The sequence below is a fragment of the Tasmannia lanceolata genome, unplaced genomic scaffold (genome assembly GCF_043159265.1).
Source record: "Tasmannia lanceolata isolate RefF3 unplaced genomic scaffold, GAP_Taslan_0.1 ptg000005l, whole genome shotgun sequence".
Lineage (NCBI taxonomy): Eukaryota > Viridiplantae > Streptophyta > Magnoliopsida > Canellales > Winteraceae > Tasmannia > Tasmannia lanceolata.
The window spans coordinates 10409833-10530363 of record NW_027518682.1 but is presented as its reverse complement, the minus strand read 5'-3'; the positions used below and the strand labels follow the sequence as shown (position 1 = coordinate 10530363).

The window sequence follows — 120531 nt, the reverse complement described above, 5'->3', positions numbered from 1 at the left end:
TTTCCCTTTTTTTTTAATGAAAACAGTTCACACATGTAAATTTAGTCATGGCTTTTATGAAATCAAGGATCCAAACAGATTTTAAATGAAAACCGTGGATATAAAAAACAAAGAAGAGTGGAAATGGTGGAAAAGAGGGCAATGCACATAGAAAGATGTTGCAAAAGTTGGAGCAGCACTCCCAGATTTCATCGACATCTCTACTTCAACCGGCGTCTCACCACAAAAAATCAAATATGACTGGAAGCCAACGTCATGTAGCATCTACAAAGTCTTCACCCACTCGACTGATAGGTGCTGTAATGACCCCAACCTCAAAGAAAAGGAGGAAAAATCTAAGCAGGAGTGGAGGCAGTAAAACACTCAACTCTAACACTACAAGAAAAGGAACCAATTGCAACAATGAAGACAGAAAGATGGATAGCAAAATTGACCACCTGCTGTGAAATAACCAAGGTGAACCCCTTTCTGCAAAATCGTGTAGGACCTTTTCTCAAACCTTGAAACCCTAACTCTTCTCTCCTCAAACCCTAGAAAGAGAAGTTTTCTTGTTTTCTCTTTTTCCAAACCCTTTTCAAAAGAGCTCTTCTTCTCTCTCAGCCCAAATCAAGTGAGAAAGTAGAGATCCAGAGAAGGAGAGATGGATAATAGATCAAAGATAGAAATGAAATCAAAGACAGTAGATCAATGGTGGAGAAAACAAAATCATTGAGAGAAAAGAGATCAGAAACAAGGTGAAAGAAGAGTAGCATAGCAGATTTGAGATCTCGTGTGAGGCTCGATCGTGTGAGGCTCAGTTTTGTAGCAGAGTAGCATAGCAGATCTGGGATCTCCTTGGTTCTCTACTTCTCTTGAAACAATGAAACCCTAGTACCAAAGGGGGAAAAGAGAAAACGAAGATGGAAAGAGTCCCTGTTTGCGTGCGTGGGTTTTTTGCTTTTACGTTTTTTGTATTACAATTTTAGTCTTTTAGATATTATAAAACTTAAGTATCTCGGGTCGGGTCGGGTCGGGCCCCTTCAAACCCGGCTCGACCCGAGATTCATGCGGGCTTTTTTATTCTAAACCCGGCTCGACCCAAGACCCAAGAAACGTCAACCCGACCCAGGCTATTTTCGGGTCGGGTCGATGCGGGTCGGGTAAAACCCGGCTCAAGTTGCAGCCCTACATAAAATCCTGTACCGTAAAGTAGATCATAAAAATCAGTACTTTAGTATCAAAGTGTGTGTTGGGAACTTGGGCTCATATATGTGGTAGCAAATGGGCCATCATGGGTGTGTTAGGCAAGGCTTCCCATTCTTGACGGAATAAACGGGCGGAAACCGATTGATGAGAATCTGGAGAGCGACTCTCAAGTGGCTCTGCATAATCCTATTTTTCGGTCGTTTAAAAAAGATAAAGTCTGGAAGTAGGCTTTGTAGGTCGGGTGAGCCGAACGAGATTTTAGGCACTCTTGGCCCCTCTTTGGATTGGATGAAAAACATTTATGATAGAAAAAAATTTCTTGAAATTCATTCCACAATTTAGAGTGAAATAATATTATTATGATCGATCTATTTAGAGCAATATTATCATAAATCGAATGTCCCCCTAAGTAAAAATTTGAATAGGGCTGGTTCAAGTTATTTTTTTATGTGTAAAAAAAACTCTAAGAAAATTTAGAAATATTCATCCTTTCCAAACTTTTCTGAAAAATTCCCACAATCCAAGCAGGCCCTAAGTATTTTTCATTATCCATACTTAAAACGGGGCAGAAGTTATTATTCGAATGGTTGCAGATCGAACACACCCTATATTCCAAGCAAATGGATTCCATCGCGGTTGTAGTGTGCTAGAGAACCTCATGGTTGCAATCAGGTTGCCTATACAAAAGGGTTTCTGCGCAACACCAGAATATCCACTTTTCAAATACTAAAACCAATGTTTACACTAGCCCAAGATCCAACCAGAGTAGAAGAAGAACAAACACCCACAAAGTGTACTCCAATATATGATAGAAGAACAACACTCCAAGATAAGAACCATAGAAAAAAAACCTTCAAAACATAGAGAAAATAGGACAAGTTGGCACTTTGCTTCAAATCACAAGCTGTTGACACTTGAGGAATGTCTTTTTGAAAGAGTTTAGGTGTGTTATAGGATAATGCTAAATAGTTGCGTAAGTAAATAATTCGAGAGAGAGTTAAGGCTACCTGAGTGTAGAGAGTAAATAATTTGAGAGAGGGTTTAAGGCTAATTGGGTGTGGGAAATATACGGTTAATTCTAATCACATTCTAAAACTTTTTGAATATTTTCTAGGGTTTTATTTGAGGGTTTGTATTTTGGTAGACTATTCATATGCAAGAAGATTTTTCCTCTCCAAGATGGCCAAAGGTTTTTAGTGTTTACAATATGTCACCCAATTGAAAAAAAATTTCAGACCAAAACCCTAAAAACTATTGCAACTCTGGCGCAGGCCTCCTAAACTTGAAGGAAGAGATGTTAATTTATTGATGGAAATTTCGGGGGATGATATTTTCAAACCGCCCCCCACCCCCGCCCCTATAACGTGATTTGACATGAACAGTGGGCAACTTTAATGCTTTTTGACGTCACAATCACGTTAAAAGGGGGGCGAATGCGTACTGCAGTGGGGGTGAAAATATTAAATATCATAGTCCGAAATTTCGCTATTTCTTAGATTGATGACATTTACTAAAAGGGAACTGATATCTGCACGTCAATCTTTTAGTATGGGACGAACTCAATTTATTTTACATTGCTCGACCAACTGTCAAAGGCTATTACAAGTTGACCCAAATACCCTTTATTTTGGGGCTTCAAAGTACAGAACCTAGCGATCTCCAACAGATCTAAAACCGACTTTTCCCTGATGCCGTAATGGCCAGGAGGACACATTCGGCCACTGGTATTAGGGTTAGTGAGGAGTGAGGACAGCATTTATATGAAAATTTAGCGCTGATTGAAGGAGGGCCTTTTAGTCCATTGTGTAGCATTGTATTTATTTCGAAAACGGAGTCCAGTTTTGAAAGTATATTTTTCTTACAACTTCCAAAAGATAAGTGATATATTTGCCCCCTTTCTTCCCCGGGCCACACCATTACAGTGTAAAAGGAATAGTCATAAATACCCTAGAGGGGTGGGCCAAGGAAGAAAATTAAAGGGAAATATATCTGTTGCGGCCCAAATCCGGCTGAGTGAACGACTGGGTTCTCCTTCGGTTTAGATCCGGCAGAGCGATGGCTGGCTGAGTGATCTGGATGATAGCTTGCACTCACAAACAGTACGGTCATGCAGGAATGCCTAGAGTTGAAATTCTAGGGAAACCCTTCAACACTCGAGTTAGTTTGAAGGAACAGATGGAGCTAAGCACAATGAAAGTGAATGCTCTCAATGATTGTTTAACTTGCGTACCTTAGTAGCGGTCTCTCTTTGTTTGGAGTGTAAGTTTCCCTTTTATAGAAGGAGGTTTCATGACTTGAGAAGGGGGCGTGTGTCATCGTGGTGATTGTTGGCATTGGTGAATTTATCAGTACCGCCGTTTTCTCTGGTTGTTACCGTGAAGGGCGTTATCGACGGAGTGTAAAACATTATAGATCACTTCCCTTTTCAAAAAACTCTTAGTAGCCAATCAGAGTGTAAAACAAAGTGAGTTGCCATTATCAAAACATGGTCATGCTAGGCTTACTAAAATTAAGAATGCTTTAGAATTAGATAATCCTTTCTTATATTCTCATAGGGGTGTCACCAACCTGAACGTGGTTGGCACGTCGGCTACCGTCGTGGGTTTTCTCCCCGAAGACGTGAGTTCGAGTCCCCACGCAATTACCCAATGCATGTGGTTTACGAGTGATTGCGTGCATCCATAGGGATTAGTCCCGCCCTAAAATGGGGGGCGGGGGGGGGGGGGGGGGGGGGGATAACCTATGTCATTTAAAAAAAAAAAAAAAGGCCAAACCGACAAACTAACGAAAACCAATATTTGCCTTAGATGTAGCTTGTGGCTGCATTTATTATTTAAGCAAAGCAATGATTGGGTCGGCCCATTAACAACCATGTATTCCGAATTCTTGACCAAGGAAAATGATATTTCCAACCCCTTTCCCAGGATTTCCACCTCCTTTTTTGTCCGGCTTTCTTGAAACTGATATTTAAGAAAAAGACAAACAAAAGGCGGTGGAAATGCTGCCAATTTTAGGAAAAGACAAACAAAAGGGTCCAAATCCAGCAAAGGAGTTGGAAATATTTATCATGGAAAAAAAATCCATGAAAAGTAAGTTAGAACCAAACGGCAGGCCACTGTTTTTGGTACGAAGAATAAGCTCTACGTATGGTTGTTATTTGATTGAACTGTGTAAGAAAGAAGAAGAAGAAAATAAAAGGGCGAGAAAGAGATAGTAGAAGACCCTTTCGATATACACGTTTATATCCTGTACAAGATAAACTATTGGGAGAAAGTACTTACCTCCTTCATATCGGAAATTTCCATGAAAGAAAGAAAAGTAAGGTTCAAAGAAATTGAAAAGAAGCATAGGACATCAACTGATTATATTATATAATATTAAAATGGGATTTGCTAAGGACCATCGGCTGTTGCATGGGAGGGCATTCACCTCAAATGAATTAAATAATAAGACAAAATCTGTTGAAAAGTGAGCCTATGTGCCTCCTCTCACATGCAACAGGCTGCCCGAGAAATGCCTTCTGCCATTGTCCTTAGCAAAACCCTCTTAAAATAACTAATAAATAAACAAATGAAAGGAAGTTGATTGCTCAACTTCTTCAAAGATGGGGGCTCCTTTCTCTTCCCATACATATAAGATATCAACGTCTTTGAATAATTGAACTCTCTCTCTCTCTCTCTTTGAATAATTGAACTCTCTCTCTCTCTCTCCCCACTATTAAATAAAAAGGATTTTTGCTTATTATTCCTTCATTTGAATACTACATCCAAATTAGTCATCGAAAATCACGAGATAATGAAAAAAGTTTTAGCTTTTTCAAAGACACCTGAGTTTATTAGAATCTTTGACAAAATTAACCACCTTTTTAATTACATTTTTTTTCCAAAAATATTTTTTTTTAGTGTTACTCATTAAAGAGAAATTAATGAAGATGGGTTTACGTAAGAAGCGATCGAGGAAGTGTAAGCCCAAAATTTAGAATTTTCTAAAGAGACTTTTTGCAATTCTAAAAAATATTAACTTAAATTTTATATAATTTAATAAGATAGGCAGTGATATCTTACTATTCAAAAAAAGATAGGCAGTGATATGCTGATATCAGCTGCTTTATTGCCTAATATTATGTCGTGGAAAGTAGTATTCAAGGATTTTTGTTATGTAACCAAATAGAGTAAAAATCATGATTTCCAATGACTAATTTTGATATATTTACAAATGAGGAATACAAAACGAGAGAGAGAGAGAGATAGAGAGGGAGGGGGGAGGGAATTCAAAATGAGTCTCAGCTTCTAGAGTCAAGCATGACCTAGTTGAGTTGACTTAGTTTTGGCGTTCCCAATTCAATCAAGGACTCCAAAACTTGGATCTAGTTAACGAAAGGCATGCCTTGGTCAATGAAAAACTGATTCGACTCAGTAGAGTCAGCCGTCTGGGTCCAAATCCGAGTTCCCAAGAATGGCTCTATATTGGGGTGCAAGTTTGGCCCTGTCAGCCCTGACCCGCCCTGAGCCTGAACAGGATCAGGTCTGGATTTTCTAACCCTGAGGGCGGGTCAGGGTTCATTTTTTCAGACCCTGATTCAGGTCGGGTCGGGTTCTGGGTTAATGCCTCGGGTACCATGACCCGGCCCGACCCTAAACCATCTGTGCATGTTTCTTTTGCTAATGTTTTCTATTATCTTGGATTGAAGTTTCTTTATATTATTATTATTAATTGTCTCTGTTGCCCGTCATGTTGTTGAATTCATTTTGTCTTATTTTGTTTCACTTTCTGTGTTTATTGATCATTTTGTTATATATGATAAGTGGTTGCTTTATTTTTGGCACTCTTAACAGGTATTTGCACTAGGGTCAATTAGGGCTGGCCCGGCCCGGCCTTGCCCAATTAGGGCGGGCCAGGGCCAGCACTGAGCCATGTAGGGCGGGCAATGGGTTGAGGTTTTTTGGCCCTGACTCAGGATCAGGGCAGGTCATGGCCGAGATAATGGGTTCCAGGGTTGGGCTAGGGTTTTGAAAAACCCGACCCTGTTGCAGCCCTACTCTATAATCATTAAAAGATGACCTTTTTAATTAACCTCGTTTATTTAAGTCCTATTTGTTTTTTGGATTTTAAGATCCGATTGTGAGTCCAAAAACTTTATTGCCTGATATAATGTGGATGAAAGTAGCATTCAAGGATTTTTAATGTAACCAAATAGGGTAAAAATCATGAATTTCAATAACTAATTGTGATATGAGGAATAAGATTGTGCGGTCGACCGCACCTAAGCTTAGGTGCGGTCGAGGGCTCAAACACATGGGTCCTACATTTTTCGTGCTGATCAAAACCATTTATTTGCAAGGCCCCATCATAGATAGGGTGTGTACAAAAAACCAGGTCCATTGGATCATCCTAACCCCTCCAATGAGGAATAGATTTTTAATGAGAGAGAGAGAGAGAAGAAGAAGAAGAAGAAGAAGAAAATTCAAAATGAGTATCAAAATTTCTAGAGAGTCAAGCATGACTTAAATGAGTTGACCTGGTTTTGGCCTTACCTAGTCAATCGAGGACTCAAAAGTTATACCCAGTTAATGAAACCTTGCCTTGGTCAGTGAAAAACTGATTCGACTCAGTAGAGTCAATAAATTGCCCATAGGGTTGAGTCAGCTCACTTAATGTACAAGGCGAGCCCATGTCTAAGTTCAAATCCGAGCTGTCAAATACTCTATAATCATTAAAAGATGACCTTTTTAACCTCGTTTTATTTAGGCCCTTGTTTTTTGGAATTTGATAACCAATTGTAAGTCCAAAATTGACCCTGTTCGTTTGAGAATATCACAACCGATTGTGAGCCCCAAACTTATTATCGGACTCACACTGAGTCCGATACGTTCTCAAACGAACAGGGCCATGCCTTGTTGGTCAATGAAAAACTGATTTGACTCAATAGAGTCAATCAATCGCCCATATGGTTGAGTCAGCTCATTTAATGTACAAGGCGAGCCCATGTCTGAGCACAAATCCCAGTTCTTAAACACTCATCATTAAACGATGACCTTTTAACCTCATTTTATTTGGGCCCTGTTTATTTTTTGAATTTTGATAAGCGATTGTAAGTCCAACATTGACCCTGTTTGTTTGAGAATCGTTTAATTTTGAGTCCAATAATAGGTTTGGGACTCACAATCGGTTGTGAAAAGTCTCAAACGAACAGAGCCATGCCTTGGTCAATGAAAAACTGATTCGACTCAGTAGAGTCAATCAATCGTCCATATGGGACTTTTCACAATCGATTATCAAAAATCAAAACAAATAGTGCATTATCCAAAGGAACTTGTCCTGTCAAGGCCTGGGCGTCTTCAACTGAATTTTGGCAGACGAAGAAAAAATTGACAAGGGTAAATAAAAAGGGTGGTTTGGTCATTTCATTGTTCTATTAAAAAAAAAAAGTCAAGCCAATTAATATGAGAGATAAACCCAGTTGGAAAATTTACATCACCACCAACGAGTCTGACGTTGCACGCGTTCTTCACCTCTTCTCTAGGGACCAGGTTCGAAGACCCCTTAAAAACACACATGACCTTCTCTAAAACTAAATATTATATACCTGTTCAATCTCCTATTTCCCGCTTGACTTTTGGGGGTTTTAAATATACGTACAGGTTGTATCATTTATATTTCATATATTGGTCTGGAAAGAAATGCCTTGTTCATCTCTAAAACCCCTCTCTCCCTCATAATAGTCTATATCCCAATCATGGACCCATCAGAATTTCCCACCGGAAAGCCCCCAAGAAGAGAACTCCAAGGACCCCGTCCGGCCCCTCTTAGAGTTAGAAAAGACTCCTACAAGATAAAGAAGCCCCCGGTCGTGCCCGGACAACCTTCGCAGCCGCCCTCTCAACCGCCTTTTCCGCCTCCTCAACACCGGCCTCCGGTCATAATCTACACCGTCTCTCCTAAGGTAATTCACACCGACGTTAGCGAGTTTATGACATTAGTGCAACGTTTAACAGGTTCTACATCCTCATCCTCATCCTCATCATATGTTGGTTCTAGTACGGGTTCACTTTCTCCTGCAGCCCAATTCGCCACAATTGAGAAGGCTAAAGCTTCGGAGAGCGAAAGGGTGAGTATAGACAACATGGATATTATGGATCAACTAGATATCCATATGAACTTGGATCGACCCATTGGATCTTTCCCCGGAATCCTCTCTCCGGTCCCGTCTTCTCTACCGCCGATATCGCCGAATTTCTTTTCGCCATCTGTGGATCCGAATTCTTTCAGCTTTTTACATGATTTGAGCCCAATTTTCCAGGGAAACAAGAGTTACATAGATAATAACTTCATGTCTAGTCCAACTGCTTTATTTTCATCAACTCCCATACCTTCTCCTTCTACCTTTGAATTCTTCAATCAATTTTTTGATCTGTAATCATGAAAGGGGAAAAGAAAGAGGTGTTGTAACTCAAACTCAAAAATTATTACTGATTTTTTCAATGGAAATACTGAATTTTTTCTTCTTTTTTTCCTTAGTCGTGCAGTTTTTTCTTTTTCTTTTTTTTTCCCCATGAGTAACTTAGTCGTGCAGTTGAGAAATCTTTAATGGACGTTTAATGCCGGCCCATGTGGGCATCAACTAATTTCCATTGTCTTTATCTCTCTATTCGGCTGTCTCTTTTTTGTCCTTTGTGTGTTGCTTGTATATTGCAACAAAACTCCTTTATATTTTTTTTTGGTTACACCATGTTTGAACTTTGAACGTTTACTCAGTCTAAAGGAAATTGATATATTCCCACCTTTTCTTACTTGGAACAACCCCCTCTAGTGTATTTATGACCGCTCTTTACACTAGAGGGGGCTGTTCCAAGTAAGAAAAAGTGGTGAATATATCATTTCCTAGTCTAAATTTTATTATTCTTGGCTCTCGTAAGATTCGCAAGAAGACAATTTAACCTTTATGGATGAGGTGTGCTCCATATTTGAGCAGTCGAACAATAGATCTGGACCGTTCATCCATTCGGGCATACACTTATTGGCGATGATCTGAAATTTCGGTTGTCCTAACTCCTATTGCTTGTGAAGCGTGTTGCACATTCAGGTAGTCAAAAAATAGATCCGGGCCGTTCATTTTATTTGGCCCCACCTTGGTACAAAAGTCATCTCAGTTATCTGCAATTTGTGAAAACTGTCTTCCATGGTGGGACCACCAGATGAGACAATTAAAATCAATGATCTTATTGTCCACATATTTAATATCCCTCAATTATAGTGACGCTTTCCATTGGGCCTTTGATGGTGACCCTCTTTTTTTTTGTCGTGGGCCCCATTAATTGACCAATAGAAAGAGCACAGCTGTAACTAGTAAGACTTTCAGATCTGATAATACTAAAATTTTGGCTAAATTATACATTAATTAATCGACTAGGAAGAATGCATTATAAATCAATCAAAAAGTTTCATGGAGTGGTTAGGAATTGAGAGATGTGCCCACGTTAAAAAACATATATTTTATTATTAATGTACAAGAAGCAATTAAATAAGCGTATCTTGCTAGGTAAGCAATCACATGCATTCAAATAATAATTAAACAACAGAGGTGCTACTAATGCCACACCTACTTCTTAGGCATGCACCCCTGACTTTGCTTATTTCATGTTTGAGAGGGGGGTTGGATGAACGACATAGTGGTGTGATTAGGGGTGTAAATGGATATTCGGAAATTCGATTACCGCCCGCATCCGAATCCGTTTCAAGTGAATATTATCCGAATCCGTTTCAAGCGGATATTATCCGAATCCGTTTATGAGATATCCGACTCTTAGCGGATGCGAATCTGGTAAATGGTATATCTGATCTGTTTAACATCCGAATCCGAGAAGTAAATTATTTTTATATATTATTAATAATATCATTAATATTTATTTTAGTAATGACCCACTATCTTTTGTTTCTAAAAGAAAAGTGAATTTTCTTTTTAGAAAAAAAAAAAAAAACAAAACAAAAAGTGTTTTGGGTAGAAAATGAAGTAATCTCTCATTTTAAGGGAATTATTGGAGTTTGACATGGCTTCTTTATGAAGCAACAAATGTGGGTTGTAGGATGAAAGAGACAAATGGATGATGGTGATTGAAAGAAGATGGCATAGCTTCTAGAGAATTCTAAAGCAAAAAGCCCATCTAGGTCATTAATGGTAAATGGACGGCTCAAATAAATTTTCCAACTTAGGGTTATAAAAAAACCCAAAATGCAATTAAAATAGGGGACTTCTAAGGTTTGCAAAGAGAAGCAAGCAAGAGAGAGGAGAAAGGAGGAGGCTGAGATACCTCTTCGGCATTCCTTGGTGCCTCCAACCCCACCAAAATCCACCGCCGCCCCTCTCCACCTTTTCACAGCCACCTCCTTCACCGCTAGTCACCTCCATCTCTAACCCAATCCCCATCTCCATCCCCATTTCTCTTCATCTTCCACCATTAACACTCCCACTTCTCTTGTTCAAAATAACCCAAACCCATTCCATCATATAAGGACACTCCAAAGATCAATGACTACTACCAACACCATCATCCATCCCCACCGCCTCTCTCTCTCTCTGACTTTGTTTTAAAAGGAAGAAGAGGATCTCATATATTTTAGGGTTTGAGAGTTAGTTTTGTGAAGAGAATGTAGAGGTCTAGTTTTAGGGTTTGAAAAATTCATTCGAGGAGTAAGAAGGAGAAAAAAGATCAAGTGCTGCAATAAAATGTTCGAATTTATCGGATAAACGGATAATATCCGAATTCGAACAATATCCGGCGGATACAAATTCGGTAACAGATATTAAATATCCGTCAAATCCGAATCCGAATTCGGATAGTATATACTGTAATCGAATTCGGATATAGCCATATCCGCTCCGAATTCGATCCGTTTACACCCCTAGGTGTGATCACATAGGTAGTGTAGTGGTGGTGGGATCACACGGAGAGGATATTGTTTAGTTTCTCTTATTTTCTAATAAGTTTTGCACGTAGTAAACTCATAGAGTAGTGATGAATTACTTAAAACTTAAGAGTAACCATTAGTTTTCTTGCAGTTACCTCGTAAAGTAGTCGTAACTACTGTTTGCTTGTCAAATCAAGTAGTTTCTTGTGCGGACGGAGTGTCCATACCGAAATAAGGGGGCAATAGTGGGTGTCATTACCAATCTAGAGACGGTGAGAGAAGAGAGAGAAAACGCATAAATCCCAAGTCTATTAGCAAAAAACTACCAACACAGTTTTCATGTCACTATTTTTTTCTCATTTACCCTTCTTTGCTTATTTCATTTTTGTTAGCTATTCTCTTCTTTGCTTATTTCATGTTTTTTAGCTATTCTCTTTAATCCCTCCATTTCAACGTTTGCTGAGCGTCACAAATGTGTGTGTGTGTGTGGGGGGGGGGGGGGGGGCGTGTTCACAACCAAGGTTTTAAATTTCGGTTTCAGAATGCGTTTTGGTCCTCACCGAAACAGAAATTTCGAAATTTCGTTTGAAATCTATCAAAATCAATTTAGTTTATATTTTATTCCGTACAAAATTTTGTTGAAATCTCGGCTGAAATTTTGGGATAAGATTAAATAATAATTAAAAATGGGAAATGATTTATGCGCTCCAATGTTTTGATAAACATGCGCTCCATTTTTCATCGTGTAATATGTAAAGGGAATATTACTGTTCTAAAAAAGCTCTTAAAGCCTTAAAATACATATTTTTTGGAGATATCCCTTAAATTTTAGCCCGAAATTTCGGGGAAAAAGAAATTTCGATCGAAATTTGGTAATGTTTCGATTTCACCCAATTTCGATTTCGATCTCGATCGAAACCTGAAATTTTGGATTTCGGTCGAACTTTAAAAACCTTGGTTGCAACATCGAAAATTAAGATTGCAATTAGGGTTAATTTAGCCACCTTAGAATTAAGTACCAGAAGACCTAGAACATAGGCAATAGGGAAAAAAGGGGGTACATATTCAAGGTAAGCAAAAGTTTGAATAATTTTTATGGATCATGTGCTTGGCCTCGTTTTCAATAAGAGAGAACATTTCCTACACACTTGTGTAGGTAAGTTACCTACACACTACCTTAAAATACAGTGGGGGCCCACATTGTTTGGGTGATCCAAACAATTCATTTGAATGGTCCTCACATAGATAGGGTGTCCACAAAAAATCAGATCCATAGGATCATCCTAACCATTCAAACTATGGAGGCAAAAAATGTGCTAATTTGTGAAGGTTTATACACGTCCATTTTACCTCCACAAATCGTAGGGTTGGGATGATCCTATGGATCTGATTTTTTGTGGACACCCTATCTATGTGAAGACCATTCAAATGAATTGTTTGGATCACCCAAACAATGTGGGCCCCCACTATATTTTAAGGTAGTGTGTAGGTAACTTACCTACACAAGTGTGTAGGAAATGTTCTCCCTTTCAATAAGAGAGAACATTTCCTACACACTTGTGTAGGTAAGTTACCTACACACTACCTTAAAATACAGTGGGGGCCCACATTGTTTGGGTGATCCAAACAATTCATTTGAATGGTCCTCACATAGATAGGGTGTCCACAAAAAATCAGATCCATAGGATCATCCTAACCATTCAAACTATGGAGGCAAAAAATGTGCTAATTTGTGAAGGTTTATACACGTCCATTTTACCTCCAATAGTGGTTACGTGCAAGTTATCTGCATGAATGAATATTACCACTAAGTATATCATGTTTGTTCATTGCTCTTCATGTATATCATTTATGCTCAAAATGTTGAATGTGGCATTGACTTATTATCATCCAATTGTAAATATTAAATCTTGAATATATGGCATATATTAAAAAAAATCATGCTTGCATGATCGTATGGTCAGCAGCCCTCGATCAAAAATTTGTTATGAGATTGATGGCTATCGGCTCTCGGTAGCCTCCACTACAAATATTTTTTTTATAGGACATTGCTCTGGTGGTCTAACTTAATTGCTTGCTTTGCATTTTCAATTGAGACACGAGAGATGATGAGTCATTTCTCCATCAGCTCATGAGTCGGTTTCATTTGGATAACTCATGGTGTGCTTGATAAATGTTTAAGATTTTTATTTTTCAACGGCAATGAAATATGAGAAATTATATGACCGCCGATCGTCAAAATAAAGGGCAGAGACAGACAAAATCTCTCTCCCTTGATTTTTTAATCCAAGGGAAAGCACCGTTTCTTACTTTTCCTTAGTTCAAAAACCAAGGCAGCAGTTTTGTCTCCTTCCGCCTTTTACCTTTGGACGGTCGGGCGTCATATAATTTCTCATGAAATATATTAATGGAGAGAAATGTTAAATTTATTATCTCTAATATCTCACTTTGAATTGTGAATATTCAACATAAGTGGTCGACGGTCAAGTTGGTTTATTAGTACAATAATCTACACCATTGATCGAATTGATGCGACTTACCTCGCATTTTTTATAAAATCCCATCATTTCAAAGTAAGTAGAAGATGAGGTAGAAGTGTCATTCAAATTGCAGGCCCCTCAGTGGATCGGCCATAGTTTAAAAATTATACTAATTGGATGATCATAACCATCAAATAACTGGAATTTCACCCAATGAATGTACTCTGCATGCCATAAACTAGTCTTAGTAACGCAGCTCTTCAAAATATGTTTACAAATGGCTTCTCACTGAAGCATTCCTTAAGTCAATAGAGAGAGGGTCACTAGATGTAAAGATGGAATTCTTATGGTTTAATTGCCCTTGGTTAATCTGGACCATCCATCTGATAGGCCCAGTGTTGGACAGTACAGATCAACCAAAGATGGGTGCCCATTATATGACAGTGGGGAAACCTCATTGTATTACATCTAATAGTATATCATCTACTGTTTAAATAAGGCAAGACAATTAACTAAAATAAGAGAAGACATGCAATCTATAAAACAAAGTACAGCCCAACCAATCACAACAGTCCACATCCCAATTAGATTCTCGAATTAAAATCCTTTATTGTAGCATTACAGCAATTCACTACAAAAATATGCACCCAAAAGAAACCCAAATAGATGTTTGAATTTGTCGTCCATCGAGCAGTTTACCATAAGAGACTAAATCTGTGTGCTTTAATTGTCTCTTGACTCACCCAAAAAAATTAAATGAAGCTTTCTGCATCATATGGAAGTGACCAAGAACATTCCATGAGAGCCTCTTGTTTTTTATATTTACAGAGCAACAATGATGAGTTTATTTGACGTAGTGATCATGATCCTCACAATGTTACACGATATCCTATCTCTGCGATGAGCTTAACATTTTAATCAAGTTCCAAGACATTTAATCCTACAAAATTCATGTTCAATCACTGAATTCCATTCCAGGGAATCAAGGATCAGTGCCCAAAACCAATTCTCCAAGTTTAAATCATGAGCTTGTCACCCTTCAATTATGCATCTGAACCAAATAACTGGCCTTAATTTGTGATCTCGAACCGACCAAAAAAAACCAACGATCCAACTGTATTGCTCTATTCTTTATCTTCACGCCGTTGCCTCTGGATTCTGATTCCATGTTCCACCAATCATGGTGCCTACTTTCTCTCCCATGATGAGTTTCAGCAGGTCGCCCGTATTTAATATGTTGAACACAACAACTGCATCAGGAAAAGTAGTAATCAATGCAGGGTTTTTGAATCCTACGTAGGATTGATATAAGGTTTTGAAAAGTTCCCCAACCCAGTGTTATGTTGTCATACCAGGGATTCTGTTTTCTTTACACAAGGTAATGGCTGTCATGTCCTCAATCATAGAGGAGAAAAAATTTGCAGGTTTAGTGAAATCCTCATAGCTTAAAGTATCAAGTCGGCAAGAATTTGGGCTAAGGATCGGATCCTCTTCGTAGGCAAAATCATCAACATTTATAGCTTTAAGCAACACGTCTGCATTAACTAGATAAACAATGTACAATGTCAGAGCATAAGGTCTATTTCTTAAAAAAAAAAAAAAAAAAAAACAGATCATAAGGCTTTTGTTTTGAATTGTCGACTCACTTTCTTTAAAATGGAGGGCTGCGGCGGTATCTGTTGTGAAGGAAGGGTTGCCAGTTCCAGCTGCAAAGATTAAGACTTCTCCTTTCGCCAAATGCTTCATGGCCTTTCCTCTGATGTATGGCTCAGCAACTCCACACATGTGGAATGCAGCGGGGGTATGGACACGTGTAGGGATACCAATGCTCTCCATGGTTGCCTGAAGGAATATCGCATTCATAACAGTTGCCAGCATGCTGAACCATGGACAATCCATTTCAGTAATAAGGATGGAAGAAAAATTCTCAACTAAAGAATCAACACTCGGTCGGTATCTAGGAAACAAAATTATCCCTTTTCTTTATTTCAAGACTGTATGTAACATTGTAACCCAAGTGCTGATCATTCAAAAAAAAAAAAATGTAACCCAAGCAAGGTTTTAAATTTCGGTACTTTTATTGCAATTCCGGTCATTTCGAAATTTCGGCCAAAATGACCAAATTTCAGCCAAAATTTAAAATCATGAACGCAAGGGCTTTTGACATGTACAGTATGGCAGATATGCAAATGAGAGGAGGAAAACAGGCCGCCTTTTTCACATTCTAAAGTTTTTAGCAGGGCATTACGAGGGGGAAAAGACTTTTTTTTTTTGTGTTTTAGGATACAACACATTTTGAACAAAATATTATCCATCATCAATGTTTGATTTTTAACACATTATCTTGAGTGCAACCAGTTGATATGTTTTGTTGTGTTTTAAAGTAGATTTTGAATTTATCTATGCATAAATGTGCTTCTAAATATATTATATTTTCATTGTCTTTTGAGTCTGTAATTCACATTACTGTAATGATATAACTTTTAAAAATTTATTATTCTTTTGAGTCTTCAATTCACATTTCTGTAATGATATAACTTTTTAAAATTATAAATGGTAAAGTTATCAGATTCTTAGGTTTGTTCCATGTAAGACACGGCCTATCCACACCGACAATGAGTCCATCTCCAAGTTACATTGCACATATAGGTTGCACAACATAGAATACATAACATAAGGCCTACCACCTGACTGGATGTAATCCTAGAAAAGAATATGGAAGGATACAAACCTTAGCAAAAATAAGTCTCTCTGCTACGAGCGAGAAGATTTTCATCCTCATATTGCAGAGCATAGGTAAAACACCTTAGTTGGGAAGGCAAAAAGGAGGAGACATGAAGACAATAAATTATAGTAAGCACCTAATAAGTTAATATTATTGCCAGAGGAAACAGGGATAAATTCAATGCTGCTTGGTACGAAAATTCCAGCGTGTTATTGTTTCTTTAAAGTTCTAGTAAAAGCTTAACATCTTTTTTTTTAGTGGTTAAAGCTTACCATCTTTTAAAGGATGTGGATTCCTATTTTCCTTATAATCGTTGCCTGCTTCTTTTACTAAAAGGAACATGATCTCATGAAGTCCCACTGAGCCTGAGCTTTCAGTGAAATAACATGTTTGCCATCTGTTAAAGAAAAAAAATAAAAATAACATACCCTCCATACATCAAGCCTGAGCAATGTTACATTTATAACCAAAAATGAGCTATGGTTCAGTTTAACATTGAACAAAAAATAGTTTCTAACTTTCTACCAAAGGGACCAAATGATGCAGATCTTAGGATTTATTTCCGTATTATTTAGTTTCTAGTTTTTTTTATTTCCATGTTATTAGTTTCTAGGATTTTATTTTCTATGTTATTTAGAATTAGGAAAGTTAATAAAAAAATAAAAAAAACTAGAAACTAAATAATATGGAAATAAATCCTAATATCTGCATCACCAAAGAAGTCTGTCACTTTGGGAAATAAAAAAAAGGCTGGCACTAAGAAGAGTTCAGGCTCAATGTTAGATTTAACCAGAAATGAGCTATGGTTCAATTTAACTTTGAAGGATAAATTTCTACGAAAGGGACCAAAGAGAACCGTTACTTTGCGAAAGAAAAAATGGCTGGCACTAACACGATTTCATTCATGAGCTATTGAAGCATCAATGAAAAATACGAAGTTGGCATACCCCATGTAATCGGCAGATGAATGGGCAAGCCCATTACAGCCTACCCAAGAGGATCCACGGATGATATTCCTCCCACCAACTACTATGGCAACCTGAAAGCATTCCAAACTATCATCCAACAGCTCATGGAACACAATCCATCAATGAAAATTCAAGCAATTTAATAACACACTTAATATTTACAAACAAAAGAAGGAAGAGGACCAACCTCTATGCCACGCTGAACTACAGAAGCAACCTCCTCCGCAATGGTCATTGTAACCTACAAAACCATGGCATGACATTCTGCTTAATAAAGCGATCGCGAAAGAATGTAGTAAAAGAAACTCGTCCCCAAAATTACTGACAAGTTAGCAGGTAACCATCCTTTGAGCAAGAACTACATAGCACTTATAAGTGCTATGCATGTTTTGAATCTAATTTAATTCATAATTTCCTATAAGGTCATCACCACCTAAAACCCGTACCGGTGTGGCTCTTTGGCTTAAAGTCATGGGTATGCTCCCCATTGACGTGAGCTTGAATCCCCCCGGGTTTACGCAATGCGCCGTGAGCTTGGTTCACTGGTGATTGTGCACATCCATAGGGAATAGTCCCGCCCTAAAAATTGGGGTGGGGATACCCTATGTCATAAAAAAAGGTCATCACCACCTACCTTGACTTAGGATGATTTCCACTTCATGCATAATCCTCATATAAGTTCACTACCACCTACCTGGGATTTATGGTTTTAGGCCATGACCTTCTAGGTCAACTAGAAGTTTTAAACATATTTGGGTTGATGGGATGAAAGATTAATGCTGAGAGCGAGCATATGTGCTCATCGTCATCTGGGATTTTAGCCATGGCTGAAACATGTGTTATTAATTGTAGGTATTGCAGCATTTCTTAGTAGGTGGCCATGATTCTCAAATTCTTGATTAATCCATAGGCACTGTAGAGAAATATATATTCCAAGAACTTTACATGGTGAAAGACAAGATGAACCAGTGTCTGATGTCTTTTTTCAATAATTTGATCCATAAGATACTAAAAAAGTGCAAAATGTACTTATAAACTCATTTTACCATGATTTCACACACAGCATACCCACCTGTGGATCAATAATTTGATCTCCTGCTGCAAATGATTCTCCATTTACTTTCAGCAACACCCTTTTCCATCTATATGGCCTGGACGTGGTATCTTCATCTGATGATTGAGAACTGTTTACAACCACGAAGTTAATGAATAGAGAAAAGCAAAAAAAAAGGGACCTCCAGTTTAAAATTCAAAACCTACTTGGCAAGGTCAATTAAGATAATCAGAAAAATATTAAATAAATTTTTTTCATTATGTATGGAATAAAATATTAAACCCAGATGACAGCAAAATTTCCAAGACAATGGTCTCTAATGCTATAGAGTATAGACCATCCTCATGATTCGCTGTTGTTCTCTCTTGTGATCCAGCAACTCGGAGGATGATAATTTGCTAGAATATATAATGATGAAATCACAATTCAACAATATTTAAAATGCAACCAGAAGCAAACCTCCTAGAAACTCTCAAAGGAGAACAGTAAGCAATTGTCATTATATCAAATGTATATATTAAGAGAAAATGTTTCTTCAAGCAAACTTCCACTCAAGTGAAAGTCATGGATACTACCACCCAGCACAGTTCATTACAATAGATGGCTGATGCACACAAAAATTCCCATGCAATAACATAATGCTAAGAATTTAGAATGATCAAATGCCTATTAAATGTGTATGTTTTAACTGGAACATAACAACAACCAGAATCATAACCATGGAAAGTTTATGAAACCCATAGCAATTAGTGAAATGAAATATACGCCTTCCCCTTTTGCCTTAATTTCAAACCCTTCCTTGTTACCTTATTCCTTATGAGTGCAAGACTAGATTATATTTAATTTCTGATACATGAACAAAATCAGCAATACTAAGGAATTTTTCTTGACATAAATTCAAGTTCCACCATTCCTTAACATGACTACAAATAGATGACGAATTGCCTATGAATATAATGCTTTCTCCACCAACTGACTCAAAATAGGATCTTCTTTAAAGACATACCTCTGCACACCTAACTCAATATGTCAAACATCTTCATCTTCGGGGATATAAAGCTCGGATATCATGGCTACAAGCCTACAAACATTTCTTTCTTTCTTTTTGCATCTCCAAGAAGTAAGCACTTCGTCCAAGTTTTGCCATAATGACAACCGGGCATTCTTGTTCTTATAAGAACACCTGGATGTTAGTTTCTCATCCGATTTTCTACCCAGGGAATAAAAGGTTGAACAAACTATCTTACATAGATATCAATCTATTTTAATAAATCCATTTACTTTTCTTAACAAAGTTAATATATCTGAAATGACATGTCGAAATCAAAGTAAATCTCTGATATGGATCAAGGCAATGGAACTCCATTTCGAGAGAGGAGGATCTATGCTCTCTAGTTCCAAAGAAGAGTGTAAATGTGGAATTACTAACAAGAAGATTAAATGAATGGCCAACTCCTGTTAGAACTTTAGAAGAAAAGGCTCTAAAACCTGAGACCTTGAACAATTGAATCTGAACATTTTTGAATGGATTTAGGCTAAAGCTCTTTGGATCAGAGAGGTCTGTAAAGGAAGAAGATTTGGTAAGGAATTGACGTGGAGAATAGAAGATCAGGAACACAGGTGTTGAGCTTAAAATTTTAATAAAATCCACTCTTCCAATCTAGACATGGCAGCATGCTCAATTAACAGAGATTGCTATCATACTCATTTGGATTTAGTAATCAAATTCAAGATCCGTGTTTTAGCTCAGATCTGATATGGAATTGGATTCTTCTTGACAAGGAAAGGATTAGATCTCAGCAGAGTTTCACTTAGAATTAAAGGTAATAGAAAAAAAAAACACATGCAAAACAAGTAAATAACTTTGATCGACATTACAGGAACAGAACTGGGACTGACTTTTGAAGAAGAGCATCTTACTTTGAAATGCTCCAGCTCTCATTCGTAGGAACAAGAAACAAACAACACTAGCTCTAAAGGAGCTCCACACGTCCAACTCAATTATTCATCTTCCCAAAATCTCCCCAAATGCCACCCCTGCTCTCCTATTTATAGGGAGTTTGGAAGGTTCTAGAAAGTGTTCGGTTTGAGCACAAGTTGCTGCCAGCAAGCCAATGTGGTAGTGCTTGGGCTCATTGGGAAGCAACCTTCCAGCTGATTTGGCAGCAAATTGACGTGATGATGTGGCACAAAACCACATGATAGACTAGATGGCTAGGTATCCAAAAGGCCTCTCCCTTGCTCAGACTTCCAACGTCATTCGATCAGCCCCATTTTACACTTTGTTTCCCCTCTTCCTATTACAACTCAGCACTTATTCTCCCCCTACAAGAACGCAAAAACAAAATTTACATATAGCCTAGACTAAAGTAAAACCCTCCCTCCAAGGCCGCCCCTGTGTCTACATCAATCTTCGAAGAAAATACATTGTTACAGTTTCAACGTACCTTTACAAAGATTTCGTTTTAACCAAGAACCCTTATCCCGGGTAAAAATGTTATTTAGACCTTTTCTCGTTTTTCCACCATATGGCTAAGCAAAATGAGACAACAGTGTTATACTCTATGTTTCACTAAAGGGAGTTGCTAGGGTCCATCGCAAAAGGCATTTCACGGGACGTCCGTTGCATGAGAGAGCAGCCACATAGGCTCACTGTCCAACAGATTTTGTCATTACTCATGAGGTGGCTTCTCTCTCATGCAACAGATGTTCCGCGAAATGCCTTTTGCGATGGACCCTAGCAAATCCCTTCTCTAAATATTGAATTTCAGTCAATATTTCAGGAGAACTAAACCTCCTTCATAAGTACAATACTATATGCATTGTGTTTCCAAAATTGTGGGTAAAATTCTTTACTAAGAGAAATACAAAGCTTAACATGAACAAAATCAAAGGTGATTAAAATAAAATGTACTTTCTATCTAATGCATTCTAAATATTTCAAGAATGCACATATAGGAATAATAAACATTATATAAGGTATAACTCATTTGGAAGTTCATTCAGCATATGATTTTTGCACACATAATCAGCATCATTCCGTGCTTCAGTTGTAGCGGCACCAACAATATCACTTATATTACTATCATCCACCAGTTTTGGATGAGTTGTAACACTTCCTCAATTTGCTTCAATATCTGTTTCCACCTTTTATAAGCTGAACTATTAAACTGTTCCATTTTTAAGAAATCTGGAATAGTGGTTACAATCTTGTTTACAACATTGGCAGAAATGGCAGAACCCAAATCGGGAGTTTCGGTAGCCATAGAATCAGAATACGATTCTAATATTATTGTAAAAAAGTAATGATTTGAAGAATGGGAATTGAGGTATGGTAATTATCGGATTCTGAAGACTTAATCAAAACTCTCGGACTATTGAAGAAGATGTTGATTATGTAGGCTGAGTCGTGCCACTTGGTCACTCTCCTTAAAATCTTATTCACCTCCTATGGTGCAAACGGGATGCATAAATCGACTTCTAAGATAAAGCATTCCGCACTCTCCAGCAGACGTGCACTAATTTACAGTTCATCTTCAAATCACTTTGAAATTGTGATTCGACAACGGACGACAGAGAGATTGCACTTATATAGAGAGTGTGTTTGCGTAAATACAGATCACATAGTGTGAAAATTAAAATCATGACAATAGAATCTCTGCAGAATAGAATATATCTTTGGAGTCTGAGTTCTCTTTTTATAGAGATGAACATGTCTGTTCTGAGAAGACACAACAACGTTACAAAAACAAAACAAAAAAACAGTTGGCTAAAATGGTAAAGAATTTTTTTTAAATGAATGATGATTAAATGATGTCGGTTAAAAACAAAAATTTATGAAATTATTAGATTAATGAAGTTGTTTAAAATTTAACCATTTAATTATTAAAAAAAACTGTTGCTTAAAAAAGCGAGGCGACTCGGCACACCCATGCCCAACGCGGCACACGTGCATGTGCATGTCTGTGTTGGTTCACCCTAAAACGCGACCACCAGACACATCCAATGCCCCATGAGAGGCCCAAGCCATTCCTCTACTCCACCTCTTATTAAGGAGCAAAAGTTTGTCTCCATTTCCAATGTGGGACTAAACTTATTGCATTGAGTTTCATCCCACTCACATTGGAGCACACATAAGCACAAGGTCCTGACTTTCAGCCTTTGCACGCACAAAAGACAAAACATAAAAGGGGAAAGGGGAAAGAGGAAATTCTTTATTTTGAATCTTCCCTTCAAATTTTTTAATACAAAATTCCAACAATGTGTTTCATTACTGTGTCACAACTTGTAGAAAGCCTCTCTAGTTACTTCACAACCCATTGGGAGTATGGTGTAATTTTCCCCAAGCTGTCATACATAATCGCCGTAGAGGTAATGTGAGTAGTGTTCATTGTTTGCCTCATTGTATCCTCTAAGTTCACACAGTTTCATGGAACCCTAATTCCATGTTCATTTGAGATTATGGCTACCGATGGTGAGCAGCCAAACCGATTATGGGACGCAAATTACATTAAGGCCTTGTTTGTTTAAGATTATGACAACTGATTGTGAGTGCCAAACCTAATATTGGACTCAAAATTGCATTCAAATTCAATTCCAATAATCACTTTAGCACTCACAATCGGTTGTCATAATCTGAAACAAACAAGGCCTAATTTTGAGTCCCATAATTGGTCTGGAGGCTCACCATCAGTTATCATTATCTCAAGCGAACAGGACCTGAGCATCTAGAATCATAGGGTGATCCCCTTACACCTCATGACCTTCCTTACACCTCAAAACCCAGAGAGATGTGTTCACCATAATTTTCAAACCCCATCACTAATCCTCCACAAAACAGAAAAGCCCATTTACCGTATCACACTATTAACAAACTAGTACCCTTTTGGTGGAAACCACAGATCAAAATCGAAACCGAAACTGGATTCATTAGAACCATCAAGGACCTACTTCTTGTTTTAGCCATACCACATCCTTAGCCACTGAGAAAGACAAATCTCTTCCAGCTAAAATCTATAACCAGATTAGAACAGAGAAAATCGCCAATGCCATATAAGTAAACACGGATTCTCAGGTCCTCATCTCCACCTAGCCCCAAGAAAGGAACACATCACAACATATCTACCTCATTCATGATTTTCTTTTCTTTTCTTTTCGACAAATTTTTTTTCCCCCTTCACAAACCCACTAAGAAAAATCTCAACATTCTTTGTAAGTCCAATTTCCCCATACTTGAAAATTATATGCTAAATGTCCAAGACCCATAACCAGTTTAGTGCCTAAACATTAACCATAGTTCTACCAAACCCTATAGAAAGTTAGGCACAAAAAATAAAATAAAAAATACAATAGAAAAATGAATCAGAAAGGAATTTTCCTTCTGATGATGTGGGTTATTCTATAATTAATAAAGCAGATAGAAAAAAAAAAAAAAAGAACTGAAAGAATCATAAAACAGATAACGAATCTGTTTACAAAAAAACGTCTAAACCATAACCAATTTCCCAATCCTCACAAATGCTATTCTAAATCTCCAAGACCCATAACCAGTTTTGCCTAAACATTAACCATAAGTTCTAAAGAACCCTGTGTGGGTTATTCTATAATTAATGAAGCAGATAGAAAAAAGAAATGAAAGAACCAAAAGAAAATAAAGAATCTGTTTACAACATACCTTGGATTCGTTGCATTAAGAGCCATTTGGCCACCTGTGTTTTGAAACCCCAAATCCTATGAAGATTACCAGGAATAGAAGAAATATTCGAAGGAGGGAAATGGGTTTTGAAAGATGAAGGAAGAAACGTTCGAAATCGTAACCACAAAGAAAAAGCAACGTTCCGTTTCTTCTTCCTCTTTTCAAAACTCTTTCGGGCAGGTTTTTCTTATTATAATTTGGGGAAATTATTAAGCAGCAATGATAAATTCGCACCCTCTGTAGCATAATTCGCACTCCTGTAAAAGTTAAATTAAAGCGTTAATGTCTGCCATACCTTCCTTTACAGCGAGGCGAATTATTCTACAGGGGGTTCGAATTTATCATCGCTATATTATTAAATAGACAATGATAAATTCCCACCCCTTATAGGATAATTCGCGCCACTTTAAAGGAGGGTATGTGGCAGACTTGAACACTTGTTAACGTCAATTCACATTGCAGTGGTGCGAATTATCTTACAAGGGGGTGCGCATTTATCGTTTCCCAAGAAATACCATGCAAATCTGGAACCTATATATGGGCCGATTTTATATGGTGTGTGGCCGTATTTCTCAAAAAGTGATGCACGGTGATGCACGGCCCACTTCATAGTATGATCCAATCCGTTAATTTTTTGGGCCATAGGTTGAGCCCAAAAATCATTTCCATGGGATGATCCTAACCCTTCCATCTACAGAGAGACTGCACATTTATGGAAACCTATGTGAAGTGCAGCGTACAGTACTTTTTGAAAAAAATACTGGACCACACAGCCACACCATATAAAATCTCATATATCATATATCGGAGATCATATTTTGGATTGAGTGAGTTTGGACCTCACTAAACTTGATCAAATCACTCATACGGCAGGGAAAAAAACATTGGCGACCCTGAAGATGACCATCGCGTCCTTCCTCCAATCATTCATTTACTGAGTTGAGTCCTACAAGGGGTGAACATTGATTACCCCCTGAGCCCACTCAATGGTATACTTTTTTGATCTATCAGCTTTAGCCCACAAATGCATTTGCAAATACCTTTTGAAAATGACTATTGTTTTTTAAATGATTTTCCTCTACGAGAGAGGTAGATGATTCCTTGGAATCCTTGAACGAACCGAAATTAGCTCTTGCGAGGGGATGCATAATAGATCCTTGCTAGCAACAAGGTATAATAGCTAAAATCAAATAGAAAGCTAGGTAAAATTTGCCTGCAACTCTCCTCTTTCAAAAGAAAATTCGAAATAATTTATACTCGCATCAGAGAATTCTTGCTCCACAAAAGATCCCATATCCAATTTCAAATTTAAATGGCAAATGCTCCCTAAAAATGGCAAGAGATCCCATATTTATACCAGTTCTATTGAAAAGGAACACAAGTATCCCTATAATGGGAAATTTGCAAAATAGTCTTGTGGTTCACCGAGGAATAACTTGTTTTAAGTTTTAAGTCTTTTAGCCATGTGTCGGAACCCCCCTCTTGAATGGAACTTGTCCCCGAGTTCGATTCGTTCCCACCACAAGGATTGGATGTAGTCAGTCGGCAGTCGGCTAATTGGGATGTCGTCTCTTCGTTGCTTGGCAAAATACACATGGATCAAACATGAAGTTCTTCATTGAATAAGAAGACAGAAATATCCCTCTAATGGGAAATGACTAAAATTGTCCTTCTTTGGTTCAACGAGCAATAACTTGTTTTAATTTTAAGTATTTCAGCTCTGTGCCAGACCCTCCCCCGCCCTGAATGGAACTTGTAAGTTCGATTCCTTTCCCAGCATAAGGATTAGACTCATCCAATCGAGCTAAAGAGGTTATAAACTTTTTGTCACAATCTCCATACACTCGACTAAAAATCAATATTTAGTTCTATAAGTCAGATGGAAACCACTCAAGTGAACTAAGTGTTACAGTATAAAAGATAAATAACGCCTTTCTCCAAAAGCTTAAGCTATGGAGAAGTTGGTAAGTTAACATGGTATCAGAGCCAAAGGTCTTGAGCTCAAACCTCCCGGATAGCAAAAATCCACATGCGATGGTAGGCCCAAAGTGGGACCACATGTGCCACGTGTTTGCCAAGTGGGCCACACGTGCGGATGAGTGTTAAAGTATAAAAGATAAATAACGCCTTTCTCCAAAAGCTTAAGCTATTGGAGAAGTTGGTAAGTTAACACTAAGATGTCTCAAAACATATTAATCTTGAAAACTTAGGAGAGTCTTATGACATACATCTGCTATGCCAAGTCTAATATCCAATGAGTATGAAACTTAGTTAAGTCAGTGGGTTTCGGTCGGTGGTGAACAAATTTGAATCTTCTCAGCCTTTGTTTGCTTCTCTGTTTGGATAGCGATTCTTGTGAGGGGATGCTAGGATCTTTAATAACACTTAAAAAACCTTACCCGAAATAATGTGTGATGACTAGAATCCAAGAGAAAAGCAAGAATATGCTTGCAACTCTCTTCTTCTAAAGGAAGCTACATCGAAAAATTTTGTTTACAACAAAAAATTTCTCCCTCCCGCAACTCCAAATCCGATTTCAAGTTCAAATAATAAAAGCTCATATGAAACGAAGATGTTAAGGCTTCATACAGTTAAGGCTTCATACAGGGAGGAGGGAGCCTTTTCCAACCAACAGAACTACATAAGTTGTAAAAAATAAAATAAAAACAACCCAATTAAGATGTGAAATAGAAAGTTAATGTGTCAAAACTACAAAACTAATGTAGTGAGTGACCATTAGTCGAATGCGTTAGGGAATGCTCTGCATCAGAATCATTGGAACTGGGATATGATTCCCATTTCTCCTGATTCATTTAAGGTAGTGAGTATAAAACTTTTGCTCTTCTCTACGGTCATAAGTTTTGAATTTTCTTAGTAGTTTTTTCGGTAATTGTCATAGTTTAGTATATTCTTTTGTTATTTTTTTCCTAATTTTTCTATTTGCTTCCATTTTTCCTTAATTTTTCATTTAAAACTTAGCACTGTCATGATTATTATTTATTGCTAGCCACCTTTGCACAAATCGTGCTTCTTCCGACCTTTCCAGCAAAGGATGGGCGACAAGCCGACAGGTAGCATCGGCGAAGGTGGTTAGCAAATCCCTATACAAAAAAAAACATCTTAAAAAATACGTCAAAAATCAGGGCAACCCGCGGGTGGACCCGGCCAGGTCCAAGCTCAATGACCCGTAAAATTTTCCGGGTCAAAATGACCCGGACCCCCATGGACCGGGTCAAACCCGTCCCGCCCGTTTGCCAGGTCTACCCACCATTATCTGTTTGAATCCTTCCATGAATCGGAATCGGAATCGGAATCGGAATGTGATGTCTATTCCGATTCCTGATTCCGTTAATCGAAACGCGGACTGAGACTTTCCACCCCGTCATCAAGACAGACTTTCCCCATATAACCTAGTCGGAGTCTTGCGCGAGAAGAAATTCACATCGCATTCGTCTTCACTTGCATTCTCTTGTTAGGTTTTTTTCCCGAACAAAAGGAATTTTAGGGTTTTCTCCTCTCAAATCTCTGCGACTGCAGGTATCTTCACAAATCCATCTACCCCTCTATCTATCAGATTCCCCTTCCTTTTTTTTTAACTATCGCCTGTACGAATCCGATCTGACTCTTCTGGTTAGGGTTTTCCATACCAAGATCGGTTTTCTTTATGACCTGCTTGGCAACCATGATTTTTTTTTTCCAGGGAATATTATTCTCCCAAGGGTTGAGATTCGATATAAAGCTCTATTTTGAGTAGAGTTTTTCTCACCCTCTCCTCACTCATGCCCTTCTCCCACCAGAAGAAATGTTCCACAGAAAAAAATTTCATGGCTGCCAAACATGACCTATGCTTAACTCTTCCTTCTAGCTATGTATCAAATTGAGTAGAGTTTTTAATTTTTCTTCTAGCTATGTATCAGATTGAGTTTTCAGATGACATGCTTACTTTATAAATTATTGTTCTTACTGTTTCATCTTATTTGATTTTTAAAATCAGTTGATACATGTCGGATCCGGTGGAATACCGCTGTTTCATCGGGGGTCTTTCGTGGTCGACCTCCGATAGAAGTCTGAAAAATGCATTTGAGAAGTTCGGCCATCTTGTTGAGGCGAAGGTAATCTTTTTGAGATACATCAAATGGTTTTGTTTCATTGCATATCTATTATTAGTTGCATGGAATAACATCATATTCCATGCAATTCAGCTCTGCACCTTATTATTTCACATGGGCATATCATTCTTTACTGCATTTTTTGTATGTTGCCTTTTGATTCCCCCCCCCCCCCCAATTGCGTGGTAACTTTATACGAACATAATACCAATTTTCATTGAGTTCACATTGACCAATTTGTATCTCAACATTAGCGTCGGTATCCCTAAAGTGGTCCTGTTTGTCCCTTTTATGCTGCAAATGTGGGAGCAGTAAAGTGTCTAAGCATTACTAACAGAAGTACATCTATAGGATTGCAATGGACATAAGTTTTTCAGGATATGTCTTATTGACCCTGTGAAGAAAATATCAAATATAATTTGAATGAAGAATTTTGGAATAGGAAGAGCTGGAACATTGCTTTATAATTTTCTTTAGACATTAGCTTTTGTTCTGTTAAATTTTTCACGGGAAACGCTTTATCCGCATGCTCAATGTGTTATTATTTGATGGAAGTTTTTGTTAGTCTTTGAAAATTCCCTTTAACAGTTTATTTTTTCTGCCTTTTCCCAGGTAGTTGTGGACAGGTTCTCTGGTCGCTCACGTGGATTTGGGTTTGTCACTTTTGATGAAAAAAGAGCCATGGAAGAAGCTATAGATGCAATGAATGGTATGGAACTTGATGGGCGATCTATTACTGTAGATAAAGCTCAGCCACAAGGCTCTGGTAGGGATCGAGATGGTGACTATGACCGTGGTCATGATCGTGGCCGTGATCGCGGTCGTGATCGGGACTATGGTGGGGGACGAGGTTCTGGCGGTGATGAGTGCTTTAAATGTGGAAAGCCAGGGCATTTTGCTAGAGAGTGTCCATCTGGTGAAGGTGGGGGAAGAGGGGGCAGGTACAGTGGCAGGGATGATAGGTACAGTGGAGGTGGTGGTGGTAGCAGTCGCTATGGCCCTGATCGCAATGGGGACCGTTATGGGGGACGCAGCAAGGATGGGGGTAGTCGTGGGGGATCGGGAAGTGACCGATATAATCGTGATCGTTCAGGGCCATATGAACGTCCTAGTCAAGGTGGTTATCGTTCCTGAAGTGATTTTTGTGCAAGGTATGCCACTACTCAACTCAACTCAACTAAGCCTTTCTCCCAAACTAGTTGGGGTCGGCTAAGGTAAGCAATATATGTTAAAGTATAAAATATTAAATAACGCCATCTTCAACGGCTTAAGCTTTTGGAGTAATTGGCCGTTTCACTTGGTATCAGGGCAATTGCCATGGGTTCAATAAAAGATTAAATAACGCCATCTTCAACGGCTTAAGCTTTTGGAGTAATTGATCGTCTCCCTTCGTATAAGAGCAATTGCCCTGGGTTCAAAACTCCTTGATATTAAAAATGCACATGGAATGGCCAACCCAAAAAGAGGGGCCACATGTGCCATGTGTAGGCCAATCCTAAAAGAGGGGCCACACGTGAGGGGGATTGTCAAAGTATAAAAGATTACATAACGCCATGCCGCCATCTTCAACGGCTTAAGCTTTTGGAATAATTGGTCGTTTCACAATATATACCATATCTTGCTTCCTTGATATTAAAAATGCACATGGAATGGCCAACCCAAAAAGAGGGGCCACATGTGCCATGTGTAGGCCAATCCAAAAAGAGGGGCCACACGTGAGGGGGAGTGTCAAAGTATAAAAGATTACATAACGCCATGCCGCCATCTTCAACGGCTTATGCTTTTGGAATAATTGGTCGTTTCACAATATATACAATATCTTGCTTTATTTATGATTTTCAAAACTTAATATAATTATTTTCATTCTTGTTGCAGCCAAGGAGCCTATGCCGCTGTTGATGTGAGAGCAATGGTGGCGATGAAACTTGTTACTGGAGTTTTACGGGGTGCCTCCTCTTGATCTTTTCTGGGTGGATCTACTTTAGCATATCTCCTCCTCGCTAGTGTGAGACTTGCCAGGAATATTATGGCTCAAACTATCTTTTGTTGTGTCAGATGGTCATATGATGTTTTTGGATGGGCTGCCTTCTTATGCTTGCTTGACATGAATCTGGGATTTGGTCTTTTAGTTTTGAATGCCATTGTTGCTGCCGGTTTCTGGATGATTTGCTAATGTAGGTAATAGTGGTTCTGGATTATAATTATGGTTTTAATCTGGATGTCTGTGGAGGATTAATGATGATAACAACCCAAATTCCCTGATTCCGTTAAGATAAATTTCTGAGCTTGATCTTTGGTGGGGTCTCCTGACCTGGGAAATAGAAGCTGTACTAGAATAACAACAATTCTCTTCTGGCTTTCATATTCTTCCTCAAAACACGGTTTGTTTTACCAAATCATTGTCAAGAGGAGAAAGGGTAAACTTTGTTCTCTTACTAGAATATTGTGTGCCACTTTCTTTTTTATCCTGCTGAAGTGATTTTAACTGTGTTAACGTTTTGGCAGGCTACAATTTGGCCTTTATGATCTTTTTGGATGTGTGGTTGGGTTTCTTTGTCGCTAATCATGCACTGCTGAGACACGGTTTTTACAAAATAAAATAAGGGACACCATGGGACAGCATGGCCCGCTTTGATGGAGGAGATTTCCTATTTCCTTTCTTCTGTTTGATGTTCTGCTCTTTCAGTGGGAAGGATTGCTTTTGTGCTTCATCTTGCTTCAGTAACTGCACGTGATAAAACAAGTATGATAAATGTCCAGTGGCTAAGTTCTCTGATGGTTCAGTTCTGGTTCCTTTCACATCTGTTCTCCCAAACACCCTGGTGATTGAGTCATCTCATGTAAGCTTTCCTATGAAGATGGGTTCCTTTTGACCCTGTAATTGACAGAGAGCTTCTCTTTCCTACTGGCAAAGGTCCTTCTGGCTGTGATTATCCTGAAATTTATGAGAGTGCTTGCCAGGGAAAACATTTTTCATCATCCACAATTTAGAAGTTTGTGATTTTTTTATTGAAGCAAGCTCCCTCCTACTGATACTAAAATTTTCTAGTAGTAGGCCCCTAATCATCTATTGTTCTCAGTTTTCAATGCTTTTCTTAAGAACCCTGAGCTGTATTTGATTTGAGAATAATGCTATGCAAAGTTCCTTATTGGGCATCTATTCTAGGTCACTGCGATACTTGCTCTAGCGTTGGTTGCATCTGCTTGTCGTATTTCCTCAATGCACACATTTATTTTTATTATTTTACCCTTCTGAGATGTTCTGGCTTCCCACTTACAAAATACTTCTGTTGCCTTTATTAAGTTGTATGAAATTTCACATCCAGGGCAGGGTATTTCTTTTGAGTTTACGCAATTATGTTTCTTCATAATTGGACATGTTATGTGTATTTATATACCAAATATTTGCTGCATTTGGATTATTGAGGTTGATATCAAAATTAGTTTAACCCTTCTCGGTTCCGTGTATTTACTTTCACTCCATCATAAGCCTTAGTTTTATTTTACCTTTGAGTTAAAACTGGTCTACTGGACTTATTGCTGTACAAAATATTTAATTCATTCAGACTAACTGGACATATCTGTTTGCATAATTTTTACTTACATTTTACATTTGGCTCACTCTTTTCATTGTTCATTCCCCCCTTTTGCCTTCAGTTGTTCTTGTTGCATTTTTTCTGTTGCATTCGCACATAGCTCTGTTTAGGGTTGACAATATGCCATGCTTCTATCTTTACGTTGGAAGTTTTCACAATATGCAGCTCTCCACCATTCTTTGTCTCTCTGAAAATATTCTCGCAGCATGATTTGGATTATGTTTGGTTCCAAAACTGTGGTCAATCTCTAGAATGCATAATGGATGCGTTATTTGGGGTTAATGAGTTATCAGACTCACTAACCTTTCAAAATAGAACTGCAATAGCTAAAATAATCCTAGGACAACCATATGCTATGCTTGGACACAAACTGGCATTGTAAATTGACTCAAACGCATAATAAAACCAACTGAATATATTTTTGTTATCTCCAGAAAAAGTAGTGCCTAAAATACTAAAAATAACCCATGGTGGCCCAAAGATGGAGAAATCAAATTAAAGAGAATTGGCGAGTTGAATCACAGCAGCAGTCCACTCGCCTTCTATATCTTCATGCTCTGCAATCCTGGTGCAAACCTAGGGTTCACAGTTTACTTTCTAGGAATTTAGGAGCATAAGTGGGGTATAAATTAATATCAACAGGTCAACATCAACATACATTCCCAAAACATGTTAAACAAAACATAATAATCAAATTAACCTGGGTAGTCATAGAAATTCTGAACTTTAGAGTTCAGTCATCATATCGGATGAGAGGATCTGGATACTGGAATCAAATTACACACTACTGCTCATCCTTTATATCGGATGAGAGGATCTCGATACCAGAATCTCAAGATGATTTCTCTGTTAAATCCTTTTTCGCTCAGTTGAACAATGGTAACAGAAAAGCCTCACGCTATGCTAACATTTGGAAATCCAATGCACTGCCAAGAGTGGTGGCTTTCGTGTGGACGGTCTACACAAAGGAATTAACACGTGTGACCGTCTAAAGAGGAGGAAGATCCAAATGACAAGTTGGTGTGCATTATGTAAACAGGCTGAAGAATCTCTGGATCATCTCCTTCTACACTACCCTTGCTCCTACCATCTGGACGAATGTGCTGAATATGTTTAATGTGAAGTGGGTATTTCCAAAAACCAGGTAATATTGCACTGGTCGAGTGGTATGTTTGGTGATACAGGTCAAGCCATATGGAAGCATATTCCATATATCATCACTTGGAACATTTGGAAGGAACCACATAATAGGATCTTCGAAGGAAACACAGAGAATGGATCGGGTTGCATTAGAAACTAAATTGAGCTAATTACTTGGGTAAAATAGGAGGGGCATTACTTACGGTATTGGCGAAATACTTAGAAATTGGAACGCGGTTATATGGGAAAGAAAATTCGTGGAAAAGAAAATGCCTAAGTGGAAAGCACTGCCTTCGGGGTGGTTTAACTAAACTTTGATGATAGCTCGATTGGCAACCCGAGCAAGGCCGGAATTGGAGGACTCATGCGAGACACGAACGGGAAAATAGTAATGCGATATTCGGGACCGGTAGGCATTTGTGACGCTAACGAAGCCGAAGTAAGAGCTCTTCTCTTTGGTCTAAAACGGTATGCACCCAACAATCACGGACCTCTTATCATGGAAGGCGATTCCTCCAACACCATTGCATGGCGACAGATATTTCCTAAGGACTGTGGAGGCTGCAACAATACATCATGGAAATCATAGATTTGGTGCGCAACATCTCTCCAAGAATTGAACACCGCAGACGGTCGGCTAATGAAAGGCGGACTGACTGGCGAAAGAAGGTGTAATGCTGGATGCTATTTCAATCGCAACCCCCTCGGATGAATTTGGAACGGGGTAGCAATGCGTGCGTCAATAAGCAAATCTTTGTAATTTCTTCATATTGATGTAAACATTATGTATGGGTACATTGGGGACATCTTGTCCCCTGGCTTGTACTATCTTTGGATCAATGGAAGTCAATATTAAAAAAAAAAAGTCATCAACTAGAAATTAATTTAACCCAATGTAGGTTTCAAACATCAAGTCCATAAACAAAACAACCGGCTAATGGAAAAATTAACATGCCTAAATAAGGTATTACAAAACCAAATCTATGATATAAACCTAACTATGGCCCAATCAACATCTAATGGAGGTAAGAGAATGACGGTGGATGGTGTGGTCAGGGTGAGGTGATAAGAGTAGGGCTAATCATGGAAAATTTTGGTGTAAATCTGGTGGAAAAGGTTCAAGGGGTAAGGGATATGGGGGTAAGCTGCTAAAATGAATAGAAAACGATTCGTACATGGGAATGGCATGCTGGGCTTTATGCCTTAATCGTCCACTGCAGGCTATGTCCGGGAGGAGAAGAGATAAAGCTAGATTGAGGGGGAAATGGTTGATCTTAGCCAAGGGGACATATGAAGGAGAGAAGGATCAAGATCAAGAAAGATCAAGACAAGAAAAGAATGAACGATCAAGATCCAAAAAAAGATAAAGATCAAGAAAAACTGAACGAAGATAAGGGAAAAAAAGATGAGGGGGAAAATAAGAACCGGAAGGGTGAAAGAGGAGGGGGGTGGAAAGTGGAAAAATCAATGTAGGATGTAAGAAGGAAGAAAGGGAATGAATATAGGATGTAGGAAGGGAGAAAAAAGGAGATTGAATAGTAGAGGAGGGGAGGCGAGAAGGGGGAGGAGGAAGGAGAGAGAAGAGACGGGGGAAGATACCTTGCGGCCAAGGGGGAGTTTTCCATGATGTACAAGACTTTCGGTTTTGGAGGTTTTGTTAGGATTTTCATAGGGACGGGTCTTTAGGTTAAGCGATGGACCCAAAGGCGAAATAGGATAAAAGAAGGGGAATTAAGAGGGGTAAAACCGTAAAGGAGAATAAGTGATGGGCATTGGAGCTGGCCAATGGGTTTTTTTTTCCGAAGTTCGCATTTACTAAACATAGTAAGTCCATACTTAGTAAAAATAATAAGTTCTTACTTTAAAAAAATAGTGACTCTCTTTGCTAAAAATAGTAACTTTGTACTTACTAAAAATAGTCAGTCATGTGTGGGCTTGGGCTCGGGTTAAAATAACATATATTCAAAATAACATTCTGTAGAAGAACAAAAAATATATACCAATGACCTAAAAATCTATGATGTCAATGCTATGGAAGTACATGCATTGATGAACTTGAGGGCAACTTCTTCGCAAGGGAGAGGAAACATAAATGGGGTAAGAAGCTGTAAACACCATCTCTATCCTATGAAGAACTGTCAATATAAAGGAGTGAAAGGAAAAGTATACTGAGGGTGGTGATATCAGTATCATATCATCATGCTAAAGTCTGTAGAAAGCCCACCAAAGCTAGGGATTTTTCTTCAGAATAGAATCCTAAATGTTGAGACATAGGGCCTACCATTACTCCTTGCTCCTCTTCGCTAACTTTTCCAGTCTCTTCTAATCCCCTTTGTTACCCCTTCTTTCAATCGCTGTGGCAACCAAAAGAACTGGCAACAGTCATTTAGGAATTTCATCACAAAACAACCCCCTTTTCATCTTCTCTTGCCTCTGGATTCCCCCACTACTTTGAGCTTCCCATCATTTGTAAGATCATATTGCTGTTCGTGGACATATCCCCACTGATTTCCTGCAGTCTTGGTTCACCTTGCTGCCCATTGTATCCTCTTTCAAAGATTTCTTATTCTTGGGAGCGCACGTGCTGATTAATATCCCATTTCTTCTCCGGACATGGCATGGTGTTGACAGTTGTTATCTTGGATCGTTTTCAGACCTTCTCGACTTCACTGCTTCTTTGGGTGTCTTTACCCAAGATCCAAGGCGACACATATACCTTCCGGGTAAGATCTGAGCACTAGTTTTCCTTTCAGACCAGTAGCCTTGATTTGGTTCACATACATCCATTATACACCTACTTTTGAGTCATACTTCACTCTTGAATTTACCACCATAGATACGTGGTTAGCTTTGGGCCCTATCCTCAGTTTGTATTCGGGCATATATCATTGTAGCCTTATGTATATGTTGCCTATCTTTGATGTGATCTGTTATTGTCAGTGTATGCTTGAGATAGATTTTATGCTAATTGTGAATTAACTCAATGGCTAACTCAAAGTAAGCATCTTAATGTGATTTGATTATTATTAATTTTTGAATGCTTGATCTGATTTTGTGGCTGGTTGGGCTAACTTGATTGGAAAATTGACTCATTAAGCTCATAAGTTCTCAGGAATTCCCTGAGACCCAGGCTAAGTTTTATTTTAACAATTGAAATTAGCACGAAATGACCCAAAACTATCGAAATGTTTCCATTTCCACCCCCACCGAAACCAAAACGACCGAATGCATAAACCAAAAGTGTAAGTGTGATAGTGGTATAATATATCAACATGTACATAATTATATTTATAAATTTCATGTGAAATGTGGTTTATGTATCTATCATTCAAAAAAATGTGGTGCATGTATTATATATAAATATTATGTGAATTACATGCGTAATTTGGTGTCTACTAAATTACCAAACATGCACGACAGTGGATGTCACTGCTTGTTCGATGTTTTTAAATAAATTATGGATGGTTGTCTAACTTATGTGATGATTTCTAGGCATGTATTTGTGCTTGTTCTAGCATTTTCAGAAGTTTCGTCTTTAAATTCGATCATTTGCATATGTTTTCTTATGTTTCGCTGATTTGACAGGATTTCCACCAAAATTTCCAACTGAAACTGAAACATTTCCATTTCCTTGGCGATCGAAACTGAAATCGAAATTTTAAACCTTGGATACAAGCCATGACTGAGATGATCAAAACATCAAGCAAATTACAAACCTACACTACAAAGAATAAAGAGGCGCTAAAATTAAGGTGGAAGAAAGTAAAAAATCTGAGGTTGTCCGTTTTCATGCCCATAAAACGGTCTGCCTCCCTTTTAGCTGATCTCCTAACAAGACAGAAGGAAACATGGTTCCAGTCCAGCCAATCATGGGTCTCCTTATCGTGTCTTCCAATCTCCAAGGGTAAGGGCTTCTCCTCAACCCAAGCCATGAGTCTCCAAGGGTAACGGTTTATTGATCCAGGCCGCGAAATCTCCAACATGTTGTCATTTGTTTTATTTCTGTGGAAATATTTTTATTGGAAAACTTTGTCCATGGAAAATTTTACTGGAATTTTTCCACACCTCATGCATTATGCATAGCATGGGTGGGGCCATAATTTTACAACACATGTTTTGATAAGCTGAGACCTATCATTTTATACCCATGCATAGCATAGCATAGCATGATTGGGGCTACTATTTTACATATCATGTTTTGATATGGTAGGGCCTACGATTTCTACCCAAACCCATGCATACGGTGGATGCCACCATTTGACACCCATGAGCGGGCCCACAATCTCCATCCAAATCCATGCATAGTGCTCGCGAATGTCCGTTCTCCGCGGAATTTAGAGAGGAATAAGATTGAATTTCGAAGTTTTTTGAGGGTTGTGTTGCATTTCCACTAGTTGTATAATCTGTAGCATGCTGGAGATATGTGTTTCCATTGTTCTGCTGCATCAGTGTACCAGCATTTCCTTCTCCCATCAGTTTGTCTTATTGGTGTGTAGATCTTAGCATCCACCCTATAAAGTTAAAAGTTCATATCTGCGTCAGTACAGAACAAATTGTCAGGACACAATGAAAGGTTTCCCTTAATCATAGATACACGAGAAACGAGGTGTGACTTTTGCCTTTGAAGATTGAACTGATTTCTGCATCAACTTGTGGAATATGAGTTGTTTCTTCTGTTTTTCATGGGTGTTTACGTCAGTGTGTAGACTAAATAATAATAATAATAATAATAATAAGTGTGTAGACTTTTGAAGGATTATTTGAAGTATTTTTGGTGACTTTCCCTGTGATTTTTAGTGCCCTTGATAATCCTCTATAGGTTTATAATCCCCTTAAATAAACTCCGCCTAGAATGGTCTTTCATTCAGTTGTTTCATTCCTACATCAGTTCCTATCAGGGCATGCTTGTAGGAAAATTTGTGATGACTTAGTTGGGGAAGAAATTCAAAATAGGAATGCCAATAGCTCCAACCTGAGCCATTGATTGCTTAATATTCATTAATAAAAAAGTAATCAGATAGTTGGGACCAGCAGTCCCTCATACATAATATTTGGGAGATCAAAGGATATTTTCACCCTCAGCCTCTCCTCACCACCCTAGATTGAATCCCAAAGAGCTGGCCCACCGCCAGAGAAGAAAAACTAACTAAAAATTCTAAAAATATCTACACCCAGCCAAGTAGATATCCATCCTCTACGAGCACTTCTTCAGTTCCCTCAGGAGATAATCAACCTAAAAATAATGGTGTGGTCAGGGACCAGCCTCTCATAAGATTGAAGATCTTTTACCTTTTTGTTAAACTGAGTTTTAGTGTATCTATGAAAAGAAAAGTGTAGAAAATGAGACTTGTATTTGAGGCTACACGAAAAAGGGTAGAAATTATTTGAGTGCCGATGTAATTCTACACTGGAAGATTAGTAGGGATTTGATTAGATGGAAATGAAAATTAAAACTGTGCACTGGTTGATTTCGAGGCCATGAAAGATTCAAGGAGCTCATTTTATTAGATGGGTTTGAATTTTGAAATTTCTTTCACCCATAAGCCATAATGCTGTCTTGTTTGTTCCCTTTCTTCTTTTTCAAAGATTTGGGTTCGGTTGGGCAGGGGAAAGTACTAGAGCTAAAAGGCCCAAAAGTATAGAGAAAAGACCAAGACGAAGGTGTCTGAACAAAATATTTTTACTATTTTCCTTTCGGAAATGATTTCAGCACTCCTATGTTTAATTAGACAGCGCGCAAATATCTTGTCGTTTACTATTTAGAGGGCTTGAAAGAGCTTTTTGAGAAATGTAATATTCTTCAAACAGGCCTTTAAAGACTACACGGCAAGATGCCCTCTTATAAAAACATTGCAGATGAATCGCTCACCATCTTACGTAACAGAGAGCTGCTAGCACTTTTAATTGATTGTTGAGAGCTTTTGGGGATTTATAATAGCCTTTGATAGCTGGTTAAACAATGTAAAATTAACAAGATGAATGTAAAACAAGGTGAGTTCTCCCCCTTAAAGTCATAGTTATATAATTCACAAGGCCAAGTAATGACAAATGAAGTCTGAATTTACAGATGGAACCGAGGGTATCTCCTTTGCAACACAGCATATTGCATGTGAACCCTACTATAAATTAGCCTAATTTGTGTACATCCTTTGCATGCATCTATAGCATGTGGGCCCTTCTTAAATTGATCCTGTGGTGTGAATTTGTTAGTCAATTTGTGTTTGTGCATCTTTTGCATGCATCTATAGCATGTGGGTTCTTCTTAAATTGATCATGTGGTGGGAAATTGTCATTCTAAATGTGTTTGTGCATCACATCTCGACCCACTATAAATTAGCAAAACAATGTGCATGTCTCATATCAGAAGGGTTGAACCACATGATGTGCATATATGCCCTCACAGAAATATGGAAATAGAAAGGAGTAAGGACGAACGATATAAATAGACACAGAGTATTCAATGTATATGCAATTCACAAGTGAGTGGTTCCTTAGCTAGGGTGGACCCTACAATTCTTTAGCAGGTGCAACTGTGCAAGCCCTTCTCATCACTACCGCATCTATACCAAAACTAGGTGTATACAGTGTATAGTCGGCCATCAAAGTACCTAGTCCAGTCAGTTCTTGCGTCACCTATTTGAATGACAATATCTTCTCCATAGCTAGCACTGTAGAGAGGACGACCAAAATACACAATGCCATCACCCCAGAAAGAGAAACGAGCTCCTTCAATTTCAAATCTTCACACAAACACAATAAAGACATAAAATAGAACTTAAACAAAACTTTAACCACCAGACAAAAATTTAAATATTTCATTTAGAACCTTGAAATTAATACATGTACCCATCAAAGAAATCTAAATCCCCATCATAGACCCCAACACGAGGAAAAACAAAGAGGAGCTCTAAGAAGAAAATGTGCAGCCAAATTCAATCATCCTCCATTAAGAAAAAAGGAAAAAAAACCCGTCATCCTCACTAGTTTCATTGTCTTAACCAATACGCTCATTTCAAAATCTTGTCTAATAATTCTGCTCTTAATCAAAAAAAGGAAATACACATATCATCTATCATAGATATATCAATGTCATGCTTATTTCAAGAGAAATAACCTCACACTCTAACAAAAGAATTACGCCCAAGACACCATTTACATTAGCCATTAGCTTTGATCTAAGTAACTCATCAAATAAACAAGACCCAGATCACCTTTCATCAGATTTCTTTCTCTTTCATCTTCTTTCTCTTCAAGGTGTTCCCCGGGTTTGCAATCCGACCTCATTGTGCTGCTTCGAAGGGCCAGACGGTGGGATCGGCATGCCCTTTGGAAAGAAGCCTGAGAAGTAGCCCATGTTGTTGGATCTTGGCTTGGAATCAAAGAACTGAGTCTTTCTCGAGGCATGACAATTTGTAGTAGAGATAAGCAAGATTAGAAGTAGAATTACAGGCCTTCTACAAAGACCCATTTCGCCAAACCAAAGGAAAATGACGAGGAGATGCAGTAGGAAAGGAGAGGAATGAAGAAAATTGCAAAGTGGGTGTTGGATAAATATGGAAATGGCTATGAATGTATTAGTGCGAAGACTAGATATTGAAGGATTTGTGAGGGAAGATGCTTACGAGGAGTGAAAACATGGACAATTAAATGCAGGGTGATGCTACTTCTAGCTAGTGTCTGGTGACAAATAGAGGTATAATGGGGAGGGAGAGAGAGAGAGAGAGGAAAATAAGCTACTGATATTGTCACCACCATGTTTTTATAATTGTGCTAACCCATCTTGTCTTTTATTATTTAAACAGCTGTCAAACATTATTACTGTTTCCAAAAAACTCTCAGAAGCCAATAAATAAAGAAAAGACAAGCCGAGTTAGTGCAATTATTAAAACATGGTGGTGCCAATATTAGTAGCCAAAAAATAATATCAGAAGTCAAAAAGTTATGGGGAGGGAATTGGATAGAAGGCAAGAAGGAGGGGGAGGGTGTGTCGTCCGGTTGGTTAGGTAAGAAAATGGCCCCACATGATTAATGGCAGAATAAGGAAAGAGAACTGTTTTTTCAACCCCAAACAGGAGAACCTGTCTTCTGGGTTTTGTTAGATTTGATGTTTTCTCCATCTTCTATTTAATAAACAGACAAGAGATAGTAAAATAATAATTTCACAAGGCGTGAACCGGACGTGAATAGTACACTGCTGAATAAAAGGATGAGATTTGTTTACTTACTGTATGGGATTTGGGAAGGGTTTTGATGGTGATGTCAGGTTTGAGTGTAAATGAGAAGAGGATTTTGTGGAAAGGGTGTTGGGAAAAGGAGGGACTCATATTCTAAATCTGGGGTCATGTCAGCTTTCAAACTCTGTTTCATATCATCTTACTTTCCACGCCACGAATTCGGTTATCCTCATAAATTTTAGTGATATGTAAGAGATTGTGCTTGGAATGTCTTTCTAACTTATACATAAAAAAATCAGTGTATATTGTATAGAAATTCAGCGTATATCTTATACAAATTATGTGCCATTCTATTTGTTCACATGTTCCATTGATCTAGACCTTCTGATCTATGGGTCCACAGCATAAGAGTTACACTCTCATAACAGTCGGATCAATATTCAATAGTGTATATTTCGAACTATTAGCTTAGGTTATGGGAAATGGTAGTGATTGGACGGGTAGGATCATTTGATGGGTGCAACATGAAGGCTACAAGATTGAGAAATTCAGTAATTCACAACCATTATGAAGGATTGCTTGAAAAAGTTAAGAATCATTAATCACTTTTAGGCCCTGTTTGTTTTGGATTTTGAGAATTGATTTTTGAGTCCAAAACTTACTGCTGGGCTCAAAATTACATGTAATTTTGAGCCCAATAATCAGTTGGACTCAAAATCCAAAACTAATAAGACCTGAGTATTTTGCTTGCTGTTTGAAATCGATTCTGGATTCAAATCAATTCTACATCCCATCAATATGTGCGATTATGTTGGGATGTAGAATCGATTTGAATCTTCAATTGTGAAGCGAAAGCCCAATTTTTTTTTCAAAGAATTGGTTTTGGACTCAATCGATTCTCATAATCAAAAGCAAATAGGGCCTAAGAAATGTTCAAATATCTCCAACAAGGTTACACAGCCAATTACTAGGGTATCCAATCTGGCAGCATTCTAGCAAATTAAAGCAGACTCTCTCTAGTTAGAGAGACATAGCTTAGAACCTTTCCTCTTTTTTTTATGAGAACTTATATGATGCCTGACCGTGAGATTATAAAGGGCGGAGAGAGAAAACCATCTCTCCCTTGATTTTTAATCCAAGAGAAAGCCTTTTTTTCTGACTTTTCCTTGGTTTTGTCTCTACCCACCCTTTACATTCTCACGGTCGGGCACCATATAATTTCTCTTTTTTTTGTTGTTGTATATACTTAATGATAGACACTATCCCTGTGACCCCTTTCGTTTCTTCTTACTGAATCATCAACCAATCGGTAATTTAATGTTGGTGTGGGTCATTTGATGTAGACTTTTATCCCAAGTGTTCTGATCAACCTTTAATTATACTTGTAATTGAATGTTCATTTAATGTTCTCTTTTCTACAATAGAATTTCGGACACAGAGAAGTAAGAAGTACCCAGATTCGTAATAAGAGAATGCAGTGTTCCAAAAAGAGATCAAAGGAGAAGAGAAGAAATCATAAGCTTTATTCATTTAAAGAAACTATAAAGGCTGGCTTTATTTATTAGCTTCCCTCAGCCACTTTCTAACCCTCCTTTTTCTATTCCATTTCATACCGCACCACCAACAAAAAGCACTTTTGCAAACGCGAGTTGCCTTGCTTTTTGTCATAACATACTAAATCCCCAATCCTTCTGAGTTATTATTAAGAAAATTCTTATAGTTGCTGAAGCACCTCAATTCATCAAAGAGAGAGATTTAGTGTACTTGGCTGTAATCTCAAGACTTTATTTGTACATGTTATTATCTTAAAATAAAGTTTGAAATGTTACCATAAAACGAGCTCATCAAAGTGATAGTCAGGTTGATTCAGTTCAAATCACAAAGCTGGAGGCGGATGTTTGAAGATCGATTGATCACTATGTTCACTAATTGAATAGTAGTACTGTCCTTTTCATTTTATCTACCGTTTTTACATTACAATATCTTTCTCAAATAATCCTTAATACTATCATCTAATTTATATATAATATTTAAACAAAAGTCTTAAATATCACAATTGGCGAATAATCCTTATTAGTTGGGTAGTGCTCCCTATTTCAGTTCAAGGTTTGATTTGGAGTTGGAGATTAATAGGTTTGGGTCCTATGCGACAAAATTCATGGCATCTTACTCATTTTCATAGTTTATGGAGCATTTAGGAGTGGAAGATCACATAGTCTTTTATGGTAGAGGTTCCTCTACTAATGGTTTAGTGCGGGAAATTAGACTTACAGTCGTATCTTGGGTTCTTGTTTATCAACCATTTGATCTCGGGTCACATGTATCATCAGAAATTGGGATACGATTCTAGTGGGTGGCGATCCGAGAGAAAAAGTAGTCCCTAGATGGAAGCCCACTCCATGAGGCCGGTTAACATCATCATCACCGATGACATAATAGATCTGTGTTTGAGTAGAGTTATTTTCTTTTTGCCCATCCTTAGAAGCAACAATGATTTGGCTGATTGCTTAGCCAAATTTGGATCGAATTTTTCTCTGGGGTGCATTCTTTAATCCCTGAAGAGCACTTGCAATCCCCTTCTTTTAATATATGTCAACTTTTTCAAAAAAATAAATAAATTAACAGCTTCCAAAGAGATCTTAATGTAAAACTAACTTATAATAGATGTTAACTCATGCTCATTGTTGATCATTATGCCCTATGTGTGATGCGGGCGAGACAATGGATCATATGCTTATCCATTGCAGGTACGGTAGAGAGGTCGGGCCAAAATCCTTGAATTGTTTGGAATCATGTGGGTTTCCCAGCTCACATTTCCGAACTCCTAGGTAGTTGGTTTTATGTCCCGTGGCCAAGCAAGGGGGGAACATTATGGAAGCTCGCACTGTTGGCATCCATCTGGGTGCTTTGGAAAGAGAGAAATGCTCATATTCATAAGAATGTAGCTAAAAATGCTCTCTTCTCTTTTTCGCGGATCAAATCTTTAGTCATTTCTTAGGCCTTCCCTCTTTCAATTTATATTCCGCCCCAAATATTAGACAAGGTTGGAAGCAGATCCCTAAGCAAGGACCGGGAGGAAATTGTTGCACCTAGATAGAAACCTCTTGACCCTAGATGGTGTAAGTTAAATTTTAATGGATCTAGCATGGGCAATACAGGCCCGAAAGGTAATGGAGGAGTCCTTAGAGAAAAAAATGATGCTACCAATTGGGTATTTTCTAGGCCTATCTGCTCTAGGGGATCCAATGAGGCGGAATATAGAGCGGTTCTTCAAGGTATTAGACTGTTGGTAGATAGAGACTTGGATAACCTAATTGTGGAGGGTGACTCCCTTAATGTTATTAGATGGTTGAACAAGTGATCTCCTCACCCCTCGGGATTTTCAGAGTTCATTGACTAGTTTTTTGACTGAGTGGAAGGCCACATAGTTCATTTTAATCATGTAAGAGGGTTAGCAAATGGATAGGCGGACCGGCTAGCTTGGGCTGAAGTATCTAGACTGGATATAGAGATTTTTTATTTCTGACCTCCTTGAGCTTTGTCATCCTAGTTGTGTTTTTCTCTTTTGTATCCTTTTTGTGCCCGTGAAAAATTAACTTATAATATGTTTTCCCACAATTAAGGACCAGTTTTGGCAGAACTATAGAGCCCCGTGGTTCACTTTTTTGATTAAATTTTATTGTTATAGGGGTTTGCATTGATTATTTAGATCCTACATTGTAAAGATAGTGAATGTCAGATTTGTAAGTTGATTAAGTAAAAAATCTAAAGAACTTTGGTAATGATTCTACTACGATGCCACAAATTCGCAAAGTTCTTGATTCATCCGTCATTATTGATGGCACTAACAAAGACAGAGTGGCAGAGGTAGCCCGATACCTCGTCTCCGCTCTTGTGGTTGGGCGATCATGTCAATCAAACCTAGGAATTTGGGCATCGACTTCGTTTTCCCTCATCAATCGATGTTCTTTTTCCATGTGATAATCCTTAACCTTACTTGCACCAAATAAATTTAGGAGCCCTAATTTTATAGGTCTTGAATATTTCGCAATTCCATTCTCTTCAATATACTTCACTCAACCAAACATATGAGCATTTACAAGATGAATGATCCAAGAATCAGGAACACCTATTTCCACATAGGTGGTGACGCAAGGAGCATAGAGCGGCAACACCAAGATGGAGATCAACACAAGCAGCGACTAAAATAATCTCGTGGGGGTTTGAAAACTCATGCCACGGTTTGGAGAAAAACTCCAATATAACATGTGAAAGGAGCGAAGCTCCTTCACCCACGTGAAAGAGCCAATGCTCTCTTCACAAGTGATATCCCAAAAATAAACTTTATTCAATCTATCTTTCTTTCCTTGTGCCATTACATAATATAGAGAGTTTAAAATCTAAGCATAGCAACCCTAAATACTTGCCTACCAATTATTCTCCATCTTCTATCTAAAGCAACAAAAAAAATGAAGAAATATCTCTAAGATAATCCTAAAATAATAATCCTGTATTAGACACTTACCACATCCTAAAACTGCCTATGACTTAGCCAAATCAAGTCCAAATAGGGTAATGTTGGGCTCTTTAGATAGGTAATCGAAAAACCTTTCTAAAAACACCAAAATCAAGCTAAATAGACAAGTTTTGACATCCCAAAAAATACCACAAATAAAATGACGAAAATAAGAAATAAAAAATAAAAGATTTGATCAATGCCATGCGTTCTACATCAGGTCGTGCCCACTTTCCATCAGGACTATTGCGATCAAAATCGGTGATTAGCTGAGCTGGCCTCGTGTGAAGTGAAGATCTGCCTGCAACTAGTCATTTAATTCTCTATTATTCATCTATTGCTGGTCGCTAACTTAGGCATGAGAGGGCTTTCCCAGAGAACCAACTCCGAGTAGTTCTGACCATGGTTTTAAATTTCGACCGAATTCCGAAATTTCGGATTTGGGTCGAGACCGACACCAAAACGTACCGAAATTGAAACCCGAAATTTGGAAAAAAATATTAATTTTTCAGCCGAAATTACCCAAATTTCAGCCCAAAAAAATGATATTTCATGCGCCTTTACCGAATTTCGGCAAAAATTTCGGTTTTGGTTACCCTGAAATTTCGGCCGAAACCAAAATTTAAAACCTTGGCTCTGACCATTTTCTTGTGGTTGTAGGCAGATCTTCACCTCATACAAGGCCAACTCAGAGAATCACCGATTTTGACCGTAACAGGGACCATAATCTACAGTCCCTAACTTACTATCCAACGGCACAAATATCATGCTAACCAAGAAAGCTTTCCAACCCAAACTTAATCTAAAATAAAACACTCCTGTGTGAGGATTGTCCTCGGCTAGCTCCCACATAAATATATCCATGTTTGGCAACCATGAAACCTTTTTCATGGAATATAATTTTACAGTGTCGAGAGAGGAAAAGAATTGAGAGGGCATGACCGCATGAATGAGGAGATCTTGAGTAGTGGCTGAAACATAGGGAAAATATTAAAGCAAAATTACACAACCCAACACCCCTCCCCACAAAAAAGAAAAAAAAGGAAGGAAACAAAGTATAATAAAATCCAATAGCAAAGCAAAAATAATAAAAAGAAAGAAAAGGGGGTCTCCAATGACTTCCATTCAAACAATCTTGAGGGGGTAATGGCATAGGGTGAACCTTTCTAATGGGCATAGAACAGCCAAAAGAAATATCTTTGGACCCTTAACAAAGGTTTCTTGCAATGACAGACAGATATCGCTTCTCCATGAAAATCAAAAGTTTCTTAAAAGCCTGAGATTTTTCTTCGTTGATGCTGTTGTGAAATTTCTTACCTATTTTTATGGAATGTTATAAATTATAAGTAGATGGGCATGGGCTCACAATCCCCTTTCTCTTTTTGGTTGCCAAATTTTTATTGGTTTGTTGTTATCCTCGACTACCATGAATCTAGTTATGATTCACCAGTCCACTATGTTCGGATGATCCTAACCAAGGTTGCCAAGGCGGGAATCGAAGGCTCCTGGGATGGTGGGAAGCGGGAATCGTGGGTTTGCCAGAGATTCGCCGGGGATTCGTCGGGGATTCGCTGAGAGTCGTGGGGAGTTGGGATTCGCTGGGGATTCGCAGGGAATCGCATGGAATCGGGGTTCCTATAAAGTGAGAATCGGGGTTCCCAAAATTGGGAATCGGGGATTCGAATTGAATCACGGTTCGGATTCGCGAATCCCCAACTCCAGAAATGAATCCTGCTTCTCTGATCCTAACCGTTCATTTTTAAGGCTTGGATCTAACGGAGCAAATCAGTTGTTCTGATTACATGACCTGAATTAGTAATTAATAAGAATTGGGCAATGATAATTTCGCATGCCCCGTAGGATAATTAGCACCCCTTTAACGTGCATTGCGTAGGCGTGCAACTCGGTTGGGTTGACCAACCCGACCCGAGAACCCATTTTTCCAACCTGAAGCTGGCCCGACCCAATTTTCAACCTGATGAGGTTCAGCCCGACCGAAGAACCCTTTTTCCAACCCAAACCTGACCCGACCTGAGTTCAACCCGACCTTTTAAGCTTACAAAAATTTTTTTAATAAAAAATGTTGGGTTTCACTCTGGTCTGGTTGCCCAAACCCTCAACCCAAACTCAAACTGGTATGGGAAAACTCAACATGAACCCAACCCGACCTGACCCGGCTTTTTTCAGGCTGAACCCAACCTGAGTTGCAACCCTAGAATTGACCTTAAAAACGTTAAAAGTCTGGCAGGTACGCACCTTTAGAGGGGAGTGAATTATCCTACAGAAGGTGCGAATTTATCATCGCCCGAAGAATGGGCAATCTGAAAGGATATTGATGCTGCCAACCACTCGTTCTGTTATTTTGGACTCTCATTAGAGTTCAGGACGTATTTTATTGCTTCGTTGAACGTAAGTGGGTGACACTACCAACTTCCTTTTTAATATATGTATGTGACTTTGACTATAATAATAAAGGGGTGGCACCGTGTGGAAGAAGTTTTTTTTGTGGGATATGATATGAAATGAAATGGATGCTACCAAACTTGGAGTAGGCTTGGTCAATACTCCGACTTAGAAACGGTTGCGCGTAAACAAAGCGTGCACGAAACTAATCCTCACCCTAGGATTCATTCACATGGGCCTGCATGTATTTTGTACGTATATAGTACTAAGAAAGGTAACTTTTTTTAAAAATATTTCTAATTAGTTCCTAAATTCTACTTAAGATAAAATACATTAGACTCTGATTGGTTTTTTCTTAACCAATTAAAGCTTCAAGTGAATCATACTTCTTGGGAGATGTTATTTTCACTCACTCTGTATTCTGTACTACGCTGTACGCCTTTATAACGTGAACAGCGGGAGACATTAACGCTTTTTGACGTCAAATTACGTGAACAGTGGGGCGATTGCGTACTGCAGGGGGTGGAAATATCATCGCCCTTTCTATTCGTATGTACTTAAATTACATTAAAATATACTTTATAAATTATTTATTATATAAGGTACTTACACGTCTTGGGTAGGCCTAAATTACATTAAAATATAGCTTATCTGCCAGAGTGGCTCTGACTACTCTCGTGAGACGCAAAAAGAAAGATTTACATTTCTTAGGAAGGCAATTGCTAGCATCCATTGCAAAAAGCCATTTCGCGGCGCTTGTCTTCATTGACGAGTGGCTGGTCTCACATGCGACAGACCAGTTGCGAAATGCCTTTCGCGATAGACCCTAGCAAATCCTTATTAGGAAATGTATACAGGATTGATAACTGCACTGCAATATGCTGATAATGGCACTGCTCACTGTATTTTAACTTTTTAAATTGGATGCTATGGTATCTTGAGCATTAGGGGAAATGATTTCAGCGCTCCAATGTTTTGATAAACATGCACTTCACATGTTCGTCATGTAGTATTCAAGGGCTTTAAGAGCTTTTTGAGAAGGAAAATGATATGGAGACCATAATTAGGGGTGGCAAAATTGGCTGAACCGAACCGGAACCGAGCCGAAACCGAACCGAAAATTCGGTTTCTGATTCAAATTTCGGTTCGGTTCGGGGGTCGATCCGAACCGAAACGGAACCTTTGCCACCCCTAACCATAGTATACCTCTGACACCCCGTTAAATACTACACGACAAAAGTTGGAGCGCATGTTTATCAAAACATTGGCGGTCCGGTTTATCATAATGAATAGTGCCATTATCAAATCACGATAATGACGATACGTTTTTTAAAAGGACCGAAAAACGCGTTCTCTCCTCTCTTTCTCTATCTACACCCTTTCCAATCCACGTTCCAAACTTCCAACCCAATTTAACAAACTTTATGGCAAAGCTTCTAAACACCCGTCCCTTCATTTGACCGTAGACTACGTATATTATTCTAACAAAAAGACTAATTAAAAAAGAGTGACGTCACTCTTCTTTGACTACAAAACCACGCTCTCCCTCTCATTTTCTCTGTTCTTCTTCTTCTTCTTCATCTTCTTCAGCTCCATCTCTCAGGAAAAAAAAAACAGTAAAACAAAAAATGGTTCGTAGAGATCTCTTAATAACAGTTCCAACCTTCTTCAAATGCCCAATCTCTCTAGACGTGATGAAATCTCCGGTGAGTCTCTGTACCGGAGTAACTTACGATCGATCAAGTATACAAACCTGGTTCGATGATGGCAACAACACGTGTCCGGCCACGATGCAGATCTTACAATCCAAAGATCTCGTTCCAAATCACACGCTTCAGCGTTTGATTCAGATCTGGTCTCACTCTTCTCCTTCTTCTTCACCTCGATCTCGTTTTCATCCTTCTCAGTTATTGTCTCAAGAAAACGCTCTCAGATTAGTTAAAAACCTCTCTCAAGATCCTAATCCCGTTGTTTCTCTGTCAAAGGTAGCTGATTTCATGAAAACTTCTGATAAAAATAAGGTTTTTCTCGTCAATGCTGGTTGTATTCCTCTTCTCGCAGATTTTCTTGCTGCGAATGTAGGAATAATGGAGAGATTGGAGGAAGGAGTTAGGGTTTTGTGTATTGCGTTGACGAATTATAAAGAGGATGAGGTGAAAAAGGCGATTTTGGTTCTGGATCCGGATCTGTTGTCTGCGTTGCTTTTGTTGTTGCAGAAAGGTAAGATTGATTCGAAAATCGATACCGCTAGGGTTTTGGAAGTGCTCGCCGGAATGCCGGGATCCAAACTCACGATGATCGGAGAAAGAGAAGAAGGGATTTTGTTTCAATTGATTCGTCTAGTAGGAAAAGAAACAGATTTTAGAGCGATCGATGCCGGATTATCTTGCCTGATCGCGATCTCCGCATCTAAACGGATCAGATCGCAGATCGTTCGGCTCGGATTAGTTCCAGTTCTTGCGAAATTAATCTCTCAACAGGATCAAAAGATCTCAATTGTAGAGAAGGTTTTAAAGCTTTTGGAGAGGATATCGATGTGTACGGAAGGGCGATCGGGAATCTGTGAAGATCCGGCGATTATTCCGGCGATGGTGCAGAAGATGCTGAAGGTGTCTGATTCAGCGACTGAGAATGCGGTGGTTGTGGTTTGGAGCGTGTGTCATATTTTCCGAGACCGGAGGGCGATCGATGCGGTTGATCGGAGCAACGGCATGGCGAAGATCTTGTTACTGATGCAGAGCAACTGTTCGCCGGCCGTCCGGCAGATGTCCGGCGATCTTTTAAAGTTGTTTAAGGTGAATTCGAATGGGAGTCTGAATTCTAATAGATGCCTTTGCAGCTACGATACAAAGACCACTCACATCATGCCTTTTTGACTTTGATCAATTCAAATCTCTCTCTGTTTTTTTTTTGTAACTGACTTAGATTTTTCCTTCTTCTTGTAAATTGATCACAGATATGTCGTTTAGTTTTCATTTTCTTTTGTTAACAACAAATTATACAGAGATCATTCTCTTTATTTACACTCTCTCTCTCTCTTGCACAAAAGCAATGGAATAAATGCGAAAGGAATTGCCAAAGATATTATGCGAATGATATCAACTGGCCCAGAGCAACGACGGACAAAAAAGGTATTGTCAGTAAAAGTTGGACGGAAATGCCCTTTTCTTAAGCAACACATTTTGCTTTTCCACTTTTTCCTCTTCTTCTCTCTTTTTTCCTCTTTTTTTTTTTTTACTTCTCCATTTTCAACTTTATTGTTTTACCCAACTAGTCATCTTCCTCATCGTTCAGCCACCATTGTTGCTGGGAACTCTCAAAAACTTGAAATGTGAGTTCATTCCCCTCTATCTCTCTGTATCTAGGTTTGTTTTTCATTTGTTTTAGGGTTTGCATTTCTCCTTCTCCCTTTCAATGGCGGATGAGGAAGATGAATCGTGGCGGATGAGGAAGATGAATCGTAGGGTAGAAATAAAAAAACGGTGAAAATGAACGAGTGAAAAAAACATGAAGCAAAAATGTGTTCATAAGGGACTTGATAAGCTCACTCAGAAATTGGTAACCCTAATTTGATACTGGATAACCCCAATCCCAGAGACTTGAAAACCCTCTTCCAAAACTCCAGTATTCAATTTTTTGGGACTTGATAAGCCCGTTCAGAAATTAGTAACCCCATATTGATACTAGATAACCCCAATCCCAAAGATTTGAAAACCCCCTTCCAAAACTCCAGTACCCTATGTCAATTTTCTGAGACTTGATAAGCCCATTCTGAAATTAGTAACCCCATATTGATACTAGATAATCCCAATCCCAAAGACTTGAAAACCCCCTTCCAAAACTCCAGCACCCTCAGCCAATTTTTTGGGACTTAATAAGCCATTCAGAAATTAGTAACCTCATTTTGATACTAGATAACCCCAATCCCAAAGACTTAAAACCCCCCTTCCAAAACTCCAGTACCCACGACCAATTTTCAGGGGACTTAATAAGCCCATTCGGAAATTGGTGACCCCATTTTTATACTAGATAACCCCAATCACAAAGACTTGAAAACCCCCTTCAAAAACTCCAATACCCTTAGCCAATTTTCAGGGACTTGATAAGCCCATTCAAAAATTGGTAACCCTATTTTTTATACTAGATAACCCCAATTCCAGAGCCTTGAAACCCCCTTTCTAAAACTCCAGTACCCTCGGCCAATTTTCAGGCACTTGATAGGCCCATTCGGAAATTGGTAACCCTACTTTTGAGAGTTGCTAATCCCCTTCCAGAGAATTGATAAACCCCTTCTGCTACAAAGCCCCTTGCCTATAGCAACTCTTCTAATGGCATTACAATTCTGCTCATTATAGAAATAATAAAAGAAATGGATGTTGTATTCATTGAATGTGCTTCATGTATTACATCCCAATTCGTGAATTACAAAAAAAAAAAATTAAATACATCAAAAAATTTGAAGCCATCCATTCATGTATTACATCAAAATTTTCTTATACAACTACTTGTCTTCCAAAAAGTGAGTAAAGCCATCAATGCATTATCTCCAGAACACACCCTAAAATACAAACCACTTAAACCCTAAACAAGATAAAACATAAACAGAGGAATGAAAAATAGTGCAAAACCTTTAAAAAAAAAGAGAGAAACAAAACCTAGATACAGAGAGATAGATGGTAAGAACTCGACTTTCAAGTTTTCAGGACTTGCCAGCAACAATGGTGGCTGAACAAGGTCAAGTTTTCAGAAAGATAATAAAAAAGGTGAAAATGAAAAAGTAAAAGAAGAGGGAAGAATGAAAAAAGAAGGTGAAAATGTGTTGTAGATGCCAAAGGGCATTTTCGTCGAGTTTTTACTGATGACCTCTTTTGTCCCTCTTTGGTAATTTCTGAAAAGCATGGGTCCTATTGTTAATTCCGTCTAATTTTTGACCCTCATTGGTAATTGTTCCTTAATATTTTTACACATTTTTCTCTAGGAAATTATTTCAGCACAACTGTGTTTTGATACGTACGCTCATGTATCTTGTCTTTTAGTATTTAATTGTCACGTGAGTGTTTTTTTTATGAACCGTAAAAATCCTTTTATAGCTCTTTAAATGAGATCTTATATGATGCCGACCGAGGATTTAAAGGTCGGAGAGAGAAAAAACCATCTCTCCCTTGATTTTTAATCCAACGGAAAGCTCTCTTCTTTTAACTTTTCCTCGGTTCAGAAATCAAGGCAGCTGGTTTTGAAAAAAAAATGTTTGTGTTGAAATCATTTCCTTATTATTTTAATATTAGATGGCATTTAAAAGGAACAACAGTTCAATTCAGAGGAAGGACAAATTGCCGCAATTGCTGAAATACTTGCGGACTGAGTCTACATGTTTGATTGATGACCAATGGAGAAAAATAGAAGGTGACCTTTTTTTTGGGTAATTTAATAATAGAAAGTAGAACCCTTGGAAAAGACTAATTTCTAGGGTTGAAATTTCTAAGGTGAGCTGTTTTGAAGGTTCTTCTTTTGACTAGGCCGACCCCGAAAGATAAGATGGGGGATTAAATATCTTCGTTTAGCTTAATGTAATTTAAAATTGTTTTGGATTAAAGGAGGTTGAAAGGGGAGGTTCTAATGTAAAACAAAAGTGGGCATTGTTCTACGCACTTGGGTTTCTCCTTTTCTTTTAGTATATTCGTTTTGGTGGTTAAATTAGTTAGATCCCAGCATTGTATTAGTGAAGCCTGGCCCACAATCATCTAAACAACGGTACATGAGTCCAGATATCCTGACCGTTGATCTGAAGGGGGAATATAGAGACTGGACATGGTGCAACTATCATTATTGGGACGTGATACTAAAAATCACTGCAGCCATATTCTTTTTTGGGATTTGCTTGCGTCCACCGCGCAAGGCATTTTGCGGATGGCTTGCTGCATGTGAGAGCAGCCACATAGGCTCACTTTTCAGCAGATTTTGTCTTCATTCACGAGGTGGCTGCTCTCACATGGAACAGGTCATCTGCGAAATGCCTTCCGCGCTGTACGTTAGCAAATCTCTTCATTTTTTGTTGAAGTTACTACTGAGTTGGCATTGTTCTCATTCTTACCATCGTTAGGAAAACGTGATTCAGCACAACAACAAAAAAAAAACAGGACCACAAAAATTCAAGTTTAATATGGCATTGATTAAAAGAAAAGGGAAGTGATATTTACGCCCCTTTTGATCACTAAGGACACCTAGTGCCAATGTATCAATGACTAATGTCAGAAGAATCCAATGCGTTTGATTGCCACGTCCCTTTTGATCACTAAGGACACCTAGTGCCAATGTATCAATGACTAATGTCAGAAGAATCCAATGCGTTTGATTGCCACGTATAACACTGGTGCTGGGTCTGGCGATCAAAAGGTCGTAAATATCACTTCCCAAAAAAAACGGAAACACAAGAAAATGAATTAAGAATTTTGTCATTTACAATTTAAAACATTTCCCCATGCTTTGTTTGGTTGCACAAAAGCTCAACAGCCATCAAAATTTGGTTTGGATTTAGCATGCCATTCCATGTTTGGTTGCACAAAAGCTCAACATCCATCAAAATTTGGTTTGGATTTAGCATGCCATTCCATGTTTGGTTGCCAAAATGCATTAGACTCCCTTTGATTCCCTTGGATATCTCTCATGTAATAATTACTTGTCTCTTTCTTGTCCCATTCTTCCAAAAGCAAAGAATCATGGTTTAAATTTTCTAGGGAATGATGCTCTATCTATTTCTCTCTCTTTCCTATCTCCCTATGGAAATGACAACTCTTACCTTTTCTCCTACTCTCCGTGTATATGCCGCACAACCAAACACTATTACACAATTTTTCGAGGTAATTCTAGGCAAATCAAAATGCTTGTCTCTTCCCTTTGACTTCCTACAAGCAACCAAACGAAAATAGAGTTTTATTCATGGGAATTGCCAGCATCCATCGCATAGCGTCCATCACCGATGGTCTGTTGCATGTCAGACCAACCACACAGGCTCACTTTACAGCAACTTGTCTTCATTCTTGGGGTGGCTCTTTTGACATGCAACAGACCATCTGCCATGGACGCTATGCGATGGATGCTAGCAAATCCCTTATTTATTGTAAAAGTTTTAAACGGCACACCAATAAAATACGTTTTTTTTTTTTTAAAAAAACCCCGTTTAAAACAGAGTTTTGCTGACTATGGTTCTTACATGTGTTTCTAGCAAGGAGAAAATAGGGTCTCCTAGTTTTTTCTCTTGTGGGAATGGTTAAAAAAGGTGTTTAAAAAAAAGCAGAGGTGCTTTTAGTGATGTTGCTGGATCTCTATTTTTGTACTAGTTTTTATTTTCTACAGTAAAAGTAGGAAGGTCTTAGTTTTCACAAGAAATAAATATTCAACTCAATTGATCAATACCGCAATGAAATAGAATCGATAAATCAATCGTATCATGTTATAAATTACAAAATTAACAAGAAATGTACCTGTATGCTGTATGCAAGGATGTTGTGTGAATCCGACCTCCTTTTCTTAGAAGATCAAAGTGAACTTGATCTGATAATCTTCCTTTAACCAGGCATAGAAGAGTTTTCCTTTTATCTTAATTGAAATTCCAAGGGTGGTCCCGAATTGGCAACTAATGAGGAATGAAAAATTAGGTTGCTAACAAGTTTTAATCTTTTGAAAACTTTAACCCAATATTTAGAAGATTAAGATATCAAGAATTAAATTCAAGCACACAAGTTAAATCTAAAGGTGCAATGCAAATAAAAAGCAAAAGTTCAAGAGAGAGTGCACCCGAGATTTAAAGTGGTTTGGTCCTCAAAACGCGAGGCCTACTCCACTCCACCAACCAAACTCGTTGATGGCTTCACTATGTGATCTTCTTAACTTCGGCGAAGATCGGTGCCGATTACAATTCCGATTACCTTTAACCTTGGTGGCAATCTTCACCACAGAGAGTGGGCTACGCTTCTCCGAACACTCGCCCGATACAAAATTCTTGATAAGAAAGAAAGAACAAAAAACAATCCCTCACAAGGGTTTACAAAATGTAGAAGATGTACAAATTGAGCCTATGAAACATAATCAAGTTTGATTCACTCTTTGGATGTTCAAATGAAGTTTTTGAGTGTTAGGATTGATGGTCTTAAAGTTTAGAATGCCCATATATATAGGAAAACCAAAATATGACCGTTCAGTGGCATTGTGGTAATTCCTGAAAAATTCCCAACGGCTAAAAATCCGACTGTTATAGTGTTCTCGGAGTTCCGAGAAAAAATCTCGAAGTTCCAGGAATACAAACAGAAGTGAGAAAAATGTTACTAGACCATTTCTCGGAGCTCCGAGAAGCATATGTCAAGCAGATTTTCACTTCTTGTTATGAGGGTTCCACATTGTTGGAACACCACAAGAACAATCACTTATACATTTAGGGTGTGAGATTAACTTAATTATGCCTCTTAAAATCTAAAACTAAGATTGGATCTTATTCATTCAAATATGACTTTGATCTTCAATGGATTCTTCAAGTCTTCATTTGTCTTGGACTTCGATGTCTTTGGCCTTCATGATGTGGTTCAATGAGATCTTCTTGGCCTCAATCCAAGCAATGTGATCTACAACTTAGACAATCAAACACATTAGTGATCATAAATCACTTGTGTATTGGAATCATCAAAATAAGATGGGAATGCCAAGGTGGAAACCATTGGGCTTACATTAATGCATATCAAGGTATGTGATCCGGGAAACTTGTATTTATATGCTTAAGATGGTAATTCATGACATTAATCTTAAATCCACACAAAAACTTTAACTCTAAATTCTAACCCATCAATGAATTTGAAAACAAAAAGGATCCTGATTAATGGTAAATATATAATCTCAACAGACTTGTCCAAATAAATTGATCAATGCATCTAGACCGTAGATTATTATGATAGAGAAAAACAAAAAAGATAAAACACAAATAGATACCTGTATAAACACGCGTATACCCCACTTGGTCAGTTGGTCTACTACAAAGGCATGTGTTTTGGAAAAACTTCATCAAAATATTTTAGGGAAAGTCGGAGTGGTTACCCTTTTAATTTTGAAACATCAATCATAACTAAGGCTCAGTTATGGATTGAAGAGAAGTTGAATGGAGTGGGAGAGCTACAGTGTCATTATCAAAATAAGATAAATTGGGCGTTATTATCGAAATAAAGGAGGTTGCACAGGGAATCCATAGGGAAGATTGCAGCTAAAGTGAAATTTTAGCAGAAAATCAGTAATTTTCATGGATTCTGAGATTTTCATGGCAACCAGACAGCCTAAATTTCAAATATGCTGTTTACATAAATTGATTTTCAATCGAGCTGTTGAACATTGAAAGTATAATCGAAACTCATTTTTGAAAGAACAATTCAAATCTGATCATAAAGAGGTGCATGCTATTATACAATGCTAACTAATTCCATGGTGAAAATATTTATAGATTCTACTAGAACTTAGTGACCAAATAACAACATAGACATGAATGGAACTAAGATAAATACCACCACTATATGGTAAGATTAAAACATACAATATTTTCTTAGTAAGAGTTACATTACTTGGTGCATTGTCCATAGTCCATACACTTCATCCAGATATGAATATGTAACACAGTGTCATCTAGCATTAAGGCATAAAGAAGTATTGCCCACTTACTCTTTTTTGAAAGAGATTACAATCTCTTATCCAAGATATAAAATATGTATGTGGACAACCCAAGGATTTTTGTGGATAACCAAACCCTAATTTTGGAGAACGATCTCTTATCCAAGATTGAAAATATGCATGTGCGATAATGATTGAAGCATCAAATAACAATATATGTACAGTGAAAAAATTTAATATGATAATGCACAGTAAAAAATGAACGCGTGAATATTATCAGATATTTTATGATGGGCACGTGACCCGAGTTACCTTTTCAAGTTCCTCCAAAACAACTTTAGCGACATCATTCTTTTGCTCAAGGAGATCATCTGGCATCATTCTTGGAACATGAGCTCGGACCACTGAAATTAAAGCAGAAATGGCATAAGAACAGGGGGAGATGCACAACCTTGAGGTCAGGGGTTTGATCCCAGCTGAACCTACCTAGAAAAACATTTCCCACAATTTTTCTCTTTTCATTTCTTTTAGTTACTACAGTTGGGGCTTGTGTTTTATTGATTTCACAAATCATGATCTCCTACTGACCTACATTCTCTCACGCTATTTTTATTTCTTCTCAAGTACAGAAAAAGGTGGATTAATGAAGAGAAAAATAGAAAAAACATGAGCAAAAGCAGAAAAAAGAAAAAGAACAAGAAAAAGAAATGCATACTTGCTTGTGGCTTTTTCCTCTTCTGCAAGTCGAGTAGAAAAGAGAGAATAAAACAAGAGCAAAAACAGATAAAAAATACAAGACACCTTCTCGCAGCTCCCCATCTTCTCCTTCGTATTCTTCTTCTTCTTCTTCTGCAGGTTGAAAAGAATTTTTTTTTTTTTTTTAAAATGAGAAGAAAAAGAAGAGGAAAAACATAAAAAGAATAGAACACAGAAAAGAATGCATGCCTACACTACCGACGGGTTTTCTTCTTCGCAGGTGAACTTGTCGACCAAGTAGTTCAATAGATAGGCAATGGCGAAGAATAAGGGAGCCCAAAAAAAAAAATTAGCTCAAGGAAAAAACATAAAAAACAGGAGAAAAAAAAGAGAAAATTGTGATAAAAACTTTTTTGCCGATAATTTTGTATGTATCCTGCTTTTCAGGAGAATTTATCTTTTATTCAAAATATTGATGATTTTTTCCAAATATCGACAATTTTTGTGGCATAGGTTGGGAGAGGCGAGTTTGAGGTATTTTATCATCTTCCCCCTTGAGGGGAGGGAAGTATTTTGTTTCTTTTTTATGGTTGGCTTGACAATCTCAGCCAAAGGGTTGTCTCTTTCTTTTATTTAATAATAATATCACCAATCAAAGGAAAAAAAATAGCATGACTAATAGGATGAGCAGAAGCTGATTTTCACAAGCCAAACAATATAATGCCAAACAATGGGTAATTTTCATCAATTACCCATTCATGAAAATTCATAGGGATTGATGCCAAGCGTCTAGTTTGTATATAATTTATCATGGTTTTGTTCTCGAATAAGTTAACCACAAAAATACAAATGAGTACACTCACGTAATTTCCCTATTAAAACTATTTCAAGAAGAGATGCCTTTTCTATTGGACCATTAAAAAAAATGACTTTTCTATTGGAGCAAAAGGCCAACTAATATCTACAAGCTCTATATCCTCGAATAAGTAGCTCAATCCTTCCGTGTTCCCCCAGTCCTACCACCCTACTAAGGACAAGTGAAGAACCCTTCTCCAATTATTTGACTCTAATACTACATCACCAAGCAATAGAAAGTAAAAATATTGTCGTGATGTTTGGTGCCATAATAATTTTAAGGAGGCCCTATCTATGACTCTAAAGCAATGTTTCAAAATGCGGAAAACACGGCCGAAGAAAATCCTAGTTGACTCAGCACGACGCGGGTGAGTACTTGATTGACGCGGTTGAGTACTCGCTTGACACGGTCATAACTCAGGAGAGTCAAAGGAGTTTTAATTGACTCTATGTGACAAGTTACGGATGGCAAAACGCAGAGCACGGCCAGAGTAAAAAGGAGTCGTCTTCTATGCGCAAATGTTCAATTCTCATAAGATGTTCTTGACTGTTACTCAAAAGGTCCAATAATGTATGTATATTGGACTTTTTGAGACAAATCCATTGGAATGTGTTAAAGTATAAAAGATAAATAACGCCTTTCTCCAACAGCTTAAGCTTTTGGTGAAGTTGGTAAGTTAACATGGTATCAGAGCCAAAGGTCTCGAGTTCAAACCTCCCAGATAGCGAAAATCCACATGCAATGGTCGGCCCAAAGTGGGACCACATGTTTGCCAAGTGGGCCACACGTGCGGGGGAATGTTAAAGTATAAAAGATAAATAACGCCTTTCTCCAACAGCTTAAGCTTTTGGAGAGGTCGGTAAGTTAACAGAATGAATTCTCTTTTTCTTTTTCTTTTTCATTTTCATGCCCCGAGGGATCGCCGTGAGCATGTGGGAATGATTCCATTTCCATGGACCAACCCACCGGCCTTCTTGCGGAATAACTGAGATAAATAATTTTTTTACCAGAAAAAAGAATAATTCTTCTCTCTCTTTTTTCTTTCGTTCCCACAAATATGGACTTTACCAATCAGGAATAATAATAAAATGATAATGCCAGCCATTTCGATTTGGTATTTTGTCTCGGTAGGACATGTATTTCTATTACTATGAAATTAATAAATGAAGTAATTAATGGTGGGGTTACCCTTATCCTTTTTGTAGTCACGAATCTTGTATGTGTTCCTAAGAAAAGGAATTGATTTATTCCTTATCTCTAAAATCCTATTTCTTCATTCATTTTAGTTTCGGATCCGACCGAACAATATAAGATACGAATGGAATGGTTTACATTATGGAAGAAACATATGTATATGTGAAATTAGATATTAGATATTCACGAGTTATATATGGACTATCCATATATATTATTTCCCATCAAAGATTGAAATTCTTTTGCTTTTTGATAGCCGCGATGAATCTAGATCACCTAATTTCCGCCTTATGCTCTTCCAGTTCCAGGGGTCAAAGACCAAATAAGACAATGCGAGCAGACTCGGGGGAGTCCACGACAATGCGGATGAGTTTTAAAACTATGCTCTGAAGGGAAGAATGTTGAGTACAAATTTGTTGCATAATATGCCATAAAAATGTGAATAAAGGGTAAACAACTAGAACTTGAGCAATTCTGCCCATGATTGTGATTCAAGCACGACAATCATCTTTCAAATTATACTAATGACAAATGTAAATTGAATTATATTACCTACCTAATAAATAATTTGAATGCCTTAAGCTCCAATAATGCATGAATGATTAATGTCTCATGCAATTAACTTGTCAATTAAAAAAGAGAAACTTAGATAAAAGAATAATGTATCTTTCATTCCTTTGAATAATTTTTTTTTTTAAAAGCAAGAATCATGAGTCCAAAGAAAAAATGAGACTGAAGGGAAACTACCTTGATATAAGTGTGTTGGATCCTGAAAAATGCAATAGAAACCAGTGTGGAAACTTCTGGGCACTCTTTGCCACCTGAAATTTCATCAGGTTCCCCACCAAAAGACGTCTTCCTAACTATCCTAGTCCCAGAATTCTTTCCCGGAAGAATTGTTGCCATTGTCATGTGTAATAATTATTCGGAGTGCATCATTGCAGGAAATGGAGTGGGCATCTATGAATTGGCTGACAACATGAACATCTGAAATATCCAAACAGCATAAGTGAGACAGATTAAACCATACACAAGATATTGATAAACAATATAATACAAGAGAAATTCTTAAAAGTTCCAACGAATTTGTTAAAAGAAAAATGAACAAGTTTTCTGTGAGACTCACATTCAACTCAAGTAGGCCATCCATGATAAGATTGTACGAGAGCAGCTCTATCTCCCAATTCACAGGCATACTCTAGTAAAGATAATGCCTCGATATGGAATCAACATGAACAGTTGATGAGGGTGTTACTGCTACATCCAATGGATAGGGGTTATATTGAATATAATCAACACACACACACACACACACACACACATATATATATAACATATACACACACAAAATGACCCTATATATTTCTGGGAATGACAGGTCTGCTGAAATTGATTGTCCCTTGTATTTCTGTTCTATTCTTCAATAACATCACCTTCCACAGGGACAGGGATGAAAACAATAAAGGAGGGAGTTGTCCATGCTAAGATCACATCAGTTCACCATTCATGAAAATAAATTGATTTGAATGCAATAAGCTCCCATGATACATGAATGATTAATGTCTCAAGAAATTAACTTGTCAAGTAAAAAATAGAAACTTAGAAAAAAGAATAATGTATCTTTCATTCCTTCTAAATAATTTAACAGATTTAAAAAAGAAAAGAAAAATAATCATGTGCCCAAAGAAAAATAATGAGATAGAAGGGACCTACCTTGATAGAATTGTGTTGGATCCCAATTAATGTAATAGAAACCAGTGCAGAAACTAGGTCATAAACAAGATACAGATAAACAATACAATACAAGAAAAATCCTTAAAAGTTCAACGAATTTGTTAAAAGAAAAAACCAAAAAGTTTCCTGTGAGACTCACATTCAACTCAAGTAGGCCGTCCATGATAAGGTTGTACAAGAGTAGCGCTATCTCCCAATTCACATGCGTACTCTAGTAAGAGATAATATGTCGATATGGAGAGTGGACTTGAACAGTTGACAGTTGTAATACTGCTACATACAATGTATAGAGATTTGATTGAACATATATACAAAATTGCTGTATACATTTCTCGGAATGACAGGTCTGCTGAAATTGATTGGCCCCTGTACTTTTGTTCTATTCTACAACAAATCCACCTTCCACAGGGACAGGGACATGCTAAGATCACATCGGTTCACCGTTCTAAGAATTCACTGTAATTTTACAATATTATGCAATTTTCCTGTTTATTTAACATGAAAAATTGAGAACCCCAGCTGCCATGTCAAAGTATAAAGTGAAAGAATGCTCTCACTACCATCAGTTCCTAAAGAAAATTTGGCGAGAGATCCTACATATCAATGCAAATTTTGCAGGAGAAAGGAAACCAGATCATCAGACCTTCAGGAGTGGCTTTATAGACATGAAAAGAAATGTGAATTTACTACAAGTAATGTTCTCTTCCATGAACAGAATTTCTACATTGGAAGGAAGAGTAAGAAGAAGAATAACTAAAGTGAACAGATTAGTGATCCGATGATAGCTTTTTCTGCGCCGACCTTTTCTTTGCCGCCACAATGGCTTGCTGCTTCCTTTTGAAAATTTCCCTAATTGCTTGCTGGTATTGCAATTCAATAAGCTCCAACTCCAATCTCAACTCTTCATCACCGTATTCATTAGCCAAAATCAAAGAGGAACCATTGCTGGGAGAGCTAGAGAGGGTTGGCCCATTGCTGCCTGTGTTACTAACACCCATATGTTTATGATCAAGGCATGCACCAATTTCAAGTGGGGACAGAGTTTGCCTAATTTCCCTTTTCATCTCAAACTCATTATAATCCATATAGGCTGACTCTGCTGAGCAAATACCCTTTTTACTGTTTCCCTCAGTTGAAACGGCAGAAACAAATGATACGTCAGAAATCTGATAATCCAAAGTGGCCATATTGCGATATTCCACATCAGCATTAGACATGATTTCATCGAGCTTCACATAGACAGGAGCATCTAAAATTGGTTGAACGGAGCCTTCGACAGAACTCAAATCCAGACAAGGGGGAGGGCTTGATTCATCACCAGCTTCAAAAATGTTATGGGAAGATCCATCGAAGCTTTCTCCATATTCGGGCAATTGATTGCTCTTATGTGGGCCTTCGGGTGGGCCTTCGGGAACTTGGATTCCATCCAGTGCGACCAGCTGATCAATAGGAACACAGGGTTTCTGTGTGGTTATCATGCTCGTTAACAGCAGATCAATTAACTCAGCGATGAATGATACATTCTGATCAGCAAGCTCAAGTTGTTCGACCATTTCACTAGCAACAGAAAGTGGTGTATCACTGTCGAGATAAAACAGGAAGTGAATATTCCTTACACGACCTGCACATTACAGGGAAAGGATAAGTGAGTACAAGTACCTAGTTGAGTTCTATCAATAATTCCAACCTCGATGAGATGTGAGTTTCGGTTTCGGCCTTGGCCGAAAACGAAATTTCAGGGGAAATTTCGATTGCAATTTCGATTTCGGTTTAAATTTCGGTAAAATTATTATAATTTCAGCTGAAAATTTTAAATTTCGGTCCCGCCCGAAATCCGAAATTTAGGTATTACGGCCGAAATTTAAACCCATGGATGTGAGAGTAACCACTTAAATATCTTGATTACCATTTCGATCTGCAATACGTAGGATAAGCGATACAGAATTGTCGTCAACTCTCTCCCCTTTTAATGTGAACTCGTTGTCATTGTTTGATCTTTGCACTTCCAAGCTCAGCATATGGGACCCTTCACCAGTTGAACTCAGCATGTTGGACCCTTCACCACTGGAATTATCTGTTATAGTGATAATATGGGGCTCGTCATCTGCAGCAGCATCAAAAGTCAAGGAGAGGTGCATCTGCTCTCCACTTCTAGGCTCTTCAGAAAGAACACACCGGTCTCCAAAAGCACCCATTTTGGGAATAACAATATCAGGCAATGGAAAGGATTGATTCAATGGACATCCATTGCATCCATTAAGTAGGAGAAAAGGGTCCTTCAAAAGATCCTTTGCTGGCAATCTTTGAGAAGCTGGGACTAAACATTTCTCAATAAAAGACTTCACTTCTGGGTCTTTTACCTTACCAAGCGCAGCAGGCTTTATTCCCTGTAAAAGTATCCACAAAGTAGGTCATTGACGGAGCTCAGTAGCACACCATAAGTTGATGGAATCAGGGCTATCGTTAATCGAATGACTTACTGATGAAACCTTTCTATATATTTGAGCTGAATTTTTACATTCACTGTAAGGGTATTCGAAGGTCACCATCTCCAGCATGCACATTCCAAAAGAATATATATCAGCCAACTCATTGTAATCCTCCTCATAGAGCTCTGGTGCCATAAACTCAGGTGTGCCTACATAGACCGCTCACAAAAATCAATCACGCACATGCACATGCACACACTTTATTAAACACTTTCTCTGATTGGATTCGAATTTTTTTTTTCTTTTTGAATTACAAAGATCTTTAACAGGTAATTAAACAAGAGTAAATAAAGAGAGAGTGCCAATGTGCCATCACTCCTTACTGGTGGGTGGGTGTGTGGGTGTGTGCAGCTGGCATAATGCACATTAGAACGTGGGAATTCGAGGTTCCATGAATAACAATTATGCATTGGGGGCGAGGTTTCTGAGGTATCGCATAGGCTGAGCAACCCACTATAAACACACCTTCTCCATGTTGTTTGACTCATCCTACCCATTCATTCCATAGAACCTCACATAGATAGGGTGTTCCTAACAAACCATCTCCATACCATAATCCTAACCATTCGATCTTCGAAGCCCACTTTCTAGCCATCCATTCTAAAACTCCACAAATCAACAGCTACCATGATCTTATGGAGATGATTTCTTAGGGACACCCTACCTATGGTAGGTCCTATAGAATGAATGGATTGGATGACTCAAACAACATGGGAGATGCTGTATTTAGAGGGCTGCTCAGGCAACGCGATACCTCAGAAACCTTTTCCCTTTATGCATTTTTTGTTCGTGGACAACGATTTCTGGTCAGGCATATGAATGGTTCCTATCCTTTCAGGAATGGAATGAAAAGGGCCGACACTCGTGCTACTCATATTCGTAGATCCTCACAGCACCTCCTCCAACATAGTGTGAGCTCCTCCAACATAGTGTGAGCTGGGAGCCTTGGAGCACCTCCTCCACCATGGTGGACGAGGTGACGTAAGGATCTAGGAGTATGAGATGTACGAGTGTCAGCCCTATTCATTCCATTCCTGAAAGGATAGGACTCATCCATAGGCTTGACCAAAGATCGTTTGACCACGAACAAAACTAGACCAAAGTGTAATAGACGTTCATGAGACCTCGAATTCCCACGTTCCAACATGCATTATGCCTAGAGGTGGTTATTAGGTTATAACCGAGAACCGAAATAACCGAAATTAGGTAACCAAAATAATTTTGGCTATCAAATTTCGGTAACCGAAACCGAACCGAAACTGAACTGATAAAAAATTTAGTTATTTCGGTTATTTCGGTTAACCGAATAGTGTGAGAAAAAGAGGGGAAAAAACAAAATCTCGGTTTCGATCGGAGGGCTAGGATCATCCAATCGAAATGATTTTTTGAGCACACCCTAATTAAGTTGTGATCAATCAAATGGACGGTTTTGATCATTCTACGGAGTGCCCATATAGCACTTTTTTTTTTTTTTTTTTTAAAGTAATGGTTTTTATCAAAATTTCGGTTAACAGGATTTTTTTTTGAGATAACCGAAACCGAATAACCGAATTTCCAAAAAAAAAAAAAACCGAAACCGAACCGAACCGACTGAACCAATTCGGTTCGGTTTGGTTATTCGGCACCCCTAATTATGCCATGGTCCTCCCATAAGTATTCATCCTTTTTCATTTTTTCTGATATATATATATATATATATATATATATACACACACACACACACACACACACACCATTCATAGCCTGCTTTAAATGATAATATATGAATAGGAAAGAAAATGCAAGGGTACTCTGTAATAGTCACGAACATAAATAAAATGCGGGTCACATCTCCAAACATATCCATAATCATGGTGTACTCAGAAAAATACAGTGACCGGATATATATGTGCAAAATATGTTAGCAATGATCTAAAACTGAGGAGAATCGTACCAATTACACTCTGTGCATTAGCTTGCTGCATAACAGTTGCCAGCCCAAGATCTCCGATCTTAACTTCACCGTGATTGCCATTGATAAATATGTTATCGCACTTCAGGTCCCTATGTATAATTGGAGGGTTGTGACCATGAAGATAGCTCAAGCCAATCAAAATCTGCCTTGCCCATCCTTTGACAGCCTTCATGTCAACCTTCTTGTGCTTCTTACGATACCTAAATACATGATTACAATTAACCAACGACATCACTAATCTCACCCCCCCCCCCCCAAAAAAAAACAAAAAAAACAAACAAACAGCAAGGCATTAAGATGAAAAACAAACTTACTGTCTTAAACTACCCGAAGTGAATAACTCAGTGATTATGTTAATGGTCTTGTTGTGATCGTCAATCCACGAATTATAGAATTTTACTATGTTTTCATGCTTCAACAATTTCAGAAGATGCACTTCCGAGTATAAATGTTCCAAGTCTTGTGGCGACTGTAATACATCATCGATACGAATTTGGTTCCAAGCTACTTCTATCCCATCAACCTCATCAAAGCCTTTATAACTATATGATCATTATAAAATTAAGGAAAACAGCTTATAAAAGAAGATTAGCAAAGTTGAAAAATACAGAATAGAAAAGGGAAATGATATCAGTACAACCATATTTTGATATTTTCGTTAACCCGTCTTGACTTTTAGTATTTAAAGACATGTTAAAGGTTATCATATTTCCCAAAAAGCTCTCACGAGCCAATTAAAGAGAAAAAAAGAAGACAGCTGGGTTTGTGCTGATAACATGTCCCTAAAAAAACATTAAGGCAAGAACATTGAAAAGGATACACTGTTTTGAAGGCGCCTTTGCCCAATATTTCTTTGTACTGTTTCAAAACCAGCAGCAATGAGAGACATTCGAACAGAGAAGAACAATTCAAAAAACAAAGAACAAACAAAGAGAAAAGATAATTGGGGAAATCTTACCCTAATGTAGCGACAAGCAGGGTCGATTTCGAGAATGTCGGGGTCGGGCGGCTCCAGGGAGGTGGAGCTCTCTTCAGAACCTTCCCGCACAACAAAGCTCATAGTCTCGAGCCGCAAAAATGTGCAGAGGACTAGAACAGAGATGAGAAATTACACGAATAAAACCTAAACCTAGAATAACATGGTTTTCTACGAGAATCAAACCCTAACCCTAAGCCTAAACCTAAACCTAAACCAAACCTAACTTCCATGAGAAAATAAAAATGCAGCTAATGGCGGATTCTTCTGACCTAAAACTTGTCAATCAAAAACCAGATTAGCTCTTCTCGAAACCCTAATTAAACACAGCTGAAGAAGAAATGATTGAGAAAATGGAAAACAGAAAAAACAAAGGGCTTAGTAAAAATGCAGGTAATCACGGATTCTTCAGAGCTAAAACCTCTCAATAAAAAACCAGATTTAGCTCTTGTCGAAACCCTAACCCTAGCACTAACAAAGCCCTAATTAAATGGAACACAGAAAAACGAAGGGTTTTACTTTTGCGCTTGAAATGAGAAAAGGAAAAGGAAAGTGAAAGGGAAAACCTAACCCTAATTTAAAGGAATCAGAGAGGAAAAAAATGACACGTGTCGCATTCTGGGGCAATCTCTGTTCGTCTTCCAACCAAGCAATGCTCTGTCTCTCTGGTAGTTTTGATCTATGCACGGAAAATTCCAACTCATCTCTCTCTTACTTTGTTTGTCCTTATATAGCTTTAGCCCCCTGTAGCTACTCGTTCTTAAAATGCGCCTTGTGCGCACCTTGGAGTTTTGGTTGGAAAAATATCTTACCCGTGTGAATAACATGTACGCACCAAGCGTATTTTAGAGGAGGCTGTGGGTTTTTAGTTAAAAAAGGCTTTTTTAGAAGAAATAGTGAGATCCATAGGTTCAATGTTCCAGATGAATGAGCCTTGACTTGGAAAGATCATAAGCAATCCTATCCGTTCGATCTGTTGAGGGAAGGCACATTATAATAGATGATTTTCTGGCCTATCTAAGTCCGAGCCCAACAAATGAATGGTTTGGATCATCGAACAATGTTGGCCCCACTGTACATTTTTCAAATTGGTGATCGGTAGTACACCATAAAAAAAAAGCACAATGGGAGAATGCTAATGTCATTCGCCAAATAAACTTCTCTTATTTGTCCTAACCATATAGATGTGATGATCGGAACCATTCAAGTTGTGGGCCACCTTAATTTGTTCCTATCTGAAAGACGAGAATGATGTCACTTTCCTAACATCATTTGAAAGAGGAGAATGAGGTCACTTTCCTCCCCTTTCTGAGCATGACACTAATACGAGGGCAACCAAACAGACCCATATTGACAAAATCAAAGCAAAAGGATATATTTTCTTATTGCTAGTATTGTTTGGTTGTCATTTACTATTCAAGTGACCGTCCTTGTGGGCTGTGAATTTCATTTCCATGTGCAACCAATTTTTACCGTTTGAAGGGTTCTTTATGTTGGTGTATTTACAAAAATAAAGGGGGGAGATCTTACCGTACCGAAGCTCCGGCAACGTCGAAATCCACGTGATGGGCTCTCAAGAAGAACGAGATGTGTAGTCGTCTTTTGTCTTGAGATATGAAGAGTCCCGATAGATGTACTTCCGAGAGAAATTTTATAAAATCCGAGCCTTTTTTACGGAATTAGATGGGCGGAAAATAACTTAACATGTCGGACTTCTCGGATTCCACGTCATTTTCCGAGTTTCCGAAAGTTTGGCAACAAAACAACCACTTTTGCTACTTTCCAAGGAAAAGGATGCCTTTTCCGTTTCCTTTCCGCCCAAATCAGCGCAACTGAACAGATCCTCTTTGAAAAAAGACAAAAAAATCAAAGAGAAAGAGCAAGAAATGGATATTTAGGCTGTTACTATTTGACTTGGGATATAAATTATATTATAGGGCAGTTATAAATGGACCCCCTAATATCTTAATCGACCCCTCTCCTCTCTCTCTCTCTCCTCCCTATGCACTACCTATGTGGGCGTCGATTTGAGATACATGGGGGTCGATTTATCACTCCCCATATTATATTATATATTAATAATATTATTATTTTATTTCCTAGACCAGCATTATGGCATAGCCATAAGGCAAGTGTGAAGGCCTGTGTGAAAGGGGAAGATGAAAGAGCTCATAGTTAGAGCCTCTTCACATGTGTAAATACTGTAAAAAATTCAATCAGTTTTTACAGAACAAAGATGCTAATCACACCATAACAGGGGAAAAGAACTACAGTAACACCCTCAATGGCAACACTTGAAAAAAAATGAAGTGCTGCTCAGTTTTCTTTCGCTATTGTACAACAAGAGAAACAAGCGTTGCTTTCCTTTCTAATTAGATTTGAATGTTGGTTTCAATACACTGCTATTCTTCCCACTGGGCAATCGAATCTTTTTCTGGGTCGTCAAATTAGACTGAAAACAAACTGCATATATGAAAAAATGAGGGTTTTAAACAAGAACTACTTTCTCAAGAGGAGTAAGGTGACTCTTAAGATAAAACTATGAATTTCAGTACAATTACTCTTGATTCTGTAACACATAAAAAACAACTACAAATCTATATGAAAGAAAAGAAAATTCCATTTCCCTGATTCAACATTCCTTTCCTTAATTTCCTTCACCAGCCTCAAATTCTGCACAGTATTCCACATTGCCATATATACAAAAACCCAGAATCCCCTTTTAATCACCTGAAAAACCCCAAGACAAACCCATCAACTTCAACAACACAAAAAAATCCAAATCATACTAAAAAATTCTTACAGGACAAAAAAAATTATCTTCCCAAATCCAAATTCTCCATTAGCACCTGTAGATGTCTTTTACATGATTGACTTTTGCGACATACATGCATCCGCATCCTTCCCAAGTCAAATGAAGAAGGGAGAACTGTCAAGAGAGAATGAACACACCGGCCACCCGATACGTGTATTTGTACGAGTTTGAGTTTCTTGGCAGTCTAGGTTGTGAGGTAGGGTATCACATGTCAATAAGAGTTTGTGCGTAGGTTAGGGATTAAGTCTTGATCGGTTAGGAGTTTGTTTGGATAAGTGTAGGTCTCTCTTTATATCTTATTTATTACGCGGCTATTTCCTAATAGGAGTCTAGGTGACTTTTTTCTATTTAGAAAACCCATTATACAATGAAAGACGATTTCTTGCCCTTTTTTTAAATTCTTCTCGAGAATCAAAGAATGTAGGCTCCTCTCCAATAGAGCCAAAGTCGCTTTCATCTATCTACTTCAAAATTGCGAGAACACGAAAAAAAGGCCGCATCAACTTGGTAGCACAGCCGTCGAATCCTATGGTGAACAGACGGCAAAATCCTTTGACGGGAGGAGATAACTTTAAGGAGATTGTTTCACAACTGCAACATTCCATGGAGATGGTGCTCCAATGGCTCGATAACCTCGATGACAATTGCGACCAACTCTGTACCTCTATATGAAATGAGAGAGGAGAGGCTTCGGAAATCTGTTCTAACCGTTAATTTCCTTGCGCGGAGCGCATGGATTTGCTGCAGTTTGGATCCCTTAGAGCCATCAAACTCCATTACATCAAGTCTTCAATTTACCAACCTTTGATGGAGATGATCCATGCGATTATATTTATCGTGCTGAACAATTTTTCAAGTCCCACAACACAGCTCCAGCTCAACGCTCATCATTAGCCTCCTATCGACATGGCAGTAGAAAAATTGGTGAAGACACATGTAACCAAAGTTGAAATGGATTTCTTGGCTTCGGAAGATTGTAAGGTAGAGAGCTCGAGCTCACCTCACAGTCAATTGTCTGAAAGCAATGAATGAAGGGTCATCATATCAAGTTTCCACATTTCACTGAACCTCGGGATGAGTCTGAGAGCTTCCTAATGTAGAAGTTTCCTTCGTTGGAGATCGATTGGGAAGCAATTCTATCTCAAATTATGTATAATATGTAATGTTTTTGTGGGTTTTTTTTTTCATCTTCCTTTACTTTTTCTTCTTTTTATTGATGACGATGTCCAATCGCTATTGCGATGGGTCTTTTACATTTGCAAAGCTGCGGTGGAGAGAATCAGTTTACTGGGAATTTTGTTTTTTAGGCTTTGGAATAATCCATGTCTATCTCTCCTAATCTGGTGTTTGTTTCTTGCAAAATCAGGAATTCAGGAGTAGATGTCTGTTGTACTACTATGACTGTAGAAGTTTGATCCTGATCCCCTTTTGTCCACGCGTTCAAAGAGAACAGTGTAGTGTTCTGTCAGTGTAATTACTACTGATCACTGATGTACTACTAGTCTTTTCTTGGTGTAGGACATGATTTCTTATTTTCATTAAATTTCTTGTTTTCCTTTTTTTTTTATTTGTTAGTAAGAGTTATAGATAGGTAAGAAATCCTATTCCTGGTTAGATTAGAAACGGAGTTTGAATAGAATTAGTGAAGTTGAGAAAAGAGGGTAACTCCCTTCTTTTCTTTTTTTCTTAGTAAGAGTTATAGATAGGTAAGAAATCATATTCCTGGTTAGATTAGAAATGGAGTTTGAATAGAATTAGGAAAGGAGAGAAAAGAGGGTAACTCCCTTTTTTTGGTTTCTTAGTAAGAGTTATAGATAGGTTAGAAATCCTAATACTAGTTAGATTAGAAATGGAGTTTGAATAGAAATAGGAAAGGAGAGAAAACAGGGTACCTTTTGCTAAGAAACGAAAAAAGGAAAATGAGAAATCTAAAGAAAATAAAAAACATATCCATGACTAGAAGAAAAAGATGAAAGGGAAGGTAAAGTGAGATTAATCCCACTACAAACATGTTTCTTAATATCAGCCCTTTACAAAAAAGTTAAAGGCTGATTCCGAGGCGATGCATTCAGTCGCGACGCATTCAGTTGCGACGGAGATGAAACAACCTCTAAAAAAATACTGCCATTGTTAGGATTGGTTCCTAATGAACACCCCTAGGCCCAACATTTTTGTAAGCAATCGGGTCTGTTGATCCAATCGACAAAAATAATTCGACCCATTGCCACAGGTCCCACCTTGATCAGATAATCTTAGCTTCTTGATCCCTATATCGTAATGATAAACGGCTCGTCTCGCCGTGACCATATCTTGGATTCTCAATACTTCTGTCGCTTCATCCACGCAGGGGAAGAGAATCCGTCATTGTCTCGGCTGTGCTACTGGAGGCTCTGGGGAAGTCGGAATAGGAGAGCACTCATCTTGGGGTGGACTTACTACTTAGATGCTTTCAGCAGTTATCCGCTCCGCACTTGGCTACCCAGCGAGCTTATGCTTGTTGTGATCGTGGTCGCCTTTATAGATCGTTATCGACGATTAGGACCTTCGTGATCGAGCCCTAGTTCACAAGCCTGTTCCAACTTCTAGTTTCAGCGCCGACCACTACATAGACAGATCAATCCATTAAAGACTGTTTCAACTGTTGATACAGTTTGAGCACCAGCTTACCTTCGCTGGGTTCCTTCTATCTGTTTAAGCACCACCCACACCACCGGGCCTTCTTGTAACTGCACCAGGCTTAGTAAGTATCTCCCTCTATAAAGATCCATATCTTATTGAGAGGGATCCTGATCCAGCCCCTAGTGATCTAGATCTATATCCAGGGATCAAAATCCAGTTATCCAGTCGAAGAGCAGGATCCATACTCATGGATGGTAAAGGCAAAGCTTTAAGGTAAGGGCGGAGATATGGGCATTCCCATATCTTTTAATGTAATGAGCCTACGCTGTCTTCTCTGTTCGTATTCCACGATATCGAAACTGATACAAGACCAGAACAGAATATTCGGAGGACTCTTCTGACCAGACAAAAAATCTGTAATTGTCAGCAAAGTTGTTTATTTATTTATATATTTTATTCATTTTTATTTTATGAATTTTTCATTTTTTTTTCTTCAAATCAAAAGAATTCTTCTTATTTTATACACAGGCCATCGATTTAGCGTTGATAATGATTCCACCAAGAAAAGTCTAACTTTCGATTTTTGTAGGCATTAAAAGATTGTGTTCTTCAATCATTCTCAGCAGCGCATTTGCATTATTATTATTTTTTGTGCGGAGAATAAAAAAAACCGAGGGAGAATGGCTTTCAACATACCTAAATGGTTCCGTCCGTTTCTCAAAATCCCGACTTCCTAGCGGCAAAAATTGCTAATTTTCCAAAGCGAAGCCAGGCCACTTTGGGTGATCCTGTTCCGTCTGCTCTGAAAGCCAGAGAATGATTAGGGTTGAAGAATGTAGCCTAACATTATGGATCGGACGTCCGTTAGGTGGATCATGACCACAATCGCCCAACTGATAAACGGTCCCAATCACATATCCGTGCGCACCATGTTGGGCCTGCGTTGATATTTAGGATGGAATCAAAGGATATACAGTGTCTTTTCATATTTTCCCAAATCTTTGACCTTAATAAACAAGTTGTATAGTACTAAACTGTACATTTAAAAAATGTGTATACTCGCAGAGAAAACTTTTCTGCCCACATGTACTATCTCACAATTGATGAATATATACACTAAAATACAGCATAGAGAGAACGGACCCTGAAAGTAAATTTAAGGACAAATGAAAACAACTTTAAAAAAATAAAGGAAGAATTGCCTTGGGATAGCCATTCCAACATCACAACCCTTGACCCAAAAATGTGATGTATTTCCTTCCAGATGTGGATTTCAGTACTAGGCTTGCAAAGGCGGCAAAACAATTTCTGATTTGTGTGCCGACTGGACAGATGCTGCCGATGACGCCTTGTCGGAACCCCCCCTGATATTATACTTATCATACACCTTATCACGGTTTTCCGACCACCAAGTCTCCGCCTGACGCTCCTCGAATCTTTTCCGGCTGCAAATGAATTTCTAATATCAAAATACAAAATTCAACTGCTTGTAGTATGCAGGCCATTAGAGATGACAAACTGTTAAAATCATTCGGTGAAATGCAATAAGGTTTTATGATGTACCCGGTGGCCCCTTCACCGACACAAGTGATTGGGTCCATACCTTGAACCCAAGAACAGGCAGGGGTGGGTCTCACCATTTTTGCCAACCAACTCTCCTTTGCCACTTGGGTTAGACAAATTCATTGCTCCAGGTGAAAAAGAAAACAATAAAAATGACGACATTAAGGGCATGAATGGCAGCCATGAAAAAAATTCATGGAATCCCCTGCTGACCTAGTGTGAGAAAGAGGCACAAAGGGAGAGAGAGAGAGAGAGAGAGAGGGTTGGTGAGTGAGGAGAGCATGAGATGAGCATAAAAATAATATGGAAAAAAGAATAAACTATTATAAAGAGGATTCTTTTTCATAGTTTTCCAACTCATCTCATGCTCTCCTCATTCACAACCCTCTCAAATCTCTCTCTCACCAGCCATCTCTGCTCCTTTCTCAAGTTGGGTAAATACTAGATAAATAGGTATTACTTGAAAAAAAATTCCATGGTTGTCAAACATTCCCTAAAAACTAGCTAATATCTTTTCACTTGTTTCCATGCCAGTCCTTACAATAATAAATCATGTATGGGCATGTACTATAGTGCCATGTATGTGTGAAACGACTGGCATGTAAACCATCTAGAGATAGTCTTTTCCAAGGAAGAAAATGCAAAAGCAAGAAAAGAAAAGAAATAAATGAGTTTTAGTTACCTGAAACGCACTCGCTTGAGATCTCTAGTTCCATCTTGAAGTGCCACGAGGGTTATATACACACCGGGTTCATATTGTTCAATCCACTCTGCCTCAACTTGACCACCCACATTTGTAGGACTTCTGGACTTAAAACCATTCTCACCATTTTGAAGATGTGGGTCCGGTTCCTTGCCATCAGTGTCATCAGATCTACTGCTAGCTGTAAGTATCCCTCCATTACCATTACGCAGACCTATATCTGCATGCTCTTCACTCCCATTGGATACAAGAGAATCTCTCTGTGAACGAGTATGGCCAGAAAATCCATTTATTGAAGTACATTCAATAGCCGTGGGAGAAGGTAAGTTGGAACCATTGATTGCATCGGTTAACTGATATTCTCCATTTGAATTAGAATTGCGAATAGCATTTGGCTCCACACCATTTGGTAGCACCTCCGGTCTTGCATTCTCGCTATCATAGGCCCCAACAGGTAGCCTCTCCAGAATACCTTTGAGCTAAAAGGCATTGATCAAAAGCAAGTAAAAATCTGTCAATCGAAACCAGATCCCAGACAAAAATGTAAACATGCAAACACAGATAAGTCGAAAGATCTACTTAATAATCATCAATATAAAAACTAAAATAACAAAAGGGAGAAGAAATTTACATCCACTGCTTTTGATAGGCAGGGGCGGAGCCAGGAATCAGCTTTAGGGGGGCAAAAATGGTTGTCATGGCATGTTGGGGCCCACCATTTTGCACTTCATGTATTGATAGGTGGAGCCCACTATCTCCCCCTAACCCATGCATAAGGTGGAGCCCACAATTTACGCCTCATATTTCAATGTAGTGGAGACTACTATTGACACCTCACGTTTTGTATCTTGTTAATCATTCCATAGGATGATCCTGACACTCCAATCTAAAGGGCAATCCCATTATAGATTGGACAGTTAGGATCATCCAATGGAAATGATTTAGCTATGTAACCTATTTATGTTGTGGCCCCACAAATGAGAAGTTCGGATCATCCTATGAAGTGGGCCCTCAATTTTTTTGAGAGAGAGCTTTAGTATAAGGGATTTGCTAGCCACCTTCGCGCCCGTCTTTTGCATGTGATGACAGCCACAACAGTGAATAAGACAAAATCTGTCAACATAGATGTCTGTCATCACATTCAAAGGACGGGCGCGAAGCTGCTTTCCGCCAAGGAGGCTAGCAAAACCCTTAGTATAAAAACCCTATCCAACAAATCCTAACTTTTAGCCGTGTAAACATATACGAGGAGAAAATTTTGGAAACGGGCCTAAGTTTGGGTTAGTAGAGCGACACTTTAGGGATTTTTTTATCTTTTTCCGTTCCCAGCGCCAAAAAAAGAGGTGGAAGTCTATTTTCATGATGGTTTCCGAGCATAACCTATGCATATGGAAGAAAAAATCCCGAATAAATTGGTATCTAATAAACCTACGACTTGGAAAAAATCGCCAATTAGAAGGGGGGCAACCTTAGTTTCAAGGGGGCAAATTAAGAAATTTTTTTTCTAATACCCCTGTCGACTCGGGAAAATCCAAAATTTCAGGGGGGGCAATTCCCCCCCCCCCCCGGGCTCCGCCCCTGCTACACCCTGTCTTTTTTACTTTAAACTTCTTCCACTGGTTAAACTTAAACTTCACAACTGAACCAACAAAAAAAAGTTCACAACCTAGAGGGTGAATCCAAAAAGAAGCGGGGTTCTAAATATTAGTTTAGTAACAAAATAGACAGCACCAGACTTCTTCTTTTTATTTTAATGGTAAAATTCATTAAAAAAGACCGAGATGGTCGGAGACTACAGAAAAGAAATAAACAGTTACAACTCAAAAGAAAACACCCTCAAGGGGGAAGATAATCAAATTTCTCCAAAGATTCCAACGCAACCCCCCCTCCTAGCTTGAGAATCCGCCTCTTCATTTGCCAACCTCCTAACATGATTGAACACAACATGAGAATCTCCGATAATATCTAGGATCTCATTAAAAAAGTCCACAAACCTCCACGGAAACCTATGAGAACCCGATAACCATCGGATAACATTAATAGAATCACCTTCCACTACAACATTATTAAGATATTCCCCTTCAAGAAGCTTTATTCCTTGATGAGCCACCCGCACTTCCGCCTCGTTCGAATCAGCAATCTCAATAGGACCGGCAAATGACCAAATCACCTCACCCTTATCATCCCTTAATACCCCACCAATACCCGCCGAGCCGGGGTTACCTAAACTTAACCCATCAAAATTAAGCTTGCACGAGCCTTCCTCCGGAGGAACCCAAGCTTGAACAATATTATTACTCCTTTCCACACTTGAGCACACCTCTAACCATCCATACCATAAATCGAATGCGGATACAAAATCAAATAGAGGCAATGACTTCACCCAAAATATAGTTAACGCCGTAGCCTTTGAAGCAACAAAAGTAGCACTTTTAGAACCTCTAAACGTTCTAGCATTTCTTTCTCTCCATAACAACCATATAATGGCAAGAAAAGATAGCTTCCAGAGCACTTTCCCCTTCAATCCCCACAGAGCAAATTGCCAATTCTCAAGAGCCAGACATACCTAATGGAGATCGCATTCTGTTTATTAATTATAAATTCACCAATAGCGTGTGTGTGGGATGGGGGGGGGGGGTGCAATTCCTCGGAAAGCCATTTCGCAGCTCACTTTTGCATGGGAGAACAGCCACACATGCTCACTTTTCAGCAGATTTTGTCTTATTCATTTAACCCATCTGAGGTGGCTGTTCTCAGATGGGATAAAATACAGTAGGGGCTTAAAAGTTAAAATACAGTAAATGCCACATTGTTTGGGTGATGCAAACCATTCATTTGATGGGCCCTCACATAGATAGGGTGTGCCCAAAAAATCAGCCCAACCCTTCAATTTGTGGAGGTAAAAATGGGACGGGTATTAAAACCTCCATAGTTCGAAGGGTTAGGATGACCCTATGGTGCTGATTTTTTGGGCACACCCTATGTGAAGCCTATCAAATGAATGCTTTGGATCACCCAAACAATGTGCCCCCACTGTATTTTAAGCCTAGGGAGTAGATAAGTTATCTGGGAATAGGAACTCTTCTCTCTAATTTATGAGGAAAGTGTTTCTAGTCGGCCGACTAGAAAAGTTATCTAGTCCGTCGGCCATAAAAACAGTGGGGCCCCCATTTTTTGGGTGATCCAAAACATTCATTTGATAGGCCCTGACATGGATAGGGTGTGCCCAAAAAATCAGCTCCATAAGATCATCCCAACCCTACGATTTGTGGAGGTTAAAATGGACGGGTATAAAATTCCACAAATGTGTCCATTTTTTAGCTCCACATATCGAAGGGCTAGGATGATCCTATGAAGCTGATTTTTTTAGCACACCCTATCCATGTCAGGCCTATCAAATGAATGTTTCGGTTCACCCAAACAATGTTGGCGCACTGTGTTTCTGGGCAGCGGACTAGAGAAGGTTCTCTAGTCGGCCGACTAGAAACACTTTCCTCATATATATATATATATATATATATAGAGAGAGAGAGAGAGAGAGAAAACGGTTTCTACACACAAGTGTAGGTAAGTTATCTACACACTAGCTTAAAATACAGTGGGGGCCCACATTGTTTGGGTGATTCAAAGCATTCATTTGATGGGCCCTCACATAGATAGGGTGTGCCCAAAAAATCAGCTTCATAGGATCATCCTAACCCTTCAAACCGTGGAGGCAAAAAATGGACATATTTGTGAAGGTTTATACACGTCCATTTTACCTCCACAAATCGTAGGGTTGGGATGATCCTATGGAGCTGATTTTTTGTGGACACCCTATCTATGTGAAGGCCAATCAAATGAATGATTTGGATCACCCAAACAATATGCCCTCCACTGTATTTTAAGCTAGTGTGTAGATAACTTATCTACACTTGTGTGTAGAAACCGTTTTCCCAAACAATATGCCCTCCACTGCATTTTAAGCTAGTGTGTAGATAACTTATCTACACTTTTGTTTAGAAACCATTCTCTCTCTCTCTCTCTCTCTCTCTCTCTCTCTCTCTCTCTCTCTCTCTCTCTCTCTCTCTGTATATGTATATATATATATATATGAGGATAGAGTTGTTGCGCTTGAGCGCGACTAAGCTTAGCTACGCTCGAGCCCAAAAACAGGGGTGGGCCACATTTTGGGTGGGATCCAAAGCATTCATTTGATGGGCCCTTTTATGGGGAGGGTGTCCACCAAAAATCAGATCGATTGGATCACCTTAGGGTGTCCATTTGTGGGGCCAAAAATGGACAGATTTGTGGACAAACAGTATCTGTCCATTTTTGGCCCCACAAATGGACACCCATTGGTGATCCAATGGAGCTGATTTTTGGTAGGCCCCCCATCCATGATGGTGCCTTCCAAATGAATGGTTAGGATCAACCCCCCCCCACAATGGCCCCACCCCCCTGTTTCTGTGACGAGCACAGCAACCCTTCTCTCTCTCTCTCTCTCTCTCTCTCTCTCTCTCTCTATATATATATATATATATATATATATATATATATATATATATATATATAGCGCACCAAAAAACTGGTGCGCTTGAGGCGTTATAACGCCTCCCATTTGTTTAAATGTTTGGGTCCCACATAGCAGAACCAATGGGAGCGTTATAACGCCTCAAGCGCACCATTTTTTTGGTGCGCTTGAGCGCACAATCTCTCTCTCTCTCTCTCTCTCTCTCTATATATATATATATATATATATATATATATATATATATATATAGAGAGAGAGAGAGAGAGAGAGAAAAGTGTAGCTACACATACGTGTAGCTAACTTAGCTACACCGACAGCTTAAAATACAGTGGGCCCCACATTGTTTGGGTGATGCAAACCATTCATTTGATGGGCCCTCACATAGATAGGGTGTGCCCAAAAAATCAGCTCCATAGGATCATCCCAACCCTACGATTTGTGGAGGCAAAAATGGACGTGTAAAAACCTTCACAAATCTGTCCATTTTTGCCTCCACAGTTTGAAGGGTTGAGATCATCCAATGGAGCAGATTTTTTGGGCACACCCTATCAATGTGAGGTCCTATCAAATGAATGGTTTGGATCACCCAAATAATGTGGGCCCACTGTATTTTAAGCCGTCGGTGTAGCTAAGTTAGCTACACATGTGTAGCTTCACTTAACTCATATATATATATATATATATATATATGTGTGTGTGTGTGTGTGTGTCCTAGGACCAAAAAGTGTCCTTATTTTCTAGGACCAAAAATCAATGTTATTCCTTTGGAAGATCCAGATCTATACCATCTTGCACACTAATCCTCCCGAAGGCTCAAATTAGCCTAGGCCCAGGGTTTTATATCATGAAAACCCTTCACCTTCTCGTCTTCTACTTCTCTGATTAAATCTGAATCAGAAAAACGTGCGTGCGTGTGTGTTAAGCTTCAGAATCAAGTGTCACTGTAACATCCATTTTGTAGTGTCCAACTGATGGAAGCTGCAAGTGAGAAAACTAGCCGTGTACAGTTTGGCCACCTCCAAGGATATACAAGCATTATTTCTTGGTCTCGACACAACCAACGTTGCATAAGAGTGTCTCCTAACTAAGCAGATGTCTGACATACGTAATATAAGAATAGTCATCAAACACAAACATATGTTACAGGGCTTTCCTATGCACCATAATACTTTGTATAAGGCTCTATATGGTCAAAAAAATTGACGCAAATCTCATCCAAGCAGGACGACACAAATTTCTCCATTTTGTAAATTATTCCTCAACAAGTGCAACAAATGTCCATAGTAATAGATAAATAAGGTTATATTTCGATCTCTCTCTATCATGTTAACATTGATTGAAAACTCTTTTGGGTTGGCTAAGTTCTATGCAGGGAGCCGCACATAGTGTCCAATAGAAATTTCCCTATTTAATCTCCCATTTCTTCATTACAGCTTTGTAATTAGGATTAAAGGATTCACTAGCGTCCTTCGCAGAAGGCATTTCGTGGATGGGCTGTTGCACGTGAGAGCAGCCACATCATGAATGAAGACAAATCTGCTGAAAAGTGAGCCGGTGTGGCTGCTCTCACATGCAACAGCCCATCCGTGAAATGCCTTCTGCGATGAACACTAGCAAATCCCTAGGATTAATGTGAGTTATAAACTACACGACGTTGTATGACAAACTTCTGTACCAATGGAATCAAAAAATAAAAAATAAAGCACCGACATTCTTCATTGTGCCAGATGCATCCACAAGAAAAACATCTCATTTGGGGCAATAAACTAATAAGTTATTTAACAAATATTGTTTGATGTCCGTTCAAACAATGATTTCTATGAGAACTTAACCTCATCCAGTCTTGATGTTCATACATTGTTTTCTTCAATATTGAGCCCCTTAAGTCACGGAATGAGGTTGCCTTATACCCCAGTCCAACTGCATTTACAGCATCAAGCATTAGTTGCCAATATGGAGAGTTGGCAATATTGAAAGATATATTAACATTATAGCTGAGCATGCCAACTGCCATGTCATCCTATTATGTCGTAGCCAAAGCATTTTTTATGTTTTTTATGTCTGGTTGAGCTCTAAGGATTGTTTGCATAGCAGAAATTTCCTACACCCTTAGAATCTCTATTTCTCCATTCAACTCCCTTTTAAGGCATTTTATCTATCCTTTTCCCCTAATCTAGCTCCTAGTGGGGCTAGTAATACCAACATCCTCATCATCCTCCACTTCAGCTTCATTGGCATATCGTATGGATTAGAAATTTCTAGCATAACTATTCTTTCTAGATTTTTTTTCTTTTTGTAATCATCCAAAAGTTTTTTGACGTTCCATTTTACTTCACCCAGAATGCCCGCTACATGTTCCTTTTAGTTGTGTAGCATCTCCATTTGATATAAGCTTATTGAAAACTGTTAGAAATGAGATTAGGGTTAGAAAGAGGAGGAAGAGGAATGGAGAGATGGAGAGTCTCCACTAGGGAGCTCCTCATGTAAGTGATGTACATAGGCCCAAATAGGGCAAGTGAGTACAAAGACTACACTACCCTCTAACATACACCTAATGACTAAACTACCCTAATACATGTTATTCAACACTCCCCCTCAAGCTGGATTTTATCTACTAAGGAACTCCAGCTTGCTACAACGGAGACTACAACAACAACTAAAAATAACAAAAATGTACAATAAGCTCATACACACATCTAGCTTGGTATAACACTCATCCTCAAGCTAGTGTGGCGAATACATAATGAAAGCATGATAATAATAATAATAAAAGACAGGAACGGCCACAAGGAACAGCATCAAGATCAATGGCCATAAAAAAAAGGAGCAGCTCCTCCTGAAATAGCACAACGGCGAGAGCGATCAACCAAGGCCTCTCCTTGAATGAGAGCACAATGAACAAATCTGCATATTGCAAGCAATGGAGGCGCCATGGCAGGAACAACAACGATCTAGCAAGCAAAAGGGGCACACCAAAGGTGCGCACGGCGAACACTGGCGAAGTAACACAACGCTAAGGAAAGATAACTACCGATGGGGAAACCATCGGAGACAAGGTCAACGGGGAAACCGTCACCTGAACATAAGAAGAGGAAGAGAATAACCAACCAACGATGGAGAAACCATTGTCTGGTGACAAGGTCGACGGCATAAACATCGTCGCCTGACGATAGAAAGAAAAGGAGGGAGAGGATAACTAACCAACGATGGGGAAACCATCATCTAGTGACAAGATCGACGACATGAACATTGTCGCCTGAAGATAGAAAGAAAAGGCAGGAGAAGATGACCAACCAACGATAGGGACACCATCGTCTGGAGACAAGGTCGACGGCATAAACATCGTCTCCTAAAAAGAGAGCCGACCAACGATGGGGACACCATCGCCCAGAAAAGAGAGGTCAACAGGAAGAGACTGTCGCCTGTAAGAGAGCCGACCAACGATGGGAATGGAAACCATCACCCGAAAAAGATAGGATAAGGCATTAAGCCGGATAAGAGTAATGCGTAAAACTACGCTAAGAGAAGGCATGAAAGAGAAGACACATGACGAGGGAGACGGAGTACAAAATCACCAACAATACTCCCCACGGGCGAGACTACATGAGCCTGAAGACAAGAAACGACAATAAAAAGACAACACGAATCTGCATCATGTGGAAACGACAACAAGACAATCAACGGGAAAACAACACCAATACAACAATTCTAGACAACCCCCCCCCCCCCCCCCCCCACACACACACACACACACACACACAAAAAAAAACAAGACAACAAAGATGACAACACTTTCGGAAAAAAAAAAACTAAGAAGACAAAATTAAGAAAAAAAAAAAGAACTACATGAGAACACTCCCCCTCAAGTTAAAGGTTCAACTTGCAACGAAATGAAGACAACTAAGGCATCACACCTCTCTCGGACATTCCACCGAACACTTGGTGTGCCCCTTGAAGAACAACCCAAAGGCCATGAAAGCCAAGAAAGGGAAAGAGAAAGAGAAAGAGTAAAGAGAAAGATATGACAACAAGACAAAAAAAAAAGAGAACAACAAAAAAACAATATAAAGAGTATGAGAGTGCAAATATCAAATATGGGGCATAAGATAATGTTGGCTTCCAAGAGAACAAATGGGGTTTAGAAGCAAGGGGTGCCAATATCAAACCCTAGCGGTGAGTGTGAATGATAGAACAAACAGGGTTGAAACTTCAACTATTGAAAGAAAGACGGACATGATGGTCTGAAACTTGTAGACAAAGCTTTCCTATTACCTCTCTCTTCACTAATTCCAAAGCCCACCTAAGGGTTCTTGTTTCTTCTCTTTCTCCTAGTGAGTATGAGAGAGAGATGAAGAGGAGGAGGATGAGGATGCCATGAAACTGGGCTGAGGATGACATATCTGGAGTGAATGAAATGGGGAATAGCCATTATCTGCAGTGATTGAGAATGACACATGATAAAATAGAAGATCTCTACATGGGTGCTGGAATCTATGGATCTAAACTAGGATAAGTGTTCCAAAGCTTGATGAATGGCTATTACGATCCATCCAATCAGAAATATAAGATAGATAAAAAGGCAACAACAAATGCCAAACCATCTTCAATCTTCAGATGTGTGGATTGTGAAGGCGGAAGGGAGTGTTACTGATAGGGTTTGCGATAGGGAGAAGAACAGAGAAGGGTTTGCGATTATTTCCGGAAGGTGCTGAGAAAGAGAAATAATAGAAGATCTGAGGAGAGAAAATAGGGATATGGTGAGAAATTTTCGAAAAAAAAGAAGCACAATAGCAAACAACACTTTGCAGAGAGAAATATAGTGAGAGAAAGAGAGATGGCATACGGCGGCAAGAGTAACTCTTCTTCTTTTTCTTCCCTAGATCTAACCTAAAGCTCTAATACAATGTTAGAAATGAGATTAGGGTTAGAAAGAGGAAGAAGAAAGGGAATGGAGAGATGGAGAGTCTCCACTAGGGAGCTCCTCATGTAAGTGACGTATATATAGGCTCAAATAGGGCAAGTGAGTACAAAGACTACAATACCCTCTAACATACACCTAATGACTAAACTACCCTAATACAGGTTATTCAACACAAACTATAGAAATGGATTTATTCTGTTGAATCGGAGCCAATGTACCATATATCCATACCAGGTCATTCGATTAAGCAAGAGCGGAACTAGTGGAGGATGCTCTTCCGGAAGGTCCCGGACTCATCTTCTGCTTTAGATTTAACTGAAAAATGAAAAGAAAATCTAGACAAGACAAATAAAACCTAAGTTATGGTACCTCGTTCAAATCCACCAGATTAATGAAGGAAAAGACTCCTTCCCTTACTATTGGAAGGAGATCTTGCATGAAAAATTGGAGAAAACCTTGTCTTCAAGCTTTGGGTAGGATTTGAGGTAGAAATAAGTATTGAAAAAAATGAAGAAATCGGGGCATTTGATAATTTTGATGTTTATTTAATCCTCATTCATTTAGGAGGCTTAAAAAGAGAGGGTTAAAAAAGGTCAAACGCCCTTCAAAGAACTATAAAATGATCATAGATAAGTATAAATGGGGAAAAAACAAAATCTGTAAAATGACAAACCTAGAAATTTCCAAAGTTTCCGATCGACTTCATCTGGAAGGCGACATTTCACGGTATTGCATCCGATACAAAGGAAAAAAACGAAACATACTAGAACAGGAGAACGAACTTTTGGACGATATGCTTCTTTCTGTTCTTTGTAACATTTTGTAAAATAGTAAGAAATGTTTTCCCCGTTCCGGAAAAAATGGAACAGTATTCACATAACTAAGGGGGAATGTTACGAAGATAGTTTAGTTTGTTTAACATTATGTGTTTGTGTAATTCTTTTAGTTATTTCGTATGCATATTTACGTTAGTAAGATGGGCCCATCATGGATAGCCCTAGTGGCAACTTCTGTAATTAAGTTGAAGTGAGACATATAGAAAGCAAGTGCGTCATGGGGTTGAAGTTTAACCTCCACAAATTCACTTTTTTTCATCTCCTTTCACTCTTTCTTCTTCCTTCTAGCTTTTCTACCGTACAAATTGAATGAAGATGCTTTATTATTAAATCAACACAGCTTAACAAGAAAATACACAGGAGATGAATCAAATTCACTTTTTTTTCTTCTCCTTTCACTTTCTTCTTCCTTCTAGCTTTTCTACCGTAAAAATTGAATGAAGATGCTTTATTATTAAAGCAACACAGCTTAAGAAGAAAATACACAGGAGATGAATCAGAATATTACCTGTGCAGTTAAGGATTTTATAACTTCTTTGGCCGCTTTAGACTTTGCAGATTCCTCTGCAGCCATTGAAACAGCTTCTTGAGCCTTCGTTGCTGATTTCTGCAGCTCATATTCTTGAAATTCACACCGTTGTTTCAGACTATCAACCTAAATAAGGTTCGTAGTAAACGAATAAATTCAGTCTGCAAAAAAAAATCCTAGATTTAACAAAATAAGAAACAGGATAAAAGTAATATACCTGGGCATGCAATTTTTGCAGTTCTTGATTCAAGAGTTCATTTGTTTTCTTCAAACTATCGTCAGTACTTTTGGAGAAAGAAAGGCCTGATGTTGTAGGAACCGGTGTTGCGGAACGTGGAGGGCTAGGTTTTCTAGAGAAAGGTGAAACGGCTCTGGAATTTATTCCAGACTGAACTACTGGAGTATGAACTAGCTTAGGAACTGTTCGACGGAGATCAACTGTTCTAGGAAAAGAAAAATCTTTTAATTGTAGCAATGAGGGATATGGAGAAACTCGAAGAAAAGTTAAAGAAAAATCAGTCTTCTTTCCTTGTTTGGTTGCCTTGGTATCTAGATGCTTAATCAAATCAAGATTGGTAGGGAGTGCGCTCTTTGAAAATTTTATATCCGCCTTGTCTAACCTGTCTTTGTTTTCACCTGAAAGACGGGGAATAATAATCCTCTTGATATTATTACCGCCGCCTTCGGACACTTTATTTAGCTTGGTATAACAGGGATCACATACACGATATGGCTTGCCAGGATTAGGAGCCAATGATGCCCTTAAAGCCTTTCTGGAACTACAAGAATGACAGTGTACAAGTCCACAGTTGTAGCAATTATGCCTCTTTCGAGTAAATCCAAATGCCTGTCTACAAGTTGAGCACTGAGACTGCTCAGCGCCAGATACCCACTTATGAAGACAAACAGTTGCTGTGAAGTTTGAGCCACAAGCAATATTTTTAACATGTCTATCCTTCAGAGCTTCAACAAGGGTAGGTGTTTTCCGGTCTTCAATGTCTCCATGGCCCAACCTTCCATTGGCTCCCTTACCCCATGTGTATACCTCATTCCTTGATGTTAGAACTCCCACATGGTATGACCCACAAGCAATCTCTTCCACAAATTCACCAACAAGTTTATCTTCTACAATGCAAGGTAACTTTCCATCAGAGCGAGGATTTCCAAGTTGACCGTAAACAGTACTTCCCATGGTAAAAACATTTCCCGACGTTGTCAATCCAACTGTAAGATTATGCCCACAAGCCAGCTTATGAAAATTGTAATCAATAAGTGATGGGACACAAGTGGGTTTCAGTCGTGCTTCCTTATCTCCATGACCAAGACGGTTCTTGTCCCCATCACCCCAAGTAAATAATTTTCCGGAAGAAATACTGGAACTGGACTGTGCCACGATAACCTCCACCACAGCGGCAGTATGCCACACTCCACATGCAACAGCAATTGTCTTTAGTCCCATCAAAGATTCTACTTCTCTTGGATATGCAACACTCTCACTATTACCATGACCCAAGACACCAAATGCTCCATCGCCAAATGTGAATAGCTGCCCACTTGATGTTACCAAGGCCGTATGCCACGGGCCACACGTGACTGAAGCTACCTGAAGTCCCTCCAAAGGACCTAAAACTCTCTTGGGTATATAGTGACTAACATCAGAACCATGACCAAGAAGCCCAGCGCTATGTGTGCCATCCCCCCATGTATAAAGTTCACCAGCAAAAGTAACAGCACAAGTATGGAACTCTCCACAAGCAACAAGCTCAGTATTATAGATGGCTAAAGATTCGACAAGACGAGGTTGGATAACATTTCTACCCACTCCATGGCCCACACGTCCTCCAGATTCCTCACCCCATGTAAAAACATCTCCTTGCCTAGTAACCAGTGCGGCATGCTTGACCCCACATGCTACACGATGGACATCCAAAACCACATTAGACTCCAAGGGCTTGGGAAGTAGCACATCAGTTCTTGTGCTTGAAGGATGAATGCTTTTATAAGGACCACCCGTTGAAGAGTTCTCACAAATAATTTCACCCCAAATGTAAACATCCCCCAAAGCATCACAGTCATCATGTGCAGAACCATGACTGGAAGTGCTTGGGGCACTAGAGACACTAACTCGAAAGGCATCTGAATTGGTTCCTTTTACTTGCATATTTTTGAGGTCTGATGTTACATCTGAGCTTTCTGAATGTAGTAGATTTTCAGGAGAATAAATTTGAAGCAAAGTATTAGTACTCTTACTAAGAGAAGTTTCTGGAGAGCTAATATCTGGTGGGGCTCCAACAGAACTGTCGCTAGGGCTGTTAGATGTTAAGTCTTTGCTATCCTGAAATAAGTTCCATGAAATCATTTATCAACCATGTTGTGAAACTGAACAGACACTATAAATGCATCATTTTCTAAGATAAATTGTGATACATCCAGAAAATAATTTATGGAAGACAAATGTAAGGAAAGTGAATTGAGCCTATACAATTCTAACAAGAAGATTCTAATAGAGAATATAATTCTTGATCCAAGGGAAAGAATAACATCTTGCTCATCTTAGGCTTTAAACGTAATCCTAATTCCTGACAAGAGATTTAGTTTTCTTCTATGAATTGTAAAATGCTAGTTTTAGTTCACAAATGAATTCCTTTATTCAAAAGATCTACATTTAAGTTATCTACCAGATTAACTGAATTCCTTTATTCATCATTTTCACTCAATGTATACTATCAAGAAGAACATTGTCTTCCATATATCTTATTGAAGGTATTTATGACAACTAGGAAAGCCCCGTGACTCTTTTAAAGGTTACAATTAATGAATTAATAACAAGATACTTACTTTCTTTGGTATAAGATGGAGGAAATATGCCTCTATTTGAAGCTTCTTCCCACCAAGAATCAAACCCCCCTCATGCCACTTCCCAGTATTTTTGAAAAAATTCACAACAAACTAGTATTAGTGTATTATTATTAATTTACTATTTCAATATTTGAGTATTCTTCTTCTAATACTACTACTATGTGTAGTATTATAATACTTTCTTGTAAGTGCACCTTATCTTGTAAAACTTTGTTCAGTGTATTGCATAGGGGTGTAAACGGAACAAATTCCAAGCGGATATGGCTATATCCGAATTCGATTGCAGTATACACTATCCGAATTTGGATTCAGATTCGAATTTGACAGATATTTAATATCTATCACCGAATTCGTATCCATCGGATATTGTTCGAATTCGGATATTATTCGTATCCGTTTATCCAGTAAATTCGAAAATTTTATTGCAACACTTTATTTTTCTTCTCCTTCTTACTCCTCGAATGAATTTTCCAAACCCTAAAACCAAGACCTCTCTACTTTCTCTTCACAAAATTAACTCTCAAACCCTAAAATATATGAGATCTTCTTCTTTCTTTTAACACAAAGGCAGAGAGAGAGAGAGGCCGTGAGGATAGATGATGGTGTTGGTAAGTGGTCTTTGAGTTTTTTTTTTTTTTTTGTATATAATGGAATGGGTTTGTGCTATTTTGAACAGATGAAGTGAGAGTGCTGATGGTGGAAGATGAAGAGAAATGGGTATGGAGATGGGGATTGGGTTAGAGGTGGAGATGACTGGCGGTGATGGAGGTGGCTATGAGAAGGTGGAGAGGGACGGCGGTGGATTTTGGTGGGGTTGGAGGCAGCAAGGAATGCCGAAGATGTTGTCTCAGCCTCCTCCTTTCTCCTCTCTCTTGCTTCTCTTTGCAAACCGTAGAAGTCCCCTCTTTTAATTGCATTTTGGCTTTTTATATAACCCTAAGTTGAAAAATTGATCTGAGCCGTCCATTTACCATCAATGACCTAGATGGCCTTTTTGCTTTAGAATTCTCTAGAAGCTACGTCATCTTCTTTCAATCACCATCATCCATTTGTCTCTTTCATCCTACAACCCACATTTGCTGCTTCATAAAGAAGCCATGTCAAACTCCAAGAATGCCCTTAAAATGAGAGATTCCTTCATTTACTACCCAAAACAGTTTTTGTTTTTGTTTTTTTTTTCTAAAAAGAAAATTCTTAATAATAAATAAAAAGGATTTACTTCTCGGATTCAGATGTTAAACGGATCGGATATCCCATTTACCAGATTTGCATCTGCCAAGAGCCGGATATCTCATAAACAGATTCGGATAATATCCGCCTGAAACGGATTCGGATAATATTGGCTTTAAACGGATTCGGATGCGGACAGTCGAATTTTCGAATATCCATTTACACCCCTAGTATTACATAATTTGTTCATTCCTATAATTATTAAGTTGACAGCAGACTTATAGTTCCAGTTGTTTGGGATTGAGCCTCTAGCTCAATGGTCAAGGCTTTGTCCCTCGACTTGGAGGTCTAAAGGTTCCATCCTTACCTACCAAAAAAATGTAGTTCCAGCTGTAGATAAATTGACACACAAGAAGACCAGAAAGGCTTTGATAAGCTCACCAGCAAAAAAATTTGGAATCAAATAAAAGTATCAAAACATAAATATGCCAACAAATCATTAGAAATAAAAGTAATCAGGAATTTGTGGTCGAAAGATATGCACTAGTGCATTTCGAGACCAAGTGATGAGAAAATCACATGCTTATCAACAAATATAGTCAATCTCAATATCTTCTGAGCAAACGTGAACTCAATTCACAGCCATAGTCATTCTTGGGAATTTCTTAGAATGGGTGTATCTCAGGAGATTTTGAATTTTCGGTTTCCTTAGTTTTTTTCATCAAAGAAAAACGGGAAAATGAAAAAAAAAGGCAAAGTTTTAGAACAAGAAAAAGAACAAAAATACTATATTATTTTTTATATTTATTTACCACCTAATGTATGTGTATGTATTATAAAACAAAAACAATTGATGTCTTGTCGAGATGGGATGTGCTCAAAATATTATGAAAACGGTACAATTATGTATGATGTAAGGAAAACTGAGAAAGAAAGTAGTGCCACATGCGACTCAACGAAGGGCAGCAGAATCGAACTAATTTCCAAAACATAAAAAGAAAATGTGCAACAAAGTTTAGCAAGGTATTGATTTTTCTTAGAAAAAATGGTTAAAAGATCTCATGCTTATGAAGAGTTAGGGTGATGACAATTTGCAGTAAATGGCACAACCATGAATATATGGACTGGTCACTGGTTTATCAAACTAAATATATTAAGAGATCTAAAGGTACATTAATGTTTCAATGCAACATAATATGCATGTGTACAGAATGAAATATGTTACTTGCAAATTCACATCAAGAGATAGTATATTTAGAATCATTTTTCTCACAAGCCAACTTCTATGGATCCATTGTACAACAAAGATTTGCAAAATTACAGTCTGGTAATCATGCAGAGAAACTTAATAGGAAAAAAAAAGATGATATGCCCCTGACAGCCACATGGGAATCCAATTTATATAAGTGTAGCTGAGGATACTCCATGTTTACATTTAGAGGGAGTTTAGTGCAAAGATGGATAATGTCAAAAGATACTTATTTGAACAACAGACACTCCTAAAATCATTAAAAAAAAAGACACTCATAGAAATGGTTCTCAGATATATATATATTACATCAAAATAGAGCCCTCCATCACTCCACCCATCAATTTTTGAACGTCCACATAGACCTGAAGAAATCAATGCCTTGAGGCCAGTAAACCACACCTCTGCTTCAACTTTGTCCTTGCAAATCTAAGAAGTGGCAACATATCAAATCGAAGAAACAAGAACGCCAGTGCACAGAAATTCAAGAGATAATAATCCGGTAAATTCTAGAAGAACCACAAAATAGGTATACTAACCAGATCAAGAGATCGTTTGCCATTATTGTATATAAGTGAAAACGACAAATAGTCCTTCTCAGGGCACAAATAACGTTGGAAAACAGACTGAAAAGTTATGCAAACAAAGTTGAATAAATAGAAGCCAAAAATTTATTCCTAGGATAAAAAATAGAAATTTTTAAGCTTTACAAAAAAAAATAAACATAAAAACTAAACAATCAGAAAATCTCACAGTTCGCTGTCCAGGGTTAATTTTAGAGACAGAAGCTAACTTCAAATTCCTTTCTCCACTGCTTGAAAGCCAGATCAATGATGATTCATCCTGTGAATCATGGATACAAACAAGTAATTTATAAATAGCACAACAAACTTAAAGCCTTAATAGCACGTGTCTACAATCAAAATCACGAAATCTTAATAACATAACATCGGTATTCTAATACAGTAGCCAATAAGAAAAAAGTATCAAAAGAGAAGGGGAATGATAAATGCGCCCCTTTCCATTACTTGGGACACCGAGCTGCAGTGTACGATGCCAATCAGGTGCCTGCATTCCTGCCCATGCAATGTACAACAACCACTTTGCAGTCATAGATACAGTGCAGCTGGGGGAAAGGGTCGCATTTATCATTTCCCGAAGAGAAATATTAAAATGTACTTTAATGTACGTATCCTAATCTTTCAAGCAGGATTCATCAAATCATGATAGTACACAACATGGAATTCCAAATGTACATGTCAGTTATTAATTAATAACATTTTTGTATTATTGTTTTAGGGCTTTCCTACAGTTTACATAACCGAGAATTATAGACATTCTTTGGAGTTTTGAATTACATCCTAGCATCAAGCCAGGCTCTTTCTAAGATTCACACTCCACTCCTATTCTCCATGCTACATAGAACACCAAGTGCATATCAGCACCTTCTAGTTTATGCTAGGCCTCAACAAATACACTATGCTGCTGCTAAACTCTACCTGGCACTGCCCACCCCAGTGACTGATAGGGATCAATTTAAAGTTTACAGCCGTAGGAACAAGGGTAAAATGACCATTTCAATGACACCCCAGGTCAAGCTAGTTAATCCCATACCTCGGTTTGGAGCTTCACTGAAGAAATGACCCCTATGTAGAGTTAAATGGTTAAATAGAGTCATTTATTATCTTAGTAGGGATGTATGTCTTTTTTTAACAGTTATGGCACTTAAGCGACTTAAAGTTAAAATAACTTTCACTTATTTTGGAAGGTTTTGTAGGGAGGTTTCTAGAGAAGGTTATTTTTATCCAGAGGGAGTCATGAGTTAGGGTTTTGGAATTCTGTAGAAGTCCTTTGTTTCTCTATACATTTAGGTATTAGGGCAATCTCTTGAGACATGTCATGTTCATGAAAAGAAAAGAGGTTTTGCTTGCAGCTTGAAGAACTCTTTTTCTCCTCAGACCTTGAAGTAATTTCTCGATCGTTCGTGGGTGTGACACCCTCGATCCAGTGGTGTCAGGACCTAGAGTGAATAACTTTAAACTTTCTTTCGTTCTCCATCTTCTACGATAATATCTTCACCATCTACTTTTTTCTTCTAGTTCAAATTTGAAAAGCTCTCGATAATTGTGGATTTTCAATTTTAAAGTTTCCATGGATGGTTACGTTTGACTAAGACAATTCAGACGAACAATCTGAACAGATCTGATCTATCTTCTGAATTGATATTTCTTTATGAACTCACCCATCAGGCAGATTGCCATGTTACCAATCAAGTGAAAACTAGCATTGAGTGATTTATTTTGTTTAGATGACAGGCTTTTGCACTTTACCATTGAATTTTTTTTTTTAATGGTTTTGCCATTGTTAATATCAGTGACAAATATAACTCTCAAGGGATGCTAAATATGCCCCATAATTTAAACATGCAACAGCCACATCTGAAATGTTATGGGAGCAACATAGCTCCCAAAAAAAAAAAACATCAGTTCACTCATCTCTGAGCATTCTTCTAGAATCAACAGTCTTGGTGCCTGCGTTGCTCCAGTTGAAGCCATGTTGGATCGATGTCTAAGCAAAGGAACCCATCGACCCAAGGGGAAAGGTTTTGACCTCAAAACGTAATCAACCCTGACCAGAATGATTGAAATTGAAGTACAATGAATATTTTTTTAGTGAATGATACAATGAATATATTACTAGGCTAAAGGAAAACATATATTAACTCTGAAAGTACAATTAGTCGACTTCTTATGAATATACAACGAATTGACTGGAGAACCCACACACCAACCACCCACAAACATATACCAGTATTCCGGACCCATGCCGTGCATGAGTCTAAAACGGTGGGCAACCCCATAAAAACATGAGGTGAAAATGGTGGGCCCCACCCTAATGCATAGGTATGGGTAGAGATGTTGGGTTCCACGCCATCAATAAGGGGTAAAATGGTGGGCCTACCTTATGCATGGATTTGGGTAGAGATGGTGAGCCCCACCCCATCAAAAAACCCGAGGTGCAAAATGGTAGCCTGGTAGGCCCCATCTCGTACATGGGTTTGGATACAGATGGTGGGCCCCATCCCATCAATAACACAAGGTGTAAAATCAGGGGTACCACCCTATTAACACGAGGTGTAAAATGGTGGGTACCACCATATGCCTGGGTTTGGGTGGAGATGGTGGGCCACCACATAAATAATATGAGGTGTTAAATGGTGGGCCCCACCCATTGTGGGTATTGTTTTAATATATACTAAATGAAATTATAGAGGAAAACGTTTTCCAATAAAAATGTTTCATGGAAAGAAATATGGTTAATATATAGTATAGATGGGATTTGCTAGCGTCAATCGCAAAAGGCATTTCGTGGATGGTCTGTTGCATGTGAGAGCAGGCTGAGCAGCCACATAAGCTCACTTTTCAGCAGATTTTGTCTTCATTCACGAGGTGGCTGCTCTCACATGCAACAGACCATCCGCGAAATGCCTTTTGTGATGGACGCTAGCAAATCCCAGTTTTAGAAATATAATATATCCAGACCCTTGTTGTGATAATGGCATTCCTCTTCATTTTTTATCCTTTCCAAACTGGCTTTCAGAGGCTGTTCTATTAACAGCTAATAAGACAAGTGTGAAGTAAAGAGAGGAGTGTCATTATCAAACCAATGGAGAGTAGATATCATCTCCTAAACGAGTCTCTCTCCTCTCTCTCTCTCTCTCTCTCTCTCTCTCTCTCTCTCTCTCTCTCTCTCTCTCTCTCTCTCTCTCTCTCTCTCCACACACACACACACACATTTATTGAGAGGTAAGCTGAGATTAAACATGAAATCTCAAGGCTCTGCTGTAGACCACCGTCCGAATGAGCTACATGATATACCGAGTCCTAAAACATTGTGCAAATTAAACAACAATCTAGAATCTGATTAGCGATGAGTGTGATAGACTTGAATATTGGGGAAGAGATTTACAGCTTGGAAGAGACTTAATTCTACCAAAAATATCAAATTTCAATAACTCGACCCGTTCTCATGTAACAGAGTACTCATATGAATAAAAGTAATAATATCTAAGGAGTCAATTCATCTATTCCAGATTATTCAAAGAAAGGAAATGCAATTAATGGATAATAATTACAATAAAGCGAATGTCCTCAAAGAAAATAGACAAGTAGCATACTCACATTTGAAAGTCTGAATGGGTAAAACTTTGGCTTCCCTTTACGACCATACTTGAGCAGTTGACTGCCTTTCTTCAAAGCAATTAGAGCCTTGAAAAGAAACACAAGAAGCAATTAAAATAGAAGAACAAAGTTTGGTGAACAAACGAAGTACTCAATAAGCATGACCACAGGCCTCAGCAATCCATATATTTTAAGTTTTATTGAACTAAGAGGGCCGTCAACATTAAATAAATGGCTTCTTGTATTAAGGGATTAGCTAGCGACCATAACATAAGGCATTTCACGGGGGCAGCTGCTGCACGAAAGAGAAGCCACATCAGATGAATTAAATGAATAAGACAAAATCTGAGCCTATGTGGCTGCTCTCTCATGCAACAGCCGCCCCGCGAAATGCCATATGCAATGGTCCCTGGCAAATCCCTTGTATTAATCAGCTGAGAAACCCATTCAGCAAATCAAAATGTGCACAAACCAATGACATCAATCACATAAAAAGGTAAGAACTGAGAACCATTCTCGAAAACTGAGTTGAAAACACCCACCCTAACTTTAAGAAACCATCAGCAATGAAGTTCACCTTCCTCGTGTTGCAATATGTTCATAGCATTGGGACATTTCTGTCCATCACATTTTTAATATATAAATAAGACTGTGAGTGGGGGTATTGATACTTTCTCACCTCACAATTCTCTTCTACCTACTTTCTTCCCTTTTCTTCCGTTCTTTTTGTTTATTGTTATAATACACAACCATTAACATGGTACCAGAGCCATAATTTCTAGGGTATGATCCTTCTTTCTTTGTTCTCTCTCCTCTCCTCTATTTCCCTTCTCGCTTATTTTCTTTTTCTTTTTCTTTTTGTCATGGTGCACACCACAAGAGTTGTGAGAGGTTGCAAGTATCACGTGAGTCCTTTAGTCAATAAAAAATAGATGGGATGTTTGTGTAATGTGTTAGAGCTGCTATGACGATGTTGCTCGTGGCGGCATTTTGCAATTGCAAATGTAGTTTCGTCATCAGTTGGTGCTGTCATTTTTCGCGTGTTGATGCGCCTATGTTGCTGTATGTGGACAGTTTTTTCCGGAGCGGTGTGTCGATTACCGTGTGGACAATTCTTCACCATGACTGGTTGGTTGTTACTGTATTTTTTTTATTTTTTTTATTTTTTTGGAAACCGTTGTCGTAGTCGCTTCACAGGTGTTTATTGGTTTGGCCAAGTTTGGATTGTTAATTTATCCTAATTATCTCAATGTCCAGGTTACTTCGATTAAACTTAATGGTAGTAACTATGTTCACTGGGGCAAGTCTGCAGAGGTTTCCCTTGCAACAAAAGGAAAAGTGAAGTAACTTACAAAGACAACCCTTCGGTCAATGCATCCATTTTTTATTTTTTTTGGAATAATTTAATGCATCCATTTTTTCAGAGTAGATTTAAGAAAATGCTCAAATTAAATCATAGTTGAATAATAGTATGCAGCCAAAAATCAGTAGTAGCCTTGTTTTTGTTGATAACTGATGCATATTAAACAAGTTTGGGAACATGTATTATGGGTTCAAAAGCATTACCGAATATATCAGTTGTCTCAGCAGTTTTTTAGTTTACAACAGAGAAGAATCTGAAAGAGTATTATTCAACAATGAGGAGGACAAAGGAAGAGCGAGTGAAGGGCTTCAAAAGAGGGGGTTTTCGTTGAAGGGTAGAGAGAGAGAGAGAGAGAGAGAGAGAGAGAGAGGGGGGGATCAGAGAACACGTATCAGAGAGATGTGGACAGCTGTAAGCTTTAAAAGGGAAGCAAGGATGCCGCTGCAATTTTATTTGCCGATTTTCTCTTCTGCTATATATAGTAGGTAGATAGTTGTAAATGACGGTCAGGTCATTGAAGGATAATTTTGAAGGGCAGTAGATGTAAATATTAATGCTGACATGTAATTCTCACAGAAAAAGAAAAGAAATCTATTTTTTTCTCTATATATTAAGGAAAGGGTTCCTGCTAACGTTAGCAACTAGCTTAGCTGCTAGCGTCAGCGTAAAACAAGGGTGGGTCACATTGTTGGGCTGATCTTAAGCATTCATTTGAAAGGCCCCATCATGGATGGGGTGTGTACCAAAAATCAGCTTCATTCGATCATCTTCGGATGTCCATTTGTGGGGGTGAAAATGGACAGATACAGTTTGTCCACTAATCTGCCCATTTTTTCACCCCACAAATGGACACCCTAAGATGATCCAATAGAGCTGATTTTTTTGTGGACACCCTATCCATGAAAGGGCCTTCCAAATGAATGCTTTGGATCCCCCAACAATGTGGGCCCACCTGGTTTTACGCTAACATTTTACCTGCTAACGTTAGCAGGAACCCTTTCCTCATATATATATATATATATATATATATATATATATATATATATATATATATATATATATATATATATAGAGAGAGAGAGAGAGAGAGAGAGAGAGAGAGAGAGAAGGGTACCTAAGGTTAACCTCATATAGCTTATATGAGGTGGCGCTCACAAAACATAAGGGGCCACATTGTTAGGATGATCCAAAGCATTTATTTGAAAGGCCCCATCATAGATAGGGTGTGTACAAAAAATCAGCTCCATTGGATCATCCTAACCCATCCAAAAGTAGAGGGCAAAATGGATAGACACTTTTTGCCCACAAATCTGCCCATTTTTGCCTCCACTTTTGGAGGGGTTAGGAACTTAGGATGATCCAATGGAGCAGATTTTTGGTACACACCCTATCTATGATGGGGCCTTGCAAATGAATGGTTTGGATCATCCAAACAAAGTGGGCGCCACCTCATATAAGCTTATATGAGGTTAACCTCAGAAACTCTATTCTCTATATATATATATATATATATATATATATATATATATATATATATATATATATATATATAACATCAGATGTATTAGCGATGCAACGCTAGGGAGATAATTTTAATGTTGCTCGATTCCACTCTAGTTGGAGATTAGAGTATGAACCTGTTCGGGCTGAAATTCTCAGTAGTCTTGAATTTCCACCTTCATTGGATATCTTTTTAGACTTCAGCGTTCAAATATCCAATTTTGGAATTCACATTGTTGCGGATTGACCTGCCTAGGCCGTTACGGGAGGTTATTGACTACTTATTGTGGTGGCTGAGGTAGTGGTTTTGGTGGTGGCAATGGTGAACATGGTAAAGGTGGTTATGGTGGTAGAGGTCGACGAACTGAGTGTCTGAGTCATGAGGAGGCCATTATAGAAGTCATGACCACAGTATAGATTTTTATTGGGACCTTAACGACAAGTCCACTAGTTTTGCCAATCATGTCACGTATAGTGATGAGGGTGCTATTAGTCTATTACTCAATCTTCTTGGGGACCAATCACTCTCCAACCTTCCAATGTGATATCTATCTCTCAAGAGGAATGTTCTCATTTGGTTACGCAATATGATACCAATCCATTTTCCACTGCTACTCTTGCTCAATCAAGTATCCCCCCAATTTGTATTACCGCTACTTTGTCATGGGTCATTGACTGAGGAGTGACTGATCATATGACTAAGTACGTCTAATATGTGCTCTACTATTCATTCCTTCTCTTCCACTCAATGTGTCACCCCTGCCGATGGTACCATCTCTCATGTCTCTGTTATAAGAACTGCTCAACCAAGTTCCTCATTGTCTTTATCTTCAGTTTTATTAGTTCTTGAATTTTCTTTTAATTTGATGTATACCAGTAAAGTTATTAAACTCTTGAATTGTTTTGTAACATTCTATCCCTCTTTTAATTTAAAGACGGAGAAGCAGGTTCACAGAGGGCATGAATTAGGAGGCCTATATTACTTTTTTTTTAAAATTGACAACTATATTCAAAATATCAAGATGTACAAAGATTGGAGACAAGTAGTCCCAGCCCATTACATATATCGTGACAGCCATTGGATTACCCTCCAAAGGCCAAAACAAAAAAGAGAAATACATCAAAAAATCAATAATAGCTTCAACTGATGCCCCACACTGCAGTTCCAAATAGAACAGACAGCTACAATTTCCATAATACCCAGAGAGAACCAGTTGTTATCAATGTTCAAGGCTGACACCATCACCAAATCCTACCATCAGATCTTCGGAATCCTCATTCCTTCAGTACCACGGGCAAGAGAAATCACGAGCAGCGAAGAACTGAGGTTTCTCAAGCACCTCTCGGATATCAGTACATTTCATCCCCCTTGAACCCAACAATACTCGCTAAAAGCTTTCACCAAAGCAGAAAGAAAACATCTCATAAACAAACCATGTCATATGCCTTTTTAACCCTAAATAGAGAACCGATTAAAGAGAGGAAACTCCTCGAGCAGCGAAGGACCCAGAGTGTCTCAAGCAAACTCCAATAATCTCAATTCACTTCCACTTTCACAGTAAGGGCAAAAGTTCCCATCATCAGATCCTTACAACCCACCTCTTCAATAGATAAAAAACCTACGCCATCATCCCTAAAAACAAAAAGAAAATCTTTAAAACACAAACATCAGTACCGCAAAACTATAACCACCCAAAAAGTATTTATAGCAAACGACTAGGGGAACCGCTATTTCTTAAGAGCTTTAAGCTCCCTGCTTCCTTTGGCCGGAGCCATAGCATCCCGCTTCTCAATATCCAAGAACATCTCCTTTGTCTTCTGTACATTTTCCTCAAACCCAATCCCAAAGGACTTTCCCATCGTCGCCATTTTTCCAAATTCATCTTGAGAGGCCTATTGTTCCTCCTTCTCTTCATTCGCACAGTCCTCCTCCTCTCCCTTCTCAGCCCTTTTCATGCAACTCTTGACCAGGCCTATATTACTTTGATGGTGGTGGTCCAAGATATATAGCTTTACAGTCCTCGCTTTCTCCTCTGCAATGGCACTTCCGTCTTGGCCATCCTTTGTTATGCAGTTTGAAGATTTATGTTTTGTCTTTGAGTCAATTTTCCTCCTTAGATTATCAGGCTTGTCAGCTAAGTAAGAATCACAGAGTGCCTTTTTTTGTCTTGAGTCAAATAGTTATGTTACTAGTCCATTTCAATTAACTCAATCAAATGTGTAGGATACTATTTGTGTCACCACGTGGAGGGGCGAGATTGTCCACGTTGCTTCCACGTGGAGGAGGAGATTGTTGGGGTTCCACGCAAAAGCATATATCCCACATCAGAAAGATGAAATGGATGTGGATGGGTTATAAGGGAATGGGCACCATCCCCTTAATGGCTAGCTTTTAAGGGTGAATTCTACCCGGGTCCCAACAAATGGTATCAATGGAACTACCAATTTCTCCAAAAGCTTAAGCTGTTGAAGATGACGTTATTTAATCTTTGATACTTTAACACTCCGCCTCACGTGTGGCCCCATCTTTTAGGGCTGGCCAACACGTGTCACATGTGGCCCCTTGATGGGGACATCAACAACGGGCGTGGATTCAATGTTTATAAGCGCCAAGGTTTTAAATGTCTGTTTCGGTGTCGGTTTCGGCCACAACGGAAACCGAAATATTTCGGTTTCGGTGGAAATTTCGGCAGAAATCATGTAAAAAATTGACAAAAATTTCGGTTCCTTAAAATTTCCACCGAAAAGTACAAAATTTTGGTGGAAATTTCGGTAATTTCAATGAAAATCTTTACATTTCGGTAGAAATTTTGTAAACAAGGGTGAAAAATGAAATTTCGGTTGAAATTGGATTTCAACTAAGGGTGAAAAACAAAATTTCGATTGAAATTTCGGATTTCGGAGAAATTTCAGGGAAATTCGGGGAAATCATGTAAAAATCCCATTCAATGTAATTTCGGATTCGGTCTAAACCGAAGCCGAAATTTTGGATTTCGGGTGAAATTTAAAACTATGACAAGCGCAGACGTGGACGAGACTGATGGTGGAGACTCTAGCATGGGCCACAGACATGGGTGTCTTTTTTTATTATTTATTTTCTATTTTCGTCATTTTATTTATAGCCTACTTTTTAGGCATCAAATCTCATCCGTTTGACGTGTTTTTGGTATTATTAGAAAGGTTTTTCAATTACCTATCTAATGAATCCAAGATCACATGATTTGGATGTGATTTGAGCAAGTTATGAGTGTTTTTAGCTAAGAAGCACGGGTACTCTCCGGAGGCCCACGCACCCGTGTCGGGTGCGTATTGGGTGCGGGTGCTCTTGGGTACTACTCTTTGGGTGCGTACCGGGTACGCACCCAAACAGCAAACAAAATGAAAATCCGGTTTGGGGATTTTGGTACGTATCAGGTGCGCATCATGTTCGAATGAAATCGGAAATTACAGATTTACAATAGGGGTTGTCCTTATTAACAAAAGGGGGGGAATATATCAAAATATCTATAATATATATCCCGTAATTTTAAACCCAACAACTTAGAAGTAATATTAGATTTTAGTGAAGTAATATTAGATTTTGGTGATGTTATTGTTATTTGATTGCTCTCCAATTAAATTGTTTGAATTCTTTAAAAAAATATTTAATTGGGTAAATGACCTAAAAAAAGCTCTTTTTTGGACTATTGACGCTGAAGCAGTGGAGAGTTGAAAATGACCAAAGTGAAGTGCTTTCACTGTTCACAGGTTTTTTTCGAACCATTTTGCCCTTCTCCAAATTAGAATAAAACAAATAAGTGCCTTTTTCATTTTTTTACTTTTTTACTTTGAAAAAATACTTCTCTCTCTTTCTCCCCCTTCCCTCCGACGGATAGCAAAACCCCATCCCCATCGCCGTTCGTTTTCCCTCCCTCCGACGGAGACCGAAATCGCTCCCCGGTGAACCCAATCAACGGAGAAGAAAAGGGCGTTTTGTAACGCCGTTGAATCCTTCACTCCCTCATTTTTTGACACCGTTGAATCCTTCGTCCGTCCGGCCGTTTTTGCATGCCGGTGAGCCCCAATCACGTCTTTTCAAAGTTGAAGGAAGTTGAAGTAGGTATTATTCTCCTCTGCTCATAGTTTTTTTTTTTTTTTGAAATATTTAAGAAATGCAAAACAGATTTCTTCAATGGCTTTTGCAAAGGTGAGAGATTGAAAACCCAGTGCTTGTTGTCTTTTCTCATCTTTCATTGGCCCTTCGTTTTAAGTTTTGCAATTTTTCAGGGTTTTGGCAAACCAATTTCAACCATTATTTAGGATTTTGTTAGGGTTTCAATCATTATTTGGAGTCATTTGGGTTTGGGTCCCTTTGGGTTTTGAAATCCATGTTCAAGTACTATTCCTAGGGTTTTTCTCTATGGTGAGGACTTGCTGGCTGAAATCTGTTGTAGAAGTTGAAATTTGATGAAATAGTAGTTGTATTTACTTATGTTGGTTGAAATGCTTGTTGATTTCTTATGTAGTGGTTGGAATATTTTGTTATGTTGGTTGCTTAGTTATAAATTCCGTTGCGGTCGCCGTTCCGTTTTGGCTATTGGAACGGAACGTTTCGGTGTTTCGGACGTTTCGTTCGGCGTTTCGTTCGAAACTTTTCGTTCCACTCCGGCGAAGGGAATTTTTTTTAAAAGAAAATAGTTAAAAATATGAAAAAAAATCCAGTGGGTATGGTGAATTTTTGGGAATTTTTGTTCCACTCCAGCGAGGGGAATTTTTGGGAATTTTTTTCGAATTTTTTGCAAAAAGACGAAAATAGCCCTCCAAACAGTCCCCCACGGTAATAAAACGAGGGTAAATATGTAAAATACAATCCCCAACAGCCATAAGGGCATTTCTGTAATTTTTTGGATTTTTTTTTTTGAATTTTTTTTATTTTTTCCAACTTTCCAACCCCATTCCAGCCGGAATAGGGGGTTTCGCCCATTCCGGCCCGAATTCCGACCGGAACGGACCGGAATTCGGATGCGTTCCGACCGGAACGGAACGGAATTGATAACTAAGGTTGGTTGAAATGGGAGGAAATACTGTTTAAAATTTGTAGTTATTCTGTTTGAAATTTAGGTTGAATTGTTGTTGAAGTTGGTTGGAATCTGTTTTAGCAGTGGTTTCTATCTGTTGTAATGGTTGGAATGTGTTGAAATACAGGTTGAATTTTGTTTTACTTGTTGAAATGGGTTGAAATGGGTTGGAGTGTATTGCAGTGGTTGAAATGAGTTGAGATATTGGTTGAAATATGTTTAAGTGCTTCATATAGTAGTTGATATAGTTGTTGAAATTGGTTAGGATAGTTGTTGATAACTTTTTTGGTAGTTGAAATGGGTTCAATAAGTGGTTGAAATAGGTTGTAGTGGTTGGAATTTGTTGAAATAGTGGTTGGAATGTGTTGAATTCTGAAATTTTGGTTGCATTGTTGTTGAACTTAGTTGGAATCTATTCTAGTGGTTTGAATGTGTTGAAGTGCTGCTTGAATTTTGTTTTAGTTGTTGAAATGGGTTGATTTAGTGGTTGAAGTGTATTGTAGTGCTTGAAATTTGTTGAGATATTGGTTGAAATGTGTTTAACTATTTCATATAGTGGTTGATGTAGTTGTTGAAATTGGTTGATAATAGTGCTTGTAATTTGTTGAGATATTGGTTGAAATATGTTTAGGGGTTGAAATTTGTTTTAGTTTTTGAAATTGGTATGGAATCTATTCTACTGGGTCAAATGGGATGAAATAGTGTTTGAAATATGCAGTTATTGTTTAAAAATTGATTGAAATTTCAGTTGAATTTTTGTTGAATTGGTTGAAATCATTCCAAGTGGTTGAAATGAGCTGAGATATTAGTTGAAATCTGTTTAAGTGCTTCAAATGAGTTTAGATATTGGTTGAAATCTGTTCAAGTGCTTGAAATGAGTTCAGATATTGGTTGAAGTGTATTATAGTGGTTAAAATGAGTTGAGATATTGGTTGAAATCTATTGAAGTGGTTCATATACATATAGTGGTTGAAAGCTGTTTTAGTTTTTAAAATTGGTGTGGAATCTATTTTACTGGTTCAAATGGGATGAAATAGTGTTTGAAATCTATAGTTATTGTTTGAAAAGTGTTTGAATTTTTTATTGAATTTTTGTTGAAGTTGGTTGAAATCTGTTTTAGCAGTGGTTGAAATCTCTTGTAGTGGTTAAACTGGGTTGAAATAGTGTTTGTTGATAGTGTATTTTTGTTAAAATCTGTTATGGTTCAAAGTTCCCGCTGTTTATAGTATGATTTGAATTAGTGCTTCAAATCTGTTTTATTTGCTGAAATAGGTTGAAATAGTGGTTGTACTCTGTACCTATTGTTTTATAGTGGTTTAATTTCAGTAGTGGTTTTAAAATGGTTTTGCTTCTGCAGGGAAGGGCGGAGTAATTAAGGCTAGGCTGACATCATGGTTAGTGATTATGACTTCTACCCGTATATGATTTGAAGTAGTGCTTGAAATCTATGTACGCTTTTACGATAATGCATTTATGTGTGCAGGCACCCTATATTTGGTCTAGATGTTGTCTTTCCAAATTCCATGATTGCATGCAGTCCTTAATAGTTAGGGAAGAGCATAAAGATTTAATAAAGGGAAGCCCATTTGGAAATCTGATGAATCTAGAAGGGGTTGAACTGCACAAAAAAGTTACGACCATTTTGGTACGTTGAACGTAGGGCCTTTCGAATAGATGGTGTGATAGTGTTGTTTGAAGTAAGGGATGTAGCATAGATTTAGTGGCCATTCAGCTACGTTGGATGAGATTTTGGATGTAATCAATACGGATTTAGATAGGGAGGACAAAGAATCGGTGGAGGCGACTGTGAAGCATGTCTTGTTGCTACTGTTTTGCACTTTCTTGTTCCTCCAACTCTATACTCTTTCGTTATTTATAAGCTCAACGAATTGAAGCAGCATTGTCAAAGAGCCTCATCATAAGTTGTAGGTCACTATCATTACGGATTTCATATAAAACAATTTGATATGGATCTACAACATATCGACATTTTAAAGATAACAAAACGTCGGTTGCCTTCGTCCCAATTCTTTGGTGTATTACCGACTGAAATTGTATGAAATTTAATTCGCGATTCACAATTAAACACATCTCCCCCCCCCCCCCCTCCCATATTTGAATGACACCGGTATCCTTCAAGTAACCATCAACATGTAAAATAAAGGAAGCCTCTGCCCCCACCATTTGCGCAGTCCCTGTAGGATGAAAACTCACTTTAAACCACCACTCTAGAACTAGAAAACAACTACTAACACATTAAACACTACTGACAGTGTTGCAACCACTATGGATATCATTTCAGTAATTACACAGCTTCAACCAATGTTCCAATAATCATCAACCACTAGCGGAGTAAATGGAATCCAATCCAATCAGTGAGTAAACATGAAGTAGATGGAATCCAATCCAATGAACAAAATTGGACAACCCTACACCAGTGCGGGACAGAGTTTTCACAACTCCTTAATGACATTGAGCACCATTCTCAATGTTGCAACCACTATTGAGATAATTTCAACCAGTAATTACACAGCGTCAACCACTGTTCCAATAATCATCAACCACTAGCGGAGTAAATGGAATCAAATCCAATTAGTGAGTGAACATGAAGTAGATGGAATCCAATCCAATCCAATGAACAAATTTGGACAACCCTACACCAGTGCGGGACAGAGTTTTCACAACTCCTTAATGACATTGAGCACTATTCACAATGTTGCAACCACTATTGATACCATTTCAACCAGTAATTACACAGCTTCAACCACCATTCCAACAATCCTCAACCACTAGTGGAGTGGATGGAATCAATCCAATCCAATGAACAAATTTCGACAACCCTACACCACTGCGGGACGGAGTTTGCACAACTCCTTAATGACATTGAGCACTATTCACAATGTTGCAACCAGTATTGATATCATTTCAACCAGTAATTACACAGCTTCAACCACTGTTCAAACAATCATCAACCACTAGTTGATGGAATCCAATCCAATCACTCAATATAAAGTAGATGGAATCCAATCAATTAAAAAAATTTGGACAACCCTACACCAGTGCGGGAACAGCACAACTCCTAAATGACATTAAGCAATATTGACAATGTTGCAACCACAATAGATACTATTTCAACCACTAATTACACAGCTTCAACCACCATTCCAACAATCCACAACCACTAGTGGAGTGGATGGAATCCAATCCAATCCAATCGAATGAACAAATTTGGACAACCAGTGTGGGAAGAGTTTCGACAACTCCTTCTGCACACTAATGACTACTCGCAGTGTTCCAACCACTATTGATACCATTTGAACCAGTAATTATAGAACTATTTCAACAATCCTCAACCACTAGTGGAGTAGATGGAATCCAATCCAATCACTCTATATGAATTAGATATAATCCAACGAGTTTGAACAAAATTTTGACAACCCTGAACCAATTTCAACAAGAAAGTTTGAAACATTAACCGGTATTGACAGTGTTGACACCTCTATATAAATACCCTACACACACAGTTTCATCGCCACTATTAAAGTAGCTCAAATCCAATCCAATGATACAATCCAATCCAATTCAATCAAATCCAATCCAATGACACAATCCAATCCAATCTAATCCAATCCAATCCAATGACACAATCCAATCAAATCCAATGACACATTCCAATCCATTCCAACCCAATCCAATCCAATCCAACAATAACATTCGAACAACCCCGAACCAGTGTGGAAACAACTACTAACACAGTTATCTACCACTATTCCAACAATCCTCAAAGACTATTAAAGGATGGAATCCAATCCAATGAACGACATTGTAACAACATTAATAGCATTTAACGATTGACTTTAACACATGTTTCAGGATTGAGTACTATAACATAAATCAAAACTACAAACACTCTACAAAAAACAAACCACAAAACTACACACTCTACAAAACTACATACACAATATACAAAACTACATACACAATTTACCTACACAGATTTACCTAGCTTCCAAACTCCAAACGTAGCTTTAATGGTGGTAGAAGGAAAAAGTGTTGTAGGGATGTGTCCTTTAAATGTAGATTCCCGAGATTATTTAGCATAGCTTCTAATAGGGAGGCCTTTGTTTGCGATTGCTTCGAGCGGAATGACGGTGTCCTTGTGTGGAATCCGAGGTTTAGAAGATCTTTTTTTGAGTGGGATGTGGAATTGGCCTCTAGCCTGCGGGTCCTTCTTGAGGGATGTTATATTAAGAGGAATGGAGAGGATAAAAGGCTTTGGACTGAGGAACCTTCTGAGTCTTTCTCGGTCAAATCTTTCTATAAGAGTTTATTGCCCATTTCTAACCCTTCATATTCGGCAAAGGTATGGAAATTTCATTGCCCACCTAGAGTTTGTATCTTTGGTTGGGCTGTTAGTCGTGATAGAATACAAACTATCAATTTTCTGAGAAACCGTGGTATGTGGCTTATCGATCATTGCCCCCTATGCCTGCAAGATGGGGAATCTGTGGATCATTTGTTTATACATTGTTCTTTTGCTCGGCTCATTTGGCGGTTCATTTTCATGAGATTTGGTATTTGTTGGGTTTTTCCAAAGTCTATTATGTCGCTATTGCATCAATGGGGAGGGGTTCCTTGGAAGGAAAAAGGGAAAACTTTGTGGAATTTTTGTTTACCTGCTACGTGGTGGTCTATTTGGAAGGAGAGGAATTCTAAGATATTTGAGGGGAAAGCTAAGAACCCTCATTGGATCTACTTGAAGATTATCACTTTGGTTATATCTTAGGTGAGATGCCTTCCTTCTTTCCGGTTTGTATCGGCTTATGATCTTTGGGAAGGTTGGAGGGAGGTTTGTTTTAGTGTTGATCGGAGAGCTCTTGTCTCACAAAGGTGGGAGTCGCCTCCTCAAAATATGCTTAGGTTAATTTTGATGGAGCGAGCTTCGGCAATCCGGGTCCGGTTGGGGTGGGAGGAGTATGTCATAACGAAGAGGGGGGAGTAGTGTGGGCATATTATGGCTCTATAGGTGTCTGTGATGCATCTGAAGCTGAAGTGAGGGCTGCGCATTTTGGCATTTTGCATATTGATAGAAGTCTGTTGGATCAGACCATTATTGAAGGAGATTCGCTAAATGTGATTCGTTGGCTGAAAGGTGGGTCGGCTCCTCCGTGGAGATTTCTTTCCATGTTTGATGAGATTGGTGATATAACTTCGGGGTCTTTTATCGGATATCAACATGTCAGAAGATCGGCAAATGATAAGGCGGATGCGCTTGCCAAGCGTGGTGTATCTGGTGGTCCTATTAGGTGGTTTGACCACCTTCCTCCTTGAGGAGTGGTATGCCGTTGATTGTATATTTCGTCTCTTTTGTCGTTTTCTATTGTAAATGTGAGAGTTCCATCTCGGTCTCCTGTTTTTTTTTCATTTATAATATTACCATTTCAAAAAAAAAAAGGAGGAAAAAGTGTTGTTGAAAAAGAAGAATAAGAAAGCTTTGGTGGTAGGTAGAAGTCACGTCTAAAACAGATGTGAAAAAAGGATAAATAATACTTTTCTCTCTCTCAAAAGGCTTCTGACATGTAGATAGGAAGGAGGGGCAATTTTGTCTCAAAAAAATCTGTGAACAGTGAAAGCACTTCACTTTGGTCATTTTAAACTCTCCACTGCTTTTTAAATAATAGTCCAAAAAAGAGCTTTTTTAGGTCATTTTCCCTATTTAATTTTGTTTATTTTTATAAATATATAATAAAATATAAAAATATATTTGTTAAAGTATAAAAGATAAACAACGCCTTTCACCAACAGCTTAAGCTTTATGAGAAGTTGGTAAGTTAACATGGTATCAGAGCCAAAGGTCTCGAGTTAAAACCTCCGGGATAGCAAAAATCCACATGCGATGGTCGGCCCAAAGTGGGACCACACATGCCACGTGTTTGCCAAGTGGGCCACACGTGCGCACGCGGGGGGGGGGGGGGGGGGGGGGGTTAAAGTATAAAAGATAAACAACGCCTTTCTCCAACAGCTTAAGCTTTTGGATAAGTTGGTATTCTTACAATAATATATTTCAGCGTACCCCCAACGTACCCGTATCCTCTCTTTTTTTTAAATCATGTATCCGCGTACCCGTATCGTGTCGAACCCTTACCCGTACTTCATTGGTTTTTAGGAAGTTGTATAGGTCTATTACAGGATTACTATTTTACGTAAGTTTTAACTTTATTTAGTTTATTTGGATTAGATGAATGGTTGAGATTAGTTGCTTAGGCTTCAAGTTATCTTCTATGGTTTCTTTTCTTATAAATACATCTTATCAAAGCAATGTAAGGGACTTTTTGAATATTGACTAGAATTGATGTTTTGCTTGAAGCCAGAAATTGGGCTTCTTCTTATGGTTTGAAACCATCTTCTCTCGTCTCCTCTCATATATTCTCTTCTATTTCTTCAATCAAATCAGCACAAACAAGGTTAGTAAATCATATCTTCTATTTTTTTTGTTCTTGAACCCTAAAACTAGGGGTGCAACTCGGGTCGGACGGGTCGGGTTTTGAAGAACCCTACGATACCCGAGAAATATCCCGGGTCGGGTTGGGTTTCTTCTGGAAAACCCACGATTCCCAAACCCGGCCCTACCCATGATAATTCTTGGGTCGGGTTTTTTTACATTGATGCATTGTAGAAAAAAAAAACAAATCGTCACACCAAAAATCTCTAAATTTATGTAATCAAGTGTTTAAGAAGAAAAGTATATTTCCACATCACAAACATGATCACCTCAATGAAAACAATTATATCATTATATTGAAATATAATTTGCTATTGTATTCAAGAGATAATTAAAAATATCATCGTACACCTACATAAGTCGGGTCAGGTTTCGGGTTTTTTTTCTTTAAACCCGACCCTACCCAAGATTGAGCTGGGTTTTTAAACTAAAACCAGACCCTACCCAAGACCCGTGATTTCTAAACCCGACCCATGCCATTTTCAGGTCGGGTCGATGCACCTAAAACTAGAAAAACCCAAAATCCATTGATCTCCCTTGTTCTTCAAAATCTTGTTTTGAGATTTTGAGAGATTCTTTTAGCGATTAAACCTCACCTTAAACTCACAAAAATCTCAACTTAAAAACCTTTTTGAACCCTATTGTAAATTTTACTCTTTTCAAGCCCGAAAACCCTTTTTAAAGATCCATAACTTAAACTTACCATCAAATCAGAACCTAAACTCTAGAATTACCTTTCTTTTACCCACCTAAACCCTTACCTAAGATCTGGACAGCGGTTTCCTTCAATTTCCAGACTTGCAGAAATTACAAAAATACTCCTACGGCATAAATCTGAATTGCTTTGACCCAATTCGTGCTGCTGGACATTCTTTTATTTTCTTCATTGATTATTATTAATTTCTCATGCTTCTGTTGCATCTAATTGATATGTCTTAAATTATCTTTTAGTTTTTTTAATTGGTCGCATGCGTAGGCCTAGTTTCGAACCTAATCCTTCTATTATCAATTCATCTTAACGCATCTTTATCGCTTTGATTGATTTGTGTAAGGTCTAGTTCATGCCTAATTATGATCTTTACAATTATTTATGCAATTTAGGCCTCATTATTGCTGTTGACCATAGATTAATTAGGCGTTAATTCAGCCCTAGGTTAGTTGTTAAGTGTTATTTTAGTTTTCCACGTAGGCCCTAAATTGTCCTAAAGTCTTAATCCGACTAGGAGTGTAGGATTTTCCCTAAATTAGGTATTGTCCTGTATCACCCTTCTTTTTTGGGTTTGGCCATTGCATGTGGATTTTTTTACTATCAAGGAGTTTTGAACCGAGGACCTTTGCTCTGATACCACGTGGAACTACCAATTTCTCCAAAAGCTTAAGCTGTTGGAGATGACCTTATTTAATCGTTTATACTTTAACAGTTGCATAAGGCTAATGGGAATTTATAGGTCACTGGGTATACTGATGTTGATTGGGTGTGCTCACCTTTCTCAGTGGCAACCTAGTGACAAGGAGTAGAAACAAAGTGTGGTAGCTCGTTCAAGTCCACAAGCAGAATATTGGGCTATGGCTCATACTACATGTGAGTTGACTTGGTTAAAGAATTTACGTCATGAGTCGGGATTTCAAGTGAAGTTACCTATGCAATTATTTTGTGACAACTAAGTTGTTGTGCATGTAGCCTACTATCCAATATTTAATGAACGTACTAAGCACATTGAAATAGACTCACATGGCGTGCGAGAGAAGATTATGAGTGGAGACGTATCTAACTATCTACTACATTTGTAAAGTCAAAGCATCAGCTAGCTGAATTGTTTACTAGGTCACTGAGTTGAGGGTGTGTCGATACTATCTGTACCAAGCTGGGATTATATGATACATGTTCCCCAACTTGAGAGTGAGTATTGGAATATGTTCAGTGTAGGGACATTTTTTCCATTGCATTTTTTAGTATATAAATGCTGAAACGTGATTGAGGGTGGTGATACAAGCTCATCTCATGATTCTCTTCTCTTGCATTTCCTCCCTTTTATTCCTCTCTTATTCCTTTGTTTGTTGTCCTACTACACAACCATTAGCAACTCTAAACATAAAAAAGTCCGTGCATGATATTTTACGATTATTAAAGATTTATTGATAAGAGACAAGTAAAATGGGATTCAATGTTTGTGATACAGTAGATGAAAAGGAATCTCTCTCTCTCACACACACACACACCCTAACTTTAAGGAACCATCCACAAGGGAGTTTGCATCCCTCTAAATGTTAAAAATCCTGCATTTTGTACCAATATTAAAGATTTATTGATAACAGAAAATGAGTAAAAAGGGATTCAATGCTTATGATACATCGGATGAAAAGAAAGCTCTCTCCAAAAATTCCATCATCTCATTTTTTTAGAATATATATACATCATCTCATTTCCCTCATGGATATGAAAGATGATTTGGAATTAAATCCTAAAACATGTCATCCATCAAACACATACAAATTTTTGTAGCAAGATATGATCAGCCTTCAGACTCGCCATCAAAATGGAATTAAAAAATACCTTCACCTAGACTTCTACAACAAGATGACTAGAGAAAGAATACAGGAAGATTTTCAGGCCTTCTGTGATTGCACAGACCTCCACTCTAAACCAATGAGATCTGCAAAGAGTCATCCTCACCATGTTTGTACCAAATCTAATCATTCCACTCTCGCTCACAAACGCTCCAGCCAGACCAAAAGCACTAAAGGCCTCTTGCCTTCTTTAACTTCAAAACACATATGGAGCATAGGCTAGCTAGACATGAGTCTTGCTTTTCTCCTATCATGGAAACAAGGGCGTTCTCCCCTTTTTAACCAAATCCTCAACCATGATATAGTTTTCTGATCCCTTGAATAGAAAGGGATCAGAAAACTATGGATCCACGAAGTTAATGACCATCCCCTAGTATTAATCATCAAACTCCAAATAAATATGAATATGGGACATTGCCCCCTATTTCTAAAGGTACTCATAAGCCCATCATGATATCATCTAATATTTATTTACCACTCAAAAATGATCCCTAAACAAGAGAAGTGATGAAACATAACTTATTACATAAAAACAAGGTGTCCTCCGTACTTTCCTAATTTCCTAGAAGTTTGAGAAAGTAGGATTCTTGAATACCTTACATAGCTATCATATCTCCTGAAAGTTTAAGAAACCTAAATTACCTCACACAATCACATCCCAACAACTTTGGAAAAGGGTGGTTATAAAATCATCAAGCTGAAATGCTTCCCAATGTAAAAATAGCTCACAACCGTCGAATCAACACCTCTAGGTTCAGTGGAAAAAAAATCAAAGGAAAAGCATTTGGTTCTTTCATAGCAAACCACTTCCCCCCACCCACACACACAAAAGAAAGTGGTTTGATAGGAATGGTTGATCAAGCCAGGAACATTTTGGGATCGAAAATCCCAAATTTCAACTTTACAAATCTAGTACTCTCTCTTTTTATGTGTTTCTTCTTTCTTCGAGAGAAAGGATATTTATAGGGTTTCCGTACATTGGACTTACACCCAGCATTGTTAGATGAGGCATATTACAGTCGTGATTCACACTGTCAGTCTGATATGACATTTTATAGCTTCTTATCACTTTAGTCGGCTTCCTCTACAAGATATTGTGTACATTTAACGCTCGTGTGTTACTTTTTCACACACGATCATCCGAACGCATGTGTAAGAGTTCTATATCATCCCTTAATCTTTTCAAATTAGAGACGGTATTTTAGCAGAGAAATACAGCAAATCCGTTTATTGGGTAGCAAACATGTAGAGCGGTAAATTTATCCTTCGTATAGTATTCCTTTTTTTTCTCTCTCTGGTGAGGATAAGTTCTGATTTCTTGATGCGACGTTTTCAGTTCATTCTTTCTATTGTTGTTTGGCTTTGTCTGCTGCTCCCTCTCCGGCAAGAAGGATTTTGAGAGCTTTTGCTCCTTGGGTTCATATTTTTGTCGAGGAAACGGTGGATCACATCTTTATCCATTGTCGTCTGCCAAAGACATTTGGTTGCTTATCTTGAATCTCAATGGTGTGAGTTGGGCTTTTTCCGCGCCATATTATAGACCTTTTGAGGGATGGGCTTATGCTCCTCGGCCTCTGAGGAGCTGGATCTTATGGAGCTTAGCTTTGCTCGCTTCTCTTTGGAAGGAGAGATATAATAGTGTTTAAGGGCTCTTCTAGGATCACTACAGCATCAAATTTTCTCCACTATTATTCATGGGGCATCTGTCCTCCCTGACTTTCGTAGTATTTCGGAGTCTTCTATTCGGTGCTCTTGGGTGAAGGCCTAGTTGAGTAGGTCAATGTTGGATAAACATTTTCCTGTTTGATCTCCCCAAATGCATTGTAAAAGCTATCGTCACATCCTTATTTCGCACAATTTGTTACTAACAACAACGTCAATCGCTTTCAGCATATAGAAGGTAAATAGAGATTGCAATGTGAGATATTACTCTTATACATTTCCACATATGTCACAATACTCAAGATCTTAATCAGAAAGTGTAAAACGAAATGAGTAGTGTCATTATCAACATATGGCAGTGCGGAGATTAGTTTACTATACATATATATAAGGTACCAATATTGGCCATATGGTAGAACAAGTTGACCTCGACCCTAAGCACCAAACCGACTGTGTAATCACTCACTATCGATGTTCATCAGTCACCGGCTCGATCACATGTTCAAGTCGGACAACTATAGAGGTCTGAGTTTCCCTCTCATGGACCCATCCTCGAGCCACAATTACAAGGTAACCATTTTAACAAATCATACAACTTAGATTTTGATGGACAACAGACATTGGCTCGAGTCACAGCAAAAGGTCATGGTCACTGCTGCAAAGGTAAAAACAGATCAAAATAAAACAAAACCCACATTGACTAATAAACCCTAAAACCATAAAATAGAAATATCTTCTCTAGAAAGCACACCAATTCTCGATCACATTAATCGCTAATCTCTTAAACAACTGCACCAAAATCCTAAACAATTGCTGAAAATCGATAACTAGTTAACATCCTAAGAACAGCATACAGAAATCAGGGCAAATGTATGAAATGAAACAGAGGAGCAGGAAAAAAATTTTAAAAAATTAAAAAATCATTTACAGGAATATCATAATCACAAAATCTAATAGAAACAAAAGGGAAAGAAAAGAAAGAAAAAGAAAACTAATCATAATCTCACCTTCTCGATGTCTCGCTCGGCATTCCCGTAGCTAAGAAGATCTGCCATTCCATGTGAAAATCTTTCCGAAACACCACCCGCATCGATTTTTTTGAAATTCCAGTCATCATAGATGACAAATTTTTCGGTGGATTATCATCAAATCTAAAGTCCAATAAAAACCTCTCTCTACTCCCCCAAATAGACCCAAAAACAAAAAAACAGGCAAAGAAGACGAAGAAGAAGAAGAAAAGAGCTCTCCGAACAACTGGAAAAAAATATATTCGCCTCTCAGATCTGAAAATGTCCTGTAAATAAAATCTGGAAGAACGCGAAACAAGACCCTAGAAAAAGAAAAACCCTTGGAATTCAAAAGTCCAAGAAGAGTAGCGTGGTCTGTTTCGCTTCGTTCGCTTTAGAACTTTCTTTTCTTTCAACAGTGAGGAAAAACAGATTAAAATAAAATAAGAAGGAAGAAAGAAAGAAAGGCTTCGACGACTGAAATAGATGACGTGTGTAAGAAAGTTCAGCGCCGTTAAGTCTTAAGAGTAACAGAGGGCGGTTCTCCGACAACGAACCGGACCGGAAAGAGTGAGCCGGGTTCGGACCGGATTCCGGCGAGAAATTAAACGTGGACGGAAGTTGGAAAACCGGGCCCGGTGAACGGCGAGGGAAAATCTCTGTGAATTACCAGTCAAAGAGGAAACATGAAAACGCCTGGGAGATATTTACGTCACCTCATTAGTATGCGTTTTTTTTTTTTTGGGTTTATACGGTGTCAGCTTGTACTTGTACGTATTTTTTTAAAATGCAGTAGGGCCCACATTGTAGGATGATCCAAACCGTTCATAACTTAAATAGGTCGTGCTAAAAAAAGAAAAAAAAAATCATACCCATAAAACTATTTTGAGCCTCAGATCTGCTGATGGATGACACATTATACAAATCTCTTCAGATGTAGGGTTTAGAATCATTAGATCATCCTATAGAGATTATTGATTATTCCTAGAGCACGGGGCACACTTCATTAGATCCAAACCGTTCATTTGTTGGGCCGCAACTTAAATAGGCTTACACACGTAAATCATCTAGGCTCTGTTCACTTGTTTTCTCGGAATAGGAAAAGAAAAGGTTTCCCAGGATTCTGACGTGGCATTAGGAAAAGAAATCCAGGGAAACTGTGTAGGAAAAGGTTTCCCGCGCCTGTTCACGTGCGCAGAAACTGTGCAGGAAAAGATTTCCCGAGAAACTGCTTCCCCACCTTTTTTCACTAGTTTTTCCTGGAAAGCAAATCCAACCAAAATAGTGGGATTTGGTTTCCCACACTTGTGAGAAAAGAGACATTTTCACATCACTTTTGGCAATTTTCATGTCATTATTTGACATTTTCCACCTAGGCTTGTTACTTTCTCAGGAAAGCAAGTGAACAATAGAATTCTGTCTTGTCAAGGAAAAAATAGGTTGTTTTCCAAGGATTTGCTTTCCCGGCAACGCAAGTGAACAGAGCCTATAGGATTATCCTATCCCTCTAACCACTGCTTTGTATATAGTTAGGAGGATATTAGGGTCATCTTATGGAAATCAACCTATCAGAGTAGGCAAATTGCTTTTTTCCAGAGTCTTGATCGAATCAATGGCCTTTCTTGAAAAAAAAAATATAAGGTCATAATTAACCTAAAAAATTAAACTGAAAGCAAGTGTTCTATTACACATTGTTTGGAGTGTAGGAACAATAAGAATAATGATAGCTAGTGAAAGACTGCGTAGGGAGTTGGATCATGATTTTGACAATGAAAGGGTGCTTGCATGATGAAAAGGTGTTTGTATGGGGACTCGAAGGGGAAAAAAAAACAAAGAGGGTTAAGGGTAGGGCCGTAAGGAAGGGAGAAGGAGCCAAAGGTGGGGGCCTCTTAGTAGACAGGCAATAGCTTGGTCGCCCCTTTTCCACCCTACCTTGATTACATATGGTCCACACGAACCATATAATTTATAAGGGATTTGCTAGGCAGCTTTGATGAAATGGCTTTCCGCGGCTAACTTTTGCAGGAGAGAACTAAGAACAACCACCTCAAATGAATTAACTGAATAAGACAGATTCTGGTAAAAAGTGAACATTCATAGGTGTTTTCACTTGGAAAAGTGAGCTGCAAAAACATTCTTAGGTGTTTTCTCTTGGAAAATAGGAAAAGTGAGCTGCAAAATGGCTTTCCACGAAATTACCTGGCAAATCCTCACTTATAATCATTTCTTGTGTCTCCTAGGGGGTTTTCTCTTAGAAAGGTGAGCGGCAAAATGGCTTTCCGCGAAATTGCAAACAAATCCCTACTTATAATCATTTCTTGTGTCTACCCGTGGGAGATTATTATATTTCATTCCTGTTGATTACCTGAATTATTATTTTTTCATATTTGAATTGGAGAGCTTATTTTTTGACAAGAAAAGAAGTAACTTGAGCCACGACCGATCAAGTATTATCTAAAGAGACTTCATTTTACAGTATTATCCTCCGAAATAACCTATAACCATATATTTTCCACTAAATTGTGGACGCAAAAAAATTCAAGGAAAAAGTTCCAAAGGAAATATTTTTCATGCAATCCAAGTAAGGTAAAAATTTCTTGAAGAATACGCGCTGTAGACTTGGGGAGCAGTGGAATAATTTCAACAGAGTGGAGACAAGCATTGGATTTGCTTGGAAGAGAATATTGAGTAGTGTTTGGTTGCACGACATGGACTCAAAGAGTCTATGTCAAGGATTCCACCTCAGTGGACATGCAATAATTAGGGGAGATGATAAATTCATACCCGGTATGATAATTCCAACCCCTTTCAATTAGAATTGTGGCAGACTTTGACGCTTATTGACGTCAAATCCCGTTATAAGGGGTGCGAATAATCCTACATTGGGGTGTGAAATTATCATTCAACCATAAAGCCGTAAATAGATATATGTGACGGAGTTTTTTCAGAAAATATTTGCCCTTCCAGTGAAGTGACTAGAATCGGGAAGTAGAGAAATAGAATCTGCACGCTGCCTAAAACAGACCCCATGATGACACCTCGCATCTTGAAAAGTTAAAGATTCACAAGTGGTCACCTCGTCAAAAAAGCACAACGCCTTGAAAACAGATAATTCAAGCGAGTCACCTCACCAAAAAAGACCTCTCAAAAATAGAAAATAGATAGTGCAAGCGATTCACCCTCTCTCTCTCTCTCTCTCTCTCTCTCTCTCGTGCTGGGTGCAACTTAATTGGGTCGGGCTCAACCCAAACCCGGCGGTTCAACCCAATTTTGGCTCGGGTTGGGTTGGTATTTCCTCAGTTTGGGTGGGAAAAGCCAACACGATTTAATTTTGGGTTGGATTAAGTTTGAGGCCTTTGCAACCCGACCCAACCCGAACCCGAACCCGAGCTCCATTTTCTATTGTTAAATGTTAATTACCATGATTTTCTTTTGGGTAATGTTTTTTTCTTGTATTTTTCTTATTGGCCCTAGGTGAACCCGAACCATTCAGGTTAGATGGATTGGGTTAGGGTTTAGAGATTTAAAGGGGAATTGGGTTAGGGTTGAGCTTTAAAGGGGAATTGGGTTAGGCTTGACCATCCTCAACCCGAGGCTCAGGTTGGATCAGGTTAGGGTTGAGGGAATGCTATCTAGGGTTGGGCTAGGTTGGCCTCAACCTGACCCGAGTTCCCCCCCCCCCCAACTCTCTCTCTCTCTCTCTCTCTCTCCAAAGGTCAGCCAAAGAAAAGAAAAGTTAAATCAGACTGGTGCGCCTGTCAAATTTTGGGTAGCAAGTATCGTCAGCCTTTCTAAAGATGACATAAAATATCATCTCCTATTAATTTTAAAAATGTCACAGGAGATGGTGCATAGATGCTTTCTCAAACCTTTTATGTGGGCTGCATCTAGTGACAATATGGGGAAGTAAGTATCAATTCCTTCTCACTCTAATGAATACACAATCAATTAAATTTGAAGATTTTGTGTTCAATTCACCTTAGCTACTTTTTTTTTTACGGGCGATGATAAATTCGCACCTCCACCTCCTGTAGGATAATTTGCACCCTTTCCACGTTAAAAAGAGTTAAAGTCTGCCACATATCCTCCTTTAAAGGGGTGTGAATTATCCTGGAAGGGCTGAGAATTTATCATTGCCCTTTTTATTTGCCAATATGTTGATAATGGCATTACTCGCATTGTTTTGGACTTTTTATTAACTTTCTACATATGTCACAATACTCAAGATGTTAATGATAAAGTGTAAAACAAAATGAGTAGAGTTATATATATGAGAAAACAGTTCCTACACATATGTGTAGAGCTCTACACACTAGCTTAAAATAAAGTGGGGGCCCGGGGCCCACATTGTTTGGGTGATCCAAGCCATCCATTTTAAAGGCCCTCACATAGATAGGGTGTCTACAAAAAATCAGATCCATAGGATCATCTCAACCCTACGATTTGTGGAGGTAAAATGGATGTCTTTAAACCTTCACAAATTAGTCCATTTTTTGCTTCCACAATTCGAATGGTTAAGATGATCCAATGGATCTGATTTTTTGTGGACACCCTATCTATGTGATGGCCTTAAAAATGAATGGTTTGAATCACCCAAATAATGTGGCCCCCACTGTATTTTAAGCTAGTGTGTAGATAACTTATCTACACATATGTGTAGGAACCGTTCTCTCTCTCTCTCTCTCTCTCTCTCTCTCTCTCTCTCTCTCTCTCTCTCTATATATATATATATATATATATATATATATATATATATATATATATATGAGGAAAATGATTGTGACCTTGAAGCTCATATAGCTTATATGAGCTTGAGGGCCAAAACACATGTGGGCCCACATTGTTAGGATGATCCAAAGCATTCATTTGAAAGGCCCTTACATAGATAGGGTGTGTACAAAAAATCAGCTCCATAGGATCACCCATCCAAAAATGGAGGGCAAAATGGACAGACATTGTTTGCCACAAATCTGCCCATTTTTGCCCTTCACTTTTGGAGGGGTTAGGATGATCCAATGTAGTTGATTTTTGGTACACACCCTATCTATGTTGGGGCCTTGCAAATAAATGGTTTGGACCACCACAAAAAATGTGGGACCCATGTGTTTGGGCCCTCAAGCTCATATAAGCTATATGAGCTTCAAGCTCACAATCATTTTCCTATATATATATATATATATATATATATATATATATATATATATATAGAGAGAGAGAGAGAGAGAGAGAGAGAGAGAGAGAGGTGTTCCTGCACAAGTGTGTAGGTAAGTTACCTGCACATGAGTCCAAGAGTGGAGGCCCACATTGTTAGAGGGATCAAAACCATTCATTTGGAAGTCCCTTCCATGAACAGGGTGTGGCCCAAAAATCAGCCCATTGGATTGTCACAACCCTATAATAGAGTGGTTGGCAAGGGAGCGGT

General features: G+C 38.4%; 6 protein-coding genes and 1 long non-coding RNA gene across 11 annotated transcripts; 3 read left to right on the top strand and 4 right to left on the bottom strand.

The window, feature by feature from the left end:
- Positions 1–7757: 7757 nt before the first annotated feature.
- Positions 7758–8692, top strand: LOC143876606 (protein MKS1-like). The gene has a single exon (XM_077378307.1). It carries the CDS (start codon positions 7922–7924, stop codon positions 8600–8602), a length of 681 nt encoding a protein of 226 aa, XP_077234422.1. The 5' UTR covers positions 7758–7921; the 3' UTR covers positions 8603–8692.
- Positions 8693–14147: 5455 nt separating this feature from the next.
- LOC143876605 (uridylate kinase PUMPKIN, chloroplastic-like) lies at positions 14148–24307 on the bottom strand. Of its 2 annotated transcripts, none has more exons than XM_077378306.1 (7): positions 23993–24307; positions 18337–18434; positions 17452–17505; positions 17244–17335; positions 15218–15450; positions 14924–15115; positions 14148–14821 (listed from the first exon to the last, which is right to left on the bottom strand). In XM_077378306.1, exons 1-7 carry the CDS (start codon positions 24006–24008, stop codon positions 14709–14711), a joined length of 798 nt encoding a protein of 265 aa, XP_077234421.1. In that variant the 5' UTR covers positions 24009–24307; the 3' UTR covers positions 14148–14708. The 2 variants fall into 2 exon arrangements, with proteins under 2 accessions (XP_077234421.1, XP_077234420.1); XM_077378305.1 differs by having other exon boundaries at positions 18337–18448; positions 23993–24305.
- Positions 24308–27413: 3106 nt separating this feature from the next.
- LOC143877454 (glycine-rich RNA-binding protein RZ1A-like) lies at positions 27414–31280 on the top strand. The gene is made up of 5 exons (XM_077379494.1): positions 27414–27550; positions 28008–28125; positions 28735–29273; positions 29998–30539; positions 30628–31280. Exons 2-3 carry the CDS (start codon positions 28015–28017, stop codon positions 29254–29256), a joined length of 633 nt encoding a protein of 210 aa, XP_077235609.1. The 5' UTR covers positions 27414–27550; positions 28008–28014; the 3' UTR covers positions 29257–29273; positions 29998–30539; positions 30628–31280.
- An 18223-nt stretch (positions 31281–49503) lies between these two features.
- Positions 49504–50974, top strand: LOC143876604 (U-box domain-containing protein 27-like). Its single transcript, XM_077378304.1, has one exon. The coding sequence runs from the start codon at positions 49580–49582 to the stop codon at positions 50825–50827; it is 1248 nt and encodes a 415-aa protein (XP_077234419.1). The 5' UTR covers positions 49504–49579; the 3' UTR covers positions 50828–50974.
- Positions 50975–55751: 4777 nt separating this feature from the next.
- On the bottom strand, positions 55752–62224 carry LOC143877453 (uncharacterized). The gene is made up of 5 exons (XR_013250628.1): positions 62213–62224; positions 61466–61596; positions 61087–61326; positions 57906–58442; positions 55752–56566 (listed from the first exon to the last, which is right to left on the bottom strand). It is a non-coding gene; the product is annotated as an uncharacterized LOC143877453 (long non-coding RNA).
- Positions 62225–62705: 481 nt separating this feature from the next.
- On the bottom strand, positions 62706–68203 carry LOC143877451 (putative serine/threonine-protein kinase WNK7). 2 transcript variants are annotated; one of them, XM_077379492.1, is made up of 7 exons: positions 67475–68203; positions 67337–67374; positions 66831–67058; positions 66496–66716; positions 64554–64711; positions 63980–64460; positions 62706–63694 (listed from the first exon to the last, which is right to left on the bottom strand). In XM_077379492.1, the coding sequence occupies exons 1-7, from the start codon at positions 67574–67576 to the stop codon at positions 62841–62843; spliced, it is 2082 nt and encodes a 693-aa protein (XP_077235607.1). In that variant the 5' UTR covers positions 67577–68203; the 3' UTR covers positions 62706–62840. The 2 variants fall into 2 exon arrangements, with proteins under 2 accessions (XP_077235607.1, XP_077235608.1); XM_077379493.1 differs by lacking the exons at positions 66831–67058; positions 67337–67374.
- A 1771-nt stretch (positions 68204–69974) lies between these two features.
- On the bottom strand, positions 69975–115830 carry LOC143877450 (PH, RCC1 and FYVE domains-containing protein 1-like). Of its 3 annotated transcripts, XR_013250627.1 has the most exons (12): positions 115110–115830; positions 95451–95537; positions 92023–92112; positions 91809–91895; positions 91579–91698; positions 88242–88326; positions 86209–87902; positions 85971–86117; positions 75172–75671; positions 74129–74371; positions 73623–73864; positions 69975–70222 (listed from the first exon to the last, which is right to left on the bottom strand). XR_013250627.1 is itself a non-coding variant. In XM_077379491.1 (9 exons), the coding sequence occupies exons 1-9, from the start codon at positions 115155–115157 to the stop codon at positions 74206–74208; spliced, it is 3363 nt and encodes a 1120-aa protein (XP_077235606.1). In that variant the 5' UTR covers positions 115158–115830; the 3' UTR covers positions 73907–74205. The 3 variants fall into 3 exon arrangements, 1 of the variants encoding a protein (XP_077235606.1); XR_013250626.1 differs by having other exon boundaries at positions 86209–88326; XM_077379491.1 differs by lacking the exons at positions 69975–70222; positions 73623–73864 and having other exon boundaries at positions 73907–74371; positions 86209–88326.
- Between the last annotated feature and the right edge of the window lie 4701 nt (positions 115831–120531).

Bases quoted from the DNA above. Each gene is read 5' to 3' on its own strand.
- LOC143876606 (XM_077378307.1), top strand. From the start codon at position 7,922: ATGGACCCATCAGAATTTCCCACCGGAAAGCCCCCAAGAAGAGAACTC.
- LOC143876605 (XM_077378305.1), bottom strand. From the start codon at position 24,018: ATGGCTCTTAATGCAACGAATCCAAG. The intron at 15,116-15,217 runs GTGAGTCGACAA...TTGTTTATCTAG, and splicing joins AGCCCTCCATTTTAAAGAAA to TTAATGCAGACGTGTTGCTT. The intron at 14,822-14,923 runs GTATGACAACAT...TTCCTGATGCAG, and splicing joins TAAAGAAAACAGAATCCCTG to TTGTTGTGTTCAACATATTA.
- LOC143877454 (XM_077379494.1), top strand. From the start codon at position 28,015: ATGTCGGATCCGGTGGAATACCGCTGTTTCATCGGGGGTCTTTCGTGG. The intron at 28,126-28,734 runs GTAATCTTTTTG...GCCTTTTCCCAG, and splicing joins GCCATCTTGTTGAGGCGAAG to GTAGTTGTGGACAGGTTCTC.
- LOC143876604 (XM_077378304.1), top strand. From the start codon at position 49,580: ATGGTTCGTAGAGATCTCTTAATAACAGTTCCAACCTTCTTCAAATGC.
- LOC143877451 (XM_077379492.1), bottom strand. From the start codon at position 67,576: ATGAGCTTTGTTGTGCGGGAAGGTTCTGAAGAGAGCTCCACCTCCCTG. The intron at 67,059-67,336 runs GTATCCTTTTCA...ATGATCATATAG, and splicing joins AAAGGCGCCTTCAAAACAGT to TTATAAAGGCTTTGATGAGG. The intron at 64,461-64,553 runs GTAAGTCATTCG...ATACTTTTACAG, and splicing joins TATATAGAAAGGTTTCATCA to GGAATAAAGCCTGCTGCGCT.
- LOC143877450 (XM_077379491.1), bottom strand. From the start codon at position 115,157: ATGGCAGATCTTCTTAGCTACGGGAATGCCGAGCGAGACATCGAGAAG. The intron at 91,699-91,808 runs GTTAGTATACCT...GCCACTTCTTAG, and splicing joins GCAAACGATCTCTTGATCTG to ATTTGCAAGGACAAAGTTGA. The intron at 74,372-75,171 runs GTAACTAAAACT...ATTCATTTGCAG, and splicing joins CTCAAGCGAGTGCGTTTCAG to CCGGAAAAGATTCGAGGAGC.